The sequence below is a fragment of the Barbus barbus genome (assembly GCF_936440315.1).
Source record: "Barbus barbus genome assembly, chromosome: 37".
Taxonomy (NCBI): domain Eukaryota; kingdom Metazoa; phylum Chordata; class Actinopteri; order Cypriniformes; family Cyprinidae; genus Barbus; species Barbus barbus.
Window position 1 is genome coordinate 6113011 of NC_136715.1, and position 143782 is coordinate 6256792.

The 143782-nt window shown below is 38.0% G+C and overlaps 10 protein-coding genes across 20 annotated transcripts in view; 2 read left to right on the top strand and 8 right to left on the bottom strand.

The window, feature by feature from the left end:
• Window positions 1-9696: 9696 nt before the first annotated feature.
• Window positions 9697-24468, bottom strand: il17rc (interleukin 17 receptor C). The gene is made up of 17 exons (XM_079396615.1): window positions 24360-24468; window positions 23274-23615; window positions 19792-20011; window positions 19663-19718; window positions 19542-19578; window positions 19252-19352; window positions 18001-18115; window positions 17600-17641; window positions 17195-17316; window positions 16997-17053; window positions 16843-16897; window positions 16131-16348; window positions 14664-14720; window positions 14514-14556; window positions 14253-14348; window positions 12584-12622; window positions 9697-12453 (listed from the first exon to the last, which is right to left on the bottom strand). Exons 2-17 carry the CDS (start codon window positions 23379-23381, stop codon window positions 11777-11779), a joined length of 2043 nt encoding a protein of 680 aa, XP_079252741.1. The 5' UTR covers window positions 23382-23615; window positions 24360-24468; the 3' UTR covers window positions 9697-11776.
• Window positions 24469-28390: 3922 nt separating this feature from the next.
• LOC306857000 (inter-alpha-trypsin inhibitor heavy chain H3-like) lies at window positions 28391-42185 on the bottom strand. Of its 4 annotated transcripts, XM_079396607.1 has the most exons (23): window positions 42031-42185; window positions 40859-41022; window positions 40448-40552; window positions 40202-40364; window positions 40014-40124; window positions 39783-39911; window positions 39542-39658; window positions 36127-36295; window positions 35940-36050; window positions 33324-33505; window positions 33057-33236; window positions 32766-32893; window positions 32521-32693; window positions 30877-30915; window positions 30366-30434; window positions 30083-30115; window positions 29878-29907; window positions 29675-29725; window positions 29480-29593; window positions 29210-29384; window positions 28955-29103; window positions 28739-28823; window positions 28391-28660 (listed from the first exon to the last, which is right to left on the bottom strand). In XM_079396607.1, exons 1-23 carry the CDS (start codon window positions 42115-42117, stop codon window positions 28546-28548), a joined length of 2679 nt encoding a protein of 892 aa, XP_079252733.1. In that variant the 5' UTR covers window positions 42118-42185; the 3' UTR covers window positions 28391-28545. The 4 variants fall into 4 exon arrangements, with proteins under 4 accessions (XP_079252733.1, XP_079252735.1, XP_079252734.1 ...); XM_079396609.1 differs by lacking the exon at window positions 30877-30915; XM_079396608.1 differs by lacking the exon at window positions 30083-30115.
• Window positions 42186-43965: 1780 nt separating this feature from the next.
• LOC306857001 (inter-alpha-trypsin inhibitor heavy chain H3-like) lies at window positions 43966-67242 on the bottom strand. The gene is made up of 23 exons (XM_079396611.1): window positions 67088-67242; window positions 66188-66351; window positions 65747-65851; window positions 65501-65663; window positions 65313-65423; window positions 65085-65213; window positions 64879-64995; window positions 64455-64623; window positions 64268-64378; window positions 63483-63664; window positions 63216-63395; window positions 62956-63083; window positions 62717-62889; window positions 57047-57115; window positions 56679-56714; window positions 56103-56123; window positions 53419-53451; window positions 51162-51212; window positions 50966-51079; window positions 50698-50872; window positions 44559-44707; window positions 44331-44415; window positions 43966-44155 (listed from the first exon to the last, which is right to left on the bottom strand). The coding sequence occupies exons 1-23, from the start codon at window positions 67163-67165 to the stop codon at window positions 44041-44043; spliced, it is 2658 nt and encodes an 885-aa protein (XP_079252737.1). The 5' UTR covers window positions 67166-67242; the 3' UTR covers window positions 43966-44040.
• A 2193-nt stretch (window positions 67243-69435) lies between these two features.
• Window positions 69436-79708, bottom strand: itih3b.1 (inter-alpha-trypsin inhibitor heavy chain 3b, tandem duplicate 1). The gene is made up of 21 exons (XM_079396612.1): window positions 79614-79708; window positions 79021-79184; window positions 78718-78822; window positions 78305-78467; window positions 78083-78193; window positions 77865-77993; window positions 77629-77745; window positions 77314-77482; window positions 76964-77074; window positions 75968-76149; window positions 75643-75822; window positions 75191-75318; window positions 74869-75059; window positions 74724-74765; window positions 73720-73758; window positions 72473-72541; window positions 72261-72362; window positions 71982-72159; window positions 70640-70788; window positions 70453-70537; window positions 69436-70048 (listed from the first exon to the last, which is right to left on the bottom strand). Exons 1-21 carry the CDS (start codon window positions 79686-79688, stop codon window positions 69934-69936), a joined length of 2604 nt encoding a protein of 867 aa, XP_079252738.1. The 5' UTR covers window positions 79689-79708; the 3' UTR covers window positions 69436-69933.
• Window positions 79709-81761: 2053 nt separating this feature from the next.
• LOC306856997 (serine/threonine-protein kinase WNK2-like) lies at window positions 81762-104629 on the bottom strand (the record flags this gene model as incomplete). The annotated part of the gene is made up of 29 exons (XM_079396604.1): window positions 81762-84049; window positions 84327-84577; window positions 85077-85121; window positions 86175-86273; window positions 86732-86944; window positions 87054-87304; window positions 87429-88012; window positions 90752-90819; window positions 90904-90961; window positions 91772-92622; window positions 92774-92974; window positions 93094-93145; window positions 93254-93424; window positions 93630-93746; window positions 93825-93987; window positions 94194-94234; window positions 94335-94601; window positions 94875-95309; window positions 95515-95682; window positions 95944-95982; window positions 96106-96240; window positions 98168-98646; window positions 98997-99279; window positions 99428-99647; window positions 99730-99818; window positions 100153-100310; window positions 100459-100679; window positions 100896-101068; window positions 104018-104629. 29 exons carry the CDS (start codon window positions 104627-104629, stop codon window positions 83768-83770), a joined length of 6726 nt encoding a protein of 2241 aa, XP_079252730.1. The 3' UTR covers window positions 81762-83767.
• A 3470-nt stretch (window positions 104630-108099) lies between these two features.
• LOC306857007 (ninjurin-1-like) lies at window positions 108100-119706 on the top strand. 3 transcript variants are annotated; one of them, XM_079396621.1, is made up of 4 exons: window positions 108110-108302; window positions 115571-115609; window positions 116711-116933; window positions 118257-119706. In XM_079396621.1, the coding sequence occupies exons 1-4, from the start codon at window positions 108246-108248 to the stop codon at window positions 118400-118402; spliced, it is 465 nt and encodes a 154-aa protein (XP_079252747.1). In that variant the 5' UTR covers window positions 108110-108245; the 3' UTR covers window positions 118403-119706. The 3 variants fall into 3 exon arrangements, with proteins under 3 accessions (XP_079252748.1, XP_079252747.1, XP_079252746.1); XM_079396620.1 differs by lacking the exon at window positions 108110-108302 and adding an exon at window positions 111863-115028; XM_079396622.1 differs by lacking the exon at window positions 115571-115609 and having other exon boundaries at window positions 108100-108302.
• On the bottom strand, window positions 119560-123479 carry LOC306857008 (caspase recruitment domain-containing protein 19-like; the record flags this gene model as incomplete). 2 transcript variants are annotated; one of them, XM_079396623.1, is made up of 6 exons in its annotated part: window positions 119560-120850; window positions 120941-121006; window positions 121110-121172; window positions 122139-122295; window positions 122776-122915; window positions 123424-123479. In XM_079396623.1, the coding sequence occupies 6 exons, from the start codon at window positions 123428-123430 to the stop codon at window positions 120744-120746; spliced, it is 540 nt and encodes a 179-aa protein (XP_079252749.1). In that variant the 3' UTR covers window positions 119560-120743. The 2 variants fall into 2 exon arrangements, with proteins under 2 accessions (XP_079252749.1, XP_079252750.1); XM_079396624.1 differs by lacking the exon at window positions 123424-123479 and having other exon boundaries at window positions 119612-120850; window positions 122776-122922.
• Window positions 123061-141113, top strand: LOC306857009 (uncharacterized protein). 2 transcript variants are annotated; one of them, XM_079396625.1, is made up of 10 exons: window positions 123061-123130; window positions 139320-139425; window positions 139510-139534; window positions 139620-139691; window positions 139946-140014; window positions 140133-140183; window positions 140272-140334; window positions 140630-140705; window positions 140820-140868; window positions 140948-141113. In XM_079396625.1, the coding sequence occupies exons 2-9, from the start codon at window positions 139423-139425 to the stop codon at window positions 140842-140844; spliced, it is 384 nt and encodes a 127-aa protein (XP_079252751.1). In that variant the 5' UTR covers window positions 123061-123130; window positions 139320-139422; the 3' UTR covers window positions 140845-140868; window positions 140948-141113. The 2 variants fall into 2 exon arrangements, with proteins under 2 accessions (XP_079252751.1, XP_079252752.1); XM_079396626.1 differs by having other exon boundaries at window positions 123077-123130; window positions 139342-139425.
• On the bottom strand, window positions 124712-138230 carry LOC306857003 (protein bicaudal D homolog 2-like; the record flags this gene model as incomplete). 2 transcript variants are annotated; one of them, XM_079396614.1, is made up of 9 exons in its annotated part: window positions 137768-138230; window positions 131010-131222; window positions 130681-130833; window positions 130010-130450; window positions 129561-129890; window positions 128794-129471; window positions 128506-128657; window positions 128117-128363; window positions 124712-126701 (listed from the first exon to the last, which is right to left on the bottom strand). In XM_079396614.1, exons 1-9 carry the CDS (start codon window positions 138014-138016, stop codon window positions 126699-126701), a joined length of 2466 nt encoding a protein of 821 aa, XP_079252740.1. In that variant the 5' UTR covers window positions 138017-138230. The 2 variants fall into 2 exon arrangements, with proteins under 2 accessions (XP_079252740.1, XP_079252739.1); XM_079396613.1 differs by lacking the exon at window positions 124712-126701 and having other exon boundaries at window positions 128003-128363.
• Window positions 141114-141897: 784 nt separating the features above from the next.
• LOC306857005 (transketolase-like) overlaps window positions 141898-143782 on the bottom strand; it is a 16683-nt gene continuing 14798 nt past the window's right edge. For 2 of the 3 annotated variants that reach the window (XM_079396617.1, XM_079396616.1), the window contains one exon: window positions 141898-143519. In XM_079396617.1, the coding sequence (XP_079252743.1) occupies window positions 143332-143519 (188 nt within the window). In that variant the 3' untranslated portion in view covers window positions 141898-143331. The remainder of the gene's footprint in view (window positions 143520-143782) is intronic. The other variant, XM_079396618.1, reaches the window with a different exon arrangement.

Below are 143782 nucleotides of genomic sequence, written 5' to 3' on the forward strand. Positions count from 1 at the left end.
ATATAAATATAATGAATATATATATTAATATAATATAAAGAAATTAATATATTAAGCAAGGGCACATTCTATTGATAGAAAGTGAGATACATTTTTTTAAGAAATCAATACTTTTATTCAAGTGACAGTAAAGATATGTATAATGTTGCAAAATATTTTTATTTTTAAATACATGCTGGTCTTTAGAACTTTACATTCATTAAAGAATCCTGAAAAAAATATGTCAGTGTTTCAGCAAAAATATTAAGCAGTGCAATCATGTTTAAACCAGTTTCCACAAATTTCTTTATAATGATCAGTTAATGGGTGAGAGTCTTCATCTTTTCAAAATATGTGATTCCATGTTGTTGTTTTCAGATGATTAAAAAAATAAATGGAGAGGAAGTCTGGACTGAACAGAAACGCAGTTACTTCCTGGTGTAGTCCTTTTTCTAAAGACATTTGCCTTGAAGACTCTCCATGCTCAGTCAACACTAGATGAGACACTGCAGCTGCTCCTAGTTGCCTGGTTTCCACTTGCGACCAGTGCAAATGCATCCAGCTGGCCCCGCCCCTTCTCCTCACTGCCCTGCCCACTCTCATCTAGCTCCACCTCTTCAATGAAGCAACAAGTCAGCCTGCACCCATTCAAGCCTTGATTCTGCTTTTTTTATGTTATCCAATGTAAAATAATACTATCCTAATATTTCATTTTGAACCATTTTTTACGATCACGTCTGCATTAGCAATTTTAATCTTAAAGGCCAACTGTTGCCTGCCATCAATTCTTTAGGTTTTATTATATGTGCTACTGTATACATTTATGTACTTAGGTTTGAGTATGCATTACGATATGCATGGGCCACATTTAAGTCTCCATTGTTGGTTTTTAGAGTATATTGGACCTTAGAGATTTAGTATACCTCAGAGGTAGTCTACTCTATGCAGAGTTAATTTCGTCTCACCGATTATAACGCACATAACATACACCATGCTAACCAGAATTGCCCTTTCTTTTTGCTCGTGCTCCACTCCAAACACCAAGCCTGGTCTGCATGTAAGCTCTCATGCACCTATGCACCTCCACCCCTTACAACAGGGAACATTTCTATTGGTGCTTCAACTGGTGCTCAGGCCCAAAAGAGATGGAGACAGCCATGGCTAAACCATTTCGGACATCAGCTGTTCTATAACATTCTCTGAATTCATGGCGGCAAGTGTTTTTGGAAGATAATTGAAATGTTTTCCCAAGCTACTGCTGCAGGTCGTAGCATTGATGAATTTGTCAAGACGTCTGTTGACAAGGCCAGTCCAACCTGCGTGTCCCATAAAGGGAATGTCCTTCTCCTTTAACAAACCGCCCCACCAGGTACTGGCGGAGCTACCGTCAAATTCATGTAACGTCTCAACATGGTGGCGAGTGCCTATTTATAAACAGATAGTAGATATATAGATAGAGAAATACTAGCTAAATAAAGTGTGTCTACTGTGGTCAGACTGTTGTGACAGAAATCAAAGGAAACGTTTTTTTCGGTGTGTTTGAGTCGTGTGTGTTATCATTGTCTGTTTGGCCCTCACAGTGCTCCAGTTACAAGGTCTTGGCACTGGGGTCTATGCAAAAAAAGAACGCAAAAGGTATTTTGCAGGACATGCGCGGAATCAAGAAACTAGATCTTCAGCTAGAAAAAGTGTTGTATAGAATGTGTTGCACCTCACAAAAAGAACAAAAAATCAAACGGCAATGAGATCTGAACAAAAACGTTATTTTGGTGACCTGAGGTGGATTTCATCACTGTCATTGTAAACACACCTTAAAGGAATAGTTCACCCGAAAATGAAAATTCTGCCATTAATTACTCACCCTCATGTCGTTCCAAACCCATAAGATTTTCTTTTGTTTTTGGAACACAAATTAAGATATTTTTGATAAAATCCGAGAGCTTTCTGACCCTACATAGACCGCAACACAACTGACACGTTTAAGGCCCACAAAGGTAGTAAGGACATTGTTAAAATAGTCCATGTGACATCAGTGCTTCCGCCTTAATGTTATGAAGCTACGAGAATACTTTTGTGCGCAAAGAAAACTAAATGTGTCAGTCCTCTACATGCATTCATGGGAATATCACAATGCATGCGTGTGGTGCTGCCGAAACAGGAGCTGGCGTTCTGACATAGAATTGCATGTATGACTTCCATTGTATGGTCAAAAAATATAATGGAAGTTAATGGCAATAGCAATGGCAATGGCTGTTCGATTAACAACAGTCTTTAAAATATCTTCTTTTGTGTTCAGCAGAAGAAAGTAACTCATACAAATTTGGGACGACATGAGGGGGAGTAAATGACCATTTTCATTTTAGGGTGGACTATGCCTTTAAGAAGCATAAACATAGTTTCAAGAGGAAGAACACATTGAGATGGCTGGGATATGTTAAAAGTTGTTTTGCATTGTCTTGTGTCATTTCACTGCTGTTGTCTGTAGTTGTGGAGTTCACATTAGGACTTTGGCAAAGCCCAAAATATAGCCAAGATCTGACTGTTAAATGGCCTGTCTGTGCTTCCATGTTGCATTTCACCTTCTCGTTATTCAGGCGCCTTCACATTAGTCCAAGAATCGCATATGTTTCTGTTCTGTGTTCACATAATGTCAGAATTACCGCATTCAAAAGATTCTGTTCCGAAAAGTTTGTATCTTTGGACTCATTTTTATGCCAATCCTCAAATCTTGAGGGTCAAAGAAAGTGCATCGTGTACCTAAGCTATAATAAAATGATATGAAACTAGTGAGTAGGCTAACTGTATGTAGTTCTGCGTATTTCTGTGACTTTTGAGCTCCTACATTTAAGTAAGTGGAATTCACAATATACAACTGTCGTAATGTCTTAAAGCAATCTCACCAAACTTACAAACTCCCAGATGTTTGCGGGGAGCATGAAAGAAACAGAAGCCATTCGCCTTATTAGAAGTCAGAAGAATGATTTTGAAACTCAAGGTGAAAGGTAATACACACTTACATACAGTTTCTTTAATCTTAAGATTCTGGTCATTATGAACATGTCATGAGCAAGTTAGAAGTCGGAAACTTCACGGTAATTCTGTCATGACGTGAGCGCATCTTTGTTGCTGTGCTCTAGAATATTCCTACGTTTCTTTAACTATTGTGACTGATGAACACTGATCCAGAATATGTCCACCATGTGAATACTGGATGTTTCTGACTCAGTTTCAAGCACTAGAAGTGTGTTTGATCTGCTGTTCTAATGTTTATGTCTGTCTACTTGTCTGTCTGTCTGTCGTGCAAGTCTATAATTGTACTATAAGGACAAAAAAGACGTCAGACATATTGCAGTCCTCCACCTTCAGGACCTTTTATTATTGAATACTTGAAGTAGGGGGAGATCTCCTGCCTTGAGAAGAGATATAATATATAGAACAAAGAAAAAAAAGAGAAATGTTGACTTATGTGGTGATGATGCATGATTATGTACATTATGTGCCAACTCTGGGCTGTGGTGAAGTCTAACATTAGACTAAAGGTCTAATGGATCTCTACACAGAAATTATTAATAATGAAAGAAAGAAAGAAGATTCAGCCCTGTAGGGTTTATAAAACTACGACGTATGTCAAAGGGCCTCTGGTTTGAGCAAAGGCCCAAAATAAAGAGAACAAAAGTGAAGATTTCTCTCTATATTTATATTTGTTGTGTGCCAGTTGCATTGTTTCTTTTATTTCACGATGTCAAAAAATGCAAACCTCTGGATGATACAAACCACTGTGACAAATGCCAGAAAAGAAATAGTATAATTCTTCTTAAAAACAAAAAACATTGTTTTTACTTTTTTAAGATATTTATTTATGTTATGTTTTTTTATGGTTCATGCTTTTTTGAATATGTCAGTTTGGGACTGTAAGATTTGTACATGAGATTAGTTTACTGTTCTTTTTCTGTACAGCAGTGCAAACAAGTCCAATGTGAGTGTCAGCATGCTGAATGATACCGTGTGAACGTGGGGTTCATTTTCCCACGGATGAGACGCATTGGCATCATGATGGTGTAATGTGTTTGAGAATGGTGTGTCCTCACCCACATCTTCCCGCCCACTGCCAGTGGATTGCCCGTGCAACTAAATAAAAGTGTTCGCATGTTTTCGGAGTGCAGATCTGAGACGCTAAAAGAGTGTGGGATATGCTTGCATGATTGTGTCTGTGTATGCAAAAAGGATTGTTACAGGGTGTGAATGCTGCGTGTGTGTTGGAGAAAGTTGGCGGTGCGAGAGCCTAGCAGGCGCGACTGGGGTGTTCGGTGTGAAATCTGTGTCATGTTCGATGTTTTTAAAGTCCTCAACCTTCCTGATATTTGCTATTGTATGTGTTGTACCTCCCCCTCCCCAAACTATTCTTGAGTGTCAGTCGGCTTGTTTATATCCATTAAATAAAAGTGACTTTCTTTCTGAGATATGCTCTGTTTCATTTAAAAACAAATAAAAGTTTATTAGTCGAAGTCAAAAGAGTGTTTGTCCTCATAAAAATCCATTGTATATTGCTGTTACATACACAGCTGTTCAAAAGTTTGGTTTTGTAAGATTTAAAAAATATATATTTTGCCAGGTCACATTAAATTGATCAAAAGAGATGTTCAAGAGTACAAAAAAGTACATTACAAATCAATTGTTTAATGATTTTTTAAAAACTATGTATTCATCAAAGAAAAAATTATATCACATGTTCCATAAAATGTTACATTTAAATATTAATTATAACAATTTTTAAATTTAATAATACGAAATGTTTCTTAAGCAGCAATATGCATATTATAATGATTTCTGGAGTAATGATGCTGAATAAATTACATTTTACAATATATTAAAATAGACAACAGTTTCTTAAATTGTAAAATATATTCCACAATATTATAGTTTTTTTTACTGTATTTTTAATCAAGTAAATGCAGCCTTGATGAGAAGAGATGTTAAAAAAAAACCTTATCAAAACCAAACTTTTAAACATTATGTACACTCACAAATACATTTCTACAGCATATGTAGACTACCTGAAGGCTACTAAAAATGCAAAGGCCACAATAAAAAATGACAACAGATGGATATTGTTCAAGGCCGTTGCCAGTGCCCAAATTAATAATCAAAAACAACTTATTCCCAATATACAGTAGTCAACTTATAAGTGAAATAAGAATATACCAAATTGTCACATTGCTAGTCAAATTAAAAACCATTTGGGGTAAAAAAAAAAAAGGTTTGCAATAAGCAAATGCAATAAGCCACTTGTAGGACATGTGTTAGTAAAATCACAGTAATGGACGGCCTATTGTGGCTCATTGCTTTATTTTTGACTACCACACAAAAAAATGTTGCTTATAGCAGCTTCCTTGGGCTGTGTGTGTGAACATACCATCATATGGTGTAAGAAATGGCCCAGCTCAAAAGTAGCAAACTTTGCATTTATCTCCGCTTCAAGATGGAATCTGTCACTCGGTCGCTCTTATCAGAGAGCCAGTATCCAGCCATGGCTGCCACAGCCCCCATAAAGATGGAGGTGAACACCAAGTCCCCTTTAGCCGCCAATGTGGCCAATGCACACAGCACAGCACCGAAGAACATCTGCTGCAGAACTTCGATTTCATCCTCCTGAATGTCGTCAAAAAGACCCTTTTCTTCTGGTGCTGAGAAGAGAGACAGGAATTCAGAAACATCTACAAGTGCTTTTTGTTTTACATTATGTGATTTAAATGCCGTGTTAAATGCAAAAAGGTAATTATTTTTGTTTTCTTTGCGCACAAAATGTATTCTCGTAGCTTCATAAAATTACAGTTGAACCACTGATGACACATGGACTATTTTAACGATGTGCTTACTACCTTTCTGATCCTTGAATGCATCAGTTGTGTTGCTGTCTACACAGGGTCTGAGAGCTCTCGGATTGCAACAAAAATATCTTAATTTGTGTTCTGAAGATGATGAATGAGGTTGAGTAATTAATGAAAGAATAGGGATAGTTCACCCAAAAATTTTAATTCTGTCATTAATTACTCAGCCTCATGTTGAGAGCTCACGTGATGCATCAACAATATCTATTTTTGTGAATTAACCCTTTAACTTGAACTAAAATAATAATAATATTTTTAACTTATAAAAATGACAAAAACACTGAACACTAAAAATGTTTTTAAAACAAACAAACAAATGAATGAAAATGAATACTAATATATCAATACTCAATAAAACTAAAATAACATGAACACAGATTATACCTGTGTTATTTCATATCTGTGAGAATAAAACTCAAATGGTGTTTGAGCTCACCTGTTGTCTGGCTCCTCTCACAGGTGTCACCTCTGCGTGTGTAACCCGCTGCACACTGACAGTGAAAAGAGCCCTCTGTATTCACACAGAACACATTGGCCCTATATAGGGCAGGCCAATACCTCTTCAGCGCACTCGTCTATATCTGCAGGAGAAACAAAATACAGCTGCAATTTCTGGCCCAGAGACCACAATATACAAATCAAATTGAAACATTAGATAAACAGAAAAAAAAAAGTTTTTGTTGTTATTGTTAACATTCTTGATGGAAATGCTTCTTATAGCCACTAGATGGTACCATTGCAGAAGAACTCATTTGTGTCCTTACAGACAAGATTATTTTTCTGTTCTTGTAAATTTTCAAGCTTGATACAGCAGCAGCAAATTCCCAAATGAAACTATAATATATTTTAAATTAATTAGTCCAGCTATTAATAGTATGGCAATCGGAACATGGCAATAGATGGCAATCGGAACATTTTTGCATTATTCAGCAAAACAAAGCAAGTCTAAAATGGGATTTAAATGGGGAGAAAAAAAAAATCCCTGATGTGACACTTTCAGCTGACAAAAATGTTTGTTCTCAAATTACCTATATACACTAGTTGAACTTCCTTGTGTCTACATCCTGCAGTGTTTTTACCCAGCTAACAAGGAACATTCTCAGAACTGTATGTTTGTAACTTAATGAGAACACTGGCAAACATTTTTAGAACATATTTTAGTTGAGTTTTAGATTTTAATGATTTTTTTATACTAGTCAAGTCAACTTTATTATAAAGGAGCTTTCAGTCAAAGCAGCTTTACAGCATTAAATAGTAAAATAGTGTGTCAATAATGCAAAATTACAATAGTAAACCCTCAATTTTCAGTTAAAGGCAGTTCATCATTAAATTCAGTGATGTCAACATCCAGCTCAGCTCAGTTCGGTTTAAATAGTATCTGTGCAATCAAGTCGACGATATCGCTGGATATTAAGTACTACCCATATTTTATAGATAATAGACAATACATAACTAGTTACGTACATAGACTAAAACTCACCTATGCATCTCATGCCTGATGATCTGTAACCAGCAGCACATTTTCTACAGCGGGCAGGTCCTCCACCCATACAACCAACACAGGCCTTATCACATCCTGAAAAAGGACAAATAATGAAACAGTGTAATTATAACAGTGCCCTTATTACAGTGTAATTATATATATATATTTACTGAGTAATATTAATTAACTACATGTACTTACTATACACATAGGTTTAGAACTAGGGTTTGGTTTAGGGTTACTTGCATGCATGTAATTATGCATAGTTTGTTGTTATTATAAAAGTAAGTGCATTTAACATGTTACTTTTATACAGTATTAAACCACAAATCATATTAAGTGCAAGTGTAAAATGTGTTACTCTGCTGATCCATGTGTTGAGGATAAACCACACTGACCTTTGCATTCATAAGAGCCATGGGTGTTGAAGCAGTATGTGTTGTCGGGACACCGATCCAGATCAGTACCACATTCATCAATATCTATCAGTGTAAGAGTGTAGAAGTGAACTTCAGAGTGAAACAGACCATGAGGTGAATCGAGCTTACAGTCTGTTCATCTCACTCACCCACGCACAGGTTGTCATGCAGGATGAATCCGGTGTGGCACTGAAGGCACTGGTCTTTCTCTGGGCCCCCGCATGCTTTACAGTGCTCTGACCCGAAATTAGATGAAAAAGGGCCACGCAGAGCACAGCAGACAGGAACAACATCCGCGAGGGTGACATTACTCTCACACTAATGCTGAGTGCTTCAAACCCCCACTTTCCACAGTGTTTACTGTTAGAATGACATGTGATGATTTTTTTGAAGAAAAAAAAGTTGATTTCATTTACAATTAATTTCATTTACAGAGACGTGGGGGAAAACGCCATCCTACTGTTTTTCCCAAAATAACCACAAGATAATGTCAAGATAAATTGTTATTGTAAATATGGACTACGTTGACAATAATGATGTAGAAGTTTTCACCATGAAGCTTACATTGGTGATATATATATATATATATATATATATATATTTATATATATTTGCAACATGTTGAGTGTGAAAAACCATTAGTCTAAAGAACCTTTCTGTGCTACAGAGAACCTTTCTGTGCTAAAGAACCTTTTGTGCAATGGAAAGGTTCTTTGGCTATAAAAGGTTCTTCATGGAACCATACAGGGTCCCAAAGCACCTTTTTTTTTAAGAGTGTACCGAAGATAAAACGTATTTGACAGTAAATGATCTAATTTTCAGCAGTAAGAGAAAAAGTGTTTTAAAGCTTGTTGTTTTGTAGAACATCACAGTTAAATATGATATGAGAACAGTAGGGCCTGTAGATAGGGAGTATGTGTTATTTAATAGAAATATAATTATATTTTCAGAATGACATAATTGTTTTCTCAAACATAGTCTGTGGGGTAAAACGGCCCCAGGGGGCTATGGGCAATTATTGTAGTTATTCTGTTCTGAACATCAAATCCTTTTTTCCATCAAATGTATTCTAAATAGTATTTCTACTTTATATTTAAAAATGACCTCAAATTAGCATCAGGTAGCTAACTAGCTAGCCAGTTAGCATCAGCTAACTTTTTTTTTCAAATAGGCTATCATTATTTTGTAATTCATAATTATTGATTATATTCTTTTTTAATTTTAAGCTAAAGCTGCCTGTACTCTGATTTTGCTGTAAAGGCTTAAAGCAAATTGCTTTGTCCGACTGGGGGGCATTTTACCCAACCTATGGGGGCGTTTTGCCTCATAGGTGGGGTAAAACGCCCCCTTGGCACAAATTACATTTTTGTTAAAAATCTAATAACATGAAAACTCTGGACATGTTTTATACTTGGTTTATAATTTATGTCATTGTCACTAAAACAATAATAACTTTTCTGAACACATTTAACTTTTGTTTCATAGAAAAACAATTGCACAATCCTTAAGGGGGGGGGGGGCGTTTTCCCCCACTCTACCCTATATGTTATATATATATATATATATAAAAAAAATCGTAGAGTTTAAGGTGTAAGACGTTTATGTTAAATAAATAAAGCCACTGCTTTCATGAATCATCATTTTAGACTATATGTTAATTGTTAGTGCTGCTTAGCTGTGATAATTATTCTCTAAATGACTGCATTAAAAAAATAATAGTGATTTTAAATGTTCTAATTTCACATGTTGTTATTACTGTAGCCTATATTGTGCATCTTTCTTGTTTATTGTCATGCGTTAATTTAAATTTATTAATTGTTTATGTCAAAATACTAGGTATAAGAAATTGCAGGTTTCTTTTCAAGTTTCTAAAGCTAAATATGACATTTTTAGTTGCAGTGCGAGTATAAGGTTACATTTTTTTTTTGGTTACGATATTAGTTTAGGAGGCGAGAGGGGCAACCTAAATTATATTTTACCATGCATGCTAAACAGTAATGCATTAAATCAAAACCAACAAGCAGAAGGCAAAAGTATAGAAAAGACCTGCATGGAATTTATGTTTTAAATACTCACGAACGGGATAGTGATGGTTTGGCTGTCAGTAAAACCAATATTTTCTAGTTTTCGCTTTTAGGGTTTTTGTGTTCTGCCTGGTGCGCGAGTAGATGTCCTATTGAATCACATTTACCAACACTTGATCTGTACCCTAAAACTTAGCCTATTTTTTAACTCCACTTTATATGTATGTAATTACAATGTTTCCAGTGCGGAGAAATGTAACATGCCACCTGCTTCAGACTTATTCTGGAACTTGTGTAATGACACTGAGAATGGCTCTGCTTTTTAAAACACACAATGAGTTAAAGCGGAAGCATTATTATTTAGACTCATTGTACCGGATTCATGGCAGCTTTCCACTAAGTAGGTTAATTATGTGTTTCCAGTTTCTTCAGTCATGGACACACAAAATCAGCGAAGCGGCAACAGCTTGAGGACGTCGCGCACGTTATAGACCGTGCTTCTCAAATAACAGCGATTATTTTTAGTCTACAGTGGGTCTGGTGTATGATATTTTTACGCTGCCCCCTCCCTAGCTTCTTTTTATAGACTCTAATTGTCTCTATCCACTTCAAGTCTGATAGTTTGCTGGACTTGGTCTCCCGCTTAGGCTGGTTGGCCAGTCTAACCAGCATGTCAAACAGACCTTTATTAGATGTCTTTAAGATGTTTATGATTCAGAATGTATGTAAAACTGACATCTTAAAGACGTGTGTCAGATGCTTTCCAGATCAAACGATCTTTAACAGACATCATGCAGACGTACATGCTATCTGTTGGCTATATGCAGTCTATTGTATAGGCCTACCACTCATCAGACCATGACAAACCACTAGTGTCAAAACTGTATATTTGAGTACAACCATAGCATTTCAAATGTACTGTATATTACAAAAGTTAAATTAAAATATTACAGCCATATATAAAATATGTGAATAGCAATATATTTATGTATAGATATTAGCCAAAGGCCATTATTTACAACTTTTAACCTGTTAACTGTCACCCGTCCCCTCTGTGGGACGCCTAAATTTACTTCAGTATTTTACAATTAAATCCTAATCTAATCATGACAAATTATATATTTTATATATTGTTGGAAAGGTCTAAGACTCCTAAATAGATATTTTACCACATTTTGTGTTAAAAAATTCTGTAGGAAAATTATGAGGTTAATTTATGACAAGAGTGCACCTGAAAAATTTACAACAGGAGTTCTGACCTCTGTCACAGACAATCTTCTTAGTTGCCTTTTTCCCTATCACGCTTTAGAAATCATAAGAAATTATATATCAAATGAAAACTTAAAATCTCAAAATTCCTCCTATGAAACCCATTTTAAAATCAGACATTGAATTACCATGGAAATGTTACAAAATGTTCTCGTTCATGAATTATAAAAATTTAAGTTTGGATAGTGCTCTATAATGTCTATGTTCAAAACTGTGAGTGACAGTTAAGGGGTTTTAAATAAAAGCAGAGATGAAAACAGTAAGTTAAAGGAAATTTCCTTCCAAATTCCTATGAAAATATAGGAGTATATACACTTATATTTCTATACATACAGTATGAATATTTGAAGCATTTTTAGTGTATTTATCAATTTCTTTACTTCCTGTGTACTGTGGAATATCCTCATTTGGGCTTGTAAGCCGTACATGCAGACTTCCCTTTTAAGCTGTTCCCGGAGATAATAGCCAGTTACTGTAAATATGTCTGTATTGTGCCATATTCACATAGTATTCAAAGGTACTTCATGATAGCATGTCTAAACTTCCTCGGTATTTCCAAGCATGCTCATAAAAACATGGCATCACCATGTTTTTTGGACTTTCTGGTACTTTTGTTGTTCATGTCATCTGTCCATATCCATACTGACAGATTGGGACTGACCATCCTAACAATGTTCTGGTGTGATGAGGGAGTACATGACACATCAGTGCTGTTCATTTTTGAGAAAAAATTCTTTCCTCTGTGTCTTCTGTGTTTAGGCTGAGTGAATCAAATTGAGTGAGCATGGATTCAGTCCTCACCCTTGACTTAAAAATGTTCTGCACTCCTTGGGCCAGCTTCCTCTGTGCCTTTTTCATCCACCACATCTTCTTCAACTTCCCGCTCATGTTATTTGGGCTCTCCAAACACAGTTTCATAAGCAATCCCTGAGACTGTGAGGGTAGTTTATAAAGTGGCAGGCCCCTCAACAGCTTTGGCATGTCATGCTCCTCATTGATGTGAAGTTCATGAACGTCTAACTGCACAAGGATGAACCGTTGTTCAGCGCAGCCCTTCTGACGGTCAGCAAAAATGCAGCCCAATGCCGAAGCCAGCATATCTGAGGAGTATGTGGCAGGATTGCTTTTTCTTTCCACTGCAATTTTCCAATACAACTCGGCTCTCTGAAGTGTTGTTGGAGAAAGCACCAGAAGAGCCTTCCCTCCATGCTTTTGGATGTGATCGAGCTTAGAGTGGAGCCACGCGGCCGGGCCGTAAGAACCGAGCTCTGTTTGGTTCCACAGGTCGAGAAATACTCTGAAACCCAGCTCAGAAAACAACTGGGCCAGCTTACACACCAGCTGTGGGTCCGTGGCTGAAGAATGGAGCAACAACACCTGTCCCCTCATATCTAGAGAGAGAAATTAATAGGGCATGAGATTATCATAAGGTAAGTAAAATTAATTGGAGAACTTTGCCTATACTAAAAGGCTTCTTGATAATATGACACATAAATGACTTTAAATAAATATCTTGTGTACCTTGAGAATGACATCTTCTGTCCCATTCGTTAAGCGACCCTGTGAGAGGCACATACAAGAATGTAAAATCTCATCAAAGGAGAAGATTTTTAATACTTCAAGGAATAGTTTACCACACAATAATAATAAAAATGCTGAAAATGTATTCAAAATTAAGCAATTCAAGATGTAGATTAGTTTGTTTCTTTATCAGAACAGATTAGGAGAAATGTGCATTACATCACTTGCTCACCAGTGGATCCTTTGCAGTGAATGGGTGCCGTCAGAATGAGAGACAAAACAGCTGATAAAAACACCACAACAATCCACAGGTAACCCACATGACTCCAATCCATAAATGAATGTCTTATGAAGTGAAAAGCTCCACTGCAAAAAATGCTTTTCTTACTTGTCTTGTTTCCAGCCAAAATATTTTTAAAAAATCTTAAATCAAGAAGGGTTTTCTAGACAAGTAAAAATTATTGTCTTGATTTCAGAAAAAACAAGTCGAAATTAAATGAGTTTTTGATTGAAACAAGCTAAATAATCTGCCAATGGGGTAAGCAAAATAATCTTGTTTTCTGTTTCTTATTTTGATGTTTTTAGCAGCTGTTTGGACTCTCATTCTGATGGCACCCATTCACTGCAGTGGGTCCATTGGTGAGCAAGTGATGTAATTCTAAATTTCTTCAAATCTGTTCCAATGAAGAAACAAACTCATCTACATCTTGGATGGCCTAAGAGTGACTAAATTTGTATTCCTTAGAAATTTCACTAAAAAGAGTATAAGACACAAAAAGTGGTAAGAACACACAATGAAGAAGAAGGAGTTGAAAAAGACAAAGAGCATGCTGAGATGGAATAAATGTGTACTACACAGATCACCACAAAAATATGTGCCATTCACAGACACACATGAATAGAGCCATTGAGAGCAAAAATAGTGCCTAGTCAACATCTCAGCAAAACCTCAACTGTATCTCTCTTTCACCATCTTCAATCCAATAAAATAATGGCTGATCAGTTGTTGTAACGTGGTGTGCAAGGCAAGGAGCGCACGACGAGCAGAGACAATTAAACAGTCTTTTAATATACAATCCAGGAAGCAGGTACACAGAGGGAACAGGACACACACCAATACATGAACTAATAACCGACAAACTAACATACCAACGCAGGAACTTATAAAGGAACAGATAACGAGGACCGACAGGTGAACACAATGACTAATTACATAACACGGGGAAAACTAGGTCACAGGGGAAGACAGACATATGTGTATAATTGTTTGTATATGTTTGTTTTTTCCCTATTTGTCTGCTTGTTTACCTCCTCTTCCTACTGCCTCTCCATAAACTAGCATAATTGCCACAATTGCATCTTCTTGGTACATATCTTTTTTTTCTCTCTCTCTTTTTCTCTGTTTTTTTTTTTTTGTATGTCTGTATTGCTTTGTTTGCTTAATTAAATTTTTTTAAAAAAATTATTAGATATAATGCATAGATAATTTGCTAAATGAAATATAGAATTTATGTATATATTTAATATAATTGTATTTTTTATATATTTAAATAAAATATATGTAGTATACAGTTCTGTGTACCCATTCTGTTCTAGTTTCTTTGTTGCTGAGAGGAAAACCATCTTATAAACGAAGAGATGCTATAGATAGTAGATAGTAAAGACTTACATTTGAGTTTGTTCACCAGGAGAAGTACTCCAAAAGCAGTCAGACAAATAAAGATCAGTGGCAGAAGAAGAAGGAGGCTCCAGTACTGCCGCTCCACTAAAACAATATGAAGTGAACAATAAACCAACTGATAACAACGACCATACTGATATTTAGCGAATGTTAGTTTTAGTACATCGAACACATAAATATCAATGTGATCAAATGACAATGAATGGCAGCTTTAAACAGGATATAAATGAGATCTCATCGCACACTTACAGGGATGTTGACAGTACCGCACAATCTTTCCATCTACTTCAAGCTGCAGACAAAGACAAAGATGAATGTTTACCGTGTTCATTGTCTGTTTGCACTAAATGACTGATAAATGCTGAAAGAAAGAAATCAAAAAGGCACATGGTGTCATACCATCACGCAGAGCTGCTGGTGATTCTGAGACCTGATATTCACAAACTTCCCAGATGCCTGCAGAGAACAAATATCATTAAAGCAAACTGCTTTATAGCCATCTGGAAAAACAATTATTAGCTTTGACCTCAGTTGGAGCAAGCACCATATTTAATTTCACATTAATTAAAATGAAAGCAAACAAGGGTCCATTTAACATAATAGTTTGTTTTGCACCTGGGAGTCAATCATTCAGTTTCAAAAGTCCGGAAGTCACTTGTGAAAGGGAGATATTTAGTGAAAATTAAAAATTCTAATATTTATGTTGCTTTAATGTTTAATCTTGCTTTAAATATTTATTTATTTTATGTCAAAATGTATTTTTGATATGGACGCCTGTTTTCACCAAAGAATGAAAAACATTAAAAAGATAATTACAACTTTTTGTCTCACATTTCTCTTTTTCAAAGTCAGAATTCTGGGATGTTAACTTGCAATTGTGAGATAAAAAAGTCAGAATTACATTTATTTATGTATGTATATATGTTTTACTTATTTAATTATTTTTTCTTTCCAATGTCGCAAACAGAATAAATAAATAAGGTAAATAAATAATTACAACTTTGGTTAAAGGGGTCATCGGATGCCCATTTTCCACAAGTTTCTATGATTCTTTAGGGTCTTAATGAAAAGTCTATAACATACTTGGTTAAAATTTCTCAGTGGTGTTGTAAAAAACACCTTTTTTACCCCGTCAAAATCAGCTCTGTTTTCAGCAAGCCATTTGAGTCCACGTTGCTTTAAATGCTAACCCCTGCTGACCCCGCCCCTCTCTTCCGTGGGGTGATGAGGGGAAACTGGCTAACTGGCACATTATTAGGAAAGGCCATTTGCAAAGATTCATAAAAAACCCTTATGCTCACTTCTTCTGTAGATGAAGCTGGATCACGAATGATTCGCGTAAACATAGATGCATTTAGGCAGATCGGGATCAGCGCATTCACTTCAAAGCGAAAGTAACGTTAATCCTCTGTGTCTTCAGCGGCTCAGATGTCGGGAGTTACTGACAACTGTAATAATGAACTATGTTCATTATTACATCCAACAACAAAACACCTCAATCGCTTAATCAGAGACGCTCTTGTCTTCCCCTGCACCGGAGTAGACACAACAGCTCTCGGCTCTCTCAGGGCGGGTCTAAGGTAATCAACTTGTCAATCAACTATCGTGGGAGGGGCCTGTGCAGAACTACATCATTCTCACAGGAATCTCAGAGCAGCCTGATTTGAGAAAGGGGATTTTAAAATAGGGATTTAAAAAAAAAACACTGGGTGGATTTTTATTCTAAAAGCATTTATTTCCAGGTTTCAATTTAAAAGTCCAAGATTTCACTGTGGTGTTAGAGGTTATATATCCCACTGTTGCAGTGTGTCTACTTCCTAACAGCCTCATTTCATTTTTGACAGAAAATACAAAATTTATATTTACCCATAGTATTGTGCTGTTTTCTCTCCAATCATTACAGCATTTCTGTCTGAATCCTTCAACTTCTGTGCATTTTCCATCTGCCTTGAGCTGACAGGGCCACATTTCGACTCTTATCCTGCAGGGCACTGTTAAATTCCAGCTTAGCACCGGTTTACCATCATTTGTCTTGATGTGGGCTAAAGACACTGACATGTTGCTCAGGACATTGGCTTTAAATTCTGCCAGTGGAAAAAAAAAAAATGTGGGAAGACAAAATAAATCAAGATGGCGTTGAACATCCTCCATATCCAAGACACTGATGCTAACTTTTATTTTTAAGAAAAGTGTAGATTTTAGATCAGTGATTCTCAACCAAGGAGTCAGGGGCACTAGATTATTTAAAAATGATTCTGACAAAACAAGTATTAAAATAGTTTTCATGTAAATAAATGAAATCTTATAATGAATATACATCATACACTAGTTATTTTATAGAGTAAATAAAAAATATATATATATTATATATATATAAAAATATTATATATATATATATATATAATAAATTATATTTTACAAATTTTTAAAATATTTAAATTTATTTTAAATGTTAAAACATTTTATATATATATATATATATATATATATATATATTTTCATACAATATAATCCTTATCCAGTAAATCACAAACAACTTAAAAAGTCATGGTGTCTCTGAATATTATTGTGGTTTTACCTTTATTTTTTTCAAAAGGACAGATTTCCGCACGAACTGAAGCATTTTTCCATGCCTGAAGCATGTGCAAACACAAAAGGCAAGTTAAAATAATATCAAAAGAGATTTTAGCAGGCATTGTTTTGAGCATGTGCATGTTTGAAAAGCACGGTACCTGTAAACACATGCAGTCTGTGACTGACACCAGTGGAATGTTATTACTTGGCAGGGGCTGAGAGAAGAAAAGGTATGGTAAGTTACCAAAAATGGTAGCTGATGAAAAGGACAAACTGGTTTGTACAGTCTACTGCTTGTCTGTAATAAGCCCTCAGACTGTATTGTATGGACAGAAATAACATGCGAGTTCACTGACCCAGCATCTCCCTTCTCTTCCACGTTTCATACACAGGGACAGGCGTTTAGAAGCTCCTTCATCCTCATCGACTAACAGCACCTTAACAACACTCCCCTGTATTTCAGTGGAGACCCTGGGACCTAAAAATCAAAAGGAAACATGGAGCAAATTAAATTTGCTCATTCGCTATGGTCTTTTACCCTACAAACAAAGAAGTCTGATGTCAAATCTTTATTTAAAAAAAAAGCATTATTCTTTTTTTCTCTTTAGAGAAGTATCTAGTTGAACACAGAAACAAAATATCTGATCCAAAGAATTTATAATGTAACCTATAATTAAATTTGGGCTTAAATGAGGAAGGATTTTTTAACATACAGTACATTAAAATGAGAGAAATTTAAAACTGAATCAATCTGAACGTACCTTTACACTGCTCTATGTCCTTAAGGTGTGATAAGGAACACACTGCAAAGACAAAAAACATTTGAAATTTTTTTTTCTATAAAAACATTTTTAACATGCTTACTGACTGGTAAATGAAAACATCCCTGATGTCACTGTCGCTACTTTTCATACACTGTATGCTGCATTTGCATAATTAATTTGCATATATCTTCGACTTTTAATTTTTTGGTAAAATATAACATTTAGATTCAACAAGACTAAAGTTGTGTGAGTGAAAATGGCATAATGACAACAGATAGATCTACTTTTAAATAGAATTAGTAAATGTAATAAACATACACTTTTAAATACTAATAAGCTACACTTGTATAGGCTACTGTTGTATATGTGTATCTAGAGTAAGTAAAAACAATAGCTACCTGTTTTTAATGTAGGGAATTCATTAATTTCAACTTCAGGTGACTTAGTGAATGATCCAACAGTGATCTTCATTGTTCTGCCAAAGTCAACATCTTTATACTCCACCAGAGTCAGCTGCACCACACAAAGATAAACACTGAGATAACAATCAAGTCACTAATTTCATTCACACTTACAAGGTACTTCAATCAGGATTGTCTGGAAATTCAGCTTTTTTGTTTCTTTTTTTTTTGTTGCATTTTTTACTTTTAACCTGCCAGACCTTCTAGAAATATTTCAATTAAATATCAAATTAAATATTAATTTTAAAAGATCAAATATTACTCTGTTAATGACAATTTTATTATTATTATTTTATAGATTTATTTTTGCCTGAGCAAAGTCAGTAAGTTTTAGTCCAATGCGATAACATTAAAGGGATAGTTCTGTCATGACAACTCTCGGAGGGATTGGCATGTAATGTACGTGACAATGTTAATGTATTTGGTCTTTGCAGAATAGATCTGCTATGCTGCTGCTGTGGCAGAGCAAGTATCGAGACTTGCTACTGCCAATACATCCACAACGTGCTGCTGTGAGCATGTAAGAAATACTGCTGCTGCAAATATAACATACATGAAATAACTCCCTTTATCATACATGAATCACCTCGTAGCAGATCTATACAGGTGGAGCTGGGGAAGGTAGAGGGTTTCAGAAGCACACAGAGAACTGCTACAACAAGCACTAAACATATATTTGAATGTTGAGCAGAGAGCTCATTGGCTACCGATACAGGAGAGAACCAATCAGCTGTGCCATGTGCTACTGATGTCATTAGGTCAGATTGAGTATATTAAGATATTTTTGATTAAATCTGAGAGCTTTCTGACCGTGCATAGACAGCGATGTAACTGACACGTTCAAGGCCCAGAAAGGTAGTAAGCACATTGTTAAAATAGTCCATGTGACGTGAGTGGTTTAACTGCAATTTTATGCAGCTACGAGATTACCTTTTGTGCTCAAAGAAAACAAAAATAACTTTATTCAACAATTTCTTCTCTTCCATGTCAGTATTCGATGCACGCTCATGAGAGTACCATGCATGTGGATTTCCTCAACAACGTGAGGGTGAGTAATTAATAAGAGAATTTTCATTTTTGGGTGAACTATTCCATTAACTAGCATTTTTGAGAAAAAGAAAATCTTCTCCAGGTCAAAATAGCGAGAAGGCAACATGAGGGTTAAATGGACATGGTGGTGACACTCACATTGAGAGGTTTACGGCTTGCGGTAGAAGTCACTGTGAAGTCTAATCTCTTGCACCACTCATACTGCACTTCGGCTGGTTGGTAGCATATTGTAATAGTAGCTACATGAAAAGAAGACAAAGAGGCAAGCTTTAATTATGCACTGCATGACAGACAATGGTGAATCCACTGCTGTCTTTCAGCAAAAGCAAATACAGTTTGAGAAAATCAGTTTGCTTAAGTACATTAGCACTAATAAACAAATGAAGAGCTAAGAAATATTTTTGAGTTTTTAAGTTCACTTGGTCTACCTTGATCTAGCTGATCTTCACAGAGAGAGTGTTCTTCCTGTTAAGTATAAGATGTTAAAGGTTTTATTTAAAGATGGAGTTTTTAAAATTACATTTTGTCATGAATGTTCAAAACACTTACCCTTTGACCTTCTGATGAGTCATTTGGCATGGAAACACATCCTGAATTCCAGTCCCCTGAAATTACAAAGGTTATTGTAAACATAAACCATTAGGCCAACTGTAATGTGCTGCTACTGTAAGAACTCACCACTGCTCTCCTCTTCATATTCTGATCTCTCAATATGTCTGTCCTCCTCTTTGAGATCTGGAATAATACTCAGATGGATGTTGATCCACAAACAGGGTTTGCAGTCCTTCTTTTGACAGCACAGTTTTGGCTTCACGGCCAGAGAACACACATACACAGGACCACAGACCACATCAAGTGGTGTGATAGGATCTGTATTTCTCACCCTGCAGTTTAGAGCCTAAAAACACAAACATATTCCAGGTTACAAACAGACTATCTAGGAAACATTTTTGTATTAGCACTTTAATTAACTTTTTTTTTTTTTTCCTTTTTTGGTTTGACCTGCATTACAGATGCAAAATTTCAATAAATTCTCAAAACTGCATTTTTTAATAATATTACAAGATTATGCACAAATTATTTTTTATTAAATATTATTTTATTTTTTAAATGGAAAAAATATATATATCCATACATAGAGGTGCCAAACAAAACAATTATTCTTATTTGTATTTTAAAAATAATTCTGGAAATATTATCAGTCTTTAAAATATAAAAAAAAATCTGAGAGAAATGGACATTTTACACATTTTTACACATTTTTTGAAAATAGCGTCCCTCTAGTGGTACTGCGGGACCAAATCGCCAGGAGGAGAAGATCCGACATCTGCGGCAGGAGCTCTGTGTGCTTAGAAAGCAGTTCTAGCAAGCAAAGGAGGAGGATAAAGCTGCCCTGGCTGAGCTTCAGAACATCGTCAGCTCACTACCACCCATTGAGCTGAGTGGCACAGAAAGAGGGGCAAGGAGAGGGCTTGCAAATGGAAAGAGTTTATCGCAAACCCCTCCTGAGGCTCCTCTGGCAGAAGTGTAGTGGTCATCTCATCTGTACTCAAGATGAGGTTGATAAGCACCTCAGCACCAGTTACAGCGACAGAGCAAGAGAACAGGACCTTGGACCATGAAGCACGTTGATAACCCCACCGGAACCCAGTGTGGCATTTAACCTCAAGGACCCAACCCTGAGAGAGGTTCAGGAGGTTGTCAAAGCAGCTAGAACAAACTCAGCACCGGGTCCAAGAGGAGTGCCCTACGTGGTCTACAAGAATGGAAAACACCATGGAAAATTATCATCTGGAGGAGGGGGAAAGTGGCGCAGCAGTGGAGACATGCAGGGGGTGTCTGGATTGCTAAGGGGGAGAACTCAAGTAACATTAAGCATTTCAGGGTCATCTCACTCCTCAGCGTGGAGGGGAAGATTTTTTATTTTTTTTTCCTCCTGCAGAATGAGTACATTGACACTGCTGTACAGAAAGGAGGTATCCCGAAAGTAGCAGGCATGCTTGGACTTGTCACCCAGTTAATCCGGGAGGCTCAAGAAGGTGATGGTGATCTGGCGGGGCTGTGGCTCGACTTTGCCAATGCTTATGGATCAATCCCGCGCAAGCTGGTAGAAACCTCACTGATCCGTCATAATGTTCCAGATATGACCAGGGACCTCATTTTGAACTATTATAGCTGCTTTAATAGTTCAAAATGCTTGAGAGTCACGTCTGGACCAACAACATCTGCATTTCATAGGCTGGAGAAAAGAAAAATCACAGGGTGCACTCTCAGTGATCATAGTGATCTTGTTCGCCTTAGCTATGAATATGCTAGTTAAGTCAGCAGAGGTGGAATACAGAGGCCAATTTACCCGGTCAGTTGTGCGACAGCCCCCTATCAGAGTGTTTACTGATGATCTGATGGTGACCAAAACATTTGTACCAGGTTGCAGATGCCTGCAGAATGCCTCATCAGTTGGACCCAAATGGACTTTAAGCCAGCTAAGTCCCGATCCCTTGTGGTGAGGAAGAGAAACGTAACCGATAAGTTCCATTTCTCCCCTGGAGGAGTGTAAATCCCATCAATCACTGAGAAGCCAGTTAAGATCCTGGAAAAAGTCTTCAACGGCATACTTAGGGACACAGCCACACTCCCTGAAACTGGAAAAGAGTTGCACACCTGGATTGGTCAGGACTGGCATGGGAAGTTCCAAGCCTGGATTTACCAGCATGGCATTCTGCCGCAACTCCTATGGCCACTGCTGGCTTATGATGTCCCCCTAACTATTGTCGAGGGCTTTGAGAATAAAATCAGCCACTTTTTACGTAGGTGGTTGGGTTTCCCTTGGAGTATCACCAACATAGCCTTATACAGAAGGAAGAACAAGCAACAACTCCCCTTCAGTAGCCTATAGGAGGAGTTCATGGTTTCCCAAGCAAGAGAGCTGCTGCTGTACAGAGAATCCACTGACACCAAAGTTTCCTCAGCTGGCATCGAGGTGAGGATGGGTAGGCAGTGGAGGGCCCAGGAGGCAGATGACCAGGCTGAAGCGTGGCTGCCGCACAGTGTGCTGGTGGGTACAGTGGCGTCAGGACACGCAGGGCTTGGCTGTACTAATAAACCTTGGTATGAAAAGGCTCGGGGAAAGGACAAGTGTTAACTGGTCCAAGAAGAAATCTGAGTAGGAGTGGAGGAAAGACGCATCAGTAGGATGGTGGGACGCAACAACAAGAGGCGTGGACTCCATAGGAACAAGCGATGAACCAAAAGATCTTGTGGACTAAGTTATGGAAAGCAGAGCCATACTGGATCCAGGCAGGTCAAGGAAGGTGGTTCTACTGGAATTGACTGTGCCCTGGGAAGACCAGGTGGAAGAGGCGTTTGAACGGAAGTACAAGGAGTTGAAAGGAGAATGTTGTAATAGAGATGGAAGACCCTCTGCCTCCCCGCTGAGGTTGGCTGCCGAGGGTTTGCCGGCCAATTGTTGTGCAGGGCCCTTAAGCTCTTAGGAATTAGGGGACTGCACAAGAATAAAGCCATCAAGAACATCATGGATGCCGCTGAAAAGGCATAGATGGCTGTGGATCAAATGAGGCGATCCATGGACTACACAAACCTAAGTCGGGGACTGATCACCCCTGGCTGGGTCACCTGGCCGAGGGTATATGATGTTGAAAGACCCGAAACACCCGATAGCACCAGGTTACATCACGTGTCTAGGGTGCAACTGGAAGGTGTGTGTCAAAATCAATTATAAAAAGACATGTTTTGTTCAGGCCAAACTGGCATTGATCTTTCCCATTGTCTTTGAGAACTTTCTTGAAAATTATATGTACACTCGCATTTTCTACTTGTTGTTTGATAATTATATCACTTGAAATCAAACATTAAATCGATTTTTTTTATAAATGGCATAAACTTACATATTTTTTAAACTAATAATAATATTGCATAATGTAATTCTCTTTTTGTTCTATGTGCTGTTTTTGTACTAATATAATATAATATTATATAATATAATATAAGGTACAATATAATAATGAGGTATAGGCTATACTTTAGTAATTCACTGAGCACTGGACACCTTTGTATATAGGATTTTTTCCAAACATATATCACAACTATACAAATAAACAAGTAATAAACAAACAAACATGTTTAAAGACTGAACATTCAACCTGAGGACAGATGACGTTGTTTTCAGGGTTGTGTGTGACTCGTTCCAGTGAACACACACTTCCGATGGCCAATAGGAGCAGTTGGACTATCCACCACGTGAACTTCATTGCGCAACAGTTTCACTCTCGTATCCAAGAGACAATTAATCGAAACTGGTTAAGAACAAAATCCTATAGGTTATATCCTTCGCTATGTTGTCTCTATGAGGCTTCAGGAGAAGCCAAGATGACCATATTTTGATCGGGTCGGATACACAGTCCAAATCCACCGTCCGGTTCTCCAATTTCGCCGAGCAGAAAGCGCGAGGGAGCGCATTTACACGGCATACTGTCCCGGTTTGTCTGTGAGGAGATAGAAAACGATTAGTATTTATTGTTCCGCGATTCAAACTCTTAGCTCTTGTAATGTCGGATTTGAGCTTTTGGTTCTAAAAGTCGGTTGATCTGTGTTCGGTAAGAATGCTCAGGTGTGTCCGTGTGTATGACAGATTGCCAGATAACGTGGGTGTACATGAATCATGTTTGCTGCTCTGCCTGGAATGCCTGGATTGCTGATACATAGTCTATTAAAGGGCAATGAGTGTTGTTCTCATTTATAGTAATGTATGTAAATTTTATTTCCACTCCAGTTCAGAAAACATTCAAAAGTAGCATTCCCATAATGCTCTAACGTTCAAATAAATGCGTTTTTTTAAAACATTTAAAAATAAATGTTCTGAGAACATTCAGAAATAATGTTAGAACATTCAAAATAACTTAATGGGAATGTTAGCAAAACTTTCTTAGAACATTTTTGTTAGCTGGTTGAGTATTAAATCCATTTTTAAATAGTTTTAACTGTTTAAACTACATTTTAAAATATTTTAATTTCATCCTTATTTGTAATTGACCCTCATTTATTTTGAATTGAGACTACTCTTTAAATACTTTCAAGGCATCTAGTATATAATTGTATTGTGTTACTGGATTTCAAAATACATATTGGTGATATTGGTTGCTTATGGTAATAAAAATGACAATAAAAGATTAGTCACACACACACACAAAAACAATTTTACTTTAGCTTTAACACAAAATCTTACTTACTGCCAGAGGTATAAATGAGAAGGTGTTTTCGAAGCACTGCAGAGTAGGCCTATGGATTGTAAAGCCTTGTGAGATGTTGTTGCCTTTGACACATTAATTAAATGAAAGAGCATGTGAGTGAACTTGAGAAACTCACCCCTCCCAGCTGACTGTCAAAACACACACCAGCACCAAATGGCTTTATTGAAGAAAACCTCTGCATAGGAAAAAGATGTTTGTGTGCTCATAATTAACAGGGCTGACTGAGAAATATGATCTTGGTTATTTGCAGCTTCATAAATCTATCTAACCAGGAAACGGCCAGGTGCAAAGTCCCCCGTCTAGATCATTCTCTGTAGCGAGTGAATTTGTTTAGCTTTCTTTCGTGTATCATGGCAACTGGTTATAATAATACACCTGGAATTAAGAGTCGCTGTTAATAACTGACAGAAACCACCCAAAACAGGGAGTAGTATAGTGAGTACATCCAGACGCTTCTTTCAGATATAATAAGGCTCAAGGTTTGCAATGGGATTGTGATCATTAGAAACACCCCAAAAACACCCATCCCTGAAGCCGAATGCATCTATGGGAGACTGGGGCTAGTTGTCACAAGGACAAGAGCAACTATCAAGTTGGGGAAAGATGTAACAAGATTTTCATGTGTTGTGCTGTATAAATTAATTAATAAAATAGCTAAAAATCCAAACTGACTGTTTAATTCCTGTGTGACAACATGCCCCTCTACTTGTAATAATAATAAATGTGAGTTACAATTTTTTTTTTTTTAAACAGCATGTACAACAACGCTGGATATATGCAACAGCTATTTTGGAGTCAAGACTTTAACGTTTGCACAGAAATTGAGTCCCAAATATGAATATATACATATTTACCAGCATAACGTATCACTAAAATGTCCTGCTTAATGGAAAAACTACATGAAAGTACAACGCTTTTACAGATTGTCAAATTATGTCATTTAATTTGACTGAATCAACTTGACTGTAATTGATTACACCAATAAACGTGTTGTTGAACATTTGGTGGGCATTAAATAAAGAACATGTATATTCTGTGTGCTTGTTCTAGAAATGTCTAATGGTTAGATGAGTCTTTCTTGAACAAGCCCAAAAAGAAATCTGAATAAACAAGTTGGTTAGCATTCTTTCGCTTCTTTTAGCTCTACTTTGAAAAAAAAAAAAAAGTAGAGGGATTTCTCAGACCTGCCCAGTCACATTCATTAAATGCTTTTGTCTTATGAAGTGAAGTGACATACTGCCAAGTATGGTGACCATACTTGGAATTTGTGCTCTGCATTTAACCCATCCAACGTGCACACACACAGCAGTGAACACACACACACACACACACACACACACCCGGAGCAGTGGGCAGCCATTTATGCGACAGTTGGGGGTTCGGTGCCTTGCTCAAGGGCACCTCAGTCGTGATATTGAGGGTGGAGAGAGCTTTGGATTACAAGTCCGACTCTCTAACCATTAGGCCACCACTTCCCCTAGTTCCCCTTATTCAAAGAGCCCATTTGATGCTTTTAACACAACAATGGTGCCTTAAAGAGACTGCAATATATACGTGTTTTTTGTGAAATCATTAAAAAGTATATTTTTATTTCCTGTAAGAAGAGCATTGAGTGGATATTTATTGATGCTCTCTACAGGCAGAGGTTTCTTTTTCTTGTTCTTTTTTAAAAAAATAAGTAATTCAGCAACCATAACACTACATCTTAACACTAAAAAGTTTAACAGATGGATTATATTGCTACTACAAAAATATATTTAAACTCAAATTGCTTTTTTGTGCAGTCAGGAGGCATTTGACCTGAGTATATTAACAGTGAAGTCACTAAGCGCCCCCTGCAGACAGTATTATATGATACAATCCGACATTCAGCACTGGAAACCCTGTGAAGCTTGATATTTATAATATTTTTCCCAAATGGAACAGTTTATTAAACCTTTAAATGATTTAGGAAAAATGGCTTGTATGGCTCCTATATGATATAAGAGAATATAGAGCTCATACTTGAGGAAAAAAACCCTCATTTTTTTGCGGCCCAAACTGAGCAAAAATGTGCAATTTTGTACAGTTGCTGATAGGCTATTTGTATGGCCAAAAATTATGATAGCTTAATGTAAATCTGTGAGCTGTATAATAACTGTATAATAACAGTATAGCAGACAACTTAAACATAAAAATGCATATGAACATAAAAATCCACATGGATATCAGTTGTCACTCTATATCTCCTAATAAAATGTCTTAGTAAGCTGATATTTTAATACTAAGTTTTTATGAATAAAAGATGTAATTTCAAAACATATAATGCAATGCAATACAATGATTTAGTGATGAACAAATAAACAATCCTTAATGATTTTAACATGCTTTTTCTAATAAATGATGCATGGATAATAAAGTAAATCTAAGTTGCTTCAGTTCTGTAAGTGATCATCTTGAAATATTACAATCTAAAAGTTTACTTTATAAAAATCATTAAGGATTTCACAGCAAAAAGATATACTGTACCACAACCTGAAAGGGGGAAATTTTTATAATTAGACTGAAAGGCATTTTACTTGCAAAATTTTCATCATGTTGATCATTTAGAGGCCATGTAAAATTGCATATTAAATATGATACAGTAGGCTTTATAGGATTAAGGAAGTCTGTTGTCTGTTACAGCTTCCCTATACTGTATGTCTCTATTAAGAACACTGAATAGAATAGCACAAAAATAGAACAATAATGCTTAAGTGATTGCAGATGCATTCCAAGGATTTGCTGCATTTTTCTTCTAACTTCAAGATTAATTTCACAAATTCAATATCTATGAGCTCAGTAGTCCAGAGTATCAATCTGCTGGAACTCCACGAGATCACGAGTGGAAAGCCGTGCTTCAAACGTAAACAAAACAGCCGGAGAGAGGCAAGTCAAATGGCCTTTGACATGACAGCAGTGACGCAGTGCCTATAAACACAAAGCTTTCTTTAACCACCCATTTAGTGAACTGTCAAGTTTAGTCAGATATAACCTCCAGCTTCTGTCTTTGAATTCTTTCTATCCCAAGCCCTTAATTCCATGCTTTAGGGGGCTGGGAGTTGACCTTTTGTTTGCACAGCTTTGCTGTCATGTTAAAATATTATAGTTAAATCATTTACCTCCCGAAAAATAAAAAAATGACAAAAATGATTTTATTTACTCTCATGTCATTCCAATCTATGGAACCTTCGGAACACAAAATATATTTTGAAGAATGTGTTTTGTGTCCTGAAGAGTTAAAAAAATTATACAGGTTTGTAATGACATGGGGATGAGTAAATGATGACAGATTTTGTGTGTGTGTGTGTGTGTGTGTGTGTGTGTGTGAATAACCCTTTAATAAATACTGAGAAACAAAGAGTTACATAATATTAAATTTCCTTCAAGTTCCTTTACAGGAAGTGTTACAGTAAGTCATAAATACGTGATCAGATAAGTTTAAATCAAAAAGACAAAGGTCAGAGCATACAGATAAAGTGTCCCATACAGATTGTCTGTGTAAATACTGACTCAAATACCCACATTTGTATATCCCTGAAGTCTTAGTTGAATCTAATGAATCACCATGACTTGGTTTATGACATAAACCTTTAGACAGTATGCATTTAAGCATTTGTAATGTTCAAGACATACACGCATCTGATGCATTTTTAAAAGTTTTCATTGGGACTAAACATAGAAAATAAGAGCATCTGTCATTTTTACTATTTATAAAATTTATAAAGTTGTTTTTATTTACCCCTGCATTTAATGCAGTACCAAATAAAACCGTATAATAAAACGTGCTAGTAATTATGTTAGATGTGATAGATGTTACATGTTGTGATATATCATATTTGGGCAAATGTTTAAGTGTTTAATGGACAGAAATGTTTATTCAATTAAACATCTCAATCCTAAAATGCACATTATTTACAATCATTTCGATTTTAAAGAGAGATCATTTGTGTTAGTGTTAGTACTAAAATAAAATTCCAGATTCTAACACATTGTTTTTATGCTGATGAATTTATTAAAAAGCTGAGGTGTGTGTCGAAGATATCATGTTTGCCAATGACAAAAAAAAACACTCAACACAAACATCAGCAAGTGTTTTACATCGAAACATGCTCTTTCCCAGTTTATAATTTGCCAGCTTTGAACTCTACAGCTTAGTGACAGTGAAATCAGAAATGTCTCTCTGCATCGCAGCGTAGAACGAGACAAGCCAGCATTTGATAACCGGCTTTGAAGAAAGTCTGTAGTCTGTGATGTCCTCCCTACAGACACATTCATAGATTAAACAGATGCATAATATGAGAAAAAAATCAGCAGTGTGCGTATTGTTTATCACGTACCAGCTCGCGCTCTCTTCCCGGTCATTTATCTTTAGAGCTGGTGTTTGTGATCCTTGAATCTCCTCATATGAAGCATCAGTTTTTCCTTTAATATTATCCACAGTTATTTAACCCATGTTGGTTTAATAATTAAAGCGAGTTACAAATCAAAATATACTATTTGATTGCTAAATTGTTGATACATGCTTAAATGTTTAATAAGTGAAGCATTCTTACCTAAAATGCCTGTCAAACTGACATCTTTTGGCTGCTGCCGAACAGCAGGCCACAGAAACACATCACTTTTTTCCTTATGAAGAAGAATAATGACGTGAATATTTCCCATGGTGATGTCTATTTCATTGCTCCGTAGAATCAGAGACACGCTGATGGAACAGAGAAGCTGATGAGTGAATTCTTTCTCTCAGATTAACATATAGGCTATAACATACACAAGTTTAGTGAAACATGTATAGTTTCAGTAGTATTTACCCCTCGGTATTGTGCTGGGACGCTTTCTGGCCCCACAAAAACTCAACTTGATTCTGGCCGTCATGGTATCTGATAGACGTTGTGTTTATTGTCAGATGATGGTTTGTTTTGTAATGAAAAGTAATTTGATGGAATCCATTTGGTCCAGTCATGGATTCTCCATTCATAGAGAACTCTATGACACAAAGTAAATGTATGTATAAAACATTTAATTCAAGAAAAAATATGACTTCTAAAAGGATGTGTATGTAGTAAATGTGTAATAGTAACCTGAAGCTGAATCATGTAGGAGTCTGAGTTTGTGACGAACAGGAACGTCGAAGCAGAGTGGCTTAGACTGACCAACAACAGGGAGCAGGAAATGAATGGTATGAACTGTTGGAGCTAAGACAAAACACAACCAAATGCGGCATCATCATTTTTCTATAATTTTATAATAATTACGTTTGAGAGCTTTTTATGTACCTGACACTGTAGAAAGAACAGTTACCCTCCTCAGAACTGTGGGGCTTTCAGCTAAAAAACAAGAGGTTTAGTCATTAAAAAGACAAATGCAGGCTATTAATAATAAAGCTGCTCATGCTAAGCCAGTTTATCAATAAGTGAAATTATTATTATTATTATTATTAAAGGTTTTTGGACAAAGAATGGTACAATGTAATACATACCTTCAGTTTCCAGAAATGCAAAGCTTGGGACTGGGAAAAATGAAAGTTAGGCATTATATAGACAATAAAATACTTGAAGTACAATAATGCAAAAAACTAGACAAGACATAGATTATATGCACAAGACAGCTGTGTTTATTCATTATTAAATCTGGTTGACAGCAAATACATGTAACAAATGCATAACAGAAATGAAACCACCTACTTGAATCATAATAATGATTAGGACGTTGTTTACCTGAAAACAAAGTGGTTTTATGTAGTGAGCATGAATCAAACATCTGTTTATTACAAATTTGTTTTTAATATGTGTGTTTTATTGCAACCCCTCCATTTTACACCTTTATCCCATTTGCCTATATTTTTTAAAAATTTCAAAGCATATTTTAGAAAAAAGGATAGCCTTAATCATCATGGTAAATTGAATACTGCTTGGTGTGAACACTGTGGAAGCTATATGATAAGGTTGCAATTTCCGTTTTCCATACCTGCCATATGGAACCTTTGACGTTGAAGCACACGAAAAGCACTACCACCACTACCACCATATCCTGATGCTGAAATATAAAACAAATTAATATATATATATATATATATATATACACACACACACACACACACACTAAATTCTCTATTCAGGTTTCTCTATTTAAATATCTATCTATCTATATCTATCTATCTATCTAATTTTTTATTTAAATATCATAACTGAATCTTCCAGTGAAAACAGCAGATTTCTCTCTGGCAACATACGCAGGTCTTCTCCAATGACCATATCCCTTCCCTGAACTAAGTGTTGAAGAAGATGGTAAAGGCGTTGGTTTTCATCTCAAAATTCAATCAGCAGCTAATGGACAAAACCAAATCCACACCCTACATTTTCTTGTGTGTCACAATGCAGCAATAAATATCTGAGGTTACTGCCGTTTCGTAGTGACTAATGTACATTTCTGCATTTGTTTGTGTACATGAACTGTTAGTCTACCATTTTATACCTACCCATTAAGCGACTCTGAGTTTTAAGATGGGGGTGCATTACTAAATAAAAAAGAAAGAGAAAAGTTTTAAGAAGCTTGACTGATTTACATACTCAAGTTCACGTCAATTCAAGTTTTTACTCAAATTGTTATGCTGATTAAATATTTTGTAAAGAAAAATTTTTAAATTTTTTTTTTTTTTTGACAAAGTGATCTATGTGTATCACAATAAATAAAATGACTAAATCTATACTCTTATACAGAAGAGTTATTTTTTTTATATAAGTAGTGTTTTTAATCATATTTTATTACCTGCAATGTTTAACCTATGATACAGTTAATGCAATCTTGATTAATACTTTTATACATAATGTTTCATATTTTATACATAATGAACCATACTCGGAATTCGTGCTCTGCATTTAACCCATCCAAAGTGCACACACACAGCAGTGAACACACAAACACCGTGAACACACACTCGGAGCAGTGGGCAGCCATTTATGCTGCGGCACCCGAGGAGCAGCTGGGGGTTCGGTGCCTTGCTCAAGGGCAAGTCGTGGTATTGAGGGTGGAGAGAGCGCTGTACATTAATTCCCCCCACCTACAATTCCTGCCGAACCTGAGACTCAAACTCGCAACCTTTGGATTACGAGTCCGACTCTCTAACCATTAGGCCACGACTTCCCCGTTTGTTTGTTTTTTTTGCATATAAAATTAAATGTTAAAAGTAGGGCCGGGACTCGATTAAAAAAATTAATCTAATTAATTAGAGGCTTTGTAATTAATTAATCGAAATTAATCGCATTTTAATCGCATATAAATATTTGACCTGAGAACAGTGAGAAGTACGTTTTTTTTATATGGATTTTTAAATTTCCCATCCACAGGGCCAACCAAAGCGGTCTCATCAGCTTTGTCCATGTTCACTGTGGTTTGATTTTGGCTGTTTCTCAATATGCGTTCTTCAGCGATCTTGCGTCCTTGTGTTCTCGTTCTACGTCATCATTAACCGTCGAAGTTCAGTTCCAATTCTCAAGAACGCAAGTACAGAGAGGATGCATGAAAGTGCCCGGATGTGTTCTTGAAACTGAGGATGCATCGAGTGCAGACTTGAGAGAATCGAGCCGTTAGAAATCCCAGAAAACTCTGTGGGTGGCCGGTGTACGTAAGCCTGTAAGCTTTAAAGTCGCTCTCACAAATACTTAACGGCTCTTCAAGTTGAAAGTAAACATTTATCGTATTATAATATTTATTGTTCATTGGTCGCTGCTTATGCTGAGACTATGCGGTCAGTTAAGCAAGAACGCAGTACATCTCAGTTCTCATAAGTGTGCGTTCTGTGTTCTCGCGTCCTTCTGAGTTCGTTCTTCCAAGGAAGCTTGGCAAGACCGGTCTCCACGAGAACGCAAGTCCGTTCTTTGAGAAACAGCCTTTAGTCTGAACGCTAGTTGGTGCTACAGTATAATCGGTCCGCCGAAACTCATCCAGTGAGAAACGTTCCGCGGTGCAAAAATAAGTGCGATTAAAATGCGTTAAAAAAATTTTACGCGTTATTTTTGTGTAATTAATTAATCTAAATTAACGCGTTAAAGTCCCGGCCCTAGTTAAAAGTCAAATGTCTGTACACTTTTGTTTCCAATTTCTACAACGTTTCAGTTCTCACCTGTAGCTCTAGGTGGCGCTTCTCCCTCTTTGGGTTTGTCAGCAACTTCCACATCACCTTCTTGTGGCTTAGTAACAACCATAGAGGTGAGGGGAGTGACAAACTGGTATTTCAGGGAGAGTTTGAGAGCTTCTTTCTTTTCATCCTCTTTCTCTTGTCCTTTAAGAATCACCCTGAGATAAAAGATGTTCTCAATGTTCAACTTAAATCGCAGAATGTCAGTTCACTCAGTTCACTCAACTTACTGTCTCTCCAGAAGCTGCTTCACTGTAAGGTAGGCCCACAACCTCTGCATAAAATCTTCATCCTCAGGTGGAACATCACTGGGGTCTTTCGTCATTATAGTGTCCTGATACGTCACATTGCTGCCTTTCTACTCAGAAATAATTATACTAGTGAACATTTTCATCAGGAATGCTGTCAGGACCACTTTCACCCATAGCCTACTATAAAAACAAAGCTATTATTCAAATCTCCTACACAATGGACCAGTGATCCTGATAATATGTCTTTACACAGATGAGTGAAGATCTTACTGATACTGCGATGACTTCAGTGGTGAATCTCTCCACACTGTTGTCTGTTATTTGTCCTGACACCACAATCTCAGAGCCATTGAAGTACAAGCTAAAGCTGGTCTTGGTAAGGTTTGTCCCTCCTGGGTATTTAAGTTGAATATCAGTGAGGAGAGGGACGGCAACTTCTTCGTAGAAGCCCTAAAAATCAACCAAACTTTAAATACGCTCAAAGACAGAACCGTTCAGCATTAAAGATGAATTCATAGCTGATCATCTGTAGTCCACCTGCAGCTGTAGATCAGCGTCTGAATCTTCATAAATCCTGCGCGCAACTCCGCTGTTTTCCAGTGACATCTTTGTCAGGAAGTCAAAGTTAACATCATATCCAAAACCAAGGCAAAAGAGGGGAAATTTTGTCCCAATGGCCTCTTTCACATTGCCCACTATCTTCTCTATGTTGGTTTCACCTGTTTAAAAATCATAATTTGATGTTTTTGGGTTATTTGAAGGTTCAGTAATGGCTACATTAGGTTATTTCATATTTCTTATTGTATTCTCTTGTATTCTTGCCGTATTCTCTTACTGACAAAGATAGGAGCCAAATTGGTCATGATAATAATCCATTGGTCCTACAATTATTTCAATTAGGTCTAAAAACCTTTATAAACAGGTTTGCTAATAAACCCTGATTATTATAGGATGGCAATTAAAGTGTTGTTCTATTCATGAAGCTGGCTCAGAGCCTACGCCAGGGAACCTACATTGGGGGGACATTTATATTTCTGAGGGGGTCAAAAGCACATTGAGCATGTGGGGGTAGGAGTTGTTGTTATTGTGTGCAATCTCTGATGCTCACAAAAGTGTGCAATCGCTTTCTTATGCATGCTGTTTATTAGGGACCAGGGCCAGCACTAGCTATAGGCAGAGCAGGCGATTGCCTGGGGCCTCGGCTTTGAGGAGGGGCCTCCATAATTGTAGCAAGACGGGCAGCAAATTCTAGCCTCGCTGTTCATTGAATTGTCACTCATCTTCAATTAAACCAATTAATGGTCCAGTTTCAAAGCGGGTCCTTCTGAATGTTTGCGTAACGAACGCATCAGGTGCTGCAAACTATGCGATGCAAACAGCTAAATAAGCACGCAAAGTGCAGCTCCTAATGCAGTGTGTGAGTGGTTGTCATCTATTTTGGAGTGATTGCAATGTATTCTATCAGTGTAATTTCTAGAAAGATCAGAAGAAGAAGTTTGTATTCAAAGCTAAAAAGCAAACACACTAAAACATTTTGTAATGTTTCAAATAGGCTAAAGGATCTCAGATCTTTTTGTATCTTCTAAATTCTGCTGATGATTGCTACATTACTGCTCTAACATAACACTTTTAATTTTCAACTTACTAGAAAATTACTTTTTTTCTGCTTAGTAGTCTTTCTTTAAGGCTAAAGAAAGGTATAGGGTATATTTAAGGTAACGATGCAATACATAATATCATATTATTGATATTAATAATATGACAATATCTGTAGTCAATATTGATTAAATTGTAGGGGGAAATCTTGCCCATACCCAGCTAGGGGGAAAAAAAAAGATAAAAGCACTGATGTTCATCTACTGAAGTGGTATTCTGGAACTGTGAATAAATTGAATAAAACAGCAAAATAATAACAACTTATGGCTGATTAAAATTCAGCTTTCATCACAGAAATATATTTTAAAGTATAGTAAAATAGAAAACTCTTATTTTAAATTGTAATGATATTTCATAATATTATTGTTTTTTTCTGTATTTTTGATCAAATAAATCCAGGCTTGATCAGCATAAGAGACTTCTTTCAGAAACATTTAAAATAGTAATGTGTCCAAATTTTTGTAGTGTATAAGTAAAAATATGCTAAATTTAAAATTAAATGATGTATAAATAAAAAGGTTAGGGATCATATTTGTTTCAAGTGCTTTTTATTGGGGATGGGGGGCCTCCAACATGAATTTTGCCGGGGCCTCCTAATGTCTAGAACCGGCCCTGTTAGGAGCCACCTATGGCACCTATTGTATTAGTTAGTTTTCTAATTATTATTCTTCCACTCTGGAAGTCTATGGCAGCCCACAGAACCGCTTGCGGAAAAGTTATGGAATTTGATACACTGATAGAGGACAGTCTCAACATTAACCATATAAAATTTGGTTTCTCTAAGTCAAACTCTAGCACCATCACTTGTCAAAAATTTGATTCATGTTTAAGCTAATAACTTCTGAACTGTACTGGCTAGAAACAAAATTACATTCCTATGACATAATTTTCTGTCATAAAAAAAATTCTGCCATTTTGAATTTTATGATATACCCATCCGTTCTTGAAAACCACACAAATGAATTGGACGATAAGCTCACCAAATCGGACATTGAGTCTCCACTGCTTTTTTGTATTCAGTCCAAACTTGATGTGTTAAAACAACCATGACCTGAGGGTACCTGCACAGTTTCGGCACAGTGCCACCTTTTTATGATGGATGGATGCACTTTATTGGACTACTGAATCTCAACAGTCATTCACTGTCATTACAAAGCTTGGAAGAGCCAGGACATTTTTTAATATAACTCCGATTGTATTCGTCTTAAAGAAGAAGGTCATATACACCTAGGATGGTTTGAGGGTGAGAAAATCATAGGGAAATTAAAATTTTGGGGTGAACTATCCCTTTAACTGATGCTTGCAGCTTTCACTTTCAAAATCGATCAAGTTCAGCAAGAAAGGGAGAGGAGGGGAAGGGGGGATCGATAACTCATTTTGTGTGCGTGTTGGGGGGGGGGGGGGAATGCCCCCCCATGATGCCGGTCCTGAGCTGACTAAATAAACTAACACAACTTGTGAACTTGTGAGCTTGTGTTTGTCAGTGTGAATATGTGCCTGTAGTGGGATCGCCGTCAGTCAGCAGGATCAGGATGGAGGCTGTTCCCTCTCGTGGATGACGATTGATCATGTCCACTCCTGCTAGAACTGCAGCGTTTATGTCCGTGGCTAAAGGAAGACCAAACATAGTTGTGTCACTGTGAGGTAAAACTTTCTTAATCCTTATTTATGTACTATAACTCACCTCCTCTATCTCTGATCTCCTTCACAAAAGATTTCGCATTCTCCAGATTTTCCTCAGTAGCTTTGAGGAGCTCACGCTTCCATAAGCTAACTTCACTGTCAAAGGTGATCAATCCAAAATGGTCATCCTCATCAAGATCACTTAAAATCCTCAGCAGTGCCAATCGAGTCTAAAGAAAAACATGTCAGCATATCTGGAAAGTTATTCTTACTCTGTTATGGATACAGTCTTACATTTAACAGAGAAGAACAGTTTTGTTACTAATTTAAAGAAATACCAAAATCCTTGTTCTTATGACATGGAAATGCAGAATGCTGCAAGATTCTCCAAAAAAGTTCTTCTAGGGTTTTACGATTGTTATGACCCAAGATGTTTCCGTATTTGTTCACTAGGTGGTGTTGTTCCGTGGTTTGGTCTGCCCCGGAGCATGCATCAGAAACACCTGTGATTGGGTTGGGGATAAAACCTTGGGCAGCAGTTCATCTTTTTCTCTTCAGCCCTGGATTGCTTTTTTTCCTTTACACCTTTTTGTATTTTTTGTATTAATATCTTATTAATTTCTGATTAAATATTTGTTAACTTTACCGCTATGTGTGGCCTCCCTTTTTTGTTGCCTCACCTAGAGTCAGGTGGTTGTAACATAATGCCTATAGAGCTCAAAAACAGGTTTGCATCAAGCCATACATATGGGGAAGTAGAAAATTCTGCTTCATTTGAAGGGTCACAGAAGCATGTAGTCTCTGTTACCCTTAATGGAAGAAGTTTGAAACAACCAGGATTCTTCCTAGAGCTGGCCTCCTGGCCAAACCGAGCAATTGATGGAGAAGTGCTTTGGTTAGTGTGGTGACCAAGAACCTGATTGTCACGCTAGCTGAACTCCATGATCATATGTGGAGATAGGAGAAATCTACAGAAGGACAAACATCACTGAAACACTCCACCGATCTGGGCTTTCTGGTGGTGTGGCCAAACTCAATCCTCTCTTCAGTGAAGACACAAGAAAACACACTTGGAATTTGCAAAAAAGCACCTAAAGGACGTTCAGACTGTGAGAAACAATATTATCTGGTCTGAAACACCCCAATTCCAAACATCATGTTAGAAAGAAACAAGGCACTGCTCATCACCTGCAGAGTACCATCCCAAAAGTAAAGTGTGCTGGTAGCAGCCTCATGCTGTGGGGCTGATTTTCAGCAGCAGAGACTGAGGGACTCATAAGAGTAGAAGAAAAGCTCAATGCATCAAAATATTGAGATAGCCTTAATGAAAACCTAGTCCAGAGCATTTAGAACTTCAGACTGGGCAAAAAGTTCACCATCCAACAGGACAATGACCCCAAGCCCACAGCAAGAGTGACTTATTGACAACTCTGTGAATAGCCTTGAGTGGCTAAAGGACAATGACTCTAAGCAAACAGCAAGAGTGACTTATTGACAACTCTGTGAGTAGCCTTGAGTGGCTAAGCCAGAGCGTGGGCTTGAACCCAATCAAATATTTCTGGAGAAACCTGAAAATGTGCATTTGCTCCCATCCAACCTGACAGAGCTTGAGAGGTGAAGAGGTGAGGCGAAGAATGGCAGATAATTGCCAAATGTTGATGAGCAAAGCTTGTTGCATCAAGAGACTTGAGACTGTAAAGGTGCTTCAGCTAAATATTTAGTTAAGGGTATGAATACTTCTGCAATGCACTTAATTTAATTAATTTTATTTTCAATAAATTTTTTCAATAAAAGTTTTTGCTTTGTCAATATGGTGTATGGAGTGTAGATTGATGTGGGAAAAAAAGTAATTTAAAGCAGTTAAAACATAAGGCAGCAACATAACAAAACATGAAAAAATTAAGGGGTATGAATACTTTCGCAAAGCACTGTAGCTATCTAAGAATATCTATGTGCTAGCCCATTTACTGCACCCCTTCTTAGGGTCTTTAAGTAGCGGTCTCCTTGTGCCCTCCCCTGGACAGCGCTATCTCCCCTGCTAGGGTTGTAAGCAGATAGCCAACTCTTTGTGGTCTGGGCAAGCACATAGGAAGGTTTACCTGGTTATTTAGGCTAGCTGTGTGGGACTAGTTGTATGATAACTCTGTGATTGCTCCCCTGCTTGCGGTTTTTAAGTAGCGGTCTCCTTGAACCCTTAGACAGTGCTGTCTCCTCTGCTAGGATTGTAAGTAGACAGCCCACTCTTTGTGGTCTGGGTAGTTTCAGTCGGTCCCTTTCCGGTAGCCTTCCTAGGTATATAGCTATCTGAGGATATCTATGTGCTAGCTTGGTGACTGCTCCCCTTCTTAGGGTTTTTAAGTATCGGTCTCCTTGAGCCCTCGCCTGGACTGTGCTATCTCCCCTGCTAGGGTTGTAAGTAAATAGCCCACTCTCTGAGGTCTGGGTAGCTTCACAGGAAGGTTTACCTGGTTATTTGGCAAGCTGTGCGGGATTAGCTGTGTGATAGCTTGGTGATTGCTCCCCTGCTTAGAGTTTTGAAGTAGCAGTCTCTTGAGCCCTTACCTAGACAGTACTGTCTCCCCTGCAAGGGTTTTAAGTAGACAGACCAGTCTTTGTGGTCTGGGTAAACTCAGTCGGTCCCCTTCTGGTAGCCTTCCTAGGTACATAGCTATCTGAGGATATCTATGTGCTAGCTCAGTGACTGCTTCCCTTCTTAGGGTTTTTAAGTAGCGGCCTCCCTCAGCTCTTGCCTAGACAGTGATATCACCCCTGCTAGGTTTGTAAGTAGATAGCCCATTCCCTGGTCTGGACAGCTTTTTAGGAAGGTTCATTTCATAAGACCTGTTGGATATAGATATCTGTGGATAGCTGTGTTCTAGCTGGGATGGTTAGTAGCAATCTTAGAGCTCCTCTAGGCTTCCAGCCTCTTCAGTGATCTTATGTATCCAAGCTGCTATTGCTCACACAGCATAGCAAACTGAGGATGGTTGTGTTCCTAACTTGAAGTTCCCTTGAAGGGGAACGTCTGGGGTTACTCATGTAGCATCTGGGGTTACTCATGAGGCGCTGCGTCCCCTCACCATGCCTTCGGCCTGCCTGTTTACGTCTCCTCAGACAACTGAGTTGGTGACGTATTCAGCAGGTGCACTTTTATACTTTTGTTTTACACATGCTTCAGACACCAGTCATACTGGCAGCATTCCCCAAAGTGTCCCCCAGAGGGGGACACAGCATCTCATTCCCTCTTGGGGAACCATGGTTACATGCGTAACCCGAGAAATTTTCTTAATTTGAAATTATAGATAAATGGGTAGCGAAGAAGTTTTGTTAAAATGGATCGACTGCTGGACTTTTTAACTGCTCCAATATTGGAGAAGTATATTGCTTTACACAATTGCTCAAAAGACCAATTGTGTAAAGTAATTGAACAATGTAATTTCATAGGTCATTATATGTTTTTCAACGCTGAAATTTACCTGATCTATTTTCCTGCCGTTCATAGAACCACTCTGGTCAATGATAAACACCACATTTTTTGGAATACGTGGAACATCAGAGGGAGCAAAGTAGTGGACGAAATAGCCATTTGATACCTGAGAGAACAGAAAAATAAGTATATTATGAATGATGTCTTTTTACATGGCCAGTCATTCAAAATCCTCTCCACTTTTCAAAAACGTATTTTACTCTCGCAATCCATGTTATTTTACAATGTACCATGACTTCTCCTTTGGGATTTCGTCTCTCTACATCATATGTTATGAGCAGGTCACCATTCAACCCATTTTCTCCACAGCTTTTACACTTGGTCTGTTGATCTCGAGAGGGATATAAGGTCACCCATGCCTGCAATGATCAGTTTGGTCATATGATATTCTTTTTTTTAAAACATACAAGCTTAAATGAAAACATCTAAACTGTGTTTTTAACCCTCATTTAAGCTCTTACGTCTTTGTCTGCTCTGGTGGTTTTGATGGCATTGGCCAGATCACCGGTGTTCAAATCTCCTTTCACCTCCAAGGAGGAAATTCCTGGTTTCTCTTGGATGTGCACATCTATCTAATGTGAGGAAAAGAAACATCATCTAACTATACCTTAAAATTGATTATTAATTTCCTTTTCATTTCTTCCATTACCTTGAAGTCAGCCACTGGCTGCATCGGTTGGGCATTGATGAGTAGCTCATATTTGCCGAGGCGACGCTTTAGCAGTTCCTCATAGGTCAACTCAAAGGTCACTTTACTAAAAGCAGCCACTGTCACTGAAGTTTTAAAGTCCTCTAAAGTCCTTCCAACAGATCTGAAATAGAAATAAATCCCAGCATATTACTAAACATACTACAAACACATATTTATGGACGTAATTTAAAATAATTCCAGTACTTGACCAGTCCAGCACTTTGTCCTCGAGATACTGCTTGATTGTATTGCTGCTGAGCTTCTTCTTTTTCCTTCACAACTCCATCATATGTTTTTCCCTCTATGGTCCTATGGAGAACATGACACAATGAGGTTTCCTTAATTTCCTAGAAACTTACATTTCGAATCTTAGACATATTGCATTAAAAAAATCCATCACACAAATTGTATCATCACTAAATATGTTAGTTTGTCTGAAAGTATTTGTATCATTAGCTACAATGTCTTGTAATACATTGAAAATTACAAAAATGTCTAAATCTATATTTTGTTCTTGCTGCATTATCAGATGTACCTGGTCTGATGCCCACATGCTATAAATGGCTTCTTTAACTTTTTATTTCTAATTATATAACACTACTCATGTTCACCCACATTCTGAATTTGCTGATGAGGGCATTCTTGGGAATCTTGACCTCAAACTGGATCTCTTGAGATTCATTCAGTGTGTTCGCAACACGGCTTGTGATGACTGTTGTGGCGTAGCGACTGGTGACTGTGGAGTTAATGTAGAAGCTGTATATATCCACATTTTGTTTCTGTTGAGACATCAACAGTACACAAATCAAAGTATACTCATATTGTATAACAGAAAGTGATTGGCTGGTGCACATTCACTCCTCCTTTTTGCATAGGATTGCTCAAATGTTTACTGCTCGAAATGACATAGGGAAAAGGCCTTTGGACTAAAAGTCAAATATTTGTCAATTGACTGCATCTCCGTGTACACAAATAAGCAATAGAAAATTAGATAGTTCTGTCAATTCAAATTATATTTTTCTGTCAACTATAGTATTATAAACATAATCAAAATAAAAACACTGTTAAATATGTCAACAGATTTCTTTTTTTTTTTACATTGTGTTGTGGTTTTATTCAACAGATATAGATTATATGACAAACTAAATCATATTAAATCAAAATATATGATATACTACTAAATGTTTGGTATTTTTGAAAAATGTTTTTTGAAGAAATCTATGCTCACCAAGGATGCATTTATTTTAATCATAAATATAATAATTTAATATTTATTTTCATTCATTTTATATTTAATGCAAGTTGGTTTGTGAAATATTAAAATAAGTTTACATTTACAAATTTGATTTATTCCTTATATATTATATATTTATTCAGCATTATTACTCCAGTCTTCAGTCCCACATGATTCTTCAGAAATCACTCTAATATGCTGATTTGCTGCTCAAGAAACATTATTTATTAATCAATGTTGAAAACAGTTGTGTCGAATAATAATATTTTTGTGAAAACATGATACATTTTTCAGGATTCTTTGATGAATAGCATTTATGTGGAATAGAAATATTTTACAACATTAGAATTGTCTTTATGGTCACTTTTGATCAGTTTAATTAATAAAAGCATACAATTTTTCAAATAAATCTTACTGAGCTCAAACTTTTGAACAGTAGTGTATATTCAACACAGTATATATAATTAGTTTGAACCCTCATCTCAAGTACAGATATTGATACGTTTTTGTACCCTGCGTTTGACTTCATCTTGAATTAAAATTTGACCTTCACCTTCTTAACAGGATCTGAAGTGGCTGAGATGAGAAATACGCCCAAGAGAATCAGCCGAAGAGCTGCTCGATCCATCATGACCTGCATAGGAAACTGACCTCGAAATGCACACTGCCTTTAAACACTGCCTTTAAACTCAAGTCCACAGCATGCTATTGGCTGTTACTGACCGGATGAAGAAACCTCCCCCTTTATTTGCAATGAGAGTCTCTTAAACACCACGTAACTCAATATGCTGTTCAAGAAAATATATTATCCATATAATTTGAAAATACATTCTGTAAAAGTTTGGTGTTGTGCTCTAATTACTAGACAGGACCACAAAACAAAAAAATAACAACCACATCAAAAAACATTTTCCCGTAATAATCACAATCACTTATAGAGAGGCATCAGTTGAAGGGTTTCTATGAATACATAACATTTTGGTGTGCAATTTTAATTGCTAATTTATCACGTGTGTCAGCTAAAGCCCAGGCACATTTGTGTGGGCAAAAAAAAAACACATATCCAAATACAAAAGCACAGCACAACAACTGCTGAATAAATCCTGCACATTAAATCAGAATGTTATATAAAGATGGAAATCCCTTTAAATTAATATTAGGGCTTACTGTTGACGTGAAATTTACTGTAAAAAATGACTGTGAATTTAACGGTAAAAGACTGTAAAAACACTACAGTAAAAACCTGTTACATGCTTAATGGTAAGTTCCCCTACTATATACTGTGAAAAACTGTGTTGGACGTTTCATTTTACGGAATTATACCGTTTTTGGAAGTGAAAAAGAATGTATAATTTACAGTGAATAACCGTAAATTGACATTCCCGGAATTCCCTTTGTTACATTTCAAATTTGATGGGGGTTTTTTTTTTTGTTGAAATAACATTTTTTTCTTAGTTTTTCGGTAACACTTTAGAATACTGATCCTTTCTTAATGAATAACTATACAGGAACAAGTCACTAATGCACTATTAACATTGTAGTAGCTACCATTACCTAACAATAAACTCTGATAATTGATTTAGTAAGTAATAGCGCTCAGTTGAAACTGGTAGTTCACTATTAGCTAATTATACAGGTTCATGATTAATGTGAATTATGCATAATGTATAATTAATTCTAAAATGAAGATCATGGTAACCCACTAGTAATGACTCAAGAATTATCAAATCCTTCTAAAAGAACCACTAATTACTTGGATCAGTATTCTAAAGTGAAAAGCATCATAACTGACGCCATTGTAAGCTTTTGAATATATGTAAGGTTTTGGATAGTAATGACTCATGTGTTACTACATCCTTCTGAAGAAATTACTAATTATTTGGATCACTTACTAATTAATTAATCAGAGTTTCTTGTTAGTTACTAGTACTTATTAGCGTGCTACCACTGTGTTACTCATGTGTTCTTGTGTAGTTATTCATTAATGATGGAACAGTATTCTAAAGTGTTACCATTTTTCTTATTAGTTGTGTACATTAGGGTTGTATGTTACATATAATGTTTTTAAATTAATGTTTACTGCATTATTTCAGTTTCATGTGTGTTACCATGATGGTGTTTAGTGTTTGTGTAAATGACACTGTGCACCTTATATGTTTATATTTAAAAGCTGCCTGTGATGTGCCTTGGTTCATCATGTGACTTTCTCATCACCACCTGCTTTTGGTGGTTATCAATGTATTACAAAGGTACAAAACAGATTTCAGTACTTCAATAAGTTGGTATATTAACATTACATCAGTTAATGAAATTATGGTATTTATATGTAAACTTAAAACCTAAAATGTTTTTTACTGTAAATTTTACGGAATTTATTTTACAGCATGGTTATCAAACCATGCTAAAGATGTGGTGCATAGACTGAAAATAACTTGGTCATACCCCTACTATTTGCCAATAGATTAAAGTTGTATAGCTGATCAACAAGTCCATTTAAAGAATATGTTATTTTATTGGAAATGTCAGCAAGATAAAGGACAACAAAAATTATTTTTGTCGAACTCTACAGCTGAGTGACGGTGAAGTCAGAGAGCTCCCGCTGTGTGACAGCCTGGAATGGTACAAGCCAACATCCAACCACAGGAGCAGAAGCAAGTCTGTAGTCCTTCACCATCACCCTGAAATAATAACAATATATGCAGCCTTGGTGAGGGTGAGTAGAATAGACTATATATATAGACATATAATTTACATTGCCGTATTTAATCTTTCTTAGTTTTCTTCTCTAAATGAAAGAAAAATTTATTGAATGTATTATTCACCATTTTTTGAGTACATTTACTGATCACTTACCAAGATGTCTTCACTTCCTGGTCCTTTAACTTTAAAGTTGGTGTTTGTGTTCCTTGGATCTCATCATATGAAATATCAGGCTCTCCTTAAAATTTTATATATAGACATTCAAAATTTTTCAGAATTTTGGTTTAATAACCACATTATCATCACTGAAGGACTTATTTTTGGTATCCATTGAGATTCAATGTTGATATGTAACGTAGGACTGACAAGTGACACTCTTACCTAAAATGCCTGTCAAACTGACATCTTTTGGCTGCTGCCGAACAGCAGGCCACAGAAACATGTCCCTTTTTTCCTTATGAAGAAGAGTGATGAAACGGATATTTCCCATGGTGATGTTTATTTCATTGCTCCGTAGAATCAGAGACACGCTGATGGAACAGAGAAGCTGATGAGTGAATTCTACCTCTCAGGTTAACAAAGAGCTATAGCATACACAAATTTAGTAAAAACACATATAGTTTGAGAGGAGTCACGTGATGTGCTCATGAACCTAGTCGCAGTTGAGTAGAGCTCCGTACGTTTGGCCCCTTTTTGCTGATTTTTATTTTGTTTTATTTTAAGTTTTATTCATTAATAATACTTTCCCTGATGTCATACAATCGGAAACAGCAGGAGTTGTCTCCGTCGGCTTCTCCGATTAAGAAGTAATCCAAGCAACCGAATACGAGCGATATGGTTGACAAGAAGACAATACTGTTGTTGACGGCAATGGGGAAGGAGTTCGCTACTCACATGTTAGTTGTTCAGTCGCTATGCTCTAAATTGGATTTTCTTACAGGGGAGATGAGAGAACAAAAGAAAGTCGTCACATATCACGATAGGGGTGTAACCGCACTCGAGCAACAGGTTGTGGACTTACAGGATCGCAATAGGCGCAGCAATCTGCATCTGGTTGGATTGCCTGAAGGTTCCGAAAAGATCGCAAGTTTTGAAAAGATCGCTACCGATGTGGCTCCCGTCTCTGGCGGGCAAAGAGATTGAAGTGGATCGAGTGCATCGCGTGTACACAAGGCTCTCCTCAGATCTCGCTAAACCATGGGTTTTAATCTTTAAACTGCTGCGGTAGAAGGGGCAGGGAGCTCATTCAGCAGGCCGCCAGACTCCATGCCCCGGTGAAAACTTCCGACGGAGCAACGCGTCTTTCTTTCCAGATTTTTCTCCAGTCACCGCAAAAAGAAGAAGTGCATTTGTGCCAGTAAGGAAGGGCATGAGAGAAGCTGACATCCAGAATTTTCTTATTTATCCTGCCACTCTGAAGGTCATTCCCAATCAAGGTGAACCTAAAATGCTATACTCCCCAGAAGAAGCAAGAGTTTTTCTCAGATCCCATTCATCCACCAACTCTCAGTGAACTTCAGCTGGATATTTGCTGTCTAATCGGAGAAGAGATGCTCTAAATGGTTAGGTGACTGTGTCTTTAACTGTTCACTTTCATGTTTTCTTAATTCATAGTTATTAGAAGCTTTCATTGTGCATACAGTACTGCTTACTGGGTTCATGATGTTACTTTATTTGTATTACTTATCTTTTCCTTTTTTTTTTTTTTAATAGAGATACTACCTAGTCAGTATGTGACTATGGGGCCAATGTTGGTGCTTCAGTAATGTGCAGGTTTTTGTTGACGTCACGGATCATATTAAGGGGTGCTGGCAGATCAAGTTTTTGTTCTTGGTTTGATCTGCCATAGTTCATGGGAATGTGTTTATATTTTTTTGATTAGTGATGGGAAGGGTGGGGGGTGGTTTAATGGTAGACTCAACTGGTTTTATTTTCAAACTTGTATTTTGTCTTATTATGCAGTAATTCTGTTCGGATTTTTGGCGAAAAAGAAAGATTGATATAGTGTTAGTTCAAGAATCCCATTTGAAAGAGGAGGATATACACAGGTGTAATAATACGTTTTATGAAGTGGTATCTCGGACACTAAAACCGAGGGTGTCCTAATATTGGTGAGGAGGACTTTAAACATTACTATTTTAGATTAAGGTTGTGATTCAGATGGTAGAATAATATATAAATTATATAAAAACAATAGTGGAGAATAGGAATATTGTATTTCTTGCAGTCTATGCCCCTTCTCCTGACCCTACTTTTTTCTCGGTTCTGTCAACCTATCTCTTGAAATTTTCAGATTTTTAAATTGTATTGGGTGCAGATACGAATTCTGTAATGTCGCATATCCTAGATAGATCTGGACCAAAGGAATCATACTCTCAAGCTTTGTGTTCTGACAAACTTCGGCAATGTGTAACCTCATCCTCATTGGTGGATAGTTGGTGTTTATTAAATTCTTCTGCTAAGTCTTTCACTTTATTTTCTGCTACTCATAAATCCTATTCGCGAATTGACTATATTTTCATTTCTACTTCTTTATCTTCAACTGTTCGTGATGAAATTTGTGCAGATTATCTTTGATCCCTCAGCCATCTCGTGCCACTAGATGGCGATTTAACCCTAAATTGCTGCAGGATGAAAATTTTTGCAGTCAATTCAAAAATAAATTTGCTGAGTTTATTGAAATTAATCAAGGTTCAGTGGATGATCCTCGAACACTTTGGAATGCAGTTATAGGATTTATAAGGAATAACTCAATTTCATATGCCTCTTTCCTTCAGAAAAACCGACAGAAAAAGTTGAACTGGAATCACAGCTCCAGAATCTGACTAGAGATCATCAACGTTGTTTCTCAGACAATACACTCAATAAAATCATGTCGGTTAGGTCCGAACTCAATTCATTACTGAGATCCAGGTTAGAATTCTTGATCCAAAGATCCAGGCAGAATTATTATTTTCAAGGGAATAGACCAAGCCTAAGCCTTTAGCTCTAAGATTACGCAACAGTGAAAGGTTTGCTAATATTTCAGCAGTGAAATTCCAATCTGGGCTCATTATGACAGACCCAAAAGAGATTAATATCGCCTCCCACTCTTTTTACTATAACCTCTATACTTCTTCTGCGGATGGTCACCCTGACTCTTTTGCATCTTTTCTGTCCAACCTTGATTTACCTAGGCTGTCAGATTCGGATTCGGAATACCTGGCTGAACCGATCACTCTTCAGAAGCTGGAGTCAACAATCCCGGTATATGAACAAGGGTAAATCCCCAGGCATAGATGGTATTCCAATCGAATTGTATACTACTTTTTGGTCTGATTTAGGCAACCTCATGTTAGATATGATAAATTTTTCAGTTACTCAAGGCTCATTTCACCCATCTATTTATATAGCTGTTATTTCTCGCTTGTTAAAAAAAGATAAAGATCTGACGTCCTGTTCTAGTTACCAGCCACTTTCTTTGATAGGGATTGATGTTAAATTATATGCTAAAGCACTATCTCGTCGTCTAGAGAAATTTATGAATAGGCTACTTCATGATGACCAAACAGGATTTATTAAATCTTGCTCAGCTTCGGATAACTTACGCAGGCTATATCATATAATTAATTCAACGAATAGTACATCCTCCTCTTGCGCAGTACTATCCCTAGATGCGATGAAAGCTATCGCCCAGCTAGAATGGAATTATTTATGGGTGGTTCTACAGCATCTGGGTCTGGGATCGAGTTTCATAAATATGATAAAAGTTCTGTATGCCAATCCAGCAGCCACTGTTCTCACAGGTGCTGTTTGCTCTAACCCATTCTTTATACATCGAGGTACTCGTCAGGGTTGCCTGCTTTCTCCTCTGTTATTTGCCCTATCCTTGGAACCCTTAGCTCAAGCTAAAACTATTAGACCTTTTTGGGCTCAGCTCTCACAGGACCTATCATATTTGTTGGATACTGAGATATGTTTGACTCCCCACCATTTTTTCTTGAATGATTTTGGGACTTTACCTTGTCCGTCCAACATAGATATCTACTGTTAGCTGCTCTCACAGCAGCAAAAAAATTGCTAGTCAACCGCTGGAACACAATGGAAATCCTCTACTTCTACTCACGATTTGAGATACAGAACGACACACCTGCACAGAAACTACTCACACCTCCAAACGACCAGGTACTCTGTCTCTCTCCAACCGATGTAAGGAAGACCCTATCCAGGATTAACCCACGAAAGGCTGCAGGCCCTGCGGCGCAGCTGGCGGATGTCCTAACAGATATCTTCAACACCTCGCTGAGCCAGGCAGTCGTCCCCACATGTCTCAAATCCACCTACATAATTCCAATACCAAAGTAGTCACCTGTGTCCTGTCTGAATGACTGTCGTCCCATAGCACTGACACCAATCATGATGAAGTGCTTTGAGAGGTTAGTCATGCATCACATCAAGTCCAGTCTACCAAACACACAGGACCCAATCCAGTTTGCATACCGTCCAAACCGTTCCACGGACGATGCAATATCCACCATTCTCCACCTAGCTCTTACTCACTTGGAACAGAAAGACTCTTATGTAAGAATGCTGTTCATCGACTTCAGCTCAGCATTCAACACAACAATCCCACAACAGCTCATCCACAAACTAAACCTGCTGGGCCTTAACACCTCCCTCTGTAATTGGATCCTGGACTTTTTAACTGCAAGACCTCAGTCAGTCTGTGTTGGCCTCAACACCTCCAGCAGTACCACACTGAGCACAGGTGCCCCACAAGGCTGCTCTTCACACTGCTGACTCACGACTGCACTGCCAAGTCCAGCTCCAACCACATCATCAAGTTGGCTGATGACACAACTGTGGTCATCAGCAACAATGATGAAACGCACTACAGAGAGGAAGTGGCACAGCTGGCTGAATGGTGTGGCGCTAACAACCTGTCCCTCAATGTGGGTAAGACAAATGAGGTTGTGATGGACTTCAGGAGAAACTCTGTTGACCACCCCCCACTGACCATCGACGGCTCAACCATGGAGAGAGTCGGCAGCATTAAATTCCTGGGGGTGCACATCACAGAGGATCTCACCTGGACCACCAACGTCACGTCACTCAACAAGAAGGGACAACAGCGCCTCCACTTTCTCCGCCGGCTGAAAAGGGCAAGTCTCCCTCCACCCATCCTCACCACTTTCTACAGGGGCACCATTGAGAGTGTGCTGACCACCTGCCTCACTGTGTGGTATGGGAACTGCAGTGCTGCTGACCGCAAGACCCTACAACGGACAGTGAACACTGCCACAAAGATCATCGGTGCCCCTCTCCCCCTCCATCCTGGACATTTTCCTTGAACGATGCTCCAGCAAGGCCTCCAGCATCGTGAAGGATCCCACCCACCCCTCCCACAACCTCTTCCAGCTCCTGCCATCAGGTAGAAGGTACCGGAGTATCAAAGCTTGCACTGTCAGATTGCTAAAAAAAAAAAATCTCCAGGCTGTGAGAGCTCTTAACTCCAATCTCCCTGTCCCCCTCTGAAACTATGATCACCTCAGCACCCCCCCCCCCCCCCCCCCCCCCAACTCATTATTAACTGTTGACAATTTTCCTAAGTGCAATTCTGAGTGTGCTACACACAGGTGAGTGGGCCATACAAACCACCTGTAGTAGCGCACTCATCCCACTATATGCACACTAGACACTTTCTAGAAACACTCCCTGCTACAAAGACTCATTAGGATAATATATGTTTACTTGAGCATTGCACTACAAAATCTTGCACTATGCGCTGCTTCCCACAAAATCTCTCTTCTGCACAACAATTTAATGTACAAAATGTGTATATATATATATTATATGTGTATACATGTATATATGTGTATATATATAAAAAAAAAATTTTTTTGTTTTTTTTCACAATTTCATGTAAAGATATCTCTTTTGCACAATTTCATGTACAGATATCTCTTTTGCACAATTTCATGTACAGTATTTATGTAAATTTCTTGTACAGTCTCAGTTTGTGTATGTGTAGTCAACTAGTTATAGTAGTTATAGTATTTATAGTATATGTATAGTCAGGTGGTTAACTGTTGTATAGCTCTATTGTTTTTCCTATACTTGCATTGTGGTATGTTTATCTTATGTCTAACTAGTATGTAGCACCGTGGTCCTACGAGACATGACATTTCGTTCCACTATATGTCCACACATGTAGCAGAATGACATTAAAGCTCGACTTGACAGATGAACCTGGACTGTGTATTTGTTGGACATTATCTCAATGGAACTCTACACTTCTCATATACATGGATCTAATGTGAAAACTATAAATTCATGGCATTCAGCTTTTAATATTGTGTCATCTTTTATAAAATCTTTGTAAGTCTACCAGGGGGGTGGGATGGGTTGGGGTGTGTTCTAAATTTGTACAGCTGCTTTTTTTGGTTTATACTACTGTTCCCAGGAAAAAAAATAATAATTCAATAAACAGTTGTTAACAAAAAAAAAAAAAAGCACATATAGTTTAAAGGTATTAATTTACCCCTCAGTATTGTATTGAGTCGGTTCATGGCCCCACAAGAACTCAACTTGATTCTGGCCATCGTGGTATCTGATAGACGTTGTGTTTATTGTCAGATGATGGTTTGTTTTGTAATGTAAGGCAATTTGATGGAATCCATTTCGTCCAGTCATGGATTCTCCATTCATAGAGAACTCTAGGACACACAGTAAGTGTATATACAAAACATTCAATATAAAAAATTATGACTTCTAAAAGGATGTGTATGTAGTAAATGTGTAATAGTAACCTGAAGCTGAATCATGTAGGAGTCTGAGTTTGTGAGGAACAGGAACGTCAAAGCAGAGTGGCTTAGACTGACCAACAACAGGGAGCAGGAAATGAATGCCACGAACTGTTGGAGCTAAGACAAAACATAACCAAATGCAGTATATAATTATTATATAAAATTCCATAGTAATTAAATTTGAGAGATCTTTATGTACCTGGTATAGTAACAGGAACAGATACAATCTTTGGAAGTGTGGGCATTTGACCTAAGACCAAGAGAGGGTGCAATCAATAAAATTAGACAATGTACATTTTGTATGCATTTACCTGACACCAAGGCAGAACGTCTCAGTTACGTATGTAACCCTCATTCCCTGAAGGAGGGCACAGAGATGTTACATCGACAGACGTTTGGGGTCTCACTTGGGAGACCAAATCACCTCTGAGCATTACAAGAAACAGCCAATGACTATTGGCGAGTGGAATTTGCATGCCAAGCCCCTCCCCAAACATACGGGTATATAAGATGGCGGCGTGCATTCGCTCATACAGGTTTGTGCTGAGGGGCCGAGAAACATCCTGGCATTAAGCGCAGTTCACGGTTGTAGTATGAGGGACATAACTTCTCCGCTCCCTCCTACAGGAAACGAGGGTTACAAAGGTCACAGAGACATTCCCTTTCAGTCAGTCACATTCAACATTACATCCACACTGACATTAGGGGTCCCTATGAAAAGCACCACAACCAGAACTGTGTTATTAAATTGATGTTGCAGAGCTGACAAGCAAGCGTGCCATGACAGATGCATCTCAATTTGCCCAGCACCCCAAAAAGCCAGATAGGGAATCCAAAAAAAAAGTGTTTTCCGATTCTCCCAATATTCGTTTCAGCAATCGCTGGGGTGCAGAGACCAGTGTTGGGCAAGTTACTTTAAAAATGTAATTAAATGACTGATTACTGATGACTCCTTTTAAAAGTAATCAGTACTGTTCTGATTACTTTATTTCAAAAGTAATTAGTTACATTACTTTTCTGTGGCTACATCCATGACATCCATGAAATTTAGAGCGCTGCATTTATAATCTCTAAAAGACATCTCAGTTCATCGCAATCTCACAAATCTCTGTTACAACGAATATATGCATAATGAATATTTCATAATGTCTACAATTCCTGTGTTATAATGAGAGGATTTGTGAGCACGCAAATTTCAGCACTCCTGACTGGCCATTGCGTTCCAGAAATCAACATTGCTCAACGCTGCAAACACGTGATAAAGCCTAAATAGAAACTCTGCCTATGCTTGCGCCTGTTAATCATTTATATTTTATAATAGTTATTGTTGCTTTTGTGCAATAGTTGAATAACAATTTAGATATTTTATGTTTAGATATTTCTATTTTGTGTGAGTCCCCCAAATCATTTTATTCTCCCACATCCCGCACACACGAGTGTCTACCTGCCCGCACCAGTACTCGCCCATCTTGTCCCGCGATGCTCTCTGTTACTTCGGGGCTCGCAGGAGTGCAGGTCTTTAATCTACTGGCACTGGACTAGACAGTGCGTATGCTACACCCTTTTTACAATCTAGATGATAAAACACTGCAATCTATCCGCAGTGATGTAACGTGGCTGTAACATATAGAGACCTCGGCTTGTTAGTATTCTCTAATTACTATTTTGAAAATTATAACGCATTAAATGATTCCGTTACTAAAAAAGTAATCAAATTACAGTAACGCGTTACTAAGCAGTGCGCTACTGCCCAACACTGGCAGAGACACATCCAAAAAGGAATGTGAATCATAAGACTGATTGTAGCACAGTCTAACATGCTGTCCTAGCCCCAGTTCAGGGGAACACAACAGAAACGAAAGCAGACCTGTACAGGGAAAGACTCGGATTTACCAAGGGAAACTGAACCATGGAAGAACATACATGATTACCAAAGGGAACCTAATGTATGGGCACCTAGTCCAGTATAAGGGGTGACTAATGACATGAAACCTAAGTACTGGACCCGGCAACAGACTCCTCCCCACTGAGTCCGAATGCCACATGGGAGCTGGAGGACGTCAACCAGAGGAATGGCTATTCCCCCTGCAAATGACCTGCTCATTCCCAACACAATGGAGGAAACTGGCTCAACCCAGAGATTATAGAATCTCGTGAAAGTATAGGTGTCGCCCAGCCCACAGCTCTGTAGATGTCAGCTAGAGAGGCACTGTGCGCCAATGCCCAGGAGGAGGCAACACTCCAAGTGGCGTGAGCTCTGGAGGACCTTGTACTGATACGCCCAACCCTCAAAATCAGAAAGAAGAAACGGGCTGTGTTGACAACAACACAACCTGTTTCTTGTAATCCTCAGAGGTGTTTGAGGCTCTCAAGTGAAACCCCTAACATGAGTGTCGACTTAACGTTGAATGTGACTAACTGAAAGAGAATCAAAGCTACAGCGTTTTCATACATACCATAGGAGGGCAATACATCGGAATAACTGAAATCTAAACAACAAAACAAAGGGTTTAGTCATTAAAAAGTCAAAGACAGGCTATGTATACAGTAATAAAGTTTTTCATGCTAAGTAAGTTTATTAAAAATTCACAGCACTCATAATATAATAATAAATCAATAAATAATGAAAAAAGTTGTACGAATGCATTATTGAAATAATTAAATAGAGAAATTATTAAATTATTTAGTAATTAAACTGTACTGATTTAAAAAAAAATTGGTAATATTATAAATTATAAAGCATTTCATGATAATTCCTTTCACAAAACTAGAGCTACATTTAAATCATTTTCTTTTCATTAAAATGTATTTTCAAATATTTCATATGAAGAGGCTTCTTTTCCGAATCACACCTAATGCCTTATTTAATTTATTTTTATTCTATCATCTATTTTTTCATGTGGATTTTCTTTTAATTTACAGTGCATTCAGAAAGTATTCACAGCCCTTCACTCTGTCCACATTTTACAGCCTTATTCCAAAATGGATTAAATTCATTATTTTCCTCAAAATTCTACAAACAATACCCCATAATGACAAAATGAAAGAAGTCTGTTTGAAATCTTTGCAAATTTATCAAAAATAAAAAATGGAAGAAAAAAACACCTATTTTTGGGCAGTTTCTCCCATTCTTCTTTGCAGGACCTCTCAAGATCAACCAGGTTGGATGGGAAGCGTCGCTGCACAGCTATTTTCAGATCTCTCCAGAGATATTCAATCGGGTTCAAGTCTGGGCTCTGGCTGGGCCACTCAAGGACATTCACAGAGTTTGTCCCGTAGTCACTCCTTTGCTACCTTGGCTGTGTGCTTAGGGTTGCTGTCCTTGTGGAAGATGAACCTTCGCCCCAGTCTGAGGTCCAGAGCACTCTGGAGCACGTTTTCATCAAGGATATCTCTGTACATTACATTCATCTTTCCCTCAATCCTGACTAGTCTCCCAGTTCCTGCCGCTAAAAAACATCCCCACAGCATGATGCTGCCACCACCATGCTTCACTGTAGGGATGGTATTGGTCAGGTGATGAGTGGTGCCTGGTTTCCTCCAGACATGACGCTTGCCATTTAGGCCAAAGAGATCAATCTTTGTTTCACCATGGTCTGAGAGTCCTTCAGTCCTTTTGGCAAACTCCAGGCGGGCTGTCATGTGTCTTTTACTGAGGAGTGGTTTCCGTCTGGCCATTCTAGAATACAGGCCTGATTGGTGGCATGCTGCAAAGATTGTTGTTTTTCTGGAAGGTTCTCCTCTCTCCACAGAGAAACACTGGATGTCTGTCAGAGTGACCATCGAGTTCTTGGTCATCTCCCTGTCTAAGGCCCTTCTCCCCAGATCGCTCAGTCTGGTCGGGCAGCCCACTCTAGGAAGAATCCTGGTGGTTCCAAACTTCTTCCATTTACGAATGATGGAGGCCACTGTGCTCACTGGGACCTTCAATGCTGCAGAAATTGTTCTGTACCCTTCACCAGATCTGCACCTTGATACAATCCTGTCTCGGAGTTCTACAGACAATTCCTTGGACTTCATGGCTTGGTTTGTGCTCTGACATGCACTATTAACTGTGGGACCTTACATAGACAGGTGTGTGCCTTTCCAAATCATGTCCAATCAACGGAATTTACCAAAGGTTGACTCCAATCAAGTTGTAGGCTGCATCCAAAAACTGAAAAATGCTGCCTTTGGAGGCATTCCAAGGCAGGAAGGCATCAAGGCACGTCTGAATCCAAAGTTAGCTTCACTTCCTGTTTCATGAGACACCTTCATCCGATCGATTTTTGAAGGCAGCATAGATGTATCCTTCGCTGCCTTTGATATCCCACAACCCTGTGCGTTCAATTCCGTGATGGTTGAGCTAAAAAATAAAGATGGCGTCTGAAAGTTGCGTTTGGTTGTTAGTTTGTGTGTAAATGTATATTTCTGATTAACTTTTTGCACTTTTGATGTTATTTCTAGCGAGAAATTAGTATTATAGTAATTAAATATTTGTTTAGTTATCACCAAAACTCGTTCTATTTTGTTGTAGATCACTGAACTGTTACTCTGCCTCAGAAGCCTGTCCTAAATCAGTTTCATGAGGTACCTTTGTGCAAAAACGCTGCCTACAAAGTCATTGCCTCATAAGGCAGCGAGGCAGCAAGCAAAGTTTGTGGATGCCGCCATAGAAACACCTCAAGGATGATAAGTGGAAACAGGATTCACCTGAGCTCAATTTTGAGTGTCATGGCAAAGTCATGACATGGCATAAAGAATACTTATGTACATGTGATTTTTTTTTTTTTTGCAAAGATTTCAAACAAACTTATTTCACGTTGTCACTATGGGGAATTGTTTGAAGAATTTTGAGGAAAATAATGAATTTAATCCATTTTGGAATAAGGCTGTAACATAACAAAATGTGGAAAAGGTGGAGCGCTGTAAATACTTTCAGGATGCACTGTAGCTTTTAATACAGCAAATTTGCAATAATTAAAGAAGGGAGTTAATTATAAAGACATTCTCAAAAAAGTATAGTCTTTGCCACTGAAAGTCAAAGAGCAGTTGATTTCATTCAGTTGAAATTAAATGATTATTATTATTATTATTACTACTACTACTACTACTATAATACATTTTTGGACAGAAAACATTGCAACATTGTCATACATACCCTCAGCTACTGGAAAGGGAACTGGGAATGAAGATGATTTAGCCATTAAAAAAAAACAATAAAAGACTTTGATTTCTTACCAAGTACAATAATTTACATTCAATAATTGATAATTAGACAAGACATACATTATATGCACAAGGCAGCAGCGATTATTCATTACATAATCTGGCTGATAAATGTAGAAGTGAAAAGAAATTAAAACACCTGAAGCAGGATAACTATGAAGGCGATATTGTCCACCTGAAAACAGTGGACAATATTGCCTGAATCAAAAATCTGTTTATTACAAATTCATTTTCAAATTGTGTGTTTTATTGCAACCCCAGAATTTTGCACCCCATTTGCCTAGCTCTTTTTCCACCAAAATTTAAAAATATGTATATCCTGCCAAAACAAAAGGAGGGGTTTTAAAGCAGTATTTAGAAAAAGGGATAGTCTTAATGATGTGATCATTGTGATTTGAATACTGCTTTTTCTGAAAACGGAAGCTATAAGATATGAAGGGGCCCATTTTTCTTTACATATGATGTGTCTTGTACCCATGAAAAAAAAAGATAAAGAAAAAAGCCATACCATGGATCCCTGGATAAACATCGTCATATGCTGATACTGGGATAGACAACAACAACAACAAAAATTAAAAAAGATATTTCAAGGCAGATAAAGTATACTAACATTGGCATAAAATGAAAATTCACCCAATTTGAGTAAATTCTTGTATTTTCCAAATGCATGGTGTAGATCTTATTGTGAATTACCTATGTATACGTTTACTCAAATAATAGAGGGTCCTAATAGCCTTAATGATGTGATAATGTAAATTTGAATACTGCTTGGTCTGAACACTACGGAAGCTATAAGATAAGAGGGGGTACATTTTCCTTTGCACATGATTTACTTCTTAAAAGAAGAAAGCTTTTAGAAGAAGAAAAGATGCATACCATGGACAACTGGATCTGCAGGTGAACCGGACAGACCTGGACTAAGGTTGACCTGACTAAATCCTGGTGCTGTAAAATATAATATATATAAAAAATAAAAATAAAATTCATGCATTTTCTAAATACATGTTAAGTCTCATTGTGAACTATGTATCCATGTATGTGTTTCACTTTTTGATAATTATGACCTGCTAATTTTAATCCAAATAACTGTCTTGTGGTGAAAATGACAGACTTCTCTGGTGGTGTATGCAGGACTTAAATCCAATAATCAGCTAAAGTCTCCATCCTGTCAGGGAACTGTCGTGTGTGTGTGTCATGTGTTCCTGCCTCTTGTGCCCATATTTGGTTTGTTTCCTGTCCTTGTTAAATGTAATCATTAGTTTAATTCTTGTCCAGCCATGTTCGTCTCATTATCTATGATTTACCTGTGTATTTATAGTCCTGTCTGTGTAGTGCCATTTTGTCTGGTCAACTCGTTATCCCCGGTGTTGGATGTCTGTGTCTTACCCTGCCTTGATGTCAGTAAAGAATTTGAGTTTATATCCTCGTCTGCGTGTTCCTGGTTCCTCCCTCGTGTGTGCACCGTGACAGAAGACCAGACCAAAACAGTAAGCGGCGCCCCTTCACCTTGTTTTGTTTTCCGTTTTTGAAAAGTTTTTTGTTTGTTCCTGTTCTGTTTGTCCCTCGCGGCATGGATGTCGCCGCTCGTCATCCTGCCTTAGCCCGCGTCAAGTGGTCGTGGGAGTTCGGCGGGATCGCCGCGAGTCCGCTGGCCGCGAGCCCTCAAGTCTGCCGATCGCGGGAGATATCCGCCGCCGTCCGCGGCTCCCAACCTCGCCGCTCACAGCAAGCCCGCCGTTCGCGGGAGTTCACGCCGCTACCTGCGGTTCACCCAAGTCCGCCGTCCGTGGGGAAAGCCAACCCACCGTCGGCGGCTTCACCGAGCCCGCGGTTCGCGGGAGATCAACGCTGCCGTCCGTGGGGAAAGCCAACCCACCGTCGGCGGCTCCCCCTATTCACGCCGCTACCCGCGGCTCACCGACCCCGCCGTTCGCGGGAGATCAGGTCGCCGTCCGTGGGGAAAGCCCACCCACCGTCGGCGGCTCCCCTGTTCACGACGCCGTCCGCGGCTCCCCTGTGCACGCCGCCGATCCGCCTCTGACTCAATGCCTGCCGGCCAGCCTCTGACTCAAGGCCCACTGGATTGCCGCTGACTCAAGCCCGGCGGATTGCCGCTGACTCATGCCCATCGGCCGCCATGACCCTCTCCGTGGATCAAGTCCACACGTCACGGCCAGGAGTGCCGTATGTATGTCTTGTTGTGCCCACAGGAATATTTTAATTACCTTGTCTTGTCCATGGAGACTCGTCTGGGGCAGGCGGCTCCTTGAGTTGTGGCCATGGAGGCCAGTCGCAGCCGCTTGCCCCCCCTGTCGCAGAAGTGGAGGAGGTTGCTGAGGGCCCCTGACTCCTCGTCATGCCCAGAGGAAGCCTCAGCTTCCTAGCCAGCCCAGGAGGGCTTCTGGTTCCTGTGGGATGTCTTGTCGTGTTTGTCTGACCCTGGAGGGTTTCATGTCGTCTCATGTACTGTTTTGTCTGTCTAGCCCCGGAGGGCTCCTGATACCCCCTGGATTCCCCATGGAAATTTTGGGGGGGGGTAGTAGAGCTCTGGGTGGAGTGGGTGGGCCGAAGAAGGATGCCATGGCCACAGGTACCACCTGCCATGGCCTCCTGAGCTCCCTGCTCCGCCATGGGTTCTGTCTGTTCCGCTCTGGAGGTCCCCGTCCTGTGGTCCGTGTCTGTCCTGAGAGGCCTCCAGAGCGCCCACCCCCCCCCTCCCCGATGGAACTGTTAAGGCTCGGGACGAGTCTTTCGGGAGGGGGGAGTTATGTCCGGGAACTGTCGTGTGTCATGTGTTCCTGCCTCTTGTGCCCATATTTGGTTTGTTTCCTGTCCTTGTTAAATGTAATCATTAGTTTAATTCTTGTCCAGCCATGTTCGTCTCATTATCTATGATTTACCTGTGTATTTATAGTCCTGTCTGTGTAGTGCCATTTTGTCTGGTCAACTCGTTATCCCCGGTGTTGGATGTCTGTGTCTTACCCTGCCTTGCCTTGTCTTGCCCTGCCTTGATGTCAGTAAAGAATTTGAGTTTATATCCTCGTCTGCGTGTTCCTGGTTCCTCCCTCATGTGTGCACCGTGACACATCCTATATATTTTACATTTTTCCATAAGCTATTGCTACTTTAAATTATCTGCAATAGTTTACATAAATAGAGTACATGAACTGTTTGTTTCATTATTTTATACTTGCATGCAAAAGGATCGTAAGGTACAGGTACTTTGTAAAAAAAAAAATACAAAGGGAAAACTGTGTTATTCACTGCATACAGTAGCCATCAAAACTCCATTTGTGAAAAGTTTGTCAGAAAACACTGGACAGCTGCTTTAAAATAGAAACGGTCTCCGTTGCCTTAAATTGTAGGATGCACAAATGAAGTAGCTTCTTTTAATCATTTTTTTTTATTAGATATATTTGGTAGACATCAGTGGCGGGCCGTCAGGGCCAGCAAAGCCTTCTCTGCTGGCCTAAACACTATCAGAATCACTGACTTAGTTTTAATATATTTTTCCTTGAATGTGTATTAAATTATTTACAATAGTCTATTCTCTTCATTTCATAGCTTTTCTCTTGGTTGCGCTGCTTCCAGTGGCGTAGTAATTTATTTTAGAGCTCTTATCCAATTATATTTCAGTAATCGTTTTACCAGGTTAAACTGTTAAAATAAATACCACGAATTGCATAAAAACATATACAGAAGACCTATCTTCACAATTAAGGTCTATTTGCTTTCATATTTCATGTGTAGAAAAATATTTCTCTCTTTTTTTTATATAAGGAAGGGCAAGAGATATGATTACATGATTGACAGATCTAGATGAACGAGCTCTGACTCATAAACACTCGCGCTCGTGGAAGAAAATGGACGGAGCTCGTCATATCACATGATTCAGTGGATGAAGAACATGTGAGAATAGTCTATTCCTAAATACCAACAATAACAAGAACTCGGCATTCACTCTTCTAGTGGAGCTTTCAGTGCCACCGCGTCGACCTTTTGGGTAACAGCAGTTGCCCTGGTCATGTGATGTAATGCTCAAATCTTATTGGACGGCCCATGTTTTCGCTTTGCGAAACTCAAAAGATTCATTGGACTGGACGAAAAAAAAACATTTGCTTTTTCGGTGCACGAATGTTCGCGGCCTATGTGGAAGCATCCATAGGAAGCTATTGTTTTATTCCCGGGAGTCATCACGTGCGAAATTCGTTTAGCTTTTTCGCGTTCAGTGTGGAAAGGCCTTAAGGCCTTCAGAATCAGCAGTGCAGGCATCTATAGTTTAACATCAACGGCAATGAAATCGTTGCTTTAACCCAGCGGTTTTCAACTCCAGTCATCGTGCCCCACCCCCACCCCGCTCTGCACATTTTCTATGTTTCTCTCTTCACTTCAGACCTTTGTTCTATTCGACCGTAAGTGCCCTGCGAAATGGACTTCACAGGATATTCCGCCATGATTCCAGTTCAAAGCGAGCGTATATGTTCCATTCAAAGGGCATTGAAGTGTGCGAGACGTGAATTTAAATTGTATTTATTTACAGAGGTATATTTTGTCACACTTCACTAGTAAGTTTCGTCTGTGTGTGATGGCGCTGGCGTAGCACAAATCTGTGAATAAATAAGTTCCGAAGTGAAGTAAACGTCAACGGATTTCTCATGCTTAGGGAGTAGGGAGCAATGGACACTGTGCAGGGAGCATGTCAATCGGAACACAGTTCATTCATGGAACTCTCTTCAAATGAGCTGATGATCTGAATCAGGTGTGTTAAACAACAGAGACATGCAAATCGTGCAGGTGGGGTGCGAGGACTGGAGTTGAAAACCGCTGCTTTAACCAATCAGATTTCGAGTTGGCAGCTCCAGGGCCATCTAGCAGGCTTACGATAACGTCAGCATTGTCTCGTCCTTTGATTGGATGCTCAGAGCGCATAAAACGGTGGCTCGATGACGCAATGGAGCCACAGAGCGTGGCCCCGCCCCTAATACTATAATAACTGTTGAGAGGTCAAGTTTTTAGTTTGTCTTTTTGAATGTCTGTGATATTAGATATACAGATTCTAGGCAGGGACGGTTCTAGGGTGAATGGATACCTGGTTCTTAGCCAAGAGACATCAATATGTGGCAGAATACATACAATTTAAAAACATGGAGCGTTCACAATTCGCATCTAGAATTAAACAATGAACTTGCATGCTCAAACATGTATGGCTGTATAAATCCAATTAAGCTACTAGAGGTAATATCAGTAACATATATTTAGGTTGTAGCGTATTGAGAGAGACGGCCGCTTTCCCGCAAGTGGGCGTGGTTTCAGCGCCGACAGCGGACACGCCCCCAGCGTTTGAGAGCGGAGAGCCCTGCTTATCTTTCAAAGATTTTGATAACTTATTTTAGTTACTTGGCGTTTTTTTTTTTGTTATCATTCAAATTTGGCTGGGTGGTTAATAACACATTTTCCTGTTGTGTGACAAACTCAGAACATATATTTTAATATCACTTTACACGGACTTTAAATATTTGTGTTTTCACAGTGTTATTACTGTTTCTCACCGTATATGCTGTGTACAGTGCATTCTGTAAAATATTCGCCCTCTGTAAATCTAAATACTAAAGTACTAAATGACCACGGCGAAAAAAAAACAAGACACCTACTCGGCAACGGCGCGAAGACTCGTGAAGATGAAAAACTACTAGAGAATGGTAGATCACGTTTCATTTTTGACTTTTATTGCTTTATGCGTTGTATTCTGATGTTATTTGCAAGATATAAAGCCATGTTTAAGTTTCCGTAAGAATATCTCAGTTTCCGAGTCGAGCTGTATGAACCGGTCTTTGTTTTTCCTCCGGCCTCAGAAGATGAGAGTCATAGGGGTACGTTAAAACACATGTATACGCTTTTCTTCATCGTCTTGTATGAGTTTTATAATTTTAATGTTACTTGCTCGCTTTCCCAGTAAGGCTGTGCTAACTAGTATTTTCCTCCCGCAGCACGTGTGCAGTGCTCATGAAGACGAAAAGCATTAAGAGTTCATTAAATTGTTAGGTCAACTTTCAAACACGTGTAATCGCCTTATTTGTTTTATACCAATGTTCTCTGTAAGGTATAAATACGTTTGAGTTAATAAATGTCTGTAAGAACATCGGGTTGATTATATTTATGTCATTTTGTCAGGTTAATGGCTCAGCTAGAGATGATGCGTTGCGCAGGTGTGGAAACTTGATGAATTGTGTTAATTGGGTTTCTAGCTTTAGTAATATCATTCATTCTCGCTGCATAAGATACCTGTCTGTGATGCAATGCCCTGTTACACTGCATTTCTGTGTACTAATTATGGTTTCTATAGCTGTGGCATCATTTTGATGGTATTAAGAGGTGGATTAATTCATGTAGGATGCCACTGAAGGCCTAGGTGTGAAATGCACGGCCCGCCACTGGTAGACATGGTTATATTTGTTTTTAACTTTTCATATTTCTGCTGTTTATTTAGCATGAAATGGACCTTGCATAAAGTTTGTACACTTTTATATATAACATTTCAGTTCTCACCTGGAGGTCTGGGTGGCGCTTCTCCCTCTTTGGGTTTGTCAGCAACTTCCACATCACCTTCTTGTGGCTTAGTAACAACCATAGAGGTGAGGGAAGTGACAAACTGGTATTTCAGGGAGAGGTTGAGAGCTTCTTTCTTTTCATTCTCTTTCTCTTGTCCTTTAAGAATCACCCTGAGATAAAAGATGTTCTCAATGTTCAACTTAAATCACAGAATGCCAATTCGCTCATTAACTTACTGTCTCTCCAGAAGCTGCTTCACTGTAAGGTAGGCCCACAACCTCTGCATAAAATCTTCATTCTCAGGTGGAACATCACTGGGGTCTTTTGTCATTATAGTGTCCTGATACGTCACATTGCTGCCTTTCTACTCAGAAATAATAATACTAGTGAACATTTTCATCAGGAATGCTGTCAGGACCACTTTCACCCAAATCTCCTACACAATGGACCAGTGATCCTGATAATATGCCATTACACAGATGAGTGAAGATCTTACTGATACTGCGATGACTTCAGTGGTGAATCTCTCCACACTGTTGTCTGTTATTTGTCCTGACACCACAATCTCAGAGCCATTGAAGTACAAGCTAAAGCTGGTCTTGGTAAGGTTTGTCCCTCCTGGGTATTTAAGTTGAATATCAGTGAGGAGAGGGACGGCAACTTCTTCATAGAAGCCCTAAAAATCAACCAAACTTTAAATACGCTCAAAGACAGAACCGTTCAGCATTAAAGATGAATTCACAGCTGATTATCTGTAGTCCACCTGCAGCTGTAGATCAGCGTCTGAATCTTCATAAATCCTGCGCGCAACTCCACTGTTTTCCAGTGACATCTTTGTCAGGAAGTCAAAGTTAACATCATATCCAAAACCAAGGCAAAAGAGGGGAAACTTTGCCCCAATGGCCTCTTTCACATTGCCCACTATCTTCTCTATGTTGGTTTCACCTATTTGAGAAAAATATTTTTAAAAAACTCAAATATTCAGACAACATGATGGAAATTTGTGTACATTGAGGATATAAGAGGAAACAAAACCTTTCTAAAAATGCTAAATTTCTTTTGCCTAAATTATTTTTTAATGTGCCACAGATGCTGATGTGGTGCAAAATTAAAACTTCCATTGACATCCTAACCTCAATTTTATCAGAAAAGCAACACAAAAACGCTCTTGTAAAAATCTGTTAAATGTACAAAGAACAATTTTTTTACTTTTTTTTTCTCATAAAATTAATTTATGGAAAAAAATACAGTAACTAAAAAGCTATTGTGTAATGCCTGAAACATACCCATTATATTTTTTATGGTTAAACGGTCTTTTTGACGTTTATTTATTTATTTATTTTTTGATGAGGCATTACAAACAATTGTTATTTAAGTATGCTTGATTTTGTATGACAATGTATAGGAATCACAAAGTGAGAAAGAACAGATCACGTTCATAAAACTGCAAAAACACAACATTAATGTTTAAGACAGTTCTGATGCAGCTTTTCCTTTAGACAGCTAAATGTGGGCAGTGAGTATTTGTATGTATCAGTGTTTCTTTGCCTGAATTGGGATCTCCATCAGTCAGCAGGATCAGGATGGAGGCTGTTCCCTCTCGTGGATGACGATTGATCATGTCCACTCCTGCTAGAACTGCAGCGTTTATGTCCGTGGCTAAAGGAAGACCAAACATAGTTGTGTCACTGTGAGGTAAAACTTTCTTAATCCTTATTTATGTATTATAACTCACCTCCTCTATCTCTGATCTCCTTCACAAAAGATTTCGCATTCTCCAGATTTTCCTCAGTAGCTTTGAGGAGCTCACGCTTCCATAAGCTAACTTCACTGTCAAAGGTGATCAATCCAAAATGGTCATCCTCATCAAGATCACTTAAAATCCTCAGCAGTGCCAAACGAGTCTAAAGAATGACAGCACATTTGTCTCTATTCAAATTGCATAGATTTGCCACATATGGATAGTTTTTTTTTTGTTTGTTTGTTTTTTAAAGAAAGCAACTTCACACTGATTTCAAAACAGAAATCCCTGTCCTTTTAACATAAAAATGCAAAATGCTGCAACATCCTCCAAGAATGGGTCAAGGGTTCAAGGGTTTTACTGTCAAAACAGCTCATATGTCATATGCTTTTGATTTGGCTGAAACGTTGACATTTACCTGTTCAATTTTTCTGCCGTGCATAGAACCACTCTGATCAATAATAAACACCACATATTTTGGAATACGTGGAACATCAGAGGGTGCAAAGTAATGGACGAAATAGCCATTTGATACCTGAGAGAAAAGAAAAATTCCAATCTTTCAAAATTTTCTATTTTTGTCATACTATTTTACTTTTTTAAAGCATGTTAATTCAAATGTACCATGACTTCTCCTTTGGGATTTCGTCTCTCCACATCGTATGTTATGAGCAGGTCACCATTCAGCCCATTTTCTCCACAGCTTTTACACTTGGTCTGTTGATCTTGTGTGGGGTAGAAGGTCACCCAAGTCTGAAATGATCAGTTTGGTCATCTGGTGACTTTATTTGAAGTGTATGAGCATATTGAGAACATATAAAATGTGTTTTTAACCCTCATTTAAGCTCTTACGTCTTTGTCTGCTCTGGTGGTTTTGATGGCATTGGCCAGATCACCGGTGCTCAAATCTCCTTTCACCTCCAAGGAGGAAATTCCTGGTTTCTCTTGGATGTGCACATCCATCTAATGTGAGGAAAAGAAACATCATCTAACTATACCTTAAAATTGATTATTAATTTCCTTTTCATTTCTTCCATTACCTTGAAGTCAGCCACCGGCTGCATCGGTTGGGCATTGATGAGTAGCTCATATTTGCCGAGGCGACGCTTTAGCAGTTCCTCATAGGTCAACTCAAAGGTCACTTTACTAAAAGCAGCCACTGTCACTGAAGTTTTAAAGTCCTCTAAAGTCCTTCCAACAGATCTGAAATAGAAATAAATCCCAGCATATTACTAAACATACTACAATCACATATTTATGGACCTAATTTAAAAAAATTCCAGTACTTGACCAGTCCAGCACTTTGTCCTCGAGATACTGCTTGATTGTATTGCTGCTGAGCTTCTTCTTTTTCCTTCACAACCCCATCATATGTTTTTCCCTCTATGGTCCTATAGAGAAAGTTACACAATGATGTTCTCTTAATGTACCAGAAACTTAAACTATGTGTATTTCATAAAAAAAACGAAAAATCCATCACACTCAAATTGTAGCACCGCTACATATGTTTGTTTGTATTAAAGCATCTGTACTGTTAGCTACAACATCTTGTACTATAAAAGTACAGGTTATTTATTCTTGGACTAGTAGAAGGTAAAATTTCAAAATCTTTATTTTGTTCTTGTTTGGCTGTATTATAAAATGTACCTGATCTGATGCACAGATGCTATAAATGGCCTCTTTACCTCTTTATTTCTACTTATATAACACTACTCATGTTCACCCACATTCTGAATTTGCTGATGAAGGCATTCTTGGGAATCTTGACCTCAAACTGGATCTCTTGAGATTCATTCAGTGTGTTCGCAACACGGCTTGTGATGACTGTTGTGGCATAGCGACTGGTGACTGTGGAGTTGATGTAGAAGCTGTATATATCCACATTTTTTTTCTGTTGAGACATTGAATAGCAAACTCATATTAAAATATGGTCAAATTGATTAGCTGGTGCACATTTACCCCTCCTTTTCACATAGGGTTGCTCAAATATTTACTGCTCAAAAATGGCATGCATGGAGAAAAGGCCTTTGGACTGAAAGACAAATATGTTTTGATGACTGTATCTCAGTTTACACAGTTGTGCAATAGATGGTTCTGTCGACTCAAACTGCATTTTTCTGTCAACAACGGCATTATAGACATGATCAAAATGAAAATGTCTAAACAGATAAACCAAGCAGTTGAGAATAAATAGCTGGTTTCATACACTGCACTGTGGTTTTGTTAAGAAAAGAGACAGAATATACAACAAGCTAAATCATATTAAATATCAAATACATGATACACCACTGTGCGAAAGTCTGGGAACAGTACATTTGTTTAAAATGTTTTTGAAAGAGGCAACATTTATTAAACCAAAAATACAAATAAAAACAGTAATTTTGTAAAAACAGCCATTACTCCAGTGTTCTATCACATGATCCTTCAGAAAGTATTATTAGTATTATTTAAATCTGACCTCAAATATCTAAACAATAGTGTATATTCAGCAAGTTTGAAGCATATCTAGTTTGTCTAGACCTTGATCTCAAACACAGATATAAATCTGCTGTTTTACACTGACTTGGTAGAGTATTTAAAAATTTTGACTCAGTCTTCTTCATCTTGAACAAAAATTTGACCCTCACCCTCTTAACAGGACCTGAAGTGGCTGAGATGAGAAAGACACCCAAGAGAATCAGCCGAAGAGCTGCTCGATCCATCATGACCTGCACAGGAAACTGACCTCGAAACGCACACTGCCTTTAAACACTGCCTTTAAACTCAAGTCCACAGCATGCTATTGGCTGCTATTGGCTGCTATTAAGTTTTGTAAACACGCTAACCGAGCAAGCTACAGAAACAATAACGATAAGGACATTCTCCAATCAGAAACCGTGGGTGGACAGAACAATCCGTGACACACGCACTGCCGCTTACAATGAGGCTCTTCTGTCTGGGAATACGAGCGAGTACAAAGCATCGTGCTATGCTCTCCGACGCGCAGTAAGAGCCGCCAAACACAGATACAGAGAGAGAATTGAGTCTCATTTACAGCTCAACGACTCTCGACGGATGTGGCAGGGACTGAGGACCATCTGTGACTTCGGAAACAAATCCTCCGCGGAGGTGAGAGCAGATCCGTTGCTGGCCGACGAGTTAAATATCTTCTACGGCCGCTTCGATGGCAACGGCGGTGGCGCGTTTCTGCCGACCAGCGCGTCAGGAAGCAGCAGGCAGAGCAGCGATGATCCTGTAATCACTGTGTCAGAGGATGAGGTTCGGAGGGCGCTAAAGAGAGTGAACGTCAGGAAAGCAGCCGGACCTGATGGGATAACCGGCCGTGTTCTGGGGTCCTGCGCCGATCAGCTCGCTGGTTTGTTCATGTCTATCTTTAATGAGTCCCTTGCTACCTCCGTGGTTCCCACTTCATTCAAAAAATCCATTATTATCCCTGTGCCAAAGAACAATAAACCCTCTTGCCTGAATGACTATCGCCCAGTTGCCCTCACATCTATAGTCATGAAGGTTTTTGAGAGACTTGTAAAGAGCCACATCTGCTCCTCCATCCCTGATACTTTGGACCCTCTTCAGTTTGCCTATCGCCCAAATAGATCCACGGACGATGCCATTTCTCACGTTCTCCACTCTTCCCTCACACACTTGGGACAGCAACAATGGGAATTATGTAAGGCTGCTATTCATTGACTATAGCTCAGCTTTCAACACTATAGTCCCCATCAAGCTGGCATCTAAACTCACAGACCTCGGCCTAAACTCCTCACTCTGTGACTGGATTCAAGACTTCCTCACCGGCAGACCTCAAGTGGTGAAAGTTGGCCAGTTCACCTCAAACTCCATCACTCTGAACATAGGTGCCCCACAGGGCTGTGTCCTGAGTCCCCTGCTCTACTCTCTCTACACGCATGACTGCGTGTCCTCTCACAGCTCCACATCTATTGTAAAATTTGCTGATGATACTGTGGTTCTGGGCCTCATCTCCAACAACGATGAGACCGCATACTTGGATGAGGTAGAGAGACTCACATCATGGTGCCAGGACAATTGTCTCTCTCTGAATGTGAGCAAAACTAAAGAGCTGATCATGGACTTTAGGAAGAGACAGCAGCAGCCCTACACTCCTCTTATGATCAGTGGGACTCCTGTGGAGAGGGTGAGTAGCTTCAAGTACCTCGGCGTAAACATCTCCGAGAACCTGACTTGGACTACACACATCCAAACACAGGTTAAGAAAGCCAGGCAAAGACTGTACCATCTGCGACAGCTGAGGAAATTCAGGGTCTCACCAGCAATCCTGAAAACTTTCTATTCAGGGACCATAGAACGTGTATTGACTCAGTGCATCTCAGTGTGGTATGGAAACAGCTCCAATCAGGACTGCAAAGCACTACAGAGAGTTGTGCGCTTAGCTGAGCGCATCTCTGGGTCTGCTCTCCCCTCTCTGCAGGACATCTACCTCAAACGCTGCAAAAACAGAGCTGTTAAAATCTCAAGGACCCAAATCACCCTGCTAACCGACTATTCACTTTGCTTCCATCTGGTAAGCGCTTCCGTAGCCTGATGGCAAAGACTGAGAGACTTAGAAGGAGCTTCTTCCCCCAGGCCATCAGGCTCCTAAACTCTAACTCTGTGTCATAACATCACATGACTCCATGTAAATATCATATATCAATAAGCTATTCATAATTTTTCTCTACCTCATATTGCTGCTATTCAAATACCCTGTACAACTTTTTGCACATTATTTTTGCACATTCCTCTTATTACTATTTAAGTCAACAACATACTGACCTGCACATTTATATTTACATTTTTTATCTTATCTTATTTTATTTTACTCTTTTATGTTTTGTACTTCTCCTTCTTAATATTTGTATTCTATATAATTGCACTGTCCTTGGAGCGGACCTGACCTACATTTCACTGCTGGTTATACCCTGTATAATTGTGTATGTGACAAATAAAAACTCTTGAATCTTGGTATTGACAGGATGAAGAAACCTCCCCCTTTATTTGCAATGAAAGTCTCTTGAACACCACATAACTCAATATCAAGGCATGTTTTTCAAGAATATGTTGTAGAAGCTTGGTGTTGTGCTTTTAATATATAGGCAGGACCACAAAAAAAAAAAACATATTTTCCAGCAATTATCACAATCAATACTTACAGAGGCATCAATCGAAGGGTTACTATGTATAGATCATTTTGGTTTGCAATTTTAATTGCTATTTTATCACATGGTTTGTCCGTTAAAGCCCAGGTACATTTGTGTGAGCACAGAAAAACACATTCATAAGCATTCAAAGACAGAGCAACAGACGTGGAAATCAAAGCATGCTAAAGATGAAAATAACTTGGCCATGTCCCTACAATTTGCCCTTAGAAGACAATTTTATAGGTATGTGATCAACAATGTCCATATAAAGACTATGTTATTACTGGAAAGGTCAGCACAATTTATTTTGCTGAACTCTACAGCTGAGTGACGGTGAAGTCAGAGAGCTCCCGCTGTGTGACAGCCTGGAAGGGTACAAGCCAACATCCAACCACAGGAGCAGAAGCAAGTCTGTAGTCCTTCAGCATTACCCTGAAATAACAACACACTTACTTAAAAACTTATGCCAAAATGCATTTTTATAGAAATTCAGCTATATGGACACTACCAGTCAAAAGTGTGTAATCATTAAGATTTCAATTATTAAGCACTAAATCAGCATAATGTTTTGTGAAGGATCATGTGCCACTGAAGACTGGAGTAATGATAATGAAAATTCAGCTTTGGCATCACAGGAATAAATTATATTTTAAATATATGAAAATAGAAAACAGTTATTTGAAATGATAATAATATTGCACAATATTACCGTTTTACTGTTTTTCATCAAATAAATGCAGCCTTGTGAGCATTAGAAAATTCTTTATTTTTAATTTTTTCATAATCTTATTTACTCCAAGTTGTTGACTGGCAGTGTATATTTATTGATCACTTACCAAGATGTCTTCACTTCCTTGTCCTTTATCTTTAAAGTTGGTGTTTGTGATCCTGGGATCTCATCATATGAAATACCAGCCTCTCCTTAAAATAGTATCCACAGTGCTGGTTTAATAACCACAATATCATCACTCACAGGCCATCTTTGTTATCAGTATGGAAGTACCAGTACAGTGACTCTCCTACCTAAAATACCCATCAAACCGACATCTTTTGGTTGTTGCCAAATGGCAGGCCACAGAAAAATGTCACCATCTTTTATATGAAGAAGAACAGCAACTCGGATGTTTCCCATGGTAACATCAAATTCATTGCTCCGTAGAATCAGAGACATGCTGATGAAACAGAATAAAAGGCCCGTTCACACCAAGAACGATAACTATAAAGACAACTACTGTATATTGATAACTATTAGCGTCCACACACTCTACACCAACTGACGATAACGTTCTGTTTATTAGTGCGTTCTCCAGTTTTGTCGTCTGCCGCTTTAAACGCTCCAGCTCTGTAAAGCAGTATGGATTCTGATTGAATGTCACTGTTATCATTCATCAGCTGGAAAATATCATTCTGAAAGTGATTCCAGCAAGTAACAGGGTTCGAATGTTAAAACTTCAAAAACAATAGTTGTCGTCCTTGGTGTGAACGGTCTAAAAGGGATACTTCACCCAAAAATGAAAATTCTGTCATTAATTACACAACCTCATGTCGTTCCAGATCCACAAGACCTTCATTCATCATCTTTGGAACATAAATTGAGATATTTTTGATGAAATCCAAGAAATTTCTGACCCTCCATAGACAGCAATGGGACTACCACGTTCAAGTCCGTCCAGAAAGGTAGTAAGGACATTGTTAAAATAGTCCATTACATCAGCGATTCACCTGTAATTTTATGTAGCTATGAGAAAACGTTTTGTGCGCAAAGAAAACAAAAATGTCAGACTTTGACACGCATTCACGACACCACCACAACGCATGGGTGTGATGCCAGCTTCTGCATCAGCAGCACCACATGCATGCGTCGTAGTACTCTCGTGAATGCACAGCGGAGGCTGACACATAAGAGCAGAATTGTTGAATAAAGTCATTATTTTTGTTTCTTTGCACACAAAAAGGATTCTCGTAGCTTCACAAAATTACAGGTGAACCACTGCTGTTACACGGACTATTTTAATGTCCCTGCTACCTTTCTGGGCCTAGAACATGGTAGCTGTCTAGGGTCAGAAAGCTCTCGGATTTCATGACGATGAACGAAGGTCTTACGAGTTTGGAACGACAAGAGGGTGAGTAATTAATGACAGAATTTTCATTTTTAGGTGAACTATCCCTTTAAATGATGACTGAATTCTACCTCAATATCACAAAGTAACTGTCTAAAAAGGTGACGGAAACTCTTTTTTTCCAGAACATTTGATAAATTCTTTAAAAATGAAAATGCAAAAAAAAAAAATAATAATAATAATAATAATAATTAATTAATTAATAAAAAATCGTTTCAACAAACTCCACTGTTCAAGCATATTACTTTTCTCTCTCATGGTGGGTGAGGTCTTGCTCCCATGAAAACTTCACAGTTTCCTGCCCATCAGTGTAGTTAATTTCATTAGTGCTGATCAGAAGGTGGTGATTAGTTTTGTAATGAATTGAGATTTGACTGAAGCCTTCTCCTCCAAATGACTCAAGTTGCCCATTCATAGAGAACTCTGATTATAGACAAACATTACACTGCTTAAATACACATGAACAAATGAAAGCAATGGAATATTAGTTTATAAAACAAACTGTACTAGAATTGATATCTGACCTGAAAGGACATTCTGTAGGAGTCTGATTTTCTGAGCAAGAGGAACATCATAACAAAGTGGCTTAGCATTACCAGAAGATTTCAAAATCCTAATGCTCCTCACTGAAGGACAAAAACCGAATGAAGGAATGAAAATAGGGGCATATGATGTCAGATGCTTTACAAGACACTGCACTTGAATACACACATGAATACACACAAGGCCCACGTACATGGAGAGGTTGTCAGAGGTTTCTGAGTTATACTTGGTAATTGTAACATGTCTGAAAGTCGGTGTGAATCTGGCATAAGGAAGTAAGATGAAAAATCAGTTTATATAATAATAATATTATTAAATATATAGCAAACATATCAATGTGGTAGGTTCAGTGATTAAAGTTGTACCAAAATCATTGAGGTTATTCAAAATTTAACTCTTAAAAAATTAACAGCTACTAGTATAACAGCTGTAATAATTTATTTAATATTCATTAACATATCAGAATACACACATACCTTTCACTGTGTATAGACGCTGCATAGTGGGTCTTCTTCGTCTCATTGGGCCCTGGGAATCTATGAATGTTAAAGGGTTAGTTCACCCAAAAATGAAAATTAGCCAGTATTTTACTCACCCTCAAAGCATCCTAAGTGTATATTACTTTCTTCTTTTAGACGAATCCAGTCTGAGTTATATTAAAAATTGTCCTGGCCCCTCCAAGCCTTACACTGGGGTAAGCAGGTGCCTTAGAAAAAAACGTGCGCGCATCCGTAATAAAACGTGCATCACACAGCTCCGGGCGGTGAATAAAGGACTCATGTATCGAATCGATGCATTTTTGTAAGAAAATTTCAAACGCAATAAACACTATTTCTCACTTCCGCTGACTGTCGTATGCGGAAGCTGCTCCTGTGGATGACGTAGGACGTCGGTGTTGTGTGATTAGTGACGAACATGGAGAGAGAACAAAACAAAACGCATGAATTAGAAGCATAAAACGATGATTTGTAAAGAAAAATGTTGGAGGATTTCGATACAAGTAAGGAAACTTTGCTTCCTTTGCTCCTATAAACAAACTCGCGAGACTAGCATACTGTATGTCAGAGGCCGGAACTGTTTGCTTGTACGATAGTAAGAGGAAGTGAGAATAAAGTGTTTATTACTTATACTTTTCTTACAAAAACGCATCGATTTGTTACAGGAGGCCTTTATTCATCCCCAAGAGCTGTGTGATGCACGTTTTATTATGCGTGCACTTTATTGCATGTCTTCTGGAGGGGGCAGGACAATTTTTAATATAACTCCGATTGGATTCGTCTAAAAGAAGAAAGTCATATACACCTAGGATGCTTTGAGGGTGAGTAAAACACAGGCTCATTTTAATTTTTGGGTGAACTAACTCCTTGAGAGAGTTATAAATAAGTTTGAATGGGGATTTCAATGTCACATGAATAAAATTATAGAAAAGATGTACAGTACCATGTTGCATTACACTGCTGGAGGCAAGAAGCATATGAGCTGCAGTGCGGAAAAGTCACATCAGTCACTACTTTCCAACAAATGAAAGCATAGCTTTGCTAGTTATAATAGTATATGTTGTCTTGTTTTCCACAATATATTCCTTTATAAAACATTTACACAAATGTTCAAATGTTTGGGGTTGGTAAGAATATTTTATCTTTTCGAAAGAAGTCCTTATGCTCACCAAGGCTGCATTTATTTGTTTGAAATTGCACACTATGAATCATTAGTAAATCGTCAATTCATCCTTTATAAAGCATTGTTTCAACATTAATAGGCATTAGTAAGCAGTTTATAAATACAGCTATAAATGTTTGTTCTTGAGCATTTCTATTCTGTATCCCTCTGTCTTGTGTTTGTTTATTTTTTTCTGTTAGGAAGATAAGTGAGCCTTTAAATCTTCTTTGTAATAGTTAGGCTTATAAATCAAGAAGAAAACATTTATAAACTGCCTACTAATGACTATTAATGTTGGGACAATGCTTTATAAAGGATGAACTGACTATTTACTCATGCTTGCCTAATGATTCATAGCGTGCAGTTATTATAAAGTGTTACCCAGTTTTCTGTTACTTTCAAATGATCAGTTACATCTGCTGGTTCCTCAATCTCACTTGTTGAAAGTGCTTTAGAAATAAAGTTTGAGTTGAGAGTAAAGTAATATATTTTAAAATATAATTTACTCCTGCGATAAGACTTTTTTCAGTATTATTTCATGAATAGTAAATTGATGAATGAAAATATTTACAGTCATCTTTGCTCAATTTCATGTGTCCTTGCTGAATAAAAGTATTATTTATTTATTTATTTTTATCTTGCTGAACCCAAACCTTTAAACATTACATGGCAACTGATTAGTTGTGTGGCAAATGCATATTACAAATACATCTTCTTACAAAAAGTTTTTTTATATTTATTTCATTTCATGTTGGGAATGCAGGAAAAAGTAAAAATCTGTGTACCTTGAGACTTTGCATGCCTGGTCATGGACTTTTGTCTTCTTGCTAAACAAGAGAAATAATGCTCATAAGCAAAATATCATGGCATAAAGATTATCCTGATAAACAAACAAATATCCTAAAGCTCTTTTTCTTTATTTCATCTTACATATTGTATTACCACCGGATGAATCCCTGTTTGGCTTCTCTCCCTCCTTGGGTTTGTGGGCAACTTGGATTTCCTCATCCTGGGGCTTGGTAACCACCATTGATGTAAGCGGTGTGACAAATTTGTACTTCAGAGAAAGATCAAGGGCGTCTTTCTTTGCATTGTCTTTTTCCAAGCCTTTTAGAAGCACCCTGAGGTTCACAGAAAAAAATTCACTTGAAAATTCTGTAATACTATGACATACATAGAGTAGAATCAGTATGTCTGTGTGTGTGTGTGTGTGTGTGTGTGTGTGTGTGTGTGTGTGTGTATAAATATATACATTTTCTCCAATAGCTGCTTCACTGTAAGAAAGGCCCATAATCTTTTAATGAAATGCTCATGTTCAGGTCTGCCACTACTGAGGTCCACTGTAGGTACACTGCTATGATATACCACCTTAGAGCTTTTCTGGAACAAAGAAAATAAAGGTGAGATGCTCAAACCTTGATGGCCTAGACTAGGCTGTCAAGCAACTCTAGAGGTTTGAAAAGAAAAATGCACACAAAAAATTACAATTCCGGTCATTATTTCCTCACTCTTAGTTCATTCCATACCTGTATGCTGTTTTTTTTTTCCATTGAACACAAAAGGAGAATAATATTCATGTCATGACTAACAAAACAAAAGCTATTTTATAGCAGCTTACGAGCTCTCTCACTGTGTAAATAACTGAATTTTTGAATGAACTATTCCCTTTAAATGTTAGTCTTTAAGGGGTAGTAGTGATCTTACCGATAATGCAATGACCTCAGTGGTGAAACTTTCCAGACTGTTATCAGTAATCTGACCAGCTACCACAATTTCCGAACCATTGTAGTACTGGCTAAAAGTGGACTGGGTTAAATTGGCCACCCCTTGGTAGTTAAGTTGGACATCAGTCAAGAGCGGGATGGCCACTTCCTCGTAGAAGCCCTAATAAATTTGTGCAAATACAAGGACTTATACAATAATAATTTAACATATGTATATGGAACAGCAAATGGCACACTGGAAAATGACCCAAGCTTGATTTTTCTTGTTTCTATCCCCAAAAGATTTCTTTTTTTATATATCTGACCTGCAGCTGTCGATCGGCATCAGAATCCTCATAGATCCTGCGAGCAACACCATTATTTCCCAAAGACAATTTCTTCAGGAACTCAAAGCTCACATCAAACCCAAATCCCAAACTGTACAAAGGGAATTTTTCACCAATCGCCTTTTTCACATTTTCCTGAATCTTCTCTGGGTTGGTCTCACCTTTTTGCAAAATAATTAAAAATAAATATCAAGAGGGATTTTATGCATGGCAATGAAGAAAAATTGGACAATTTACTGCTAAATAAATACTCCATCTGTCACACCCAAGGACTGTTCTTTGTGTTTTTCTGTCTCATGTGCTCTCCATGACCTAGTTTTCCCTCGTGTATGCCCATATTTGGTTCTGTTCCTGTTCCTGTCCCTGTCCCCATTTGACATCCCCCATTTCCCCTCCACCTGATTTAATTAATTACCTCATTTACTTTATGTTACTTAAGCCCTGTGTTTTCCCTTGTCTAGCATCTGGAATTGAACGTTGATGTTGTGTTTCATGTGAGTCTCTGCCTGCCTTGTGTTACCCCGTTTTGGATTGTTTATTAAAGACTGTTTACTTTGAGTTTATCCACGTCTCCTCATTCCTCGTCACTTTTCTACTTCATTTTAAAAGGTGTTCCTTGTATTCAAATTAAGCGCGGTCCACTGCTGTGCACGTGCCACAATATCGATACCGCCAAATCTCTGTGACGATACATTGTCGTATTGATGTATCGAACACAGCACTAGTATTTACCCTGTAACTAGTTGGAACAAGGAGGTAACAAGCGCCACTTTAATTTACAGCCCGCATATGTTGTATTTACACTGTATACTTTTGTATACACTGTATGGTTAAATGGGTAATAGGTACACTAGAATCGTACACTGTAAATTTGGTGTACTTACGTAGTTCTTTGCAAATTGTAATCTAAAGCGTTACTCAGTATTTATGTACATATACAAGAGTGCATGCAGGATTGAATCAGTTATTTTGTGCCTGTAGTGGGGTCTCCATCAGTCAACAGGATCAGGATGGATGCGGATCCCTCTTGTGGGTATTTGTTAATCATGTCCACAGCTTTTAGCACTGCAGCATTTATGTCTGTGGCTAAAAGGAAAGAAAATGTTACAAATATGTACTAGGGTGGAAGTCTAGGATGTCTTTGATTGTTTTAATTAGCTTCACAGTCAACAATCTGGCTATTCAACTACTTAAACCATGGAGATCATATATTTGCTGAATGATTTCAGTTAGGCATCATTTTCACTTAAGGGTATTTTTTCCTCATACATCCATTTATTCATCTAGAATGCTTTTGTTCAGTTAGCAGACAGTGGATACTTTACATCCTCCACTCGTAATTCTCCTCACAAACGTCTTCGCTTCTTCCACGTTTCCTTCAGTCGCTTTTAGGAGTTCAGGTTTCCAGGTTTGAATGTGACCACTGAACGTGATCAATCCAAAGTGGTCGTTCTCGGCAAGGTCACTCAAAATCCTCAGCATAGCCGAACGAGTCTAAAATATAATGCTTTCATTAGCTAAAATGTAGGAAAACCATAACTATATGAAAAACAATTATTTCTTCTGTGTTATTCTTAAGAATCAACAGTTCACCAAGTAAAACCCAAAGAAGAAACAAACCAGAAGAAAAACAAATTCACCTGCTCTATTTTTTTGCCCAACATGGAGCCACTTTTATCAATGATAAACACCACATTTTTGGGAATGCGCTGAATATCTGAAGGTGCAAAGTGGTGGACGAAGTAGCCATTTGATACCTGAAAAATAAGGATATTTGACAAGTAGGTATGAGTTCCTACACTCTAACTGAAAATGAATGATTCATGTTGCTTTGTTGCTATAAATCGGTGTCGAACACTTTCTGGTTATCACATACCGTGAGATCTCCACTTTGTTTTTGTCTCTCAACATCATACATAATGATCAGGTTGCCATTAAGACCATTTTTACTGCAGTCATCACACTGTGTTTGTTGATCACGAGTGGGGTAAAACTTCACCCATGCCTAAGATTGCAAAACAGAAAAAGTTGTCACAATATATTTTATCACATTAACACAATCAAGCAAGGAGTTGTTTTCTTTTTTTTTCTTACATCTTTGTCTGCTCTGATGGTTGTGACTGCATTGGTCAGATCCTTAGTGCTCAGACCACCTTTGACCTCCAAGAAGGAAATTCCTGGATTCTCATGGATGTGTATGTCAATCTAACCAAAATAAAATTCAGCAATCTTATATTTCTTTGTCTTTTTCCATTATGATGAACATAACCCCCATCTATAAACCCTAATTGCAATCAATCTTGATGTGTTTCATACCTTGAAGTCAGCCACTGGCTGCATCGGTTGGGCATTGATGAGTAGCTCATATTTGCCGAGGCGACGCTTTAGCAGTTCCTCATAGGTCAACTCAAAGGTCACTTTACTAAAAGCAGCCACTGTCACTGAAGTTTTAAAGTCCTCTAAAGTCCTTCCAACAGCACTAAAATAGAACGAGAGACAAGAATATTTGATATTGATTTGTTGAACTCTTATTTACAAATATCTTAACATAAAGGATTATCTACATACACTTATGAATTTGGAAGACGCTTTTATTCAACACGACTTACATTGCATTAAAGGTATACATTTATTTTAATCAGTAGCAATCCCATAACCTTGGCATTGCAAGCTAGCACCATGCTCTACGGTTTGAGCTATGGGAATAATCTTTTTAAAATACCAAGTACCTGACCAGTCCAGCACTTTGTCCTCGAGATACCGCATGACTGTATTGCTGCTGAGCTTCTTCTTTCTCCTTCACAACCCCATCATATGTCTTCCCCTCTATGGTCCTAATATGAAAAGGATTGTTATTATTAGCTAAAAAATAGGGACTGAGGTTATTAGACAGAATGGGGGTAGTTAACATTAACATGCTTTATTTTTTACTGTTAATAGTTTAATTTATATTTGACTGGGTGTTCACATGAGAGGTTTTACAATCGCTTGAACATTTTAATGCCTTGGATAGTGTTTGTGTATTTACTTGCATTCTAAACTGGCTGATGAAAGCATCCTTGGGAATCTTGACTTCAAAATGGACCTCTTGAGACTGATTCAACACGTTTGTCACACGGCTTGTGATGATTGTAGTAGCATAGCGGCTGGTGACCGTAGAGTTAATGTGGAAGCTGTAAATATCTATACCTTGTTTCTGTATTAAAGTGAACAAATATTATTGTCAAAATGATGTGCTCTTATGACAGGCTCTTAGGACAGAGCTTATTTTGGTCCAATACACAGAGAATGTCAAGTGTACTTAGAAAACAAAACAACCCATGGAACATAGTAATGTGGACTTTCTCCTCAAACATGATGAATTATTTACACGGTATCTTGAGTCTAATCCTGCCATTACTAACGGATAGAAATTCAATTTAAATTTAAGATCTTAAAAGCAAAATGAAACAGACAAATTTGCACTGAACGTTTTTTACACACAGATTACAGTATTCATTTAGTTTTGTCAATATCATTCAAGTGACTATTTAAGACATATTGGTGGAGAATAATGCCTTGAAGAATCAAGAAAATTGAGAAATAAAAGTTTTTGTACTTTTTGCTTCTGGCCTGTTAATTTTACCTTGTTTGTAGCAGCCAAGTTGACAAAGGTGAACAGAAGGCCAAAGAAAGTTAGTCTCAGTGCAACTTCGTCCATGGTGATCTGTGAAGAAATGGGAAAACAGACAGCTAAAGCCAGTAGATAGCCTACTGGTTATCAAAGGTAGGGCATAGACACTGCCCACCAAAATGCCCTTATATGGTAGAAATCAGACCTTACAAACATGTAAAACAACTGAATACAAAAGAAATGGATAACAAATTTGAATAATATCTAATAAGTAGCCAACTTTAAAATAATAATAATAATAATGATAATGCTACTAGAAACGGCTTCAAATAAATAAATAAATAATTTTCCAAACGTAAGAGATGCCAGCTGATTCTGTGGATGGACATGTGTTCAAGAAATTTGCAAGTAAGTGTTAAAAAATGGTACAATTACACAAACTGCAGGTTGTTTACTCAGGAGAAAGTACGAGCATGCTGAAAATAAACAAAGCTGATGACATTGATTACTTTCTGGGGAAAGCGCGCGCATGCATCGTGGAACTCTCTGAAATGGCGAAAGAATTAACTCGGGGAGAAGGATTGGTGAATGTAGATCATTGTGATAAATGATCTGTTAAGAAATACAATGTGATTTGTGTTCTAATATCCTAATATTCTAATGTGTTGCACTTTAAATGTGTTGGGCTCTTTAAGAACAGGCATTTGGTATATTCGGTATTCGCTGTGTCAGTGTGTGATATGTCGTGTTTGTGACACGAGATCTCTTAATAAAATATGTGGCCGTCACATTGTTAATTCTTGGGATGTAGCCTAAAACAGTGAATAAATATTATTTTTGTTTTCTTTGCACTCAAAAAGTATTCTCGTAGCTTTGCAAAATTGAAGTTGAACCACTGATGTCACATGGACTGTTTACATGTCTGGGTCTGGGAATTGCAGTTGCATTGCTGTCTATGCAGGGTCAAAGAGCTCTCAGATTTCATCAAATATCTTAATTTGTCTTCCAAAGATGAACTAAAGTCTTAGGGGTTTGGAACAACATGAGGGTGAGTAATTAATGACAGAATTATCATTTTTAGGGGAACTAACCCTTTAATGGAAAGAGGAACTTATGTCAGAATATCTTAATTATTCAGACTTGCTGTGGTGAATCTGGCTGATACTTACCTCATTTGACTTTGATTTGGTCGAAATCCTTCTCATTAAAAATGGATTTAGTGAGTATAAACGTTTTTGTCCAGACTTATGGGATGATTCCTGCCAAAAGTAGCCTATTGCAGTCACAGATAAATAATAATAATAATAAACGAGTAAAAAACACAATTTGAAAATGCAAGTAAAAATGTTGCACAAGATTTAAAAATGAAAGCGTTTTCAGAATAGCAAACAATGGTCACTAATCGAAAAATAATGAAAAATTATCTGACTTGCACAGAAAATCATGTTTTCCATTTTTTACAGGCCTAACCTTTTTTTTTTTTTTTATCTCTTTATAATTGTCATCGAAATGTTAAAGTGGCCCTATTATACGCCCCTGATTATTATTGTTATACTTTGTTCTCAAATTATTAATGTTAACAACATCAGCATTGAGTGACAATGATTATAGCGTGTAGATTTCAATTTCTGTACAGTCTAATATCTAATTGTCTTACCATTCAAATTTCATATTAAGAAATTCTTTTAACCCAAAATGCAAATTATGCTTCCTTCCAACTGGTTTTCTTTAAAATACAAATCTTGTGTAATCCCAGGCTATCTGTAATCAGAAGCACATTTAAAACTGGAATATAATTTAATTTCATTCACATGTGTTTCATAAACACATAATCCTTTCTGGATCACAATCCGCCATCAAAATGATAAATTTAATTATTCCAGCTGCTGTGAGAAAAGGATATAAATTAACCGCCACCTGCAGGATCCTCGCATGCTGTAGCCTACTAGCTGCGACAACTTCTTTGTTTACAGACGTGACGTAATGACGCAGTGCCATGCTCGAATTTCCCGCGAAAACCTACCCGTACCACTCAAATTAGAAAACATTATTAACAACAAAACTTACATTTAATACATATAATAATCGTTGATGAAATTTCGTTGTTGAATATTCAGGCATGTTCACTCTGCGGTAAAACACAAGAAATGACCAGTTACTGCAAATCCTGATTGTACCTTTAATCTTTCAAAATAGTGGTATGGAAAAGTTCTGCATTAAGTTTTCTCATGATATGAATCATTACATCAATGTCATATTGCCTATTATTTATTTGTTTGTACAAGGTAGACATTTCTGAAAATGTGTAACAAAATGCATTTCTTTTGAAGATTGTAACATAGTGTAATGAACTTTTTCTGAAGACAAACATCAAGTAAAATGGCTCAGGTTTGAGATGGGCTACCTCATATTTCAGTCTACATAGCCATACAGAATGTAAACAAGCTTAGTACTGTTATAATGCAAGAACTGTCATAGTGCAGTCTTATTAACTTAATGCCATTTCACCAGAAAAAAAAAAACATTATTATGTTTTGTGACCCAAATATCAATAGCCCATTTAATTTTATTTCAAAATATGATTAATCATTTGTAAACTGCTGCATTGGTGAAATACAAAAATAATAGATAATACATTAAAATAAGATTTGCTGTATCATAAAGACAGAACCGTTTACAATGACAAAAAATAATGACTCGTTTACACCTCTGCTTAAGGTTATGTCTACTTATGTCTACTGCAAAATATATTAAAAACATACAGAAAAAAGTTTAGTAAAAGTTAGCATGAGCAGATTTTTTCTACTTCATCCTGTTACATTCCACATTTTTGTTTTTATTTTGTTATAATAACATATACCTCGCCAGAACTATAAATTAGAGAACATGTTTGTGTACTAGTAATTACTTTATTAACTCAAATTTAGGTGTTAGTAGTTAGTTTAGTGTAGACACGGTCTTTTATACTGTATGTTGCAAAGCATCAGTCTGTGTCAACACTCTATGAAACCACCAGGAAACTCCAGTATTAGGATTATTACTTAGAAACAGTAGCAGTGGGATCTAAATGATGATATTGTGCTATGAGGCTGTGCTGTAACTGCAAACATGACTGCAGCAGTAGAGATCTTTCAGCTCATTAATTGTAAAATTAGTTTTTAGATTCAGAAAAACAACTAATCTTGCTCTCCTTTTTGCTCTAGGTCAATGTGATTTTTTTTACTGTATAAGATGATGTAGAAAATAACAAAATCAATGCACATACCTTCAAAACAAAATGACAAATTGAGCTGAAATGCATTTTATACATGTCCATAAAGGACATCATAAACCGCATGTGGGGAAAACATGAATTTAGTTAGTATTATGCTTGGTAACAGAAAATGAATAGCAGTCACCATTACCCTTGGTACACTGGCTGGTAATGTACGTAGCACAGTCCTCAGTTGCAGTTCAAGGCACTCTAGCAGGCTTGTTCACCTGAAATGTACAGTCAGTTAAAGTTCTCTCTTTTCTCAGTTCAGGTTGTTACTTTTCTAGCATGCGATAATGTGTTTTTGACTAGTGCGTTGCGAAATTAGCGATCGCTGCAGGACGTGGTGAAAAATTCACAGTGACGTCATGATCGTGATCATTGCTCCAAACTCCAGTGTTTTCAGCTAACTGTGATGTGATACTATTCAACCCAAAACACTGATTGACCTAAACCTTAGTCTTTCATTTACTTGTCCGGTTTATGCACATATGCAGACAAAGCCTATATTTACAAAGTATAAACGGTGTCTATACTCATCTACACCAATTTAAGAGCACCTTATACCATTTACATATGTGTACAGCTCAAGGTGAGAAGGAAGTTGATTCTGCACAAACACTAGCAAGCTAAATAGATTTTGATGAAAAATATACATTCTGTACATATGCCTATGCTAAAATTCAGTTATGCTACATAGGCTATATGAATATGTACAATAATACTGAATGTGCACATGATATGCTTACGTTGTTGGCCAGAGTATTTACATGTTCATGTGGAATTACTACATTGTAACTACATGCTAACAACTGCAACAGATAGAATTGCACACTTCTAGGCCTAACTAGCACTCTAACTCTGAAGTATTTTTGGCAACAGAGTAAGAAGTGTAAGTACAGTGATTGTGAAGCTACATGGTCCTATTTCTAGAACTAGGCACCTCGCTGGGGGAAGAAGGTGCTGTCCAAGAGGGGGATTGCACAGCAGTAAAAGCAAAGACTTCTTGGTTATGAGTGGTAGTCATTGCTGGCCAGTGGTCCATGGCTAAGGGTGGGGCGGTCATCTTTCCGTAAGAGTTACTGTGCTGCAGTACTTGTGAAGTGTCAATCGGCATCACAAAGGCATGGGAATCAATCTGCGGCCATGAAAGAGACAGCTGGGAAGCATTCAGTTTCTCTATTGAATCTGGAGCCTAAAAAAAGACATTAGCATTAGAGAATGCCTATGTTGTTTCACACTAAACTTTTAACATGAGTATAAAGGAGACATCATAACAATTTAAAGGAATAATGAAACGTCAGTCACTATTTAATGTACTCATCTTGATGTTGTTGAAAATCTGCATGATTCCATTTAATAGTAATTTTGAAGAATTTCGGAATATTATGAATAAAGGATTTTGAAATGTAACGTTTTAGGTGAACATACCCTTTAAATATTTGGTAAGGAAGTATTTTTAAAAACGTCACCTCTATAGCGCTCCAGATCCTGGATCTGGTCAGTTGCTGCGGTCTTAGACTGAGGGAGCGTGAGCGTGAAGGAGCTCTCACCCCTTCTGCCCAGTTATCCACCAGCCTATGAAGCTGCTGTGTGAAAGCATCGGTCTTGTTGTTGCTGTTGTTTGTCTGTGCTTGGGCGAGACCAATTGGCTGGTGAGGAGGGGGAGTGGATCCAGGAGGCATTGGGGACTGATTAGAGGCAGCTGACGGTGTTCCAGATCCTATTAAAAAAAGTCAATTTGAGATGTTGGAATGTCACAAAACATGAAATACAATTCACAGTGTCCGTGACTATGTTAAATAACTTATTAAACTATAACTGGACTGTTAATACTGCTCTAAAATTAAATGTAATATGTCAACAGGATCAAAAGCAAGACACGTATCCAGATGCAAATGCTTAGCAAGTGTGTGTCCAACTGTATAGTAACAAATACTCAAGGAGGTCATGGAGAGCTATATTGGCCCTTTTAGAGAACTTGAGCTGACATATTTCGAATTGGAACTCTTTAAAAAAAATGAGGCATTTGTGTCAATCTTGCTTATTGAATATGTTTTAGGCCTAATGCTATTATGTTGGTTACAATACTATGTCCACAGAGTAAAATGTTGTTTTTAACATCACAGCTTACAGCTGGAGCAACAGTGTCAAGGTTTCAGCTTTGGCAAATTGAATATTTAAAGTCTAAAGTTTAGAAATTAAGAAAAGAGAATAGTTACTGCTGCCACGTTCTTTACCCAGACACAGGCGTTTCAGTGTTGACCCTACAAAAAGAAAAGTTAAAATTAGTTTTCTGTAGAAAATTACTGCACAAAGAGGTGGAACATGTCATTTAACTTTTTAAAGTTACAACTGCTAAAAAAAAAAACCTGCATTAGAGGTAAGTGATTACAAGTCAAAATGTTAAAACACTGAAATTAAGTGAAGATGTGAAGCTCAAATAGCGAAAGTATCTAGAAGCATAACAACATTGCCATCAAAAACAGACAACTGAATAAAACAAACTTAAATTTTCTAAGGATAAACAGAGGATAGAAAAATCAAAAACACTGGAAGGAAACACAGGATGATCAAAGATGAAGCATGAAAGGGTTACTCCACCCCAAAATGAAAATTGTGTCATTAATCACTTACCCCCATGTAGTTCCAAACCCGTAAAAGATTCGTTCGTCTTCGGAACACAATTTAAGATATTTTGGATGAAAACCGGGAGGCTTGTGACTGTCTCATTGACTGCCAAACAATTAACACTGTCAAGGCCCAGAAAAGTATAAAATAAATCCATCTGCCATCAGTGGTTCAACTGTAACGTTATAAAGCTACGAGAATACTTTTTGTACGCAAAGAAAAAAAAAAGACTTCGTCTCCTCTGTGTCAGCGTAGTGCCATTTTGGAGAATATCCGCTGGACGCAAACTGCGTACGCTCTTCTGTGTCACGGATATGTCTTCTATGTTTGTTTACACTTTGATTTGAACGAAAACAGCATGTCCCTGTGGTGCGGCTGACACAGAACAGCGTACGCAGTTTGCGTCCAGTGATAAGTGTCGACAGTCCTTGACAGTGTTAATTGTTTGCCAGTCAATGGGACAGTCACAAGCCTCCCGGTTTTCATCCAAAATATCTTAAATTGAGTTCCGAAGATGAACAAAGCATAGTGATTAATGACAAAATTTTCATTTTGGGGTGGAGTAACCATTGAATAATCATAAGCAAAAAGATAAATAATTGATTAAAGAGAAGAAGAGAGTGGGAGAAAGATAGCGGGGGCTCCCAACATATGACATGGAGAATGGCGGAAAGGAGAGAGATACAAACAGATGGACAGAGAAACAAGCCCACTGAGGAATCTAGCGCGTGGTTTACTACTGGATTTATAGGTGACCTGCGCAGACGCCTGGGGAGAAGGAGGCCAGCCTGTGGACAGAAGTACAGAGGTGAGAGAAAGAGCGAGATCCATTAATTCAAGCAACCAGAACAGAAGGGTACACAGAAAAAAATAACATTATTATAAATGCATTCGTAAAAATACATCTGGATGTAATTCAGCTTATTAATATCAAAGCCTCCATGTAAAAGTCCCATTGATTTTATTAATTCCTACAATTGGGACTTATATTTGGGAATCGTGTACATAAAAGACTTACAGAAAAAGTTTTTTATAGGAAACTTTACATGTGCATGTCTAAAAGGTTTTAATTTTAATGCCAATTTCATCCAATATGTTTATTTCTATGCAGGTGGGTGATCAATTGATATTGACTGGATAATCATCTCTAATCAATCATTGAAAGTCTGCTATGAAGCCACATTATTTTACTGACTTAAGGAATTTTCTCTTAAAGTGCATGCTAGGAAATCAGTATAAAAGTCACCTTGGCCAGGCTGGATACGTGGCCCAGGTCCTTCTCCCTGTAGACCAGAGTAGATGTTGTCTGAGGAGAGAGATCCTTTGAGAGAGCAGGGCTGTTGGGTCTGAACCGGAACAGACACAGAACAAGGTAGAGTCCCAGTCCCAGAATAAGCCTTGCCATCGGACAAGTTGGAAGCCCTGGCAGGAGACCCATTCAAACTTGGGGCAGCCTCTGCTGAAAGAGAAAAATTACATGCTGAGATGCTCTTGGGTAGATTCCAAATACTAAGATCCTTTTAGTTGCCTTATATATATGAATGTTATATTTTAACTCTACAACTAACCTGATTTTGTTAAATCATTAGGTTTGCTGCTGTCACTAGTTTTAGAGGCAACATTTTTCAGCTGTTGTACAAGAGGACTGAACAATTTGCCAGCTCTTAGTTTGTGTCTGCTGGTCCTGCGCTTGCGTCCAGCAGGGGGTGCTGTGGGGGGGATGTAAAGACCTGGAGGAGGTGGTTTCCCTAATCTAATGTAGAGAAACTCAATCTCTTCTCGGTGGTGGGCCTCCAGTTCAGTTATCTCCTTCATATGCCTGTATAAAGATGAAGCAAGCAATGGTGAGTACCTAAGAATTTGTATTTATTGCTCTGATTACTTTTCACTGAATTTATATTTCCTCTCTGCATCAAAAACACACACAGACATGATAAACTCACTTTTCTCTTAGTCTTTGAAGCTCCCTCTTTATATCTGAGTCCTCCATCTCTGAATCATTGTCACTGCTGACATAGGATCCGTGAACCCCTCCCTTTCTGCTTGGCGAATCAGAGCTTTGCACACTACTACTGCGGCCGGAGCGCCTCAGAAAAGCCACTGCCCTTTTCATGAGGTCACTTCCTCTCCTTTCAGACCTACCATGATGGGATGGCGTTGCAGGGGCCATTTTGGCAGGGCTGCTCTCAGCTCCAGAGTCAGAGGACATGAAACGGGTGTGAACGGTGACATCCGCTGAGACTGAGGTCTGTGCCTTTGGTAGCGAGCCTCGTTTGGTCAGAGGAGGTGGGGGATCCAGATAAAAGTCAGGTGGGGCAGAATATCTGCTGCTGTGCTTCCTGCGTGTAACCTCATCTTCTGTGCTGACCACTGAGAACCTGCCGACAGTAGTAGCTGGCACAGTCGGCTCTTCATACATTGCACATTCTCCCAAAAAGCCCCCAGGGTGTGCTGGAGATTCTGTGCTGCTCAGGCTACGCTGCTTCCGACCTTGACTTGACAGTATGTCAGTGGAGCTAGGCACCATCTAATCCAGAGAATTGAAATCAAAACAAAAATACAAAATACTGATACTATAAGAATTGTTTTACATATTACATTAACAGACAACCATTACTTCATCCTAAAAAATGTATTTGGTACAAACACATATAGTTGTCGACCGATATGGCTTTTTTGACAGCCGATGACGATATCTTGGAAAGATGGGTGGCCGATGGCCGAAATAATTTTATTTATTTGAATTAAGATTTAAGAAATCTGAACGCATCTAAATGGATTAAAAATAAATGTGTAAAATAAACATACCTTTACTTTAGATGACAATTTTTTTTCACAAATAAATACATATTTAATAATATAATTAAAGAGGATTAAACACTGTAACCAACAGGGTACTCAGTATTCTGGGAAGTTTGTGTGCATTGGGAATCATAATTTTTCAAATAAAGCCAAGGTAACACTCATGTTACATACAGCACACAGTGAAAATGACATCATTATAACAGTGGGCAAATGCATAAAGCACAGCATAATTTGAATTCAAGAATATAAAATTTGTCAATCCAGTGGAGCTGAACTCTCCTCCTGTCCGCATTTAAGTCGCACAGACCGACCGTCACTCAGAGCACACACGATCATGCAGGATACAAATGCACACTTCACAAGATCTCATCTCACAGCTAGATTCGACTAAGTCTGCAAGGTTTGTGAAATTAAATATTCATAAAGTCATTCAAAGATTTGTTTAAATGATATAAATGCATATTTGCTGAATGCTGACAGCAAGCGAGAAAGTATTATATTGTTTGCCTTTCTGTTACCAATAATATAAAAGCAATCGTTATAATACTTTTTTGTTTACATTTTAATTCCTTTGTTTAACAGTTCTATCTGATTATTAGACAGACTTCTATCCGCATTAGACAGAACCATAGCCTGTAAAAAAAGATGGACAACACGTGTCCACTTCCTTCCACTATAGAAAAGTGAAGCGAATGCATCTCAGTATGGCTGCTGCCATCTTGAGTAAATGACATCATTTGGAGTCTGAGTCTGCACAGCAGAGATTCGTTTGGGGCCAGAGTCTGCAGTAGTGTCGTGAGGTAGAGCCACGGAATCAAAATCCCGCTCAAATTCCCGCAGACCCAATCAACCATAATGACACACCCCAGTTTTATAGCTTCAAATTACTAACTTATCACAAAAACGAACAATTGAACATATATCAGTGTGATAACAACTACCTTAAATGACCAAAACCATATTTCGGAAAATTGCATTGGAAGTGTAATTTTTTTTAAAATTTTGACTGAAGTCCCATTCGTTTACATGGAGAGGGCGGGGTTTATGACCTGTACTGCAGCCAGCCACCAATGGGTGATCAAAGAGCCTGCAGCTTCACTTTTCAGGAGGAGTGAGACTCACCCGGACAGAACTGTGCAAATGTTATTAGCTTGGTCCCTCATTTTTAAACACAATTTTACACCTCACTCGTATCTAATCTGGAATAGCAAGAATCTACTGTATAAACACAAATCTCTTTTCTTTGAAAATTGGTTTAAAAAATTTTGGTGTCTCAACTTTTCAATCAAAATGGTTCAATCTGTAATTAGTAATGAGTTTTTAGCTAAGCATGGAATTCCTGTTAGTCCGAAAGAGTTTGCAATTGTTGCTGATGCAGTGCCACGTGGAATTCTCATGCTTTTTAGAGGTCTTTCTTTTCCAATCTCATGTCACTCAGTGGATCTTTGTAAAACATTTGTTGGAAAACAGTGCCTTTCGTCATCCAAGTCAAAAAACAATAAGAAAATTAGAGTTTTGTTTCAGATGGAGTCTATTTCTGTGCCTTATGTAATCTCTTATTGGAATGGTTTAGTAAGTGATATTCCCTGGAAGAAAGTTTGGTCATTACCTCACAAATATTTAATTACTAACAAAATGAGAGAAATTGCATTAAAGTTGATTCATAGAATTTACCCGGATAAGTGCTCTCTTAAAAGACTTAAGAATGATATTAATACCAACTGTTCTTTCTGTTTAGAAAACAATGAAACTTCTTTACATTTATTCTGGAATTGCTCTTACACAACATCATTTTGGTGTGACATTCTTGACTTTATTAATTGTTATGTGCATCCTAATTTTGAGTTTACTTATAGAAATGTAATTTTTGGCTTTCATGAATGTGAAAAAAGGTGATACTTATTTCATAAACCTTATTTTCCTGTTAGCTAAATATCATATTCATAAATGTACATTTTCTAAATGAAAACCTCTTTTTTTAAGATTCAAACTTGAAATTAAAATGTATTTTGAATCTATTGAGTTCTCTACAACTTAAAAGCAATAAGAACAATGGCTTTGCTAAAGGACTTGGCACTTCCTTTGGACTGAAAGACTGAATGACCCTGGACTGTTGTTGTATTGTTATGTTTTGACAATGATGACAATTGTTATTGTTTAATTGTAAAATAAAAAAAAGTAAAAAAAAAACCCGGACAGAACTGTTAATGATGATAGCGAACAAGAGGGAGAATGTGAGAGCTGTGTGCTCAGCACGCGCCGTCAAAATAAAAGTTTCAAACACATCAGCCAAACTTATCGGCCAATGCCGATATTTGAAAAATAACAAATATCGGCTGATACATCGGCCTTGGCGATATATCGGTCGACCACTAAACACGAAGTGGGCTCCCAGATAAATAAACTATTTATTAACCCGTATTTCCCGACAGAAATTAGAAGCATGCTGTACATGATGTACCTTATACCGACTTCTAGATCCAGAGCAAGAGGTAGAGTGTGGCATTACATGTCTCCTTGTCACAGTAACTGTTGAGAAATATGGCTTTAATTGTTTGTAAATGATAAATATTTCTTGAAGAGCATCTGTCATGAGAAAAAATAAGACCATACCTCCAACCGCCGAGTCGCTGAGAGCACTTAAACTGTCCACACGCTCTGGAATTTGAGGCTAAAAGACAAAAAACAATGTTTTTAGGTGGAGATTCATCAATCACAAATTCAAAATATCCTTAACTTCGAAATGGTTTTTAAGACATGCTGAAAACAAGGGTGATAGGCGAGTTTATACAAAAGTGTAATGGCGCTTTTCCACTGCATGGTACAGCAAGGTACGGTTCAGTACCGCTCACTTTTGGGGGGTTTTCCACTAGGTACAGTACCTGGTACTTTTTTTAGTACCACCTCGGCCAAGGTTCCAAGCGAGCCGTACCGTTACCTAAACATGACGTGTAAACTCTGCTGATCACTGATTGGCTGGAGAAAATCTTCACTCTCTGCGCCATTGAACTTGCGGCACGAGACACAACAGACCCGCTAGATTTAAATCAGCACAGCCAGCGAAGGATCGAAGGCAACCGTTTTGAATGAGCGCACCTTTTTTAAACAACCTAAAAATGTCTGTTTCGATGTCTGTTGAGGAAGTACAGACGATCCTCTCATTGATATCCGAGGAGTGGATCCAGCGAGAGCTTAATGGAGTGACGCGGAATTAACAAGTTTTTCAGGAGTCACGGCAGTAGAGGCGGCGCAACTATAACAACACATGAATAATCCCGCCCACTCTAAAGCGGTACTAAACTGCAGTGGAAACACAAAACGAGCTGAACTGAGCCATGTCGTGCCGTTCTGAGCTGTGCCGAGCCGAGTCGTAGCACGCAGTGGAAAAGCGCCACAAGTCCTTAGGTACTATTCCTCACACCTTAATAAACAGATTTTATCTATTTAAAAAATGTGACAAAATGGCCGCGTGTAAACTTACCAACTGCTCTCCTGCTCTGAATCGTCCCTCTCCCATAAGACTAGGTGTGTTGGTTCCTGACCCTCCCACTGCACTTTCTGGTCCTGGTGGAGACTGGATATACTCTGTGCCAGATCCTGGAGTTTCAGCAGCACTTCCCGATGTGTACATGGGAGCATACTCTTGATACAGTAAATTCCTCAGTTTCTCATCCAGAGTCTTAATAGTGCTGTCTACAAACCCTCTGGTACGTGCCTCTCCATCTGATTCACTAGGGACAAAGTTGTGTTGTGAAGGAGCGGGGCTTTGAGGCAGGGAAGGTGCCTTATTTCCACTCACAGTTGACAAAGGCTGCTGCAGCACTACAGGCTGCTGTGTACGTTCAACTCGACTCGAGGTAATGGAGTGAAGTTGCTCACGAGCAGACGTACTCTCTTGTGATGGTGGCGGCATCACAGAGGATGACCTCTGAGCCCCACTGTTCACTTCAAGGGACAGCGGCATGACCAAGGGACAGCAGGGCACCTCCTCCACCATGGAGACAGCACATGCAATTTCAGCCATCTGCTGAGCAGTGTGCATGGGGGAAACTGAGCCTAATCTGCCACTCTGGGTCTCATCCACAAAAAGAGAGCTTTGAGGATCCATGCATGGCTGGGATTTTTGCACACTGACCTGGGCGGAGCCCAAATGTGGCCCCTCCTCTGAATGGGAAGCAGGCTGCACTGGCATTGCAGCAGTTTGTGGGGCAGGGGGAGCTTGAGAAAGAGCAGCCAAAGACAGAGGATCAGTAGTGGTCATAGAAAGGGGACTCCAAACCCCATAAGGATCACTTCCTCCAGATGGAGGTGCTGTGGCACAGGCTTCTGAATCTGTGGAATGAAAGCAAACAAACAAAACAGAAAATCTTAGGGGACATGCCGATACAATTGTGATAAAATACTCAACACGCAGTTTATTCATTGTTCCAATATTTCTGTATCTGTATTATGCACACTAAGTAATATCGTAACCCGACATTACCCATTGATGCAGAGGCAGATCCTGTGCTGGGTTCTGGTGGCTGGGCTGATGCACTCTCACTAGGCTGAGCTGTCCCATCAGTTACTGTTGTTGTGGATGGAGATTGTGTAGATGGACCTCCATCTGAGGATGCATCCTGAATGGCAGCAGGAGCCTCTTCCACAGGGCAGATGATGAACCACCTTTTACCTGTGTGAAGAACTGAACAAAGGACAAGAACCCATGCTAACTGTTTAAACACTGATATATTCATTCTTCAGCAAACATTTGGGGAGCATGAATTTTAAATTTGCCAATTACAGGTGGACAAAAAATATTACCATTTTGCTGATAAACAGGCTGGGGGGCCCCAGGTTGCTGTCCTTTTATTCCCTGGAGATTAACAGGCGGCCTGTTAGTATCATTTAATTTAGTCATTTTAGTGAATTTTCACCCACACATTACAAATTTGGGATGTCAGATTCTGACTTCCTGTATTACCTCTCCCACTTGATCCCTAGGAGTTTGTCCTTGCAAATGACTTGTCCCAAGTTCTGATGTCTTCTCTCCATCCATGTCCTCGCTTAGAATGTCCTCTGCCTTGTCAACAATGTCTTTAAGTTGATCTATAAAAATGTCCTTTTCTATTGGTAGAATGAAACCATTTTCCACCTGATACACAAATGAAAGAAACAAAATCTTCAAAGCTGCACAGAAAAGAAACTATGTAAAAGTGTAATAGGATTAAAAATCTTTGTTTCAGCTGAATCCCTAAACTGATGGTAGACTATACACATTTACATTTTAATTTCAAAACTTAAGCAGCACAATATTGTTTTGTAATGTTCTAAAAGTCAGCACAGAACCTTAATCTCACCATATAAGTGGCTATTTCTTCAGGTGCGTCTCCATCTAGGTCAAATTTGAAAGTCACCATTTTATGATTATGTGTCTCCAGCTGGCATTCCACCATCTTGTCACCTGTTTTACTAACCTGGAAGTACAACATCATGTTAGGAGGTAATGGCAAAAAAAAAAAAAAAACATTTAAAAATAAATGTTTTATCCTCACATTTAACATGCTTAGCTTTGGCTTGTTAATTTTTTCCTGGCGTGAGCGTGTACGAGTAGATTTTCGGTGGTGCTTTCTGGGTTTGCCATCACCCTTTCCCCCACCAGTGGTTCCCTCATAGCTGTCACTCATTTCTTTACCAGAACCTGCATCTTGGTTTAGGCTAAACAAACAAGACAGAATAACCTGAAGAAAAAACATGCTAGGAGACAATTTGAGATGATTTATATTGTTTTAATGCATTGGGTTGTATCTGCCACTATAAGTAGTTCAAATACACCCATTGTAAATAAAGAATCACATGATGTTTGCATTCAATCAGATATGGAATTTCCATAAACTTTTCAGGGAATAATAACATCTACCTACCTGTCACATACATAACTATGGAATGGCATAGATACAGGTGCCTGTAAGGAAAATATAATTTCAGCAATCCATGTGGTACTTTGTTATAAGAATACATATTATAGTCATATAAACGAAAGGAGGCTTTATGCCTACTGTTGCCTCAGTGCTGGTCTGAAATGGGCTGGGCTCTGGTGCAGGAGGAAGAGGCATTGAAGCAGTGTCTGCCATTTGCTTGCCAGTACTCTCAGGAACAGCATATCCTGTCTGTATGCCAGCAGGCTGCAGAGGAGGCTCCATGGTCTCAGGTGGGGCTTGGGCAGTGGTAACCTTTGGCTCTGATTGCCTGTCCTGTGGAGGAGACTGGATCTGCGACACAATGGTGTGAACTGGGGCCAGGATCTGCATTTCCTCATGGCAAGGGTACTCCTGATGAAAAAAAAAACATTGTTGTGTTTCACTGCTACAGAAGCCTTGACCTCAATTGTAAGGCTCACGGAATAATACTAATTATCCTGTATCATTGATTGCTATACAAGACACTACTGCACCAATCCTGATTACTGTACTGCCATTTTGCTGTCCCTCTCAAAGGAATTACTGTTCTTTAACACTTGTGTGATCATAGAAATTATTATGATACACATTCACCATACGAAAAACAATCCTTGCATTAAGCAAGAAAGAAACCACATCATTTACCTCTGTAAAAGGTTCAGGAATAGATGGGTCTTGCTGAAGGAGGGAGGCTGGATTAGGGATGGGAAGGAAGGGCTGTGTTTGTTGGGGTTGAGATCTGAAAAGGGCACCTTCTGGTGGTGGAACTGGGGAGTACATCTGCTGCAGATGTTCCTCAGGAGGAAGCATGGGTGGGGACAGGGCCATAGTCAGGAGAGGTATAGGGGTAGGAACATTCAGAGGGGTGGACACAGGTGTTCCTGCTCCAAGCATGCAGGGTACATTCTGCATTGGTAGTAGGGGGAGAGGAGCAGTGATAGGGCTTGCTGAGTAGTAGGGGGAAGGCACAGGAGGAGCATTTGTTGGGTAGGGTGAAGAGTAAGAGACTGAGGGGAAAGGTATTGACTCTGTCCCTGCAGATGTGCCCCCTTCTGGCAAAAGAGGATATGTCGAAGGAAACTAAAGAATAAAGAGCAAGATAAAAATGTAAACAGCCAGAGGTAAGCTAGAAAGCTCCATTGTTGCATGTAGAATTAAGAAAATCCCTCAACTTCTGCCATCTAATGTTGAACAAATTTCAAACTTGCCTAAAGAATGTACTTGTTCTGGTATCTGAGAAAAGCTGTTGCACACGCAGGCCTAGTTACAGGTTTCAGGAACTGACCTGTGTAGCAATTTGTAGAGGCTGGAGAAGGGGTGTCTGAACATTTAGCTGTGGTTGTGAAGAAAGGCTAGTGGTGCTGAGCATTGAAGATGCCGACTGTAATAGATGCTGTGGAATGGACTGAGGATCTGAAGATGACTGCGCTAGGGGCTGAAATGTTGATAAAGTCTGGGAAAGACAAAGAGAAAAAAAGAAAAAGACTGATTTTAAAATTAAAACTAATTTCAAGAATGCTTAATCCACAGCTCCCACGGATTATGCTGCAGAACACATCTTTATCCAAGTCAGTGATATAAACGGAACTTATTCCTTGTTTAGTGGACTTTCAATAAACTGATAAAATTTATGGCATGACTGAAACTGAAATCCCAAAATTTCCAGAACATTTAAAAAAAAGACTGTGATGTTTTTTATACAGATTGAGTCTACCTGAGGCAGGAAAGCTTCAGGATGGAAATAGAGATGAAACTGAGAGAAATACAAACACAAGGAAGAACAAAGACTAAATCAAACTATTTAACTATCACTTTGCTAAGACACAGGAATGCATCCGCCCTCATTTATGGGAGGTCAAACCTATAGTAGCCTTACCTCCTGTGCTAATGGTACAGTTGTCTGGTTTTGTTGTGCCAAGAGGGCAGAGGCAGGAATGCTCTGTGGATGAGCATGTGGTACAGGGGTAGCTGGAGCAGAGACGGTCTTAGATGGAACCAGTTGTGCGGAAGGCTGAAAAACACATGCACAAACACAAATCTTAATACAGGCACATTTGCAATTAAGCATTTCACAGCCAAAAGCAGTTCTTCATGATATTACTAGAATAGCAAGTCTAGCAGCACATGGTTTGATGTGACGGGTAAATTATCGGCTGCTGACAGAGAACAAAAAAAGAAAATGTGAGATATCAAACATCAGAGCAGTGATTTGCTCTACACGCAGGGGATGTTGCTCTAAAAGAGACTACATACAGGGTGACAGCAATAATTTGCAGTGTTCAAGCAGCAGTCATTTATTGTTCAGTCAGCTTGCTGTGCAATCTTCTAGCAGTCTGCTAAGAGACTGTGTCCTTCAAAAGGACATAATAGTCCCCTGAAGACAGTACCATTTCTCTTTTTTTTTTTTTTTAAATAGCAGTGATTAGAGGAAATACATTCAGTTTAGTTCCAAAAACAAAGTACAATTTTCCTCTTAAATGCTACATAGGAATACAACTAGAAGGGATTGGAATGTTGAAGCAATACCTAAATACATATGGAAGAAGGTAAAGAAGAAGCTTGGAAAGTATAGGTGAGCCAAAAGTGAATGTTTGGTCTAGACTTCCTTGCTGGGATCATAGCTGCTATGTTTTATTTTTCACCTACCACAAGACCTGATCCAACTTCACTGTCCTGCACAGAAAAAGACCCAGTTTCCTGATGTGATAGGGGTACGTACAAAGAACCTACGCTTTGGACCTGAGGTACAAGGAACCTAACACTAGCATCACTGCAGCCATCTCCAGCTTGTGCCCGGTCAGTTAGGACTGGGGAACTGGTTCGCCGATTGATGATATGATGTAGACAGCGATGGAGGTGAGACAAATCTGAGCTGTCCCTCAAACTAGGAGAATGTGGTCCAGTGATAGGGGACACTGGAGAGGACGACCTGATTGGGGAGGGTGGATCGACTGGTAAAGATATGGACATGTGCCTGGAAGATGTGTGAACCGGTGAAGGTATAGCTACATAGACAGGGGTAAACGTAGTGGTATGGCTTAGTGATGACATGTTGTTAGGTAGAGCTGTCACAGGAATCTGTGAAGGAGAATGGCTTTTATGGACTGGAGAAGGTGGGGTGACTTGAACTGGTATTGAACTTATATGTATGTTCTTAGTAACAGAAACTTGCTTTGGAGGCAGCGTAGATATATATGGAGACTGTGGGGCCATATAAATCGGTGAGCTGGAGTCTGGATGAGCTAGATCAGGTGAGAATGATGGTTTTAATGAGGAAAGTGGTGGCATGTTTTGGTGGATGGGGGAGGAAGAGGGTGAAGAGGCATGACCGAGAGACCCTCGACCCCCTGATCCTACAGCCAGTAACATTGCCATACAAGCCTGGCAGTAATGCGAGTGGACATCAGAGTTCCTCCTACTGAATGACATTGGCTGGGCCTGAGAATTCATTTTCACCTGCTCTGAACTATATTCAGCTCTGGTGTCTTCATAAACATTATTTGGTGCCTGATCATCATTTGTGAATGATGAAGAACCTATGAAGGCGCTTATTGATAACAACTGATCCATTTCATCCTTAGAGCTTGCTTCAGGTTTGTGACAGCTATAAGCCTGATGATGCAGCTGTTCTAACGAATCTTGAAGATCAGTCCTCCTCCGTAATTTGTCGAGAAATGAGGTGCTGCTACGCCTGGTCCCCGTCAAGTTATCGGAGAATAGCATAGGATTTTGGGAGTCACCAGGAATACTGCCATGTCGCTGCTCATTCAGCCAGAGTTTGAGGGAAAAAAACACATTTTTAAATTTAGACAGTCATCATAACATAAAAAAACAGTTCTAAGGGAAGAAAAGAATGGGAATAAAGATGGTGGTCTTGGAGTTTTCCAACAAAGTAAAGCTCGACTGCAATGATATGGTGAATTTAAATACACACTTACAGGTGATTGCTGGTAGGCGCTCTGATGCAGGTGTACAGAAGATTGCTGAAAAGCCCCTTGATGTAGCTGATGAGTTGACTGCTGATATTGCTGGTGCAGCTGAACAGTGGGTTGTTGCTGGGGTGCTTGTGGCACCAAACCATGGGCCTGTGCTTGTGCAGCCTGGTGCATGGGAGCACTAGGCTGTTGTTGGGCTCCCTGGGGTTGCTGAGGACTAGGTTGTTGCTGGGTCCCATGGAGTAACTGACCGATGGTTTGTTGTGGGACACCTTGGGGCATTTGTAGAGCCGGTTGTTGTTGAGTCCCCAGAGGAAGGTGTGAAGTAGATGGCTGTTGGGCACCTTCTGGCAACTGAGCCAGAAGCTGTGCTGGAGGGCTTAAGACCCTTTGGGCAGTGGAAATGGACTCAGATAGGGATTGCTGAGAGGTGTCTTGGTTGCCCGAAGCACCTGTTACCATTGTTGAGCCACTGCTGTCTGCTGCATTAGTTGGGACAAACAACATAAAGTACATTTTCAAGTTGTTGAAGCAAGGGAAATTTTTGCATACCTGCATTGAGTAAGTTAAACAAAAGAATTTAACGAAATAATTAACATAATATAATCAAGTGAAATAAATCTATTGGTTCTGTGGATATTACAACATCTTATTGGTTCTGTGGATATCGTTACTAATCTCAGACCCATTCATATAATGACTGATTTAAAACATACTTTAAAAAAGAAACACAATATTGTACTGGTCTTTCCATCTTTTGTGTGGATATCTTTGAAGAATTAAGAACCACAGTGTCAACTATACATACTGTATATCTGTAGATGTCTCTCACGTGTAGCTGTTGTAGCACTTGTCGGGGCACTGCAAATCAGGCTGACTGCTTCAGTCTGTAGTTCCTCTGTTTCAGATGGAAGACTGGGTAGTCCACCCACTGGTGGTCCTGTGGAGGGCACCTGAAGGAGATTTTGTGCCTGAGTCTTGGTGCTTCTCTCTTCTGTCTTTCCATTATGGGCTGAGGCGCTCCGCTGTCTTCTCCACTTTATTAGAGACACACGATCACGGATAGACTTACTCACAATCTTCACATCAATCTCTAAAAAGAAGCCAGACTCCACCTGCCAGAATAGATCATTGAACAACTCTTAAATAGTGACTATTACTTACTGAATTCATTATGAATAAGTATTCCAAACTATGAATATCTAATAAATGTATATGTATGTATCTTCAGATGTTGCATTACTAAAAATCATGTTTGTTTACCATTTCCTGGGCAACTGCTTCCGGGACTTCTGTGTCCAGGTCAAAGGCAAACTCGATAGCACCACTGTCTTTATACTTCCCTTTAAGTTTCTTCTGGTCTTCAACCCAAAGCCTTAGAGCAATGGAAGACTTTGTGCCGTCATCCTCTTCTGCCAGCTCTACTCTTACTCCAGTGTCCTCCGCAAAGAATGCATGATTTAGTAAGTCCTTTATAGAGTACCTTTCAGAAGAGGAAGATGAAATTTGGTTTGTAAAGACCTGAAAATTTTGATGGTGCTATAGCATTCAGCTGATGGACTCACCTTTCCTCCCAGCGATTGCAGATACACTCTCCAATGATTTCTTTTATTTCAGGCACGGTCACCTTACTGAAACTGGCTGGCTTCACACCCTGTGCAGTGAATTAAAAAGGAACCCAACACACACACAATGACAATGAAAGGACATTTTACAAGTTTCAAAATTTTCCTTTTTATCTGACTGACAATTACAAAACATGACATAGATCTACCAATGAGCAGAATTATTATCTACATAAATCATATGTAAAGTACATTCTGCCTTTTAACTGAATGAGACCATTTCTGAATAAATGCATTATATAACATGTTTCATGGACAACACCCTCTATATTAGACAAGACATTGTATTTTTTCACTCAAGTAATATTCCATTCTAAAAAAAAATTAATGATGGTCGGTGAGGAGCACTTTGCTCAAACTTACACTAGTAACTTTGCGATAGATTTGTGCTGCATTTTGGCACTCTGAGTATGGATACTCAGAGGTAGCCATTTCTAGCATACACATCCCAAACGCATACACATCTACTGCTTCATCATAGTGCTCCTCATACATCTCAGGGGCCATAAACTCTGGAGTGCCTAAAATAGGAAGAAACCAAGAAGGGAAAAAAATCAATAGCTACATGGATGTGAGCTACAGTCTACATCATCTAAACAGGCTGTTTAAATGTTGTATTCAATGTAGCCTAATCTGATAAATCTCAAAACCCTGTCACTCTCCTATTACCGATTACACTTTTGGCAAATGAAGCTCTTTTTAGAGTGGCCAGGCCAAGATCTCCAATCTTGACGGAGCCTGTAGGACCAGTGATGAAGATGTTGTCACACTTCAAGTCCCGATGGATGATGGGAGGGGTCCTCGTATGGAGAAAGTGAAGACCTTTTAAGATCTGTCTGCACCAGCTTCGTAAAACTTTTGATTTCATCACCTTGAATCGCTTCAGATATCTACATAATAACAGAAACAGAGTTGGAGTTTATTGTCTTAACCAATTTAAAAATGTTATATTGTAGACAAAATTGGGTTTTCTGCAAAGTGATGCAAGTTGTAACAGGGCAGATTACATTCCTTGGTGTCCCACAGCTAGCAATTCAAACCAACTAAGATGCTAACCCTGGTGTGATGGCATCAGTTGTTACATGTCTTTGTTTTATTTGACTCACGTTTTCAGTGTTCCAGATGTCATCAGTTCAGTGACTAAAACAATGCACTTCTTCCCCTTAAGAGGAGATTCCCAAAAGTCATAGAAGCGCACAATGTTTGGATGCTGAAGACCTTTTAGCATTTCTGCTTCCTCTTTAAACCTCTGACGTTCTGCTTTGGACAGCTTACGATCCTGAGATGGAAAGGGGTCAACATTGGTTTTTGAGATTCCAGGCACATGCCAGGAGAAAAGTGAGAGACAGAAAGACAAGTGGAAAGAGAGATGGATTGATAAACAAACATATGGCATCAAGATATGTAAGAGAGACTGAACTGAATTAACCAAACTGCCACACTGTTGAGAAAACTCAATTATCCTCCTTACAGGAAAAAAATAGTTCTATAAAATAGCTCTTGGCCAGTGGAAGACATGCATTCTAAAGACATTTGGGTCAATCTTTATTGATTTAAAGTGCACATTCGCTGTAATAGCTTTCTAAGGATAGACAATATATCTGTTTTATTGTATGTTTGTGTGGTTGTGGTTGTGGGGGTGAGGACAATATCTCTGAACATGATATGACTAAGAAAGTCAAGAAGATCAAAGCCAGATAAGAGATAAAAAACAACTAAACTACAGTTATGAAAGCATATTGATGCAACATGAAAGGCAAAATATGCATACCCCTCAAAGAGAGGGATGTGTGATTAACATATTGAAGACCTTTGATATGCAGTACAAAGCAGAAAATATGATTAAAATAAACCGCATAATGAAAAAAACCCACCCTAACATTCTGTTTTGAGGTTTGTCTGATGAACTGAATAGAAATGAACCAACATAAAACTGAAGTCTCTTTACTCGGTATACAAAATGTTCCTGCGGGTTAGAGAGAGAGATACTTGCAGGGCTAAACCTAATGTTACAGTTACAGAGTCACTGATGGTTCCCATGCTGGTGTGTAGCTACGGTCAAGAAGCTGACCAAATCAATACCTTTGCATCTGCCCTCATCCTGCTGCTAAATTTACTAAACGCTGACAGGGAGTATCTGTAACATCTCTGTCCCTCACAATCAGGCGATGTGCAACCCCATAAAACCCCCATACTGCGCCATCTAATACCTCTCATGAACTCAGAGACACACACACACAGACATATTTTTCATTCGACCTCCCCCATTCTCAATTTACTCTAAGCACTTCAGACCAAACATGCTACCAGATTCCTAGGTGGTTTCTATAAGAGCAAAGGTAAATATGTTCATACATTGAAAAAGTCTCCCAAACTGTCACTGCATTTCTGATACAGTTTAAACACAAACGACTTAAACACTGTGGCATAGATTATTTTCAGGGGTGTGTTAAATCAGAAGCTCTTACAAAAGGAAATGGGCTTTTCATTTGTACATATGGCCAGGGCATGGCTCTGACATTTTTTTCCTGAGATAATGAAGACTCACAGAGAGCTGAAGACAACAGCTTTTTTATATGTTCATTATGCTGCTGATGCATCCTTGTCAGACAAATGAGGGATAAGTCAGGTTGGGCGTTCAGCTGTACATAAAATGGTCCATTAGGAATATCTTTTATATTGTCTCGAGAACGCTACTGGTTGATGTGAGGGAAGCCATGTTCCTTAGTACACAGCCATCTTCACCTCATCTGACCTGTTGCTCTGTCTCTTCCTTTCTCTCTAGTCTCCCTCCTAGCAGATTTGGGGACCTCAGTGAGTTTTTGGCTTGCTCAGCAGTCACAATATACGCTGCTAATTCCCTCCATGTGATTTTTAAGATTCAGAAAGCGGGATGAATCCTATTCAAAACTGACAGCATGCCCCATACAATGGCTGCAATACAGACAGTAACACTCTCTCAAATATAGAATGGAATAAAAAAGGAAGGAAGTCATTCATTCAGAGAGACAAAGCAAAAATCTCACAAATATTGACTGGGAGCCCCTTTTTTATAACACTGCTCACACACAGAAACAAAAACCAGACCATCCTCACGTATAACATCAGAACTCCAGAGATCATAACTGCCTAGTCATCCTTCCAGTGACAGTGAACGCAGATATAATCCTGTCTTCCCAAAATGAAAATAAGCTTCTTCTTAGTAGTCTACGAGGTATTTTTAATCAATCTTTCTGTTGACTGTATACAGTAAAAATATGTTGTGTATGTATATGATAAAGGGTAAATGTTATTGTTCATGTGATGTTTCTAAGACAGATTGATCTGGTAAAACATAACTGTCTTGTTTCAAGTTTAGACCTGACAATTAATTTAAAAAGAAGACAATATAACAGAGAAACTGCTTGATAGCATTTAACTATTGCATCATTTCAGCAGGTAAGTGCACGACCACACTTATCACATGACCCCTATGCAGAGGGGACTGATTCTCCAGGGATGTGCACTGCTTCTCTACAGAGTTTGTTTGTGTCCACACCCTACTGTAAATGTCTACTTCAATGATTTTTGAGTGAGCTCTGAAATATATTAACTATATTTTCCACAAGCTAGAAGCAGCACAAAGCTGTTTACAGGAGGTATTCCGATGTATCGCTTTTAACATAATCGGGCTCTCTCAATATTCCAGAAAGTAATAACAAAAATGTTAACATTTAGTATTCTCTTTTGAACTCAGCTGAACCTCAAATCATAGGAAATCTGATCTAGATGTGGTCATGGTGATCCAATCTCTCCATTTTACAATCAATAGTGCTGATGAAAGGAAGACGTCATATCAGATGACCCGGCAAACTTGTACAAGAAGCAGGCGTTTTGAATGGCAACAGGATCAATCAGAAAAATACAGACTTTTTTGCTAATAACAAACTACACAGAAACTTAATCTTTATTTACAGTTCACAGTTACAGTTTTAACTTCTAGATAATTGATATCCTACGAATCTAGTCATTATGCCCAACAAATTAAGTAGATCTGTTGGTTATCTGACACTTTTTTTTTTGCAATATCAATGATAATGATATTAAATAACATATCAACAAATTTGGAAAGACCAACAACAGACAAAGCCTTTATGGAAAAAAAGGAAAAGGAGTGAAAGATTGCAAGAGTTATTGCAAAACTCCAGTGGTTAAGATTGAGAATACGTTGTAACTGCATTTTCCTTACCTGAAGTTCACACCAGGCCACCTCCACCCATGTTTCAGTGTCCAGGCCTTTATAAACTGTTTTGAAGGACCCTCTGCCAAGCTCAATATCAAACTTAAGAAAGCGTCCACCTGGAGAGGTGGATACAGCCTTCATTCCGGCCTCTTCCTCGTTCTCATCACTCCCAGCTTTCCCCACGCTCTTGGATGTTTCAGATTTTTCAGCATCATGTTTTTCCTCAGCGTCGCATGTCTCTGGCTCTTTGGTGAAGTTCTCTTTTACACTTTCCCCCTGTCCCACCTGACTCTCCACGTTAAAGCTCCTCTGGACAGCAATATGTGGACTTTTAACGGGACTGCAGGTGATGTCGCATTCTGAAATCTCCAATTCTTGATCCTCTGACTCAGAGAACCACAAACTTCTGCGTATAAATCTCTGTCGGACCAGACCTTTGTAATCTGATAGAGGGTATGTGGTTGGATCGCTGGCCCCTCTGTGTGATGCAGCTGTGGGGTCCATGTGAGTGGGATGTTCATGGCCATTTTCATAAATTACAGTCTTTTTTGAAGGGACAGAAGGAACTGTGAAGCCCACAGGCTGCTGCTCAGAGTTGGATCCAGTCCGGTTTTCCATGACCAGTGAATCGCTGGACACTCATCTGTGACATTCAGCCGTTTGCATGGTCCTCCTTGAATGAATGCACCTGCAATATGGCAAGTAATTTTAACATTTATTCCTTAAACTAACTCAAATCTTTTTTGTGTTCCTAACTGTTTCCTTACCAGTAATTAATTCAAAATTACTAGTTTCGGTTTCTATTTGACTACTAAGTATTCGTTAGAAACTAGTACTTATCCCAGAAGTAACTAGTATTTAGCACTTGCTCCTTACATACTAGTACTTATAACTTCTCTAGACACAAGAAGACTATCCAAATAATAAAAATCCATATTTACTAGTGTATATTTATTAGATACTAGTACATATTTACATGGGGGAAAATCTCAATTGTTGTAAAAAAATATATATTTTTTTCACCATATATAAAGACAATTAGGAATGGATACTTTACAGGATATCGTATATAATTTATATTAAAATTCCTAAAAGTAAGGTTTTAAATGTCACTAGTAACAACTGGAATACTGTAAATTTGTCACCAGTAACAGTAGTTATGGGATAATGACTAGCAGCAAATAAGTGAGTTCTACAAAGTAAGTAGCCTACTAATTAACTACTTTACCCACTACTAGAATTTATAAATAAAAAATAGAAAATACTGGATTACTTCATAATAAAAAAGGTGCTAGAAACAGAACAGACACTATCTTGTATTAAATGAATAAATGTTAAAACGGTTTGCCATACCTGCAATACCAGTCTGTACTGACGCAGTTCGGCATCATTTGAGGACTGACTGCCAGACTCGTCGTTTACATATAATATCTAATATTAATTATAATCAAATATTAATACAATTAATTAAAAAGCAAAACAGAAAATATATATAGAGTTAATAATGACATGAACTTCTTTTTCAAGTAAGAGGTAAGCTGCCTTACATCAAAAAGTCATGCCACAAATGCACTTTAAAAGATTTTCTTTTCAATATGAAACTAATATCAGTATTTGACTCACCATGCTAGGTAGTTGAGAGGTTGCCACGTTGTTTAATCCGTCATAAAACTATAAAGTGCGCTGCTGTCCCTTGAAATAACATTTTAATGGTCTTTCAGACGTCTACTTTGACCAAGCGACCACATAGCAGCTTCAAACCCGAGCACCCTTGCTTCTTATAAATGTCAGCGTCTGTAAGGGACATGAAATCCAGAGCCCGCTGATGAGATTATGCTCACTGCGGCAATGCTCTCCTCATCTCGGATAATACGGCACCGACACCTCCCTGAAGATTCCTCCCTCGTTATGTTATAGTCTTCATAGTTAGCTGATGCGCTGTTACGGACATCCTGCAGCGCCTAGCAACACTGTGTGTCCAATAAAAGCGTCTGTTTTTAGGCGGTACCCTTATCCTCCTCTACACGGGTCGTCATGGACCCCACGGAACGCTGGGCCCCTCCCAAACCTACGTGACGTGACCAGAGCTTGGTGAAGGACTGAGCGGGATACGTCACTGTCCTGCAGAGACATAACTAATCGTTATTGAACTAATATGATAGTATAACTAAGTTTTAAGTAGTTTACGGCATACTGTATCCCTTTACTGTTATAGAATATCCCTATGCCCGCCACGTGACTTGGTTAAGACTGCTGAATAATTAATATGAATTAATGTTGTATGACGATGCTTTTTATTCTCTCATCCCTCCCCTCCTCCTCTTGCCATTTCCCTGAAAGAAAATGTTCCACCTACTGGAGAGAGTTGTGTTCATTCCCTCTAACACTAGCATTCTTATAGGGGATACATGCAGGGTGAGTTTTAACATCATGGTTTAACCATAAGTAAGTTAAGTGAAAAATATGTCTTCACCACCTTCCTGAGGTGATTATAAAATACTGTACAGTATAGAATTGGTGTAAAAAAAAAAAAAAAAAACTCCCATGTTTTCTGTTAGTGTAACAACCCACTCCGTTGCTGAAGTAGACTGAAACATTAGCTTTGCACTTGACATTAAAGGCATTTTTGGACATGGACACATTTTTTACACAGCAAAAGGATAATCTTTATCGTTTAGAGATTTTAAAAGACAAATGTGCAGTAAGGGTCAGAAATCTTACACACTGGTACCATATTTATAGAAACTGAACATCTTCTGTAATGCTGCAATTAATTAGTCTGTCGTGAGCCTGTACTTTAAGAACTTGACACATTGAACTGTTGTCAGTGCTCTCTCTTAAACTACTACAGTTAAATGATTCTGCTCTGTCCCAGGGTAGTAGGCAATTACCAAATAAGGTACAGAATAGGAACACTTAAAGGGATAGTTTACCCAAAAATGAAAATTCTGTCATCATTAACTTATCCTCCCCCTTAGTTCTTCAAAATATCTTCTTTTTAACAGAACGAACGAATGAATAAATAAATGTGAGGGTGAATAAAAGGTGATAAAATTGTCTTTTTCTGGGGGGTGAAATGTCAATTTAAAATAATAATAATAATAATATATTAAAAGGAAAATGGTAAAAGGAGATTTTATTGCCAGTTTACAATAAACTGAAATTTTTGTAAGAATATTACAATTCAAATGATTATTTGATAAATGTAGCCTATCAGAAGAAAAGATGCAAGAGAAAAAATACATATTTATATACTCTTTTAAATAATAAAATATATCTCTATATAGCCAATTGTATTTTTATATCGCCTAATTACTGTATAACTACTTTATCTGCTAACTTTTGCCTGCAGTTAGAAACACGCAATCAACATTATTATTAATATTATTAATATTAATATAAATTTGAAGTAATCCACTCAATAAACCTGGATTCTGGGTGTGCTTAACTAACACTAGATGGCACCACAAACACAGATGTCTCTGAACATTGAAAGTTTTAGCTGTTGCATATTTGTTGGCAACGAGTGAATGATCTAAAGGTCAATGATCGGGGGGGGGGGCACACCTCTGATTGTAATGCGTTTGTACCTATAGTTATAAAAGTTTAAAACGTTGGGAGTGATCACGGGCCAGTAATAGTAATATCTACACTGATAAGAGCACGAACTTTGGTATTAGATTGTGGACGAACGGCGGCTGTGCCAATGTTGAGCCTGCCCTGCACTGTAGCGATTCGAACAACTGACTCGGAATCGGTTCTTTCGCACAAATTGTTCAAATAACCGAAAACGGCCACCTTTTTACATAAATAGTGGTTTCAGCCATGCTTTCGTGGCATATTATGTACTCAATATAGTACATATTGCTTAATTTTACAAATTTAAATTTCATGTGGAACATCCGTGATATTTTGTACAAATAAAACATTTAGAAACTAGCACATTTACATTAAACACTGCTAAAATCGCTGAAATATCCCGACTTAAAACGTTTTGTACGTTTAGTAAAATGCAATTTGTAAACAAATTGTTCAGATGCTTAAGTTAACCGGTTCGTCTGAATGATTCAAAAGATCCGACTCAAAACACAGAGAGATCCGGACAGTGCTTCTGCAGTCGTTTGTCCAATGTCCAGCCCCCTTTCCCTTTCATCGTCCATGAGATCATAATGCACCACAAAAACTCTGAAACACATCTATTTGCGGAGTGTTAGTTATAATCAAAGGAAGGAATATGGCTTCAGAAGCGATGGAATTGAATGGAGGTGCTAACAGAAGTGATTCAAGAGAGGTGAGTGATTTTGAACATATCAGTATCATTTAAAACGAGCACAAACGCATCCGCCAATGAGATGATTGTGTGAAAGTTTAACCCATTATATCGACGTCTATAAAATCCTGTAGTGTGTTAGACAAAAATACATTGACCGAACAATACATACAGAAGGGTTTTTTGGCGTCTGAAAGCGTTTCTTTAGTTTTTTTAAGTAAAAAGGCTGCTCATGTACATTTTCCTGGCCATACTGTAATGCATTTGTGTGGGTGAGTCTAACTGAAGGTGGTGTGGCACACGGGGTAAATCTCTATAATCGCAGACCGTGTGACAGAAGCGGATTTCGACTGGCCGAGAGGTTTGTTTCCAGTAACAGAAGGATGCAAGTTACAACGAGTTCTCAACATTACAGCTCGCGCGGTTCAAAGTTTGGAGACAAGCCTCTTATTCATTACCCTGGTGTTTCGCTCGACCGCGTCCAGTCTGATGATGAGATCACCGGGTCATGTAACCCTCAACAATAGGCTGTGAAAGACACTAATACACTCACATGAATAAAGCACATTTAAAACAATGCAATGCACAGCGATGCCCACAAAACCATCGGTGTTGCACAATTCTACTTTAACTAAATAAATGTCACACAAGTCAACTTATTTCAGCAAAAAAAATCATGGTTTCGAACTAGATTCCGTAATAATTTCCATTTATTAAAAAGGAAACTTTTAACAGTATGTTACCATAAAGGCATACATTGGTTTTTTAATTATTAATATTCTTTGTAAATTACAATTCCTCAATATTAATTAACCTATAGCCTATAATACATGTAGCCTATTCCATATTTTATATGAATGGAACTTATATACAGCTGACCAATTAACCATTTTTAAGTTAATTTCCTTGAAAATGTAACAGTAAAACCATAACGGATGGATTCTACATTGAGCTAGACAAGTTTACAGTCACAAGGAGGGAACAAAACATGTACAAAGTAAACTGACATCACATCATAAATGACGTTCTAGCAATAAAGACCTATCTAAAGCATTTGGTATAGTCGTTCCTATTACTATTACTATAATGTTAATGTGTAGTTTGTTATTTTAGGATAAAATATGAATGTATTGGGGAAAGTGTGTTTTGATGGGTCACTATTTCTTATTCCAATTCCCTTTGCTTATGTTTTTAGTTCATGTTAACCTTAAAGTGTAATGTGTTTAATGTTTTCCGTACACTTTCATTAATGTTTGCACTGAAGAAAGGTGAGGTGAAGTGGTAAGAAAGACTAGAGGAACATCTTACCACCAGTGGATTTTTTTTGGCCCAACAAACACCCAGAAACACACAAAATCAAACATATCATCATCCCTGTGGGCAGCACCAATGTTTAAGACACTGTGTGTTTAGGCAGACTGAAAGGGCAGGGATTTCTGTGGCTAATTTCTATGCCAAGTGGAAATGACGCCTCCACCTGGCTTTGGTAATGTATGATGTAATATTATGAACAATTAGAACATTGATTGTAATTCAAGTGCCACAGGTCTATAAATAGTCTAGTAGCAAAGGGACCAATAAAAATAAACAAAATTCACAAGTATTAGCAAAGTTAACTGTTTAAAACCGTAGTTGTACTGTAGCTCTAGGTTTGTTGAGTGCATTATAGTTACATGTCACATGGCAGCTGTGCTCTGTAAGATATGACATAGTGAAGTGGTTCAACAGACAAGAGCGATGCAAGTCTGAAAAACAAGATAAGCACATGGACTTTTTCTGCTTTTAACACTTCAGCTGTGTGGTTATGCCAGTGATGGGCAAACTTGGCACTTCCAGGCCACTTTCCTGCAGAGATTTGATCCAACCCTGATAAAACTCACCTGCCTGTAGCCTTCTAGTAGTCTTGAAGACAATGATTAGCTGATTCAGGTGTGTTTGATTAGGGTTGGAGCTAAACTCTGAAGGAAAGTGGCCTGGAAGGGCAGAGTTTGCCAACCCCTGAGTTCTATAGTAGAATGCATACAGTATATGACATGTATAGCAGCCCATGTAAGTCATTACAATCTGTCAGGATTGCCATGTCTTTATTTTTAAATGCTTGATTTATGTGTATGAAATAGTTCAGGTAAGTGTAGCCAGGAGAACTTTTATAGACATTTCTTAGGTTTTTAACAACTAATGAGCTGCATGGATCCATAGCAGGATAGAGCGAGAGGAAGATAACCCAGGCTGTTACTTTTAGATAACTGGTTCAGTTTCCTACAGGAAGGGTGTTCTATAAGTTTTAGCATCTGAGTGTTATTGAGGTTCATGGAAAGAGAGAGTTTTTCTACTTTCTTTGGCGCTCCCAGCATAGGCACAAGGGTTCTTGTGTTGGGCAGCTGGACTGAACCGTACCTAAAGTCAACACCTGTCCTTCACTCCCCTGAAGAGCCTGGAGAATGTTTGGGTATATATCAAAGACTATAGAATACCCAAGACATGTCACTCCTATAGTTTTAATATGCGCTTAATATGGCCGCTCAATCACAGGAAGCCCTGCCTTCTGAATGAAAGAGCCAATCACTAATCGGTAAAGTAAATATGAAATTTAATCTTAAATTTAGTGAACAGTTTTGAACAGAGGCATCATGCCCATTCAAACCATAGACTGTAAAAAAAAATGGACGTAGTGTCCGTGACGTCACTCGTAGTTTTCTGAAGAGCGTTTTTGAAGCCTAAAGTGGGCGGAGCCGACCGCCGCCATCTTGGCAACGCGTCACCGCGCGTCACTCCCAGATGATCCAAAATGGCCAATGAGGCGGGACGTGGGCGGAACTGAGGTGCCTGGTTGTCTGTATATAGTATGCTTTATTAATCATGTTCTCACTGAGTTTCGTCTTTTAAAAACAGTTTTAATCGGTTTTAATTCTTTAAGCCACAGAGTTTGTATTATAGCCTAACAGTTTTCTATTGGAGGAAAACGCTTAACCAGTAACGTTAATTACAGGCCTAACGTTACAGCCAATCACAGTCTGTCGGATTCCGGAGTGTAGTTAAGTTTTAAAATTATAAAGAATAAATAAATTAATAAATAAAATTACATTACAATATCACTCACTGGAAAAAATGGAGCCTAGACTTGGACGGTCTGTTAGTACAATTAACCGCACAACAAGCCATTTTATTAGATAATTTTAAGAAATAATAACGAAAAAAGCCATTGACTGTATAAAACAAAAGCAGAAACACGGCAGAGATGCCAAGTTCAGCGGCTGAGGTAACGTGACGGCTAACAGACAGCAGATAGAGACAGCAACGTCAATCAACCTGTCACTCAAGTGGCCACGCCCTTAATTATGCAGAAGTTTAAGGCTTAATATAATTTAAATGGATGAGTTATAAAAAAATTCACCCCCCTCACAGTTGTCACGAAGGGCAAAATTAGCTATATAGACCAAAATAAATTTTTGTACCAGGCTGTAAACGTTTTTTTCTACTGTAAAGTTGGGCATTTTAACATGGAGAGTCAATGTGATTGACTCCCTTTTGGAGCCAGCCTCCAGCGGCTAGTCGATGAATTGCAGTTTTAATCACTTCCGTGTTGGTTTCACTAGAGGGAGCGGGAGGTTGCCGCTTGATTCAAACTAAGGGGGCACGTGCCCCCTCAGATTTTTGAGCCAAGTGGATTTTGTATGAAGTTTCCAAAAGACAAAAAAATAGCCGAATCATAGTTTTGTATTAGATGCAGTCAAACTGGCGTGATAAGATCGTTCAGTGCGTTAAATCACCAGCTGCTAAACTCTAATCTGAGTTCTCTGGCTGGCGCTGAGCCAGAGACAGACGCGTTTTTACAGCACTGCATTTTAACCAATCACACACGATTCTGTTGAGTTTATGAATGCAATGGCCAATCAGAGACGTTCAGATGAGCCATCGCTGACACGCGGTGTTTTGTTCACTGCACGCTCGCTGAGTGAACTCTTATCAGAAACAACAAAGTGCAGAAGTGCGTACGATGAAAGTAAGATTAATTTCACAGTGCAAACAGTGGAATTTTTTGAGACTGACGTCTTGATAATGAAATGATAATGTTCTTTGATAATGTAAGTTTCCTTTGCTGCGTTCTGTACAATGAAAGTGATATGATTAGTAACTTACAACGTTTTATTAAATTAATGTTAAATACAAAGGCAGTCGTAAAATATTTTAAGGCATGACACCCATGTGGTTCTTAAGTAAAAAGTCTAATTTTATGCGTAGTTAATGGGTCATTCTACAGAAATGTCCACTTTTGCTATGGCAAGATGTCTTAAAATATATTTATTTTTCTAACATTTAAACTTAGACCACTTTATAAGATTACCTTTTGACTTTAAGAATATACATAAATGACAGGTTATTTTATTAAATTTAAAAAAATATATATTTTGTGCATTTATTTCCCCATAAGGAAGGGATGGTAACACACAATTTTTAAAAAACAAAATGCATTTTACAAAATCTCTGCTGCATGCTATCAAACCACATGTTGCCAATCACTCACTAATTAAGTAGTTTAATCCATTTGTATTCTAGTTTTTTACAATTCCCTAAAAATAAAGCAACTTTCAACTAAAAGCTTCATATGAAATCATGAGATAAATAAGAACATTTCTGTTGTGAAAAGAGACAGTGGACTTATCATGGGCCTTTCTTCATAGGTCTTCAGGAAAGAGGAAGAAGAAACATATTGATCAATTTTAAAATCGTAACCCTATAAAGTGTTTTTCAAGTGTAATATTTCTGTAAAGGTTAGGAACAGAAAAATGGACATTTCCATAGAATGACCCTAATAGAACATTAGGCTAATTTGCCCATCGCCCGTTATAAGATTAACTAACATGATATATAAAGGTGCAAAATGCGTTTGCTTACAGTTTAATTACTGGGAATGTTTTGAATAGCCTAAAAATTAAGTAAAACATAAGCCTACTGCTGTGTCAACCCCCATCCCCCCACCTGTGCCCCCTTAAAAATAATAAGTGCATGACGCCCCTGGTTTTGGAGAATTTGATGTTTCCCCATACAAAGTGATAGGAGCTGCACTTGGATGCCCGAGAGGTGTTTCAAAGATGGCCACCGAGTGACATGACTTGTCTTAAAGAGACTTATATATAGTCAGTCTCAACCAAAGATGAGTCATTTTCTGCCATTTCATAAATTTAGTCTGGGGGAATTTTTGTCAATACTGAAGACTGAAGTCTGCTACCCAGCTGGTGAGAATAAAATAAAACAAAGTAGATGTAATAATGTGACACCAGAAGGACATCAGAGCCAGCTCACACCTGCAGCCTGACTTCTCCTCTGCCATAATAGAGAGGAATAATGCTTTTGTGATCACCGTAGTAGCGAGAGGCATACAGAGCTTTTCCTCTCATTGTTCTCAGAAAGGTAAATCTCATGGATCGCATGACCAGCTCTTTATTATCTCGTTTAAAAAGAAAAAGGGATTTCTTGAGTTAACAAATCTTCAAGAGGCCCTTCACGCTAAGCCAAAAAGTACAATATGAGTTTGACGACTCGTGGACTAAACACTTTACGCCAGCAACAATAAGAACTATAAGAACAAACTTTTGAACTTCAAATACATCTAAGAATGCAGAACTCTGTTTGAACGCTATGAGTCCCAAACATTCCATCTCTGATTATGATAAATAATGCTTTGTACTAACTAATGTTTCAAAGTGCAGTTGTTTTCAGAACGTCACAAAGAGGAAGTCAGAATTTAGCCAAAAAGCTGTATTTCGTAAGCTTGTATTTAAGGAAGTGATCAGTTACAAATGGAAAATTCTACTGAAATACCAAATAGCACTGATTGCACACAGTGTTGAGTTTTCATCCAAACCATCATCTTGGCTGAGGCTGACGTCTCAGTATCTAAAGTATGTTGGTTTAACATTTAAATTTTGATGTAAGCTGACAGCAGACGTGAGTGGAGACAGGAATATTGAACTAACATTGATTTGTTATTGATGAGTGGAAACACGAGCCAGTGCCCAGATCCTGTTTCCGAACCAACCCCAAAACCTTGCTGGTCTCAAACAAGGGAACCTAGGTAGGTATCATATTGTAGGCGAAGCGTCCACTATAGACCACCGTTTGAAAGGTGCAATTTTTAAAAGCAGTCAGAGTTCAGGTAAATTATAACAACATTAACAATTAAGTATTTCAGTTCAGCAGTGGTCGGCAGAAGAGATCGAGAAATAACAAGCGATTCCGGTCACCAGTTAAACAATGTTGCATCTTCATCTATATATTCATCATAAATTCCTTTCAAGTTAATACTCTAATGAGCGTTAGCTGACATGTAGGTGCAATGTTAGAGAATGTTTAAAGTGGACCATCAAAATGAAGTGTAGGAAATTACTTTAAGCAGATTTCTTGAAGTGCAAGTGTCAAACATGAGCAAGAATGTCAGTTTACACACAGCCCATGTCTTACATATACTAAATGCTTGCATAGCATCTTGCGTTCTTTTCTTTCTCTTAGCACAGGGGTCTCCAAACTCGGTTCTGAACATCGGCCCTCCAAGACCGAGTTTGGACACCCTTGCTTTAGTAGAAGTAAAGGCAGGTGAGGATGGACAATTACAGAAATGAGAAGCACCCACCTAATAATGGTGATGCAAATTATATGCTGAGATGTAGTCAACAGCATGATCGCCTGACCGAGGATTTGATGCTATCCTGTGCTATATATCCTGCTCTCCAGTTACTGCTTTTTCAGGTAATCATTCATTTTCCTCAGTCACTATTAAATGTGATGAATGTAACTGATCCCCATTCAGTTTAACCGGTTTCCACTTAAACACAATCACAAATAACTACAACTTGTGTTTATGAGAAAGTGGCAGTACAGGCCATGTTGTGACATTTAAGGAGATTAAAGTCTAAATAAGGTGAATCTACAGCTTATTATATTATTTACAGACTAATGGTCCCATCCCATACCTTTTCCTGTGAGTAATGGCTGTAACTCAGAGGTGGTTTTCAGTGATCAAAAGCATTCATTAGCTATTAATAAACTCAGCTGAAGAAACTGGACATCCCTGCCCTTGTGCTTTTATTTATACATGTTTTATCGTAGAAATTGTATTGATATTAAAGTGTGACTAGGTTTGAGCTAATAATGCTGCTACAATGTTGGAATGTTTTTGTGTTAATTAAAAAATGAATCATATTGTGTTTAACATATTAACATTCCTGAACGTGACCGTGTATGAGAAACTAATTGACTTGCTCTTAGCAACATTATGATTTCTTTTTCAGTTTCAGGAGAAACCAAAGGAAAAAAGGCATCAGTCTGATGTAAGCCAGTTTTTAAAACTTGAACCACCTGTAGTCTAACTTCAGACTCCTGAAACTAATCATTTTAAAGGTTAAAGTGTTTTTGTTCCACTTTTATGTTTAAAAGACTGATATTTCGTATATTGTTGTCATTGTGTTAAACTGTTAAAATAAAAAAAATTAACTAACTTGGCTGCTTTTTTATATTTTTTGAAAATTCAACGTTTTAATATGAACTGAGGGTGAACAAGTGATGAGCCACCATTACTTCATAATGTTAAGTGGCAACCATGGTTTTTTTTAACTGAGGATGCATAAGTGATGTTGAATCATCATTACTTCATAATGTTGATTCAGTGACATTACCTTTGTTGTTGTTGAAATATCCCTATTGTTTCAACATTAATTATGGGTGCAAACGTGATGTTGAACCAACACCACTTTGTATCATTAATTCAATGCAGTTAGAGTTGAGGCATCAACATTGACTTACAATAACATTGTTTCAAAGGTTGCTTGCTATCTGGGATGAAAGCTTTAAGGAATTTAATTTGAGAAGTTTCTGTGGTGCAGAGGTTTCAGTAACCCTAGCAGTGACTGTTTTAAACAGAAGGAAGGAAATGAATGAAGGTCAACTAACAACTCTCACCCCTTCCCTTCACATGCTACAAACATCCTAAAGAAAAAAACACAAGTGACTTTCATTTCCTTCTAAAACTGAGAAATATGACCCATGACTCAAGTTTCTGAAGAACAGGTCAGAAAACAACCATTGTGCTCGAGTCAAATTCTATGCAAATTGTATGTCTCACTTGAAAGCATATTGTGATTTACCCAACTAGTGTGTTATACTGGATCAACAACTTGGACCTCAAACAATATTTCTATGAAACCGTCAGAGCATTAACCCCAACCTATACCTCTTAAATAAGAGACTTAAGCAACATTATTTGATAATACTGTTTGATAACCCAAACTCTAAAATCTTGTTGATAGCAAAGTCGTCAAGAATATTATTTCAGAACATTTTCTCCATCTTTCTCTTTAAACGTTGTATGATGCTCATGTACTTATTACCTTGTCTGTAAGTAACATCACGTGTGTTTTCATGCTTGTGTTTAGCATCCTCGGCAGAGCCGCCGGCCAATTAACATGAACCATTACGCCAATAAGAAAAGTGCAGCAGAGAGCATGCTGGATATCGCACTGCTGATGGCCAACGCCTCCCAGCTGAAGACCATCCTGGAGCTGGGACCCAAGTTCTCCCTCTACGTTCCTCTCATCAGCCTCATCAGCATCTCCCTCACCCTACAGATCATCGTGGGGGTCTTTCTTATCTTCATAGGTGAGAGAAACCAACCAAACTGAGAACCTAAGTTTACAGGCTTCAAAATATAGAGACAATAGTGATTTTATACATGATTAGATTTGCTTCTGTAAGACAAAACATACCGTTATTAGCAGTATCATACCCTGTTGCATATAGTATTTCATATTGCATAAAATGATGCATTGACGTGTAAACATCATATGCAGTGGCCCAAAATATATATATCACCTTTTATAATATAAATACCCTTTAAAAAACCACAAGAAACTATTTAAATCAAACCTTTCAAACTGGTAGTATGTAAAGCAGTATACAAATATTAAACGTCTCAAAAAGTAGTTCAACATAAAGTGAAAATTCTCTTACTCTCATGTATTTCCAAACCTATGCATGACTTTGTATTATGTTCTGAAGAATGTTCATGCTGTTTTCCTTCATAAAATGCAAAGAAAGCAACATAAAAACATAATAAAAGTAGTCGGTACAATTGAAGCACTTCAATCCTAGTCTGTTGAGGTCATTTGATGTTTGCTTGAGGAACAGATTGAAATACAAATCATCACTTTTACCAAAATCTTGCCTTGAAGACTCTGTTTGGCAGCAGTGGTCACCATTCAGTTTTACTATATAGAAAAAAACAGTATGGATTTTTTGCTGTAATAAAAATTCAATTTGTGTTCTATGAAAAAAAACAAAAATCTTCTTTTCTCGGTTCTGAAAGACTTGAGGGTGAGTAAACTATGACAGGAATGTAATTTGTGGATGAATTCTTTTAACATTTGGCAATTCACTCCAGTGATAGCTGTTTAGAAGGAGAACTGATAAATGCTGTACGCATACCAAACCAAGTACAGAAGTCGCAGAGAGGTTGATCCTACACAAATCTACTTGTATGTAATAAATATATTTCAGCATGAATATATCAGATGGTGAAAGTCAATCCTGCAAAACTTTGGTAATTCCCATCAGAAATTTTTACTTTTATTTTTGTCCACATAGTGAAAGTAAGAGCAGATGAATTATCACATGAAACATATCGAGAGATTCAGTCCCAATTTGAGAAATATTCATGTTCTCTGCTCAACTTCAAAAAGCCCCCAGCTGTGGTATTTCCTCAAACACAACTCTGTACTTTACACCAGAATCTGCTGTGAACACAGTCACTCGAATTAATGGAAAATGAGCTTTATCTTTGGTATTGAAGGTTTCAGAGTAATCATGCAAGTCAGAATGTTAGCCTTTCATTTGAATTTAAGTAGCTGTTAAATCAGTTTAATAACCTTTTCTTAAATGTTCTGAATTACATAATGAGCTGTTGTTATTGCTCTTGTTCTACAGTGAAGTGGAATCTGAATGACCCAAGTAGACACTACATACTGAATCTTCTGGAGAACATCGTCACAGCACTTGTCTTTATCATCGTAGTAGTTAATGTTTTCATCACAGCATTTGGCGTCCAAAGACCAGAGGACACGAAATCATGAGTTTAGGATTTCATAAAATTATATATTTTTCAACCAAGTTGTCATGACATATTCAAATGTGCCTCAACGTAAATATGCCTTATGTTTTGCAGAACCTTTTCTAGTCCCAAAATGAGGCAACAACAGCCTAAACATGTCATTTTAAAAATGCGACTGCACATAATTGTTTTATGGGTAATTGTTTAATTATGTAATTCACGTTGTTAAATCGCATCAATTGTGAAATTGGATTAAATATTCGGTAACACTTTTTTTTTAGGGTCTCTTAACTAGTTGCTTATTAGCATGCATGTTACTGTTAAGCACATATTAATCCCTTATTCTACATTCCTAACCCTACCCAATACCTAAATTTAACAACTACCTTACTATTAATAAGCAGCAAATTAGGAATGTATTGATGGAAAAGTCGTAGTTAATAAGTGTTCCCTATTCTAACGTGTTACCGAATATTCTAATTGGATCATTACTGAGATTGAAAATGATCAAGACAGAGACTAGACAGGCAGTACCTTTCAAGACAGAAATGGAGAGTAGCACCTCACCTCACGTGGGACCTTCATACTGCCTACCTGATCTCTGTATCAGCTGTCTATATGGGGAAAATGGACTCATTTTACGTGTGGTTCAACACAATGCAACTCTCTTGCACACAGCACGTTTGTATTTGTTGTTACTTACAGGTCATATTTAAAGGCCTTGCTACATGCAGGATAAATTGATTACAAAGTCAAAGTCTGAGAACAAAGTAATTGCAGTGAAGAGTGTTTAAATTGGCACTTTAGGAAAAAAAAATTTTTTTTCTTACAAAACTCTGTAAGTTAAGTATCATAAATACAGCACATTTTACATGATCTTGTTTTAACCCAAAAATGTAAGAATTTGAGGGATTGTTTTAGGATTTGTATAAGAGCGCCATCTACTGACTAGGTGAAATATTGCCTTTTTCTTCTAAGTATTTTTTATTTTAAATTTTAATGTTGTTTAGTGTTTTGATGTTTGTTGTGATTATTTACTATCCATATGTTTCTTGGAATTTTTGTACATTTTATATCGATATTTTTTGTATAAATGGCCAAAGATCTCCTTTGTTTTTCACTTTTAGAGAACAGTTTTGAGTCATAAAAAAAATTAAATAATTCAAAATAATTGCATTTAGTCATTATTTCAGTGCACAGATAAAAAGTAGACCAACCTACAATAGTCTTTATGTTCAGTTTTGCACACTGGTTTTATTCAGTCCTAAAGCCGCTGCATTTAAGGACAAAATCATTCTGACATCAATAAACTATTTTTCAGCAATCATTTTTTTGCATCTCGTCAAGTGTTTGTTTTGGTATATCAAGACATGGAAATCAAATTCATCTCCAAGTACATTAGCAACAGTTCCACACTTTTATTTAGTCTAATAATTTTTAACCCCTGACAAAAAATATAGTTTCTCAGTTAACTACTGTGAATGTGCCTCATTAGCAAATTCATCTGAAAAGTTTCCAGGCCAAAAGTTTTACAAAACACTTACAATTGCACTGCAGAAACAAGGCCACAAGAGTAAATTGACAATATTAATTATTAGTACACAAACCAGTACAAACATGCTGCTAGTATAAAAGCAAACACAATATAAACATATTTGTTGAAATCTTAGCCCACAAAAAAGGTATTACAAAGTAACAAACTCCTAATACTCCAAGGTACTGGATTTTAAGGTTACCTGTAGTCTTATGTGCCAAAATATTCTGACACGTTGATCTATTTGATTTGTCAAGTTTACCTAGTTTTGCATGTGATAAATGGCATAGTGAATTATAAACATCTGTGTCCACATTTTACTACTAGAATCTCTTGGCAAGTCCCAAGTCTACGAGAATTGAAAGATACTGACTATAAATAATATATACTATCTATTTTTAAAGTACAATAAAACAAATGCACAAACAAAATGAGGGTTGCAACTAAATATTTTAGTGCAAGTAGCGAGTTTGGTTCCTATCCAACTTTTCTTAAAATGAATGAGTTCCTGCCCTTGGTATTGCATATAAATGGTTATTATTTCAATGACTATAATGTTTGATCAAAGATGTTAAGCAGTTATATAAACCATTATCTTGTTAAATTTAAAAATGTAACGAGATTCCAGATTTAGCCATGAAACCTAAAATATGAAATCCTTGGAATTCTGCCATTCTAATTCTGACTTATAACAATAATTTCTCTATATACATAGTATGTACATATTTTTAAAAAACCTTAATTAAAATATTTTTTGATATTTTTGACAAGGAGTATTTCAGATTCAATTGCCATGCCTAAATAATTTTTTAAGGCAGCAAAAAAGCCATCATTTTCCATCTTCTGTGTACCAGATGAGAACGTCCCGCACTTTTCTACTAAGACCCATCGCAGCCAGACCCAGGGCGCTGCTGGAGCCTGACACCTGCTTGGACTCTGCAGATAAAAACATTTTGAGTGCTTTCAGTCTAGGAAATACATATTTTTGATGTGAATATCAAGATATTAACAAGTTTGTGTGCTTACCACCATAGTAATACAGCAGAGCTGCTCCTACAGCCACACTGAAACAACTAAGGAAGAAAAACGGACCTGTGCAGTACCAAAACAAAGCAAAAAAAAAATTATTAAAAATGATCATTCGTGAAAATTGTGTACATTTACTAGTGCATAATCACTGAAAAGGTTGACCTACTATGGTCATTCATTACATATCTGTCCTTGGGACTCGGGATTGGGACAACTGGTTCACCAGACTCTACAAAAACAAATAAAACTTGGTGAGCAAACCAAAAACACTTCAAAGTCAAGTTTAATAACAGGCTGAAAGGAACAGTTCACCCAGTTGAAAACTTATTCACCCTCAGGCCATCCAAGATGTAGATGAGTTTGTTTCTTCATAGGAACACATTTGGAATAATCCTCTACAGTGAATCAATTAACATCTTGTGAACTGAGAATCATTAGGCACCAGCTATTTGCAAGATGCAATAGATGCTATTTACACTGTGCAAATAGAATATTTTCTAAGCGATAGATACTACTTACACTAAGTGCAAATAGCTATAGATTCTATTTAAACTGTTAAAATAGCAAGATTTTCTGCTATTTTTACAACTTATTGTAAATAGTGGCAATTATCTGCACCTCAGTATTGTAGTACATTATAAAACAGTATGCAATAATAACGTATCGAGTGTAAATTATAGTTTTAATTCAAATTATTAAATGGATGCCACCTTATTGGCACAATAAAGCCCTCCCTACACCTACCCTAACCATACCTGCTACTTTATTTCCAACATTTTAATTTCCTTCATGCCTTTCCGATGCGATATGAGATTTGAAAAGGGAGAAAAAAGTTTGGCAAAAGGCAGGCTCGAACTCAGGTTGATCGCGTCAAAAAGCGTCTTACCATCTATGCCGCTGAAACTATAATGTTAAACAAGCGTCTTTTTTCAGTGATGACTATCCCAATCACACGTTAGTGGGCGGAGTTAGTGCAAATAGCCTCTGCCAACAAGGCAGGTTATTTGCACTTAGTGTAAATAGACACTCTGAAATCATTAAGCCATTTTTAACTTTAAAATGTCGCTTTCGGCCAAATAATAACGCATCCAAATGTTTACGTAACATGACATGCTGCATGGCAAAACTAACTCAATATCCTCAAAAGAATGTTGTTTTTGAGTGGTTATGGGTGGGAAATGATGACTCTGCCAACCTTTGAGACGGAGGCGTGTGGGTAAACTGAAATAAACGTCCTCCACGTGGAGGTGCAGTGCGTGGTAAAACTCTCGACATGCCTCCTCTCCTTTCTCCTGTAGATGATTCAGCAGCTCCGCCAGCCTGACACAGGTGGGCACATCCAAATCCCTGAACTAAAGTTTGAGAAAATCATTATTGGAAAGAGAAATAATGTACAAATTTTGACGATTGGACTGTTTATCTATAGGAAGTGCTGCAGACATGATATCAAAACCAGGAAGACTAATTCACCATGGGTTCCCGTGAGAATTTCCTACGGGGTTTTTCCAGTGCAAGAGTAAAATAAGGTCTATGGTAAACATTGCTTGGCAATACTTGGAACATTTTGTTGTACGGCTGCACACTCTCAAACGTCCTTATGTGGTTATTTATTACAAAAAATGTTTTTAAAAATAAAAATAGCTGCTTCAAAATTTGTGTTTTCAGTATAAGTGTGTGTAATATACATTACATAGCAATAAGTCCAAGTATAGTCATTTTTGTGTTTTCCACAGAGCTTGTATTACCCCATTATAAAACCTCATGGGAACACCCGTGGTGAATTAGTCTTCCGTTTTTGACGTCACTGCAGTTACTAAGGGTGGAGCTCTTACTTTGGAGGCCTCCTTGTCTGTCAGGATCTGTGGGTAGATTCTGTTGAGCTGCAGGATGAGTTTATCCACCAGTTCTGTATCTAGACGTTGGTCTGTTTTCAGGAACCGGCTGTCTATTCGCAGCTGTTCATGGAAACTCTCTGTCATTTACACAGAAATAAAGCCATAGAGGTTTAGAACAACATGAGAGTGAGTAAATGATAAAACTGTAATTTTCTGGATTACTATTCCTTTAAATAATCCCGTCTATTAACAAATATCTTTATAAATACTGTGCACATTTCTGCCAGAAGATGGAGCCACTTCGTAAATGAGCAGAGACTGGGAACGCAAGACTGTCAGACATACTTTTGAGGTACATTGAGTGTTATTTGAATGCCGTATAGCCAACAAAACGCCTTATAAATTAGGATATACTATATTTACGGATTATAGAGCTTCTGAAATGTAACATTAAGCAGGGTTGACTTTAATGCAACGTAATGGAGCACAACGACAACTGTCGAAGCAAAACTTGTCGAAGCAGCTCAAGTTTGTGAGCAATGTGTATAAGAATCATATAAAGCACACCTTATAAAGTCAAAAGTATTTGTTTATAGTTCATATTTACACTTAATATCATCAGTAACAAATAGAAGTTTGACTGACCTCCCATTTTGAAGTGCCCTCTGCTGTCTTTTGTGTGGAAACGCCCATTGCATTGTATGTGTGGCGGGGCGGAGACCACGAGAAATACCGGAAGTTTCGATCAAAATGAGGGAAAAAAGTCACATACGGAAGTTTATATTTAGTGTAAAGTCTATTGAATTCCCTTAGTATCAGAGATTAAACACTTACTGAATATTAGACACAGTAAGCGATACACTCTTATCCAAAACTATTTAAAAAATAAATATAATTTATATTATATAAATAAATAATATTAACGTTTATAGACACACGTTCGACTATAGCTTATAATAGACGGTTTAAAGGCAGATTCCTTTCTTTTGTAACAGCCCATATACAATTTTTTATTTTTCAGTGTTGGGCTAGTTACTCCTTTCAAAAGTAATATTGTTACTTTATTACTTTCTGGCAACAGCAGTTACACTAGTTACATTACTTTTTCTTCACGCCCCACATAAATTGTAATTGTGTATCTTCCACATAAAATTCTTTTAGAATGTTACTAACAACATATCTCTGCCTCGTCATTTGACCAAAATCCACATTGGAACGCAGTCAGAAGTTATTGATAGTGTTGTATTAATCTCATTAATTGGCGTGCAGCTTGAAGCTAATTGTAATTTCTGTTACCCATATACGATTATATTTCATTGTGTTTTATCAAATCCCATGTTTGTAAGAAACCGTTTAATTTTCCAAAAATATCTTCAAGAAACGGCTAAAAACTCATCTGTTCCATCTTTACTTGACCCTCTAACTCTAGCACTCTCTATTCTAATTTTATTTTATTTATATGTCTTTTTATAATAATTATCTGCGTTAGGCTAACCAAGACTTGTAATAGCACTTGCATGTTGTTGCTCTTTTGTTGGTTTTGATTGCTTCTTATGTCCTCATTTGTAAGTAGCTTTGGATAAAAGCTTCTGCTAAATGACTAAATAAATAAATATTCCAAGCCTGCCTGCTGCACTGGGGACATCACATGCATGCGTGAGTCGTGAAAATTATGAAAATAAATCTAGGAATGATTTGATTGTTGGATTTTAAATCAGCGGGGTTGAGGCATCAAAAGTAACTAGCTAAGCTGCTTTATGGATGGTAACTGTAATATTACTGAAATCTTATAAGTAATCAGTTACAGCAGTTACTGCAAAAAGTAATAATATTACAGTAACTGGGTTACTTTACTGCCCAACATTGGCGTCACCAGCTATCAATTCAGAGATAACCAGGGGAAAGTTTTTTTTTTTTTTTTTTTTTTGGTAGCCCAAATTATAAGCCTTTCAAAAATAGATAATTAAATCAACCTTACCCGAAGAATATTTGCTGGAATAAAAATTATGACAAGTAGCTTCCTATAAATTGAAATGTTGTTGAGAAAAACACGTCCATGTTATGCATCATTTAAGCAATAAATGAGCAGGAAATATCACTTTCTTAATATTACCACAACCCTGATTTGAACAATTGTGTGATATTGCTTTTATACAGTAGTTTAGAAAACAGTAATTGATATTATATAATTTTTAATGGTTCATGGTGGACTCTGCTTTCACCCAGCACTGCTGATATAATCTGTAACGTCAAGAATATAGTCAAGTGAAATGATGCAAACAGTGAAACATCCCAGCACTGTTGGACCAAAGCTAATTTTCAACCACTAATATACAACCTGAAGCAAACGGTAATTTTATATTAGTTTATTTATACATTTTTTTGCTTCTTTTTTTGTCAATGAGAAATGTTAAGACAGACTTGGGCCTATAATGTGTTCCTCATGATAAACTACAGAGCACAAATGTTTAGAAAAAAGCAGAACATTGACATCAGCACTGTTAAAAAAAAAAAAAAAACACACAACATACACAGGCGAGGCAGTATATCTTACATTGTACCTGTAAGATTTCAAGTAGAAATGCAAAGAGGCAGCGCATGTGCCAGTAATAATGCATACAAACCTAATCATTAATACTGAACTGATAGCCAAGGTTATGAATAAATAACAAACACGTGAGGTCATTCCATACAAATGTGTAAAAATAAACTCAAAATGTCATATAAAGCAATGACATGGATGATGAAGCGGTTTCAGCAAATAGAAAACTATTGCATACACTCCAGAAACAGCATAAAATTGCACTTCATTTGTAGTCAAAAGAAAAGGAAAAGGTCTTTTAAAACTTAAACATGTCTTAAATTTGGCACTAATGTTCTGAGGCAAAGTTTTCTGCTTGCTGAAATACAAAAAAAATAAAATTATTAGCAAGGTTACCCATAGGAAAATAATGACTAACAATATCAACAGACAGCCATGATGACCGCCATCAGAAATCATTACTTCCTCAAAGGAATGTATGATTTTAACACACCTAATTCTTACTAACATTTAAAATCTCCTAAACGAGCAATCTGAGTTGACATTCAGAAGGTGTTGAATTATTGTCCAAATTAGATGTGGGCCAAGTGGGCTAGATCTATAGCGAGACTGACAGAAATACTGAAGACTATGGCTCTTAGAATTGTTCATGAAACCAAAAACAAATAGTTGCATAAAAGGCACAGAAGGTCTTATAAGAGGGTTATACAAAACAGATAATCAATGTCTAAAACTGTATTGCAGTGTAAATTACAAAATGCTGACCTTAATGCAGTATTTGGCAAAAAAAGTAGAAAATATTCCAATTTGGAATTTATATTTTTTTTTATGTCCTGAATTTAACATATGCTTGACCCACTATGAAAATTGACTCCAAACTTTTCAGGAGCAAGTCAAGTGGAGTTACACTACATGATAGCAAGATAATGTTCAGTTAGAATGACTATTGAACAGAACAAGAAACAAATATAGGCCTTATTAACATTATCGTCCTCCCTGGAATATGCTTAGAACCTGACAGTTAAGCATAAAATACTATAAACAAACCACAGTTCTTATATTATTTTTGTTTTTCAGTTAAACATGTAAAATTCGCAAGAACAAAACAAAAAATTGTGCCAAGTATACTTACATAACTAATGCACTAAAAGTGCACATTAAACAAAAATAAAGCAGAAAAAAATACCACAGTAACAGTCAGAATCATGGTTACATAGATCGGTTGGCTTCACATGACAGAATGTGTGTTTTCTTGCAGCCACATCCAGGGACACATTTGTTTCCATAATTGGAGCAGGCATGTGTATTCTGGACGTATGGTGTAGAGCGAAGAAAGAGGGAAATAACCGTTTGCGGATAATCTCCAGAGCTAATAAAATTACTGCAAAATTGAGAAACAAAATGATCATCAGAATTATTAAATCACAACTGATCCAAATGTATTGTAAATAATTAATATATCTTAAGTCAAGCTGATCACACTGGACATAGTTAAAGTTACCGTAAACAATGAGACAGGTTAGACCCATTAGTACACAGCAAAACAAGGAAGACTCATTTTTCCAGATGCAATGGACTGCAGGAAGCAGAAGACTCGCATGCAACAGACAACATGCCAACTAGTATAAACTGTTAAAACTGATAGCAACAGATCATGCACACTACAATGGTTCAGAGTCATGCTGTAAAGACAATGTGTTATGCTGGTTGAAAGGCTAGATGAAATAGTATGAACAAAACCAACAAAGACATGGAATGACATGATGGCAAAGAGTGCATAAAAACTCTATAATTCTAGACATCATCTATGACAACTCTAGATTTTGTCATTTTTAGCCAAAAAATCTGTAGCATCAATTATGTCCTTTAGGGTTGCAACCTGGATTGCAAAGCTCCCAGCAAGCTCAGTAAGGTGCGTCTCTGTCGGGATTACACAGATTTATTTGCACTGACACGGAGATTAACAGACTAGCTTTGTGAAACTGGGTTTAACTCGGTGACATTCAATGCTGGTTGGGTTAAAGTAGAAACATTGGGCTCAGACGTTCAGAGAGAAAAGACATATTTAGACAAACATAGATGTATTTTACCATGTTTAGACATTTTCCATGTATCATGTCCACAAAACTTATAGATATCTAAATTTCAGCGAGTTTATTTGTAACCGTATCTATTATATCTGTTTGTACAGTGTGCTCTGGTTACATACTAAACAATGTCAAATGTGGTAGGCCATGCAATTAATCAATGCATACCAGAAATTTGCATGCAACCTGCTTTCTTTCTAAAACTACTACTGTAAGTAGTACAAATGTCAAGAGTACTGGTTCTCCTCGATAATAAAAGTCACAAAAGAGACTCAATTTGGTATCCAAATATTGGAGTTAGCCTATTACAAAAAAAATCTTGTAGTAATTTCTTTTACTTGTAGTGACTGTGATAACTTCTTTTGTAGATAGTATGGTATTACCAATACCATATTTTTACCGTATTAATACCGTATTATCCAATTTCTCCAGGTAGATTTATAGGAGAAGGACTGACCGACCTGTATTAATGAAGCCATCAGAACTACAAGCACAAACAGTGACATACTAGCATTGTTTTATCACAAGCACACATACAGTAAAATAAATGTTAGTTTGCATGAGGACGCTGATGAGTGACAGTTACACACAGGTGTTAATCGGATCCAGTCTCACACAGAATTTTATACTTCTCACTGCAGAAAACCGCAGGACTTCCAATGAGGCCGTGTGGTTGCGGTCGGTTCTTACAGGGAAGTCTAGGACTTACATGGGGGCTGGAAAACGATAAGGGTCCCCTGCCACGGCCAGATGAAGCCTTCCCACGGCCGCCTGGCCCAGCACCGGATCCTCTTCGGTATTGCTCGTGGTCAAACTCCAGATCCTCCAATCGCTGTGTAAGGGCCAGTTTCTGCTGGATGGCCATACGCAGGAGGGAGTTCAGAGTCTTCTTCTCATCTTCTGCTGCAGCCAGCTGCCTCTGCATGTCGTCCAATTGTGTTACGTATTCATCACACCTAAAGAATACAAGAAGAGGATAGAGCAGGAGAAATTTACTTCCTGGATTAAACAACCCTACTGTTTCTGGTTATTTGTTTGGGGTGAGCCAGACAAAGAAAGCTGGAAGAGAAACAACTTTCAGTTGTGTTCCCGCACTACCTGGTGGCGAACATTGCCCTGAGAGAGGAGAATGTGGCAGCATCTTCTTTAAGAGCCTTCAGTTCGTTCCTCAACTTCATCATGGTTTCGGTGACCATGGCCTTTTCAATCTCATATTTGCTCTTTAGGTTTGCCAGGGCAATCTCTGCTGTCTGAAAGAGGACAGAACCACACCACAGTTCAGAAAAAGCTCTTGAAATCCTAGCGGTCTGTTTGGATGGTCTCCAAGAAGATCAATATTCTGGCGTCATATACACCCATGCCAAGCTAATCTTTTTTTATTCTCACCTGTTTATTGGCCTTGAGCACAGTCCTCAGCGTGGCAATCTGTTCTCGCTTAGTGCTCAGCAGGGACTTGAGCTTCAAAATCTCCTCCATGCAAGCAGCTTGGTCTTTATCCGCCACTGCGGCCAACTCTAGAGAAGCAACTCTTTGCCTGGATAGTTCTGTGGTACGATCAACCGCCTTCTGCAAGTGGCGTATCTGATCCCGAATTATTGCTACTAGGTTGTAGATGTCCATTGGTTCAGGACGTGGATCTTCTCTGACTGGTGTCCCAGAAGTCGAGCTGTCAGCGGCGGTGGAGTTGGACCTGGGCTGTGTCTCGGCTGTGCTGTCACTGGTTTGCGTCAACGTAGACTGAAGCTCTTTACCTTCGGTCTTGTTTCCTTTACCCTCTTTGTAGAAATCGAGCATGACACGATTCGGCGTTTCGTTGTTGCACATGCAGACATGGTGGTAGAGGTTTGCAAGCTCTTCACTAAAGGCAACAAGCTCATCCTGGGCAACGCTGAGACTGCCTTCTGTCTCGCCAGCAACAGCACTCACTTCCTTAAGATCCTTTTCCAACCGAGCGACTTGTTCACGGTCTGCACGGCTGCTGCTCTCCAAATGAGACACTTGAACACTGAGGTCACGCACCTGTCCCTCCAGTCGTGCCCGTACCTCCTCATGCTCTGCCTTCATCTAGAAGAATCATGCATAATCATGTTGACACGAAATGTACCATCAACCCATTAATAAACAAAACTCAACTTTTTCTCCGTCCCACTCACCTCATCATGCTCCGATTTTAGTGTCTTAAACTCCTCCCTCAGTTCACCTGCCTCTGCTATGGCTACTTCGTACTTGCAGCGAAGTATTTCTGGCCCATTGATATCCAGCTCATAATAGTCCACATCATTGTCCTCTCGACTGTCCCGCTCTCGCTCACTGTCCAGGGCTGACTGCCGCTCCTTGCCTGCCTGCAATCTCCTCATAACGCCCAAATCATCGCTAAGTCTCATCATAGCTTCCTGTTGTTCAGCTAATGCTCCTCGAGCATGCTCTAACTGCTTCTGAGAGTCCTGTAAAGTGGTGAGAAGAGCCACCTTCTCTCGCTCCACCTGCAAGATGAAATGGAGGGGACAAATGCTACATTTAAAGTGGTTTGGAACAAGGTGACTATGTCAACAAGGTTGACCAAAAGGTTTGAATGCCAATCAAATGCGAAGGATAGTCATACCTGTAAGAGCTGTTGCTTAAGTTTCTGAATTTCAGAGATGTTCAGCTCTGTCAACAAGTCATCAACCAGACTTGGTGCGGGACGGAAGTTTCCATCGCTTTTGGGAGAAGACAATCTGTTATCTTCGTCGTTAACATCGCTGACTTTAGCTAATCCGTTTTCGAACATCAAAATGGCCTCATCGTTATTTGGTTCGTCTGCACTCAGTTTGAGCCCATCCAATGAGTTGGCAAGAAGGGAGTCTCCCAGGGTCATGTGATGTGTCAGTTCTTTTCGAAGAGCTGCTTTCTGCTCGCGTTCGGTCTTTACGGTTTCTAGAGCCTCTGTTAGCTGACGCTCAGCTATTTCGCGTAGCCGAACTGCATCCTCTAGCTGGCTGTTTAGGTACTGCACTTCCTCTTCCAAGCGTCGATTCTCATGCTTTAGTCCCTCAAACTCCACCTTTGGAAGAGAACAGAGATTTATGAGAAACAAACGGTATGGTAACAGCAGACTTGTATACATGCCACTATGTGAAAGTAGTAGTCATCATTAAGAAAACACTTTCATCCAAAATGCCTCCGTGGTGATTGTGCTGGGACTGGAACCAGTAACCTTTCGATCACTATTCACCAGCTTGGTCTACTCTTCCACACCCACATTTGATGTGATCAATGGTCAATGCTACTAACCTGACCCTGTTTAAGGGTGGAGACTTGTTTCTGAAGGCTGATGTTCTCCTCTTCCAGTTCAGTGTAGTCTTGCAGCAGACGAGACTCTCGGATCTTGTACTCTCTAATGTCATCACACAGGCGACTGCGCTGGAGCTCCACAATCTCATTATTCTTAAGGACACAACGAGCTTTAGTTGACAAAAGACTAGTATAGAATATAGAAGTAGCATAACAAGGGTCATAACTCACTGGGTTTGTTTGCTGTTGAGTATATTTTTACGTGGACAAAGTTCATAAATATGTTTAGTAAACTCAATACTCTTAATTAAACCCTCTACAGCACAAACCTCTCTCAGCTCGAGTGCAAGGGTGGCCAGACGTTCGTTTTCCGCCTGGGTGCTGGTGAGGGTGTTTTTTGTTTGTCGCAGGTCAGCCTGCAGTTCCTGCACTCTCTGCTCATAGTATGCCTCTTTTGATGCCGACTCAAGGATGAGGGACTCCTCCCTGCTTTCCCCGTCTGCAGCCACCTTTCTGTGGGTGGAGTGAACCTGGCCGTATGCCTGTATGAACATGATCGGAGAGAGATTGGGGTTATTACGCATGAACCAGAATTATGACTTGCATGATAGCTAGTCTATCAAGTTCTAGCACTATGGCTATGCTAGACTAGAGAGGTCTGCCGATTCTGTCTGGGCCTATGCTAGACATTGAAGCCAAAACAGGATTCCCACAGACAGTTTAGTTTGATGTATGTGGGACACTTTTTAAGACTCAAAGATGCATTTCCTGCAAACTGATGATGTAACTGGCTACAGACAAAAAAACTAGTTGAATTCTGTCCAAAAGCTCTTTTTATCAAACGCTCCATCTCTTTCTTTTCTCCCTAATTTGTGTGCCAGTCTGAATGATGTCATTGGCATGCTACAGCCTGACTAAGTGACCACACACATGCGCAACCATGGCAGTACAAGCCGTAAATGTTAACAGCTCCATTAGTGCTGGTGGCCTGGCTGAATGGCTAGCAGATAGGTATGCAGTGATCACTGATGTATGATGGACAAAGCACATTGATGCAAGGCGTAACAATGCAACATACATCAGGCTGTTTCTTCAAAGTCCCTCTGGACTACTAACAATGTGAAACGCACTGTAAAAAATGCTTTTCTTAATTAGATTTTTTAAACTTGTTTCCAGCCAAAATATCAAAAAATTCTTAAATCAAGAAGGCTTTTCTAGACAAGTAAAAGTAAAAAATTGTTGTTTTCAGCAAAAACAAGTTAAAATTAAGTGAATTTTTGCTTGAAACAAGCAAAATAATCTGCCAATGGGGTAAGCAAAATAATCTTGTTTTCTGTTTGATTTCTTTTCTTTCTTGATTCAAGAATTTTTAGATTTTTTCTTATTTTTTGTCCAAAATATCAAAGTAAGAAAAGCATTTTTTGCAGTGCAGTCAACATACATGTATCTGAGGAGAATTGCAATTTTTGTAATTTACAAAAGTTAGGAACTTTGCCACCATAGTGTCATTTCTACCATGTCAAATGATGTTTAATACCATTCTATGATGGAAATGAGGGTGTTGGAAATCACATTTTCAACATTAATGGAAATAAAATGGACAACTCGTTTGTCTTACCAAGTCTAATTTCATAGCTAGCATTTTATGCATCATAAATAGACAGACATATTTTCATTCAAACTCTCTAGTAGCCCTTTGGGCAGGCACTCTTTAGATTTTTGTAGCCCAAAATGAATTTAACTTGCCCCAAAAAAAAATCATAAAATTGGTATTGTTTAGGAACCGGTAATGAAGTCAAGGTATCGATATTGAAAATATTTGAATGATGCCCATCCCTATTAGTGACACTGGCTCATAATGATATCAGAATGCGTGTGAGACAGAAAGAGATGTGGAAATGGTGTCAGCACTAAGTCCTCCTCCTGCCACAGCAGCTGCTGCTAAGAACCGGCAGCTGTCCACCTGTCACTCTGGGTTGCCAAGACATTTCTTTAGATCTTTATTCTGATTCCAGAACAGAGATTCCATGGATAAAGGCAACACACAGACCAACACTGCGTTTCTCTCTATTCCTGAACTACTGATTAAAGACTATTTTTGTGATCAGGTCTTTAATAAAAGATGACACAAAATTTTCCATTTGAATTTCCATCCATTGAGACTTCAGGAGCAAGATTAACCAGTCCTTTGTAACTTAAGTTTTTGAAACACACAACATTTAATGTGTGTGTACAATTTATATTGCACAACAAAACAAGAAAGTTGACTTCACTCTAAAAACTCATTTGAATTTCCGGAGGAAATCCATGGTGAATTATTCCTCCAAGTTGGCCTACAAATTGACGTCACGACTGATCTTCTCTAACAACAACAAAAACGCTTGCCAACGACAGCTGATTCAGAAACCAGACCGCATTGCTCTATGTGAGAGAAGACTCAATTGTCCCCCAAAGTAGTTTGACAGAAGCTTGGTTTGCAGAGTATTAACCAATTCTAGCTAGACTTTGATCAGTCATTTCAGTGTTGACAGCACATGAATAATTGATCATCAACTTGGTTTAAATGGCAAATGAGCAAGCAGTTAGTGACTGGACAGCTTAAAAATATCTTCTACTTCCTAAAATTTGCTTTTTAACCCAATGCTATCATTTCATCAAAATATGGTACTACAGTAATAGATTAGTGAACAAAACACTTTAATTTAAATACTTAGATGGTGTTATCTGTCTACAACTGGCTGTACAATGTAGACAAACCTAAATTATTCAATTTTTTATCAATCTAGAAGTAATAGCTTGGCAAATACAGCAACTAGGAAGTGTTACAAATTGTGCAGTCAAACCTCAGTCACCCTAATGATTACTATAGCTCAATGTCTTGGAGTATATACACTCATCATCGCTTGACCTTATCACAGTTATCTAATCACATTTACACTGTAGAACTGTAGAACGTCATGCATTTAATCAGATAAAGCTACAAATCTTGGTCAAAAACAACATTCCATTTAGCAAACTGCTGTTTTTCCCTCACTAGGCTTAAGAAACCTCAAATATTTACTTCTGCTTCTTTAAATAGTCAAAAGGCCTATAAACCTCACCAGTCTGTAGATGGGCTGTATCAAGTCTATGGTGAGGGAGTCCCACCCCTGCACAGCTGTGGACCCACCACACTGCTGGAGGCTCTATTATGATCCCTCGTTGAAGGAGACTAACTTTTACCCGTCTTTCATGCTTTAAACCCTTTCTGAACAGCTGACAAAATACAGTGAGGGGAAAAAAATATTTGATCCCTTGTTGATCTTGTACATTTGCCCACTGACAAAGAAATGATCAGTCTATAATTTTAATGGTAGGTTTACTTGAACAGTGAGAGACAGAATAACAACAACAACAACAAAAAATCCAGAAAAACGCATTACAAAAGAGTTATAAATTGATATGCATTTTAACGAGAGAAATAAGTATTGGATCCCCTATCAATCAGCAAGATTTCTGGCTCCCAGGTCTTTTATACAGGCAAGGAGCTGAGATAAGGAGCACTCTCTTAAAGTTTGCACTCTCTCAGTTTGTTACCTGTATAAAAGACACCTGTCCATAGAAGCAATCAATCCATCAGATTCTAAACTCTCCACTATGGCCAAGACCAAAGAGCTGTCCAAGGATGTCAGGGACAAGATTGTAGACCTACACACGGCTGGAATTGGCTACAAGACCATCGCCAAGCAGCTTGGTGAGAAGGTGACAACAGTTGGTGCGATTATTCGCAAATGGAAGAAACACAAAATAACTGTCAATCTCCCTCGGTCTGGGGCTCCATGCAAGATCTTACCTCGTGGAGTTTCAATTATCATAACAACGGTGAGGAATCAGCCCAAAACTACACGGGAGGATCTTGTCAAAGATCTCAAGGCAGCTGGGACCATAGTCACCAAGATTCAAGAAAACAATTGGTAACGCACTACGCCATGAAGGACTGAATTCCTGCAGCGCCCGCACAGTCCCCCTGCTCAAGAAAGCACATGTTCAGGCCCGTCTGAAGTTTGTCAATGTTTCAGAGGAGAACTGGGTGAAAGTGTTGTGGTCAGACAAGACCAAAATCCAGCTCTTTGGCATCAACTCACCTCGCCATGTTTGGAGGAGGAATGTTGCCTATGACCCCAAGAACACCATCCCCACCGTGAAACATGGAGGTGGAAACATTATGCTTTGGGGGTGTTTTTCTGCTAAGGGGACAGGACAACTGCACAGCATCAAAGGGATGATGGACGGGGCCATGTACCGTCAGGGCCAGGGCATTGAAAATGAGTCGTGGATGGGTATTCCAGCATGACAATTACCTAAAACACACGGCCAAGGCAACAAAGGAGTGGCTCAAGAAGAAGCACATTAAGGTCCTGGAGTGGCCTAGCCAGTCTCCAAACTTTAATCCCATAGAAAATCTGTGGAGGGAGCTGAAGGTTTAGATGACTCTCTGTGGTCATATTGGCTTAACCTAGAAACAGATCTTATTGTCATCTTGTATAAGGAACACTAATCTCACCAAGACTGTGTCTTACTATGCTTACAGAGTGTTTTGAGAATGAGTTAACGTGTACGTGTGTGTGTGTGTGTGTGCGCACGTGTTTGTGTGTGGCGGAATTCAAACAGGTGAGAGAGCAGATCTGACGTACTTGGAAGGGATTAACTCGTCTCCTCTTTCACCTCACCCCATGTCTGAGTCTTCATCACACCTATCTTAATGCTGCTTGTGCACTCTCTCATGGTTTCGTATCCTCTCTTTACCATGGTGTGGCATTTTTTATTTTTTATTTTTTTGACACGCCGCAGGACCAAAATTAAAATGAATTAGTGAAGGTAAAAATGGAAGAATTAAAAAAAAAAAAATAATAATAATAAATAAATAGGGACTAATAACAGGACCTAATTATATTTAAATGTAAAATGTAAATAAATAAACGATGACAAATAACAGGCCCTAATTATTTTTAAACGTTAACCTAAAATAGTAGTAATAATAATATGCATACTAATAATTGATAACAAAAATATACATATGAATAAATATTAATTAAAAATAAATGTAAACAAACAAATAAATTGTGACTAGTAACAGGACCTAATTGTTTCTAAATATTAACCTAAAATCTGAAAAAGTGTACTTATTTATTTATCTATATATATATATATATATATATATATATATATATATATATATATATATATATATATATATATATATATATATATATATATATATATATATAATTAAAAGGAAAAATGAAAAAGTATAAAGAAACAAAATACATACATAAATAAATAAATAGTAACAGGGCCAACTTAAGTATGAACATATTAACCTAAGCATTTTAGCAATTAATCATCTTATTATGATCTGAAAATGCTGATTTTTAGCTACATCTAGGTTATCTGTAATGCATTAATATGTTAGAATGGCTTTTGTTAATAAAATGACTCATGCAAGATAATCTGCCAACTAATCTAATTTCATGCATTGACCTGCAGAAGTCTAGCAGCTTGAAATGATATACAAAAGCCCCTTGCTGACACCATTAGTGTGAGATCAGCCTAGGCAGTGGACACGAGTCAAGACCGAGGCACTTTTTTTAGCCTGATTTCTTCCCAGATCTTCTTACTACATGACGAAGACGGCGTCCTCTATTTAGTCGCGCAGAAAAGATTAGAGCAAAAGGAAATAAATACAGAACCAAGACGAGCTCTATAATTCTAACAATTAGGATTAATGTCTGAGCTTTGCTGCATGTTTGCGTTGACAAGAAGTTGTAGGAGAGAGAGAGAAAGAGTTGTTCAGATGTGCTGAGAACACATTCAAAACTTGAGTTTATTTAGGTCTAAAACAATTCATATAAAACCTACATTCCAGTCTAGGTTTATTTCAGAATGTCGTATCAGGAAGAAACGTCCAGTCCACTTGATTTCTCACATCCACATCTCACTTCTTGTAATTGTTTCACCTTCAGCTGCTGACCAACAACACACAAATTATCTATTCACACTTATCTATATACTAGAATGCTGAATGTACAACATGAGATATTAAAAAAATTAAGGGTTTATTGACTTTACATATATTCATAAATCTCCTCTAATGGTAAAATGAATATCCTGCTTTTCCATAGATAGCATGCAGGCAGGATATCCTGTGGTCTTTTTTTAGGTTACTGTGATGAAACCAAGAATCGCTTCAAATTCTGCAATAAATGTCAATTTATTGAACTGATCCTTAGCATAGCCTTGTGTACAGCTATAAACAATCAATTACATTTACATAATTGGTACTGATAGAATATTTCTGATTCTAGATGTCTACCAATGTTGATTTTTTTTTACATCTCCAATAAAGATATGCAAATCTGATATACTTTTTTTTTTTTTTTTTTTTTTTTGCTTTCTGACACAATAAAAACAGCTTAATCACTGACCAGACTACAACAAACAATTACATGCATTAAGAATATTTTATCAACAACAACAATGAATTGTGACAAATGAACTATTAAAAGTGAAAATATTCCATCTAGTCATTTATTTAAGATCCTAAATGCACAATAATTATAATACAATCTTAGGTGGAGTTTATACTGAATGTCTATTTATATCTTTATAGCAAACAATTAGCATTCCACCTTTGTAATTTGAACGGTGATGTAATCTACTCTGTATCATCAAGCCTATATCAGTTCAAAAGGTTAAGTTTTTAAATAAATATTTTATTCTGTCAAGCGAATAACACTTTAATCAACACTTATTTTACGTAATTTTACACTATACCTAGATCCTATATTTCTGCTATCAATTGACCGATAACGAGCGCCTCAAAATAGCAAAATATCAGCAGATTAATTGATGTTTCGTCCTATTTATTTATTTATTATTATTATCTCTGGCACTTTTTGTAAAGTACATGCTGAAGAACAATGAAAGTACAGAAAATGAGTGACAATGGGTGGAGACACACAGACTGATACACTTTTACGCCGCTGCGCGCAAAAGCAACAAACCGTTACTTTGTAACATTCTTGTATGTGATTTGATTTGGTCTGACCTCTCTGAGCTGGTCCAGCTCGTGTCTGACGGTCTCATATTCGCTCTCCAGCTCCTCGAAGCGCTGTTTGAGCTGCTGGTTCTCCTCCAGCACCGCGAGCCCGTACTCTGCCGCCTGGATCTTCTCGCGGCTCGTTTCGCTCAGGTCCCGCGTCAGGCGCTCGATCTCCGCGCGGAGCCAGTTGGGTCCGGCCTCAGAGACCAGCTGCGCTTCGGGACAGCCGTCCTCATCCCCGGACATGTTTGCCATCACCCGGCACACTCGAACACAGGCGGTAACGGACCGAGCCCGTTAACTCCTCATTCTAAACCATGAAGTTGATCACCAGTGCATGCAGTTTATTGGATGCACTATTCTTAATGTAGTTTTACAAATTTATTCCCCATGATTTAGTGTATAACTCCATGATTTCCTCTCGTTCGGATGTCATTCCTGAGATTAGGAGGGGAACTCGGTTTGCTGTGAGATCATCTAGCAGGAATACGAAGTGATTTTGTCTCTCCCGTTTTATGGGTAATGTAGTTCTATACACACATGCATGCGTTGTATTAGGGCTGTCCTAGACCACACGACCCATAAAGCTTTGTGTTCTGTACACGAAGGCAACACAGGATGCACAGATGGTTCATTGACCGAATGCCAACTTCGACTCCAAATGTTGCTCAATGCTTCCATCTGCTGATGGTAATATTTCAGGCTGTGTGATGTAGATGAAAAACTAGTTTCAAAGTTTTTAAAATCAGGGCCTTTTTTTTTATTTTTTTTTTTTAAATATAAAATAGATATATCCTATGTTTATGTAAAAAGACCTATTTATACTTTGTGTGAAAATTTTTTTATTAATTAAAAACGTGTCAAAATAAGTGAATTTTAATCATTATTGTAATTTTAAATTAAATAATAGGCTTTTTATTGCCATTGGTAAAATAAATCTTAAAATATTATTTGGAAAACATGTACTTTGTTATTATTATGTTACTTTTTATTACTTTTTCATATATTAAGAAGACAACACATTGTTTTCCTAAATTAAATCGAATAATAATAGCAGTAATATTTATTATTATTATTATTATTAATATTATTTTACATTTTTATATTTTTTGTATATTATAAAGAAAACATTGTTTCTTAAAAAAATTAAACAATAGGTTTTTATTTTTATTGTCATTGCATTAAAACCAAAATACATTATTAAAAAATTATCTGGAAAATATTTACTTTTTAATAATACTTTATTAGTAGTAGTAGTAGTAGTAGTAGCAATAATAATAGTTGTTGCCACATTTGTATACACATTTTGTAAATTTCTCTTTTTCTGTAGTCCACCGCCACACCTCATGGAAGAGCCAGTCTGAAAAGCCCTGCTCAACACTTGAAACTTAATTGTCTGTCATTGTGTTTTCATTTGACTGAAAAACTGGGGTTTCCTTTTGTGTCGCCACCAATTGCATGGACTAGAACCGAAAGCATTTGATTTAAAGGGCATTCAAGCCACAAAACTGGTTTTACCCATCAATCTGAAAGTGAAAATATACTTTATTCATGCCAGTTCATCATCATTATCTGCCAAGGTTGAAGGCTGACACTCTTCAATCAAAAGAGGAAGTAGCAGAATGAGCGTTTAGCATCTCCAAAGTGAACTATCATCCATAATGGTAAGTTCTTATTTAGCGCTCTCTAGTTACTAAGAAAGATGTCATTCAATACTGCATGTTCAGTTACTACAATTCTGTCTTTAGGGTGCTTTGGATGTTTACAACCACTGTAAGTTTGCCAGATCAGATTTTAAATCGAAACTGAAAGTTGTACAGTATTTATTTGTTTGTTCATTCATCTACTTTTCTTACAGATAAATATTACCATTTTTTCTCGATCTGCTTTGGCCTGGGCTTTGGACTGTTACTCTACAGGCCATTTTATTGTAAGAAATATTTTTGTGTGTTTTTCCCAGTATCATCCTATGAGCAGCAGTGGGTCTTCAGACTTTAATAAACTGAAACCATTATTTACATTCATTCTTAAAATAAATGTATCCATAAAGTCTTACACATGAGAAAAACACACTTTCAAAAAAGTTCTTTCAAAAGTTAGTGTATTGTTTGTTTAGTGTTTTTCTATACGCATGATCAATCAATCTTTGAGTCAGTCATTTATCAACATCTTCATGTTTTCCAGCCATCATGGTGCCATCGATTCTTGCCGTGTTCTTCACAGTAGTTTTTGAATGTGTTGGTGCATCCTTTGGTAAGATGTTTTATTAAAACGTATGCTATAAGATGAATCAGAAAATTGCAAAATGCCACAAATAACAGTTACAAATTTGATGGAACAGGTTTTGTTGAGCATTTAACATTTTTAACAGGTTTGGCAGCACACACTGTAAGATGTAAGGGTCGACCTTACCACTGGAAAGGTAATTTGACTGTGTTCAGACTGCTTGCTCTTTCTTCCATCACGCCATTTGATTAATATGAAAACTGGTCAACTGGTTTTTGCTACAGATATTGTCTGGGGTTATTGTATGGCTTTCTTAGTGACCATCCTTCATCTCAGATCTTACCATGGTATGTTAACCTCACAACTTCCTAACAGAGACATCAAGGTTTCTTTGTTGTGCCTCTTCCTTGTTGTTTCCTGAGCAGCAAATCAGTATATTAGAAGGATCACGTGACACTGAAGACTGGAGTAATGATGCTGAAAATTCAGCTTTGATTACAGGAATAAATTAAACTTGAAAATATATTAAAATAGAAAACCGTTCTAAATTCTAAACTGTAACAGTAACTTGGTGAGCATGTTTTAAAAACATAAAACATATTACAATAATGCTATAATCCAAGTTTACCTATTCTTTTGCAGTTTATACTCTGTCTTGTGGCTTTGGCCTCGTTGTGTTTGCCACAAGAGGAGCAATACGCAAATCTAATGCTCTATGGTGAGAGCTTTTTTCTTTATTATGTATCAGAACCTTTCATATGAGTTACTGCAGGGCACTGCAGTAGATTGTTTTCTAAGAACACCCTAGAAAGACTTTTGTTCCTTTAAACAGGAAATCAAGGCGTTACTGTGATTGAAGCCAAATTAATGCTCACTTAGAGGTAAGAAAGTCAAAAAAAATAATAATATTTGTTTGTATTTTTATAATACAACTGTGATCACTGTCGATGTCTTTTGCAGGTGTCCGTTTGTGCATTCATGTACATTTATTAAGTTTGTGCAGTAAATATTGTGTCAAAATCAAAGCCAATTGTATTTCAAATTTAATTTATTTTTTATCAAATTGTGTTGTAATTTAATTTTATACATTTCACTGAATTAAATTTGTACATCTAATTTCTGATTTAATCTTGTTTTGCTATTTGTTACTTTCTACATTTTTCATAAGTTGTTTTGATTAATGATTATTTCACTGATTTATCAGTTGTAAATGAGAAAAAATATTATTAGAGGCTTACGAGAAAATATAACTTTTGTTTAAAATAATACTTAAAACAAATTCACATTTAATCCAATGTGTTTCTTAATTAATTGTGAAGATTTCTATAAGTTTCTGAGTGAAAATAGTTTCTACAACATTTTTTCAGTGTATAATACATTCTATGTAAATGATAGTGTTTTTTAATTAAAATAAATAGTATAGTTTAGTATAGTTTTTTCATCTTACAAACAAATGAATTCTTCTTATTTGTTTGAATATACAACAGGTTCTAGACAAGTTACAACATGCCCCAATATGGGGAAATCGTGGCCTAATGCTTAGATAGTTGGACTCGTAATAGGTTGCGAGTTCGAGTCTCAGGTCTGGCAGGGATTGTCGGTCGGGGGAGTGAATGTCCAGCGCTCTCTCCATCCTCAATACCACGACTGAGGTCCCCTCGAGCAAGGCACCGAACCCCCAACTGCTCCCCGGGGTTTGTGTTAACTGCTGTGTGTGTGCACAAATTCCGAGTATTGGTCACCATACTTGGCCGTATGTCACGTCACTTTCAATAGTGGCCAGTGTGTGTTTTAAATGACCTGTTTAGTAATGGTAAAAAGTGACTTTAAAAAAAAATATATATAATAATAATAAACCCACTGAAGCCCCGGTCTCCCCTATTAGTGTGAATAAAACAGGCAACACACATGAGCTCTCAAACTCAAATGCAGAGGGCTTTAATCAATCACTTGATACATAGAAAAATAACAGAGAAAGTGTTTGTTGTAGGTTCAGATATAACCGCATTTTCCAGTGACGCTGATGGTTTCCTCCATCCCTCATTTTCTCTGGCCAGAAAACGACCATGTTTCATGCTCATAACACCACAAAATGCTACTCCATCTTTGTAAACACAGAGATCAAACTACAAACAGTTTCACAGACGACAACCGTTTACTACTTTACTGAACACTTTGAGTCGAAGCACCCCACAGACATTCTCATTTGATTATCTGTTTCTTTTTCTTAAGACTAAACTCTACGAACATAACATCAAAATGTTTATTTTTTTCGCACACGTATCTGTTCCCGTGAAATCCAGCCCCGCCCTGTAGTCATAGCTACACAGTAACAATATAAAAAGTATTAAAATATAATGTCGCAAACAGTTTCATTGTTGGGTCTTATCAAATGACTTAAAAACACAAGTGTCACATTGTACAGCATATCAATATTTTCTGAGGTGATAGTGTAAAATACGTCTTAGCGTCGCTAACATTTCAACTTTGAGTTTCAAATCAATATAAAATCATAATTTTTTTTTCTTTGCCATATTTCAACTCTTTTCACAATCTAAGTCCATGCCTATAATATTTCATGCTGAAACCCCCCTTTTATTTGTGCAAAGTAAAAATGGTTATAAATGCGGTTTCATGTTGATTTTAAACTGTCAGTACAGGAAAAGAGCATGAAAACATCTCCTTTATGCATATTTGTATGTACACTAGCGTTCAAAAGTCTGAGGATTTTTGAACATTTTTACAATATTATCTCTTCGGCTGACTAAGGCTGCATTTATTTGATCAAAAACAGTAAAACTGTCATATTACAAATTAAAAGAACAGTTTTTGTTTTAAATATATTATAAAATGACATTTATTCTTCTGATGGCAAAGCTGAATTTGCAGCATCATTACTCTAGTCTTCAGTGTCACACGATCCTTCAGAAATCATTCTAATATTCTGATTTGATGCTCTAGAAACATTTCAATGTCGCCAATAGTTGTGCTACTTAGTATTTTTGCAGATTCATTTTCTTCATTATGAATACAAAGTTCAGCATTTATTTGAAACATAGCTTTACTGTCACTTTCAATCATTTTAATGCATCCTTTCTGAATAAAAGTATTGATGATAAAACTCTTACCTCAAACTATTGAATATTAGTGTATTTGTAAGGAAATAAACAGAATGTGAACGTTACTTCAAAATGTACACCACATACAGTATCTCACATTACTATTATACTCACAGTGGGGTCATTCACAGTGAACAAGGTGGAGGCAGGGGCCACAATATGAAGTGTTTGTGGAGCTGGTTATTTGATTGATTTGGGTGGAGTGGGCGGGGCAAAGCGAACGGTTCACTTGGCATTGGCGGAGCTGCTGAGCATCTTCCTGACCACCTGAGTGATGGAGTCACGGTCGATGCCATAGATTTTGAGCAGGTCGGACATTTTTCCGCTGCGAGGAACATGAGCGACAGCCAGACGCTGGAAAGTGAAGCCGGGCTCATTGACGATAGCGGAGCACACCGCTTCTCCCAGGCCACCTGTGCAATTACAGCAGGTAAACATGTTAATGGTCTGATTTTTAATTTTACGACACAAAATGACCCTTTTTTGAAAGATATTATTGAAATGGGCATCCTGGGAAATCACGCCCGTCTTTATGATGTCAGAAATATCCCAATTACAGTAAAAAAAAAATTACATGTAGGAACTAAGAATTTTATACAGTTGGTCTTTTTCTTACTTGTAACATGTAAAAAATATCTAAACACACACACACACATGCAAACAAAATATATACAGT

Bases quoted from the DNA above. Each gene is read 5' to 3' on its own strand.
- LOC306857000 (XM_079396607.1), bottom strand. From the start codon at position 42,117: ATGCAGGTCATGATGGATCGAGCAGCTCTTCGGCTGATTCTCTTGGGC. The intron at 40,365-40,447 runs GTACTGGAATTA...TTTCTATTTCAG, and splicing joins CAAAGTGCTGGACTGGTCAA to ATCTGTTGGAAGGACTTTAG. The intron at 39,912-40,013 runs GTAAGAGCTTAA...TGATCATTGCAG, and splicing joins CCACCAGAGCAGACAAAGAC to GCATGGGTGACCTTATATCC.
- LOC306857009 (XM_079396625.1), top strand. The intron at 140,184-140,271 runs GTAATTTGACTG...TTTTTGCTACAG, and splicing joins TCGACCTTACCACTGGAAAG to ATATTGTCTGGGGTTATTGT. The intron at 140,706-140,819 runs GTGAGAGCTTTT...TCCTTTAAACAG, and splicing joins CGCAAATCTAATGCTCTATG to GAAATCAAGGCGTTACTGTG.
- il17rc (XM_079396615.1), bottom strand. From the start codon at position 23,381: ATGAAGTTCACGTGGTGGATAGTCCAACTGCTCCTATTGGCCATCGGA. The intron at 17,317-17,599 runs GTACGTTCAGAT...TTTGATTTTTAG, and splicing joins GGACATAGAGCAGTGTAAAG to GTCCCAGGGTCTCCACTGAA. The intron at 17,054-17,194 runs GTCAGTGAACTC...TTCTTCTCTCAG, and splicing joins GAAGAGAAGGGAGATGCTGG to CCCCTGCCAAGTAATAACAT.
- itih3b.1 (XM_079396612.1), bottom strand. From the start codon at position 79,688: ATGGACGAAGTTGCACTGAGACTAACTTTCTTTGGCCTTCTGTTCACC. The intron at 77,994-78,082 runs GTAAGAAAAAAA...TTGCAATCTTAG, and splicing joins CCATCAGAGCAGACAAAGAT to GCATGGGTGAAGTTTTACCC. The intron at 70,789-71,981 runs GTAATATGCTTG...CTGTTTCATCAG, and splicing joins ACCCACCATGAGAGAGAAAA to CATGTCTCTGATTCTACGGA.
- LOC306857007 (XM_079396620.1), top strand. From the start codon at position 114,882: ATGGACAATTACAGAAATGAGAAGCACCCACCTAATAATGGTGATGCA. The intron at 115,029-115,570 runs GTAATCATTCAT...TTTCTTTTTCAG, and splicing joins TCCAGTTACTGCTTTTTCAG to TTTCAGGAGAAACCAAAGGA. The intron at 115,610-116,710 runs GTAAGCCAGTTT...GCTTGTGTTTAG, and splicing joins AAAAAAGGCATCAGTCTGAT to CATCCTCGGCAGAGCCGCCG.
- LOC306857001 (XM_079396611.1), bottom strand. From the start codon at position 67,165: ATGATGGATCGAGCAGCTCTTCGGCTGATTCTCTTGGGTGTCTTTCTC. The intron at 66,352-67,087 runs GTGAGGGTCAAA...ATGTCTCAACAG, and splicing joins CTTCAGGTCCTGTTAAGAGG to AAAAAAAATGTGGATATATA. The intron at 64,996-65,084 runs GTACATTTGAAT...CTTTTCTCTCAG, and splicing joins ATCCCAAAGGAGAAGTCATG to GTATCAAATGGCTATTTCGT.